The sequence below is a fragment of the Narcine bancroftii genome, chromosome 7 (genome assembly GCF_036971445.1).
Source record: "Narcine bancroftii isolate sNarBan1 chromosome 7, sNarBan1.hap1, whole genome shotgun sequence".
Lineage (NCBI taxonomy): Eukaryota > Metazoa > Chordata > Chondrichthyes > Torpediniformes > Narcinidae > Narcine > Narcine bancroftii.
In genome coordinates this window covers 170712140-170834035 of record NC_091475.1, presented here as the reverse complement: position 1 = coordinate 170834035, position 121896 = coordinate 170712140, and the positions used below count along the sequence as shown (strand labels likewise).

Here is a 121896-nt window from a genome sequence, read left to right as displayed (position 1 = left end):
GATGATTTAGACAGGAATGAAATGTCATTTTTCACACTACAGTTTCAAAATTGTATCCAAATTGGACAATTTGATTCGACATTATCTTGCATTAAACCTGCTGGATTAGTTCATCTCAAAATAATAATCATTGCATTTTAAAGACCTTTGGCAATCAGAACAAATTCCGTTCCGGAAAAAAACGCAGGCGAAGGATGTCCAGCCTCGCTAAAATTGCGCGCCATCTCTGAAGCCGTTCTCCCCGTGTCGTCACTTCCGGAGTCACCACAGCGACCGGACGCTTGACTGCGAGGAACTGGGTCATCGGCAGCGGTGGGGAATGAACGTGATCGGGGACGCGAATGTGCGGACGTTATTCGCCTAAATTGGGTGCAGGTACTGTTTTATTTCCCTATGCCTGACGACACAATTTACCGCGGATGTGTTTGTGCAACAAATGTACTTGCTGCCAACTTCAGCTCCGAAATGTTTGGGTTTTTTCGGATTTTCTTTCCGCATCTTTTTTTAAAAGATGAGTCTATTTTTCGATTATGGCTTGATCAGAATTAGTATGGCAATAACCACAGTTATAGACGTTTAAAAATGGATCTATCCTAGGGAGCAGGCAACATGAGGCGAAGTACTGCATTTTTTGTCATCAGCTTTTAATAGGAAGTGCATGAGAGGGGATTGTAGTTCGCACAACAAATGCTGGAGAAGCAAATGCTGGAGAAACTCAGCATGACATGTATTGTTCATTGTGTAACAAAGATAGAGATGCAGAACCAAAGTTTCGGGCCTGAGCCCTTCATTGAGGTATAGTATAAGCCAGAAGCAGACAGGTGCCTAGGTAAAATGGATGGGGAGGGGTGGGGATGGATGGATAGGGGTGGAAGAGTGCAGGAGAAAAGAAATGGTAAGGGGAGGGAACAGCTCTCTTAATGGAGAAGGCTGGGGAAGTCAGAAGGGAGAGGTGGAGGGTTGGGGAAGTCAGAAGTGGGAGGTGGAGGTTGCGGACAATATGACAGAGGGGAGTTGGAGGGAAAGTGGATGGTCTGAAGTCTGCAGGGTGGGAAGAAAGGGCCTCAAAGGAATAGATGGGGGTGAGTTGGGGGAGGTGTGAGGGAACAAAGTGTGTGGGGGGGGGGAGAGGGGTTTATTGAGGCAGTGGGATCTAGCATCAGAGGAATCAAGGTGTCAGCCTTGTGGAGGCAGAGCATGGTGTGTTCCAAGATGTCAACATTAGGACAAAAACACAATGCTGGAGAAACACAATAGATCAAAGAGTACTTTATATACCAAAGGTGAAGATAAATAACCAGCATTTCAGACTTGGTTATTTCAGGCTTCATCAAGGTACAGGTTGCATACCCCATGACTGTGTGGCTCAGTACAACAAAAACACTGACTACAAATTTACTATTGATATCACAGTAGTGGGCTGGATAAAAATGGGTTGATGAGTCAGTATACAGGAGAGAGATTGAAAATTTGGCTGAATGTTGTACTAATAACAATCAATGTCACCAAAACCAAGGAGCTGATTGTGGTTTTTGAGGGGGTAAACCAGAGGTGTATGATCCAGTGATCAATGGGGTATCAGAGGTGGAGAAGGTGAGCACATTTATATTCCTGGGAGTCACTATTTCGGAGGAACTTTCGTGGACCCAACGCACTAATGGCATCGTGAAGAAAGGACATCAGTGCCTCTACTTTCTCAGTAGTTGTGGAGGTTTGGTATGACATCAAAAACCTTGGCAAACCTAAGATATGTAATGGAAAGTGTGCTAACCAGGCTGCATTACAGCCTGGTATGGGTCACCAATACCTCGGAGCAGAAAGTCCTACGGAGGGTAGTGGACACAGCCCAGTACATCACAGGCAAAACTCTCCCCACCATGGAGAAAATCTACACACTGTTGGAGAGCAGCAGCAATCATCAAGGATCCACACCACCAGCACATGGTAGCTCACTGCTGCCGCCAGGAAAGAGGTGTAGGTGCCACAAGACTTGCACCACCAGGTTCAGAAACAGTTGCTATCCCATCAACATCAGAATCCTAAACAACAAACTCAAATAGAGACACATTTAAGGACTTTTACTTTGCACATTATTATTTATTTTCTGATTTGCACACTCAGTTTGTTTGCATTTCTTTCTTTATTTACAATTTTCCTCTTTTCATATCTTTCTTGAATACAATTTTTGCATTACCGATAAGTAGAAATTATGCCTGAGCCACAGGAAAAAGAATCTCAGGGTTGTATGTGATGTCATGTATGTACTCTGACAAGAAATCTGAACTCTAAACTTTGAAAAACCTCCGTATCTGCAAGGTTAACACCTTGAATTCCTCTGCTGCTAGATCTCGCTGCCTCATCCCACCCTACTCCATACCATACCTTATCCCCTCACATCTCTTTCTATTCATCCCCATCTACTCCTTTGAGCTTCCCCTTTCTTCCCACCCCCTAGTCCTCAAACCCCCTCATCTCCCCTCTAACCTCCTCAACCCTCTATTTCTCCCCTTTGACTTTCCCAACTCTCCATTCATGACTTTCCCCTCACCCTATCAATTCTCATATTAATTTGACTTGTGCCCTCCCACCAATATCCACCTCTGCCTTCTTACCTGCAGCCCTGTGCTGCTCACCCTACCCCTTCACCCCCTCCACTATTTTATTCAGGTGCCTGTCCGCTTTTAGGTCATATCTTAAGGAAGGTTTCAGGCCCAAAGCATTTGTTATATATCTTTATCTTTGCTCCGTAAAAAATTTTGCATGACTTGTTGAGATTCTCAAACAATTTTGTGTACACAGCTTTCAGGGTTATATATCTTTACCTCCAATGGACGTTGCTGAGATCTGCTAAGTTCCTCTTGGCTTTTTGTGTTTAACATCTGTAGACTTTAGTTTTTCACTCCATTCAGTTCCTCCACTGCAAAATCTCTTCAAAGGATGCCTACCCTGAAGAAGTTCTCTTCCTTTCTTCAAATTCTGTGAGAGCCTCTCTCACTGCTCCCCCTCTGCACTCCATGCTGATCTCAATCTCGACGACCATGTACTCGCTCTCACCTTTCCTCTTTTGACCTTCTTTCCTTGTCCAATTGTTGCCTTTTGCCTGTTGGGTTCTGCTATTCCTCTCCCAGCCTTTTTACTCAGACACCTGCCTGCTTTTTTCTCCTACCTTAATGAGAGGCTCAGGCCAAAAATATTACCTCCTATGGATCCTGCATGACCTGCTGAGTTCCTACAGCATTTTTTTTTTCAGCCTTCACCACTTCTTTATCAGTTAGGAAATCAAGGAAATTGATGTCTTAAATATTCAGAATAATGGTAACCTAATAAAGTAAGATAAAATAGAAATATGAATAGATGGTGTATCTGGCAAGTAATCTACTATGGAGAATTCCTGTTGTGAAAATTTGTTTTTTTTAAAATATAGGCTTTTAGAACAACTTGCAAGGTTTCAACTATAGCTATAGCTCCAGGGCAACACATTGGCTAGTAATTCACAAAGTTGTGAATGTTCAAATCTTACTGTACTAATAAGCTCAAGATCTAATGAAATTGTATTTTGTGTGCTCTATGCTGAAGTGCCATCTTTCAGAAAATATATTAAAACCATATTAAGAATGAGAGGAAAAACCATCCTTTGGATATTATTTTTGTCTCAACAAAGGCCATGTGTGCAGGAGAAGCTCAGCAAACCATGCAGCATCCATAGGAATTAGAGGGTAACCAATATTTAGGGTGTGGGCCTTTCATCAGGCATAAGCAAAACAGGCAGGTGCCTGATAAATATATAGGGAGGGGGGGTGTGTTGGGAGGAGGAGAAGAGGGAGAAAAGAAAGGGTAGGGGAGGAGCACAGGCAAACAGGTAAAAGGTGGATAAAAGTGGGAGAGTAGAAGAGAAATACACTGAGACATGATGGGGGAAGGAGGTAGCTCTCTGATAGGAGAGGAAAAGGAAAGGGTGGGGAGCTTGAAGAAAGGAGACAGTGATAGAGAAAGAGATGGAGAGCTGTTTAATAGAAATTGGTTGATGTTTTAACTGAAATTGAGGAGTCTCTCTCTTTGCAATTTTGAACGGACTACATGGTTTGGCCCACCCATCCATTTGGGCAACCATCCAACTGGTGGCGGATAGATATGTTTGGCACGGCTTACACAAGCAGGTTGGACACTGGGTCAGGACATGCATGCACTGCCAGACCTCAAGTCCAGAGACACATGAAGGCCCCCCCTTCAACCTTTAAAGCCAACGCACAAGAGGTTTGAGCATGTCCATGTGGACATCGTCAGTCCACTGCCGGTCTTCTGCGGGCCAAAGTACCTGTTCAACATAGTCAACAGGTTCACCAGGTGGCCAGAAGCTGTACCGCTTGCTCACATGACCAAGGAGTCCTGCGCCAAAACCCTTATTGCAAGCTGGGTTACATGTTTGTGCCTGCAGTTCACGTCCAGCCTATGGTCGGCACTAGCATAGCTACTGGGACTCAGCTGCACCACGCTATGACCTATCAATGCAGTCCAACCAGCTGGTAGAGCGCTTTCACCGGCACCTGAAGTTGGTCCTGATGGCACACCTCCGAGGCCCAGATTGGGTGGACAAGCTCCCGTGGGTGCATCTTGCCATCCACAAGGCACCCAAAGAAGACTTAGCCATGTCATTGGCAGAGTTGGTATACGACGCTCCACTGACAATCCCAGGCAAATTTGTGCCAGCAGCCCGTGGCGCAGAGGAGACACCCGCAGCAGTGCTCACAAGACTCCAATGGAAGGTAGAAACATTAACTCCTGTCCCAACCTCGTTCCATGGCCCGACACCTTCCTTTGCTCCCAAGGATCTCCAGAATTGCGACTACATTTTCGTTTGCAGGGGCATGCACTGGACTCCACTGCAGTGGCTGTAAGAGAGCCTGTACAAAGTGGTGCTTTGGAACAGAACCACGTGCGTCCTCGATATGAGGAGACCTTCACCATTGACTACCTCAAGCCGACCACCCAAACGGACTAAAGAGGTATTGGCTGCGGACTCCACACCTCCTAACATCAGTTCTTGGGGGGGGGGGGGGTCATATGGCGGCTTGCCCACGCAATAGGCAAACTGGCACATGGAGTCGCAGGCAAGTCCATGGCAGATGTGACTATAAGAGCACTGAGTGTGGGGCAAGCCCACAGCCTGGTGGCTGACGTTAGTTCCATCCTGCAGGTTGCAGAGGCTGGTGGGAGAGGGTTCTTAAGCGCGTGGCCTTTGAATCATTAAAGCAGTTGGTTCAATTCACTTTTAACTCTGCGTGGTTTTTAGCTTGCTGCGTGGCTAGTGCGACTACAGTGTAAAGGTTATAATGCATAAGCGATTACAGATTCAGGACTAGTGATGCTATTGCAAAAATAAATAGGGTGTAAAAATTGTATTGATGGAAAATTAAATATTTAAAAGAAATGTGTAATTAAATAGTACACATTATTTTCAAAAGGTTATGTCAGATCTAGACTATAACATCTAGTTATGGCCTGCCACCTGATGTGGAAATAAGAGCCCTTTTGAAGAGGTTTGATTTTAGATTTAGACATACAGCACAGTAGCAGGCCCTTTTGGGTTGCCCAATCATACTCAATTGACCTACAAACCCCAGTATGTTTTGGAGGGTGGGAGGAAACCCACGGAGACACGGTAAGAATGCACAAACTCCTTATAGAACACGCAAACTCCTTATAGAACACGCAAACTCCTTATAGAACACGCAAACTCCTTATAGAACACGCAAACTCCTTATAGAACACGCAAACTCCTTATAGAACACGCAAACTCCTTATAGAACACGCAAACTCCTTATAGAACACGCAAACTCATTATAGAACACGCAAACTCCTTATAGAACACGCAAACTCCTTATAGAACACGCAAACTCCTTATAGAACACGCAAACTCCTTATAGAACACGCAAACTCCATATAGAACACGCAAACTCCTTATAGAACACGCAAACTCCATATAGAACACGCAAACTCCATATAGAACACGCAAACTCCTTATAGAACACGCAAACTCCTTATAGAACACGCAAACTCCTTATAGAACACGCAAACTCCTTATAGAACACGCAAACTCCTTATAGAACACGCAAACTCCTTATAGAACACGCAAACTCCTTATAGAACACGCAAACTCCTTATAGAACACGCAAACTCCTTATAGAACACGCAAACTCCTTATAGAACACGCAAACTCCTTATAGAACACGCAAACTCCTTATAGAACACGCAAACTCCTTATAGAACACGCAAACTCCTTATAGAACACGCAAACTCCTTATAGAACACGCAAACTCCTTATAGAACACGCAAACTCCTTATAGAACACGCAAACTCCTTATAGAACACGCAAACTCCTTATAGAACACGCAAACTCCTTATAGAACACGCAAACTCCTTATAGAACACGCAAACTCCTTATAGAACACGCAAACTCCTTATAGAACACGCAAACTCCTTATAGAACACGCAAACTCCTTATAGAACACGCAAACTCCTTATAGAACACGCAAACTCCTTATAGAACACGCAAACTCCTTATAGAACACGCAAACTCCTTATAGAACACGCAAACTCCTTATAGAACACGCAAACTCCTTATAGAACACGCAAACTCCTTATAGAACACGCAAACTCCTTATAGAACACGCAAACTCCTTATAGAACACGCAAACTCCTTATAGAACACGCAAACTCCTTATAGAACACGCAAACTCCTTATAGAACACGCAAACTCCTTATAGAACACGCAAACTCCTTATAGAACACGCAAACTCCTTATAGAACACGCAAACTCCTTATAGAACACGCAAACTCCTTATAGAACACGCAAACTCCTTATAGAACACGCAAACTCCTTATAGAACACGCAAACTCCTTATAGAACACGCAAACTCCTTATAGAACACGCAAACTCCTTATAGAACACGCAAACTCCTTATAGAACACGCAAACTCCTTATAGAACACGCAAACTCCTTATAGAACACGCAAACTCCTTATAGAACACGCAAACTCCTTATAGAACACGCAAACTCCTTATAGAACACGCAAACTCCTTATAGAACACGCAAACTCCTTATAGAACACGCAAACTCCTTATAGAACACGCAAACTCCTTATAGAACACGCAAACTCCTTATAGAACACGCAAACTCCTTATAGAACACGCAAACTCCTTATAGAACACGCAAACTCCTTATAGAACACGCAAACTCCTTATAGAACACGCAAACTCCTTATAGAACACGCAAACTCCTTATAGAACACGCAAACTCCTTATAGAAAAAAGTATATCCCTAATTAATTCCCAGATAAAATTGACTCTGTTACCAAGGAAACTGAGACTTTAAGTTTAGGAAATTTATAGAAGTTTGAATGAGCACATTTCTGGCCTTCAGTCTAATAAAAGGTAATTACAGTATATTTGATGCAATGTGAGCTAGATTATTTATGGAAGCCCAGAGGCTGCATTGATAAATTACACATGTATGAGTACTGCTTTCTCCAGAGACATCTAAAATAAGTGGCTAATGTGAAGAAAATAGGAAGCCCTTAAAGATATATTTGATAGATTGTAGAGTGATTAGCCAGTGTGCCTCAAACTTGCTTAACCCAACACAGTTAGCATAATGCCGTTGCAGTGCCAGCAACCTGGGTTCAAAACTCTCACTTTCTGTAAGGAGTTTGTTCATCTCCCCATGTCTATGTGGGTTTCCTTCCTTGGGGGCTCCAGTTTCCTCCCACCCTTCAAAATGTAATGGGGGTGTAGGTCAATGGGAGTAATTGGGCAGCATGGGGTCATGGACTGAAAGGGTCTGTTACCATACTGTATGTCAAAATTTAAATGCATTTTTCTTTTTTTTGAATATTTTATTTATGATTTTCCAGTCTTGAACTCAAACAGTTCTCAACATTATCAGCATCAATGTTAACATGGTCAGCATTGTCAACAATTTACAATAATCCATATTATACAGTTTCTGTAGAGTTCAAGCTCCTTTTATCTCCCTTCCACCCCACCCCCATTTTTGACACTGGATGTATAAGCAACCACACATACGCAGGACACTAAAGGCATTCACAACAAAGGGAATAAATACACAGGAAGATTTTGAGGGTTTGTCACAACAAGGTGGCCAGAGTGCAGACTGTTTCATTTTCTTGGCTTTGCCTGGTTGGGACAAGTCAGACCCCCAATGCCCCTCCCCCCCAAGCAGTGGAGGGGTGGGCTGGCGAGGCAGGAGAGCATGATAGTCTATCTAAAGTTGTGCTCCCATGAAATTTAAATATGGCTGCCAAATTTTTTTGAAGGTGTCTTATTTTTTCCTTAAGTTATAAGTGATTTTCTCCAGGGGAACACAGCTTTGTATTTCTATGTTCCAGCGCGTGATGCTCAGGCAGGAGTTGAATTTGCAGGTAACCTCTATGCACTTCCTGGCTACTGCCAATGCGAGCATTACAAACTGAATTTGGACAGTTTCATTGTAAGTCTTATGTCCATTATGTTCCCCAACAGGAACAACTCCGGGTCCTGTGGGAATTCTTTACCTATGATTTTCCCTAGAGCTTGGCCTAGTTCCACCCAAAAGGGTCTCACCTTGGTTCATATCCAGGTTGCGTGCACAAAGGTTCCTGTCTTGACGCCACATCTAAAATTATAATTCTGATTTCGATCTGTTCAATTTTTGCAGTTCAAAACAGGTCACTCATCAATTGCTATTCCTAAGTCTGACTCCCACTTTGATTTATGAAGGCCTGGCTTGGGTTCTTCCGACTGGAGCAAGAAATACACTGCTGATATGAACTTCCGAGTGTTCCCCCTTCAAATCACGTTCTCTATGTCGCTGCATTTTGGTGGGGCCATGGTTGGATCTAATTTGTCCTGTCTGAAGGTAGCAGTGGAACATCTTGTTCGATTAAACCATACTTTTGTCTGAATTGTTCAAATGACATAAGTTGCCCCTGCTTGTAACAGTCCTCTATGCACCTGATGCCGTTCTGACACCAGGTGTCCAGGATTTTGTTACCTACCGTTAAAGATAGTAATCTATTTGGAGTCAGGGGAGTTTTTGAGGACAGCCCCACTTTGATCCCTAAATATTGGTTAGTTTTATTCCAAGTGGTAATGACTTGTTTTAAAATAGGTCTGCCTTCTTTTGCAGATAACAATTTAGCATCCCATTTAAAAATGAAGTCCTCTGCCACTTTCTCCCCCACTAAGTGCCAGCCAATTTATCCCCAGGATTGTCCATCCCCTCCCTCGAAGAGTGAGGCGATGTATCTCAACTGGGCTGTGCAATAATATTTCTTGAAGTCTGGCAATTGTTAGCTGCCCAGACTGTAATTCCAGACCAATTTTTCAAAAATGTATTCTTCTTCAATTAATGTAATGTTTTTTTTTCTTTTGTTTGTTTGCCATACCCCAAAAGTTAGTCAGCATTATCTTCAGCATAATGCAATTGGGTGGGGTGCCAAATCGAGCAGGAGGTGTGTAGAAATTGCTCCATGACTGGCTAGGAATAAATCTGCCCATTTTACAGTATGTTTTGTTTATATTTAAGGATTAAATGATAGTTCATCACATGAATTGGGGATATCTCAAGGCTGGATCATTAATATATGATTGCTGTAAATACCACAATGATGTAACAATATCTGAAACAGATGTAATTATTTACAATCCAATGACCTTTTAAAGCAAATTTTATTGGAAATTTATTCTCATCTAATGCCTTTGAATCATTATGAAAATATGTAATCTTGAAGAAGGCATATGTTTCTGCAAAACATACAGTAAACCTTTTCAAATTATGTTCACAATATTGATAGTTAATTCTATTAGTCTGAAATTCAACATTATTGCAATAAAGTTGTTGTAATTTTCAGTCAGAAAGAACATTTTGTTGACATGTTCTCAGCTATGTAGCAATCATACTCTACATAATTTAGAACAGCAATTCTCAACTTTTGTTGAGCTATGCCCCCCAGGACTCTGCTCAAAGTATACGGGGCCTCCTTCCCTGTGAAGCAGACAAGTTTTGGTTTCTTCTGCACTTCTCTCCTACTGACTACATTTAAAAAAAAATTGTTATGTGAGGTCAAAAAAAACCCAAGGTTTTTTACTTAAATGTGCTGTGGCTCCCAGGGGTGGATTTAGGGCCCCTGTTGAGAATGGCTGATTTAGAATTTCATCTTGCTAATAAGTTTTGGCTTGAAACATCAACTTTTTATTTCTTGCACTGTTGCTGTTTGACCTACTGAATTCCTCAAGCAGATTGTATTTGCATTAGCGGCCAACTTGTTCGGTAACTCTTGGCCCAGGGATTGCATGGTTGATTTCTAAATTTCAGAAGTTCAGAAATGAAAAATGATCACAGATGAAAAACAAAGTTGGTTATTTTCTGTAAAAGTCTGATCTAGAAAATATCCGACAGCATCGAATCCACGCTGCTGAAGATCAAACTGCGCTGGGTAGGTCACGTCTCCAGAATGGAGGACCATCGCCTTCCCAAGATCGTGTTATATGGCGAGCTCTCCACTGGCCACTGAGACAGAGATGCACCAAAGAAGAAGTACTAGGACTGCCTAAAGAAATCTCTTGGTGCCTGCCACATTGACCACCGCCAGTGGGCTGATCTCGCCTCAAACCATGCATCTTGGCGCCTCACAGTTTGGCGGGCAGCAACCTCCTTTGAAGAAGACCGCAGAGCCCGCCTCACTGTCAAAAGACAAAGGAGGAAAAACCCAACACCCAACCCCAACTAACCAATTTTCCCTTGCAACCGCTGCAACCGTGTCTGCCTGTCCCGCATCGGACTTGTCAGCCACAAACGAGCCTGCAGCTGACGTGGACTTTACCCCTCCATAAATCTTCGTCCGCGAAGTCAAGCCAAAGAAGAAGACAATTCATAGCCTAATATAACCCAATGATCAAATGGTAAAGTAAACCCTAATGACAATTTTCAGCATCTGAGGTTTTTCTTTTTGTCTATAGCATTTTACCTTTGGAATAGTTCGCTACTATTTGTAAACGGAACAAAATATTTTCAATCTGATACACCCAGTTGCAGTTGAAAATATTTTGCTCAGTTAAGTATTACATTGCAGTTCTCAATTCAAGTTTTTCTTGTTTCAACAAGCTTTGTGGCACATTAATCATCGAGCCATACAGCATGGAAACAAATCCTTCAATCCTTGGAACAATGGGGCAGTAGCTCCATTAACTATAGCTAACACCCTGATGTATTTCCTTATTAAAAGATTATTACATTCGAAAGAGAATATGTTGGAGTTTTTGAAAAACATGAGGTTAGATAAGTGGCCAGGACAAGATTTACCCAAGGCTACCGTGAGAGGAGATTACTGAGCCACTGGCAACGATCTTTGCATTGTCACTTGAGAAAGGAGAGGTTCCAGAGGATTGGAGGGTTGCAAATGTTGTTCCCTGTTTAAGGAAGGGAGAGGAGATAACCCAGGAAATTTGTGATGGGAAAGCTATTGGAGAAGATCCCAATAGACATGATTTGCAAGCATTTAGAGAAGCATAATCTGATTAGGGATAGTCAGCAGGCTTTGTCAGGGGAATGTAATGTCTCACAGGCATGATTGAATTATTTGAAGATTCAACAAAGCATATTGATGAAGGTATAATGTTCTAGGACCCCTCCAGTTTGTGATTTATTTTATAAATGACATGGATGAGAAAGTGGAAGAGTGGGTTAGTAAATTTGCAGATGACATGAAGGTTGGTGATGTTGAGGATAGTCTGGAGGGTTGTCAGAGATTTCAGAAGGACTTGACAGGATGCAAAGTTGAGCTGAGAAGTGGTGGATGGAGTTCAGTTCAGTGAGTCAAATTTGAAGGCAGAATACAATGTTAATGGGTGGACTCTAAGCAGTGTGGAGGAACTGAGAGATCTTGGAGTTCATGTCCATAGGACATGCAAAGCTGCTGCACAGGTTGATAGTGTTGTTAAGAAGGCGTTTATTAACCAAGTTAAGAAGTGTTGCAGCTATGTAAGACCTTAGTTAGACACTACTTGGAATTTTGTGTTCAGTTTTGGTAAACCATGACAGGAGGGATGTGGATACTCTAGAGCAGGGGTGTCAAACTCAAATTCACAGAGGGCCAAAATTAAAAACTTGGACTAAGTTGTGGGCCAAACTAAATATTTATGGAAAATTTTCAACAACATCTGCATGTTTTCTTTCAACATATGTAATGTTAAACTTTTTCTTATTAAAATAAATGTTTAATAATAGTTTTGGTTAAACTCTTTCCAGAAGAAGCATTAACAAATGAGAAATAAAATATTCAATAAATAATATTTCTCTATAGCCTTTAAGCTCCTTTTAAATGCATTTTTTTTCACAAGCCAACAAGTCAAAAAAAATAACAACTTGCTTCAATGACAAACAGGTTTGTCTTTTAAAATGATGAGCATATAGTCTGCCTCCCTCCTGTCTTGAAAGGTCCTGTTTTCTGTCTTTCGTTTGGCCATTTTACGTAAGGGGTTTATTACGTGTGAGTTCGGCGACAGGTCGCAGATGCTAATGAAAGTAAAGAGAGGAGGTGGGGGCAATTAGCGGGCTGACGGGCCGGCGCCAACGCATTTGCAACGCATTCTGGGATTTGTAGTATTAGCTGTGCATGCGCTACACTGGCGCGGCGGCCAGTATACATATTTGATATGATCTAATACATATTTGATATGATCTTGCGGGCCAAATATAATTATATCACGGGCCAAATTTGGCCCGTGGGCCTGAGTTTGACATGTGTGCTCTAGAGAGAGTTCAGAGGAAATTTACAAGGACGCTGCCTGGATTAGAGAGTATGCCTTATCAGGATAGATCGAGTGAACTTGGTGTTTTATCCTTGGAGTGACAGATAATGAGTGGTGACCTGATAGAGATGTATAAGATGATGGGAGGCATTGAACGGTGGATGGCCAGAGGGTTCTTCCCTGGGCTGAAATGGCTAACACAGTTGGGGAGGGGTGGGGTGTAAGTTTTTCACCCAGAGAGTGGTGGGTGCATGGAATGTGTTGCCAGCAGTGGTGGTTGAGGCAGGTACAATAGGATCTTTCAAGAGACTAATACATACTGTAGGTACATGGAACTGAGAAAAATGGAGGGTTATGCAGTAGAGAAACTCGGCAGTGGTTAGAGTAGGTTATTAAGTCAGCACATCATTGTGGGCTGAACAGCCTGTACTGTGCTGTAGATTTCTGTGTTCTATAACTAAGCTCAGTTCATTTACCCCACAATCCCAGTGACACTGAACATTGGTCATTCACAGAGCAGAAACAATTGTGTGAAGTTATGATTGTGACATTACAGGAAGGATGCAAAATCTTTAAGGGATTGGAGAGGTGATTTACCAGGCTGTTGCTTGGAATGGAGAACATCTTTTGAAGTAAGGTTGACAGACTAGTGCTTTTCTCTTTGAAGTAACATAGGATAAGAGAAGAATTTATATAGGGTATAGGTATTTAAGATTATGAGGGGCATAGATAGAGTGGACAGCCAGTACCCTTTTCCCAGGGCAACAATAGAGAACATCTACTTAAGGTGAGTTTTGGGGAGATGGCAGAGGTAAGTTGTTTTTTTTTTTGCCCACAGAATGGTAGATGCCTGGATTGTATTGTTGGGGGTGGTTGTGGAGGGTAGTCCAATAGGGATATTTTTTTAAATTTTTTTTTATTTTTCACACTATGAACCACACTGACAAAAATACACACAAACATTTCCCTCTTGAATATACACAGTGTCATTTTCTCCCCTTTTCCCCCCTCCCTTCCCTCCCTCCTTCATCCCCCCTCCCCACTCACTCAACGTATGATACATTAAACCCATTAAACAATGTCATCACACAATGAAAATAAACAAGAAATTTGTGTCTTCTACCTTTACATACTGGGTCAGTTCATTTCGTCTTCTTCTCCTTCTGTCATTTTAGGCGGTGGAGGTCCGCGGTAGGACTTCTCTGTTGTGTTCCATGTACGGTTCCCAAATTTGTTCGAATACTGTGATGTTATTTCTTATATGGTTTTTTTTCCAATGGAATACATTTATTCATTTCTATGTACCATTGCTGTATTCTCAGGCTATCTTCTAATTTCCAGGTTGACATAATACATTTTTTTGCTACAGCTAAGGCTATCATAATAAACCTTTTTTGTGCTCCATCCAAATCGAGTCCAAGTTCTTTACTTCTTCTATTACTTAGAAGAAAGATCTTTGGATTTTTTGGTATGTTACTTTTTGTGATTTTATTTAATATCTGGTTTAGATCTTCCCAAAACTTTTCCACTTTCTCACATGCCCAAATTGCATATACTGTTGTTCCCGTTTCCTTCTTACAGCAAAAACATCTGTCTGATACTGTTGGGTCCCATTTTTTTAACTTTTGGGGCGTGGTGTATAGCCTGTGTAACCAATTATATTGTATCATGCGTAACCTCGTGTTTATTGTATTTCTCATAGTTCCGGAGCATAGCTTTTCCCATGTTTCATTCTTTATGTTTAGATTTTGTTCCCATTTTTGTTTTGGTTTACAGCTTGTTTCCTCATTCTCTTTCTCTTGCAGTTTGATGTACATGTTTGTATAAATCTTTTAATTATCATTGTGTCTGTAATCACATATTCAAAATTGCTTCCTTCTGGTAAGCTCAGCCTGCTTCAAGTAGGTTTTCAGTTGGTGGTATGCAAATATTGTACCGTGAGTTATACCATATTTGTCCTTCATTTGTTCAAAAGATAATAATTTATTTCCCGAAAAACAATTTTCTATTCTTTTGATCCCTTTTCTCCCCTATTCCCTAAAGGAAAGGTTATCTATTGTGAAAGGGATTAGTTGATTTTGCGTCAATATTAGTTTTGGTAGTTGATAATTTGTTTTATTCCTTTCTACGTGAATCTTCTTCCAAATGTTGAGCAGATGGTGCGGTACTGGTGAATTCCTATGTTGCACCAGCTTTTCATCCCACTTATATAGTATATGTTCGGGTACCTTCTCCCCTATTTTATCTAGCTCTAATCTGGTCCAATCTGGTTTTTCCCTTGTTTGATAAAAATCTGATAGATATCTTAATTGTGCTGCTCTAACAAACTTCTTAAAGTTTGATAGCTGTAAGCCCCCTTGTTTATACCATTCTGTTAATTTATCTAGCACTATCCTCAGTTTCCCCCCTTTCCATAAGAATTTCCTTATTATTTTCTTTAGCTCCTTGAAGAATTTCTCTGTTAGGTGAATTGGTAATGATTGAAATAGGCATTGTATCCTTGGAAAGATATTCATTTTAATACAATTTACCTTCCTATCAATGTTAGTGGTAAGTCTTTCCAATGTTCTAAGTCGTCTTGTAATTTCTTCATTAATGACTGATGATTTAGTTTGTATAGATGGCCTAGATTATTATCTAGTTGTATTCTTTGGCTTGGCTTCGCGGTCGAAGATTTATGGAGGGGTATGTCCACGTCTGCTGCAGGCTTGTTGGTGACTGACAAGTTCGATGCAGGACAGGCAGGCATAGTTGCAGCGGTTGCAAGGGAAAATTGGTTGGTTGGGGTTTGTTGGGTTTTTCCTCCTTTGTCTTTTGTCAGTGAGGTGGGCTCTGCGGTCTTCTTCAAAGGAGGTTGCTGCCTGCCGAACTGTGAGGCACCAAGATGCACGGTTGTAGACGATATCAGCCCACTGGCGGTGGTCAATGTGGCAGGCACCAAGAGCTTTCTTTAGGCAGTCCTTGTACCTCTTCTTTGGTGCACCCCTGTCTCGGTGGCCAGTGGAGAGGTCGCCATATAACACGATCTTGGTATCGAATTGCTTGTGTTTGCCATCAAAATGGTGATTCTTTCTTAAACTTTGTGAAATCCGCATTATTCATTGGCATTGCTTCACTTTTATTTGCGTTAATCTTGTACCCGGATACTTCTCCATATTCCTTCAATTTCTTATGTAATTCTTTTATTGATATTTCTGGTTCTGTTAAGTATACTATGACGTCATCTACAAATAGACTGATTTTATATTCCTTCTCTTTTATTTTTATCCCTCTTATTTTATTTTCTGTTCTTATCAGTTCTGCCAGTGGGTCTATAGCTAACACGAACAGTGAGGGAGATAGTGGACATCCCTGCCTAGTTGATCTGCTTAATTTAAATTGATTTGCTGTACATCCATTTACTGTCACCTTTGCCAATTGTCCCTTATATAATGCTTTAATACAATTAATATATTTCTCTGGTAGGTTGAACCTCTGTAGTACTTTGAATAAATAATTCCATTCTACTCTGTCAAAGGCTTTCTCTGCGTCTAAGGCAACCACCACTGTTGGCATCTTGTTTCCCTGTACTGCATGGATTAAGTTAATGAACTTACAGATATTGTTCGTTGTTCGTCTTTTCTTAATAAATCCAGTTTGATCTAGTTTTACTATTTTTGGTACACAGTTGGCCAATCTGTTTGCTATTATCTTATAATCTGTGTTAAGTAGAGATATTGGTCTATACGATGCTGGTGTTAGTGGATCTTTCCCCGTCTTTGGTATTACTGTAATTATTGCTGTTTTTCATGAATCTGGCATGTTTTGTGTTTCTTCAATCTGGTTCATTACTTCCAGGAGAGGAGGAATCAATAAGTCTTTAAATGTTTTATAGAATTCTATTGGGAGTCCATCCTCTCCCGGCATTTTATTGTTCGGTAGTTTTTTTTTAATATATCCTGAATTTCCTCTATTTCAAATGGTTTTATTAATTTATTTTGCTCCTCTTCTTGCAATTTTGGTAGTTCAATTTTAGCTAGAAACTCATCTATTTTGTCTTCTTTCCCTTCGTTCTCAGTTCGATATAGTTGCTCATAGAATTCCTTGAAGTTTTCATTGATCTCCGTGGGATTATATGTAATTTGTTTGTCCTTTTTCCTTGATGCCAATACTGTTCTTTTAGTTTGTTCTGTCTTAAGCTGCCAAGCTAGTATTTTGTGCATTTTTTTTCTCCGAGCTCATAATACTTCTGTTTTGTCTTCATTATGTTCTTCTCCACCTTATATGTTTGTAGTGTTTCATATTTTTTTTTGTACGTCAATTTGCTTCTTTTTGTTGTATCTTCCCTTATTGCTAATTGTTTTTCCGTACTTGCTATTTCCCTTTCCAACTGTTCTATTTCCCGATTGTAGTTCTTCATCTTAGTTACATAACTTATTATCTGCCCTCTGATGAACGCTTTCATTGCATCCCATAGTATAAACTTATATTTCACTGATTCTGTATTTATTTCAAAGTACATTTTAATTTGTCGCTCAATTAATTCTCTAAAATCCTGTCTTTGAAGTAGCATGGAGTTTAATCTCCATCTATACGTTCTTGGTGGGATGTCCTCCAGCTCTATTGCTAATAACAGGGGTGAGTGATCTGATAACAATCTAGCTTTATATTCCGTTTTCCTAACTCTCCCTTGGATGTGGGCTGATAACAGGAACAGGTCTATCCTTGAGTATGTTTTATGTCTACCTGAATAATATGAGTATTCCTTCTCCTTTGGGTATTGTCTCCTCCATATATCCAAAAATTACATTTCCTGCATCGATTTAACCATAAATTTAGTTACTTTGTTCTTTCTGCTAGTCTTTTTTCCAGTTTTATCCATCTTTGAGTCCAAATTAAGGTTAAAGTCCCCTCTTATCAGTATATTCCCCTGCGTATCTGCAATCTTCAAAAAGATATCTTGCATAAATTTTTGATCCTCTTCATTAGGTGCATATACATTGAGCAAATTCCAAAATTCTGAATATATTTGACACTTTATCATTACATACCTCCCTGCTGAATCTATTATTTCCTCCTTTATTTTGATTGGTACATTTTTATTGATTAATATAGCTACTCCTCTGGCTCTTGAATTATATGATGTTGCCGTTACATGCCCTACCCAGTCTCTCCTTAATTTCTTGTGTTCCACTTCAGTCAGATATGTTTCTTGCACAAATGCTATATCAATTTTTTCTTTCTTCAGTAAATTTAACAGCCTCTTTCTTTTGATTTGGTTATGTATTCCGTTAATATTTATAGTCATATAGTTCAACATGGCCATTTCATACTTTGTTTAGCTTTCATTTCCGCTTCCTCATCACCATCTTTCTTCCTTATCCATTTCTGTTTTTTTTTTGAACACACTGTAAGACGACACTTCTAAAACATAAAATATTTCCGCTATTCCCACATCTAAAATTCCCTTAACCCCAAATGTCGCCCCCCCCCTCTGAGTTGCCCCTTATCCCTTGCCGGGCAATCACATCTCCCCTCTCCATTTGGATTGCGAACCCGCTTGCAAGCGTCAACTGATTTCGCAGTGACTGTTATTCTCCCCCACCCAGCCCCCTCCAGAAAAGACTTTTATCTTCACATATAAGAAAGCTCACCCTCTTAATTCCCCCCTTACTTCCTTTCTTCCCCTTCTTAGTTCTTACTTATACATTATTTTTCTTCTTTATATGAAGTTTGTTGTCATTCTTGTTCTTGTTACATCTCTTCATCTCTCTGTCTGTTTTGCAGGCGTTCTGCAAATTCTCGTGCTTTCTCCGGATCCGAAAACAGTCTGCTTTGCTGCCCCGCGATAACTATTTTAAGCACCGCTGGATATCTTAACATAAATTTATAGCCTTTCTTCCATAGGATCGATTTTGCTGCATTAAACTCCTTCCTCTTCTTCAGGAGTTCAAAACTTATGTCTGGGTAGAAAAAAATTTTTTGACCTTTGTATTCCAGTGGCTTTTTGTCTTCTCTCATTTTTTTCATTGCCTTCTCCAATATATTTTCTCTTGTCGTATATCTCAGGGATTTTACTAGAATGGATCTTGGTTTTTGTTGTGGCTATGGTTTAGGGGCTAATGTTCTGTGTGGCCTTTCTATTTCCATTCCTTCCTGTAATTCTGGCACTCCTAGGACCCTGGGGATCCATTTTTTTTATAAATTCTTTCATATCTTTGCCTTCTTCATCTTCCTTAAGGCCCACTATCTTTATATTGTTTCTCCTATTATAGTTTTCCATTATATCCATCTTCTGAGCTAACAACTCCTGTGTTTCTTTAACTTTTTTTATCAGATTCTTCCAGTTTCCTTTTTAAGTCGTCCACTTCCATTTCTACTGCTGTTTCTCGTTCTTCCACCTTGTCTACTCTTTTCCCTATTTCTGTTATGACCAGCTCTAATCTACTCACTTTTTCTTCTGTACCTTTTATTCTTTTTATTTCATTAAATTCTCGTGTCAGCCATTCTTTTAATCTTTCCATATATTCTTGAAATTTTTTTTTATCCATGTACTGTCCATTCCCTTCATCTTCCATTTCTCTGTGCAGAGCTTGATGTTCTCCCACCTCTTCCCCTGAGTCCACTCCAGGGCATGTGTCATCTACCTCTCTTCCTTGTATCTGTGTCTCTTCTGACTTTCTTGTTGGGCTGTTTATCTCAGTTTGCTGGGTATTTTTTTTTGTTAATGGTGTCTTGATGTTGGTCCTCTTCCTCTGGGCTGGTCATCTGCTGAGTATCTGATTTCCTTTTTTCATTCTCCTCCCTCCTGTTGCCATTATTTTCTATTTCTTCCCACTGGGAGCCCTGCCGTCGGGTCTTACTCAGCTGTTCAAGCTGTGGATTTCCACTCCACAGCTAGTCCCCCCTCCCGTCGGTGTTGTCTTTGTCGTGCGTGGTTGCGCACCTCTGTTTAGCTCCGTGAGCCATCCTTGTAGTCCTGCACTTGGTGGGTCGCGACCCTTCGGGGCTTCCACTGACCTCAGGGAGTGGACTCCTCTCTCCACAGCAGGTCCCTGCTTCTTCGTGCAGGTAAGACCTTCACCTTTCTCTTCCAACGTCTTTCCTTCTTTTCTTCCCGTTGTTTTTGGCTTTTCTTTCTTTGGTGCCATTTCCTCCACAACTTTATTTTTTATTTGTTGTGGTTTGTGTGTCGGTGGCTTTGCTTTTTCTTTACTTTTTTCCTTCTATTCTGGAGAGGGCTGGTATTCTCCTACCGGCCACTACTCCATCACGTGACTCCTCCAATAGGGATATTTAAAAGACTATTAGATAGGCACATGGATGTAAAAAAAAAAAATGGTTATTCAAATATTCTTGTGACGGATTCATTTTTTTAAAAATTTAGAGATACAGCCCATGGGCTCATGCTGCCTAAATACACTAATTAACTTACAAACCCCATACATTTTGGAGGGTAAGAGGAAACCAGACCACCCAGAGGAAACCCACCCAGTTACTGGGAGAATGTACAAACTCCTTACAGACTGCACTGGATTTGAACCTTGGTCGCTGGCACCGTAATATCGTTGCTGTGGATTAGGTTTACATAGGTCAGCACAATATTGTTGAAGACTTTATTTAAAATTTTATAACATGAATACAATAGAGAATTACATTTAAAGAAAAATAAAAAAAAAAGGTATGATGACAATATTACATCAGAAAACAACACAAAATACCCCCCCCATTAATTGTAACACAATATTAGTAATCTAACTTAAAATTAGTCCAACCCTCCTCCCCCAAAATAAAGAGTGGAGTTAATAAAATTAACAATCTTATATATGGAAAAAAAAATACCCACTTACAAAAAAAAAGAGATAAAACTTAACCTAAAAAAAATTTCTAACAACAAAAATTTTTTAATCAATACTAAAATATCACGCTTAAACATATATTTAAATCAAACTTAAATGCATATAATTAGCAAACGGAGTCCACTTTAACTTATAAAAGGACATCCTATCCTGAATTGAAAAAGATATCCTTTCCATAGTCAAACAAAATTTCATCTCCAAATACCACTTATCTAAAGTTAGTATATTTCTATCTTTCCAAGTAAGTGCTATACATTTCTTAGCCACGACTAAAGCTAAATAGATAAAGGAAATCTGATAATCCTCTAAACCTAAATCAATTAATGATTGCATGTTCCCTAATAAAAATATATCGGGATCTAATACAAGATGGATATTATATAAACTGTTAAAAACAGATTGAATACCTTTCCAAAACTGTTGCAATCGATCACAAAGCCAAACAGTAGCACCATATTGTTGGATGATGACCTATTCAGTGCTATGTTCTATGTAATTAGTTTTGATTATACAACAAGTGCCATTTGATCATGATCTTGGCTCACTCTGTGGCTGTGTATACTCTGCCCTTCAATGACATCTGAAAGTCCACAGATTGTAGAAGTCTGTACAATCTTATGCAATCCCCATGCTTCTTGCCCCTCCATTTAATTTGTCACATTTTTTCAATACGCAATAATGAATGAACATAAAAACAAATTTGCTGTCATTGGACCCCATGACAAACTTTGCTTACTGATCACAATTCCATTATTCTTACTGGAAAGAATCTATAGTTGAGCCTATGACTGATGCTGTACTTGACCACTCTTTATGGCTTTGTTGCATTGATTACTTTCTCCCTGTCTTTTCTGATTTCAGCAAGTCACACAGCATCCATAGAAAGCAAATGATAGTCAGCATTTCTGCCTTGAAATCTTCAGCCAAAAATCAGGCAGATGCTTTTTGCCTTCTCTGGATGCTGTGTGATCTGATAAGTTTCTCCAGCACTTTTGTATTTTTGTGTACTGTTCTAGACCCCAGCATCTGCAGATTTCATGTTTACTCCACTCTTCTTGCTACCTTTTCTCTGAGCTACATTAGTTTTTGGTTCAACAGCGTCTTAATTTTAAAATTCTCTTCTTAGTTTTCAAATCACTCCATGCTCTTGCTCATCCATAACTTCCTCAATGAGAACAAGCCTTTGAAATTTCTGTGCTGGTCCATTCCTGGTATCATGCACATTTCTAATTTAAATCAGTTCATTATTGGTGGCCATTCTTCCAGTTGCTTTGGCAGTAAGCTCTGAAAATTCCCCCCCTCCAAAACCACTGCATCTCTCCATCTCTTTTAAGGTGTGGTAAAAACCACATAAAATGTAATGTTATACATAAATATAGTTTGTTGCTATTATTGGCTGAAGCATAACTTGAGAGTTTTTGTTTAAATTATAGATGGATGAAATTCATTAATTTTGTTCATATCTTAATACCTCTTTGAGCTTCACAATGTTTAATATAAACATATACTCTTGTCAAAGCACTTTGTTCCCTTCAGGTCAACTTTCTTTCTCCAATTTGAAATGCAATTTTAAGATGTTCTTTTTATTTTTGTCTTAACATTGTGATTCAATTACCCCCTCCCGGGCACAAATTGGACTGCACATGGTAGGAGAAAAGATAGCAGGAGAATTAATATATAAATGGGATATTAAATTGAAATCAATGGAAACAGATAATCCCCCATATTAAAACATGTAATTCAGACATGGCAAAAAAATAAATCAATGTATCGGGCTAAAGGTGGGTATCTCCTAAAAGTCCCTTGTTCAAGAACAATTTAATACTTATGACTCTTGATAATAAGATCCTGGACACCTGGTGTCAGAAAGGGATCAGGTGTATCAAGGATTGTTATGAACGAGGGAAACTCGTGTCATTTGAATAGCTGAAGAATAAGTTTAATTTGTCAAAAAAAAACTTTCTTCTGCTATCTTCAGTTAATATCTTTCTTAAGGGATAATTTGGGACCTTCTATGGCCCTACCTGTGTGTAGTGGCATGGAGATTCTAATTCAAAGAGGGATTATGTGCAAGTTTATTTCTATGATGTATCTCCTATTTCAAAGTGAGGGCCTGAAGCTGGGCTTACATAAGGCAAGGGAAAGGTGAGAGACGGACTTGGGCATAACAATCCACGAGAGGTGCTGGTCAGACCTGTGTTGGGACAGCATGACAGCAGTCATTAATGCCAGGTACAGGTTGGTACAATATAATTTCTTGCATCAACTGAACCTCATATCACAAAGTAGTGATGAAGTAGTGAAATGGATTCAGCAATGGTTGGATGGGAGATGCTAGAGAGTAGTGGTGGAAAATTGTTTGTCGAATTGGAGGTTGGTGATGAGTGAAGTGCCTCAGGGATCGGTACTGGGTCCACTGCTGTTTGTCATATATATTAACAATCTTGATGAAAGGGTAGCAAATTGGATTAGTAAATTTGCAGATGATACAAAGGTTGGCAGTGTTGTGGACAGCGAGGAAGATTATCAAAGCTTGCAGGATGATCTGGGACATTTAGAAGAGTGGGCTGAAAGATGGCAGATGGAGTTTAATACTGATAAATGTGAGGTGCTACATTTTGGTAGGACTAATCAAAATAGGACATATTAAATGGTAGACAATTAAGGAGTGCAGTGGAACAAAGGGATTTAGGAGTCATGGTACATTATTCTCTGAAAGTTGAATCACATGTGGATAGGGTGGTGAAGAAGTCATTTAGTATGTTGGCTTTCATAAGTCAGAGTATTGAATACAAGAGTTGGGATGTTATGTTGAAATTGTATAAGGCATCGGTGAGGCCAAATTTGGAATACTGTGTGCAGTTTTGGTCACCGAATTACAGGAAGGATGTAAACAGATGAGAGATAGTGCAGAGGTGATTTATGAGAATGTTTCCGGGGTTTCAGGGTTTGAGTTACAGGGAAAGATTGAACAGGCTGGGTCTTTATTCCCTGGAGTGCAGAAGATTGAGGGGTGATTTGATAGAGGTATTCAAAATTATAAGGGGGAAAGAGAGTGTCAATGTAGATTGACTTTTCCCATTGAGAGTGGAGAGATTCAAACAAGAGGGCATGGATTGAGAGTAAAAGGGGAAAAGTCAAGGGAGAATCCCTTCATATAGAGGGTGGTGGGGGTGTGGAATGAACATCCGGCAGAGGTGGTAGAAGTGAGATCAATGCAAAAGTTGGATAGGTATATGGACGGGAGAGGTGTGGAGGGTTATGGGCCGAATGCAGGTCAGTGGGACTAGGTGGGAGAAGATGTTCAGTATGGACTAGTAAGGCTGAACTGGCCTGTTTCTGTGCTGTAAATGGTTATATGGTTAAAATATATATAAATTCAAACCAGAAATTTCAGAAATATGCTTTAGGTGTGGTGTGGAGATTGGAACCTTTATGCATTCAACCTGGCTGTGTACAAAGGTGAGATCCTTCTGGGAGGACCTGGGAGACATTCTGAAAAAAAATTACAAAGGTGGATTTTTCACAAGATCTGAAATTGTACCTTCTGGGAAAACTTTATGGGGGTGAGTTTTAAAGTGTCTAAGTACCAAATTTAGTTTGTGAAGGTTGCCTTGGCAGTAGCCAGGAAATGTATAGTGGTCATGTGGAAGTTGATTCCCAAATAAATATTACACAATGGAATACAGAAATGCAGAGTTGTATTTGCCTAGAGAAAATCACCTACAATTTAAGGAGGAAAAATGATTCATTCATTGGGGTATGGCAGCCTTATCTGCAGTAAATAGGTACGCAGATATAGTTACATCCCTTCTAAATAGAAGAAAGGCAAAAATCCATACTAATAGTGAAATGACAGATATAAATGAAGTGGGTCGTGGTACAGATGATGTGCTCTTGTGTCTTTTTCATTTTACTTTGTTACTTTGGGTTATATTTGGTTCCTTTAAGGGTCTGTGAATCTAGATTTTTGGTTCTTTGTTTGTTTAATTTAAATAATCTTTTCCTTGTGATATTAGGATATAGGAGGGAAGAGAGAGGGGTGTGCAAGGAGAAAAAGGGCCCTCAATGTAATATATCATTGTTGAGAAAGATAGTATTGTTGTTCTGGATTTGTGCGAGTCTTGTAAAATCAAAAATAAAATATTGCAATGCAGTTACCATGATGGTACTTGGTAAGTGATAAAAATGAAGTTGATGTATGCAAATCTGTGAACTAACTCATTGAGCAGAGAATAGTTCAGATATTATATTTTTTGTACACCATTTGGAATCTGTGTTTTCCAACAACGGCAACAGGAAAGGAAATCAAAAAGAATGTACATTATCCAGAGTTGAGGAAATAATCTTGTTTGCTGTCTTTGCTCACTCATGAATAAATGTTAAATTATGGTTTATTTCAGCATTGATGCACTCATGTTTGAAGGAAGCAATGAGGAAGAAGAGAGCCCGAGATACAGGACCTCTACCAGTGAAATCTTTGCAACCAAGATTTGTGTGTATGACAAGCCGCGAGCAACTTTGACAGATTTAGAGAATGCAGCAAGTATATTACAAAGAGCTTGGAGAAGACGGATTGTAAGTTTTACTTCGTACTAAATTAATAAATTACAGTTCATGGAATGAAAACACAAAACGCTGGAGAAACACAGCTGGTCAAACAGTGACCTTTATGTGGCAAAGGTAAAAATACAGAAATGACATTTTGGGCTTGAGCCCTTAATTAAGGCATAGAAAAATGTCAGCAGGTGACCGAACAAAAGAGGAGTAGAGGGAGGTGTGGTCGCAAAGGCAGGAGGTAATAAGTGGAGAGGGGAGGGAGTGGACACCAGCGATCGGGAGAAGAGGGATGTCTGGGTGAGTGGAGGGGGAAGGGAGGGAGGAAAATTGGAAAGGGGGAGGGGGGAAAAAGACGAGTAGATTAGCAGAAAGCAGGGAAGTCGATGTTAATGCCATCTGGCTGGAGAGTGCGAAGACAGAAAATAAGGTGCTGTTCCTCCAATCTGCAGGTGGTCAGGGTGGGACAGTACACAAGGCCATGGACAGACAAATGAGCATGGGAGTGTGATTCAGAATTGAAATGGTTGGATACTGGGAAGTCTCTGTTACGCATTCTATGAAGAAGGGGAGGAGAAAGGAAAATGTGTCTGGTGGTGGGATCCTGTAGTAAATGCCGGAAATTCCGGAGGATAATGTGTTGAATGCAGAGGCTGGTGGGGTGGTAGGTGAGGATAAGGAGGTTTCATGTTTGTTGCATCTGGGAGGAAGAGGGGGCCAGGGCAGATGAGTGGGAAATGGAGGTGAGGGCTGAGTTGATGTTGGTGGAGGTGAAGCCACATTTATTGTAGAAGTGGGTATTTCAGAAGATCTGGACTGGAAGACCTCATCTTGGGAACAGATGCAGCTGAGACCGTGAAATTGAGAGAAGGGGGATGGAATCTTTGTAGGAGACAGGGTGTGAGGAAGTGTAGTTGTGGGAGTTGGAGGGTTTGTAATATATGTCAGAGGGAAGCTTGTCTCCCAGAATGAAGTGAGGACAAGTTCTGCCAGATGGAGAAGGGTGGCGGTGGAGGGTGACTGGTTGGGACTTTGGTCCAAATAGAAGCGAAGTGCTTTCATATCTTTTGTGTGGGGGATGGAGGTATAAAAGGATTGGACATCCATCGTGAAGATGAGGCGGTCCAGTTTGGGGTATCTGAAGTTACGGAAAAGATGGACAGCATGCGAGATGTCACAGATGTAGGCAGGGGGGGGATTTGACCAGGGGAGAAAAAATAGAGATAAGGTAAGAAGAAACTAGTTGTGTGGGGCAAGAGCAGGCAATGCATGGATGTCATTACTGACAAGATGAATATTTTTAAATGTTTCCATGCACATCATCCAATCAATATTATGTAACATGTCACTCATTAAAACAGCAAATAAATTTCCAAAATACTTCAAAATGTGAAGAATTTAAAAATGTCCTGAAGATAAGAGAAATTATATAAAAATCAGATTCTTTCTTCTTTTCCATATTTTCCAAATACAGCAAAAATAAAATAGGCTTTATAGAAGATTCTAAGTATAAGAATACGTTTAAAAATAATTATTATTGTTTCATAAAATTCAATTACTAATATATCAGTAGATTCTGTAATTTTGTTTTTACAGGTGAATCAAAGTTTAAAAGAATTGTTAATAAGAACTACTTTGGAAATTAGATTGTACACCTCTGCATTTCTCAGCAAAATGTAAATTTACATATTTCAAAGGAAATAATACTTATAAAATTGACTTGGAAATGTTTCTATTAATAATCAAAGTGACTGGCCACTTCCTTATTTACACAGTTGGCTTAACAGTTAGTGCAACGCCTTTACATCACCAACGAATGAGACCAGGGTTCGAATTCCACGCTGTCTGTACCTTCTCCCCATGTCTGCCTGGGTTTTCCCCAGAGGCTCCAGTTTTCTCTCACCATCCAAAATGTACTGGTGGTGTAGGTTAATTGGGTGTAAATTGGGTGGTGTAGACTCGTGAGCCAAAATGGCCTTGACTGTGATGTATGTCTAAATTAAAATTAATTTCTTCTCCCCCAACCTTAAATATGCAGTATCCACTAACTAACTAACCCATGTCCTAAGATCCAGTTTTCTGGTCTCAACTTGCCAATCCTCACCATAGATGTCCAATACCTCTACACCATCCCACAATATCTGATCTCCATTCATTTTTTTTGAACAGAGAGGCCCAAACATTCCCCCTCCACAACTATTCTCCTTCACTTGGCTGACATCATTTGAACATTGAACAATTTCCCCTTCAGCTCCACTTACTTTCTCCAAATCAAAAGGATCACTATGTGACCTCCCATAGGCCCAAGCTTTGCCAGTCTCTTTGATGGATATTTTTCAGTTTTATATTGCCTCCTACATTATTATGGAACAGGAAAGTGTTATTAACTTTGCTGCCAATTTGCATCTTGTTCTCAATTTTATGTGACCCATATCTGCCTCTTTTTGACATCCCTATTGCTTTCTGAGGCAGAGTCTTATGTGGATCCTACAGCGCACCAGGTTTATGCTGACCATCTCTACAAAGTTCCCATCTATACAAATTCATTTTATCAGCCCTTGGTCTGTTGCTTCTGTGTCTTGCTAATTCAAGTGCTCTGTGCAGATATTTTTTTAAATGCTAGGAGTATACCTGACTTCATCACCTTCCTAGTCAGTGTGTTCCAAATTGCAATCACCCTTAAAAGAAAAAAAATGCAAAGGCTTTCTTAGAAAATCAACTTGGATAGATATCTTCAAATCTCTTGGTGACCGATATGGAAGACTGAGGAGGGCACCACAGAAGAAGACTGATGAAGATGATTGAAAGCAAACCAACATGTGAGAGATGAACTGGCCTCCAAAAGTGACTTATGTAGTCTAGGTTTGGAAATAACTGCACACAGAGACCTAATGCTTCATTCATTGTTTAATACAAATCTAATGTGATTTCCACAGCACACAGTATATAGGAGTAACAGCGTCATACCGTGCAGGCGTATATACATAACACTCTTCCCTCCCACAAAATAAATGTATTGTGAAGATAAAATCTGGCAACACTTATACTAGTCTACGATAACTATGTGGTGCTCCTATACTAATAAGGTTCTTCAGTTGTTCTGGAAGATTTTTTTCGTTTTTATTATCTCAGAGAGCTGGAATCTGTTGGAATACTTTGCAATTTCTCCAGTCTCTTTGCCTTTTGGGGTACTACCTCAGTTGGTGGCAAGGACAGTGAAGTTTGTCCTTGGCGAACCCCAATAAGACATTGCATAGGACTGTGTTGAACAGGATGTAGTGTAGGACTACTCTGTTGACTCGTAGGTTCTCGGTTGAGGACTGTTTGGTTGAGAAGGGGGTCTCACTTCTTGAAGATATTTCTGGAGCGTCAGTTGTGGAATGAGCCCAGGGAATCTCATCTAGGATTTATCGGGATTGTGAGCAGTGGGCGTAGCCATAGGATCATCCGCTCTCAAATGGTCGATGTGCCGATTCCATATTTTAGTTCCCACCAGTATAGAATAAGAACAGGGACTTGGGTCTTTTAAGAATAACCTCTCTCACCTACAGCTCCCTTTTGTCCTGGAAGTCCCGTACCAGTACTGGCTCTCCCACTTCTAGAGATCTGGTAGGTTTACTTGGAGATGTGGATTGTTCTATTCGAAGGCTGATATTTGGAAGTACCGTGGAAAGTCTTGTCCTTAAGTTAAGTCCAAATGTCAAATCAGCTGGTGTTCATTTGGTTGTAGAGTGTAGCATGTTTCTATATCCTAATAGGAAATCTTCAATTTTAGGACTCCATGATGTTTTGGAGATTCTTAGTTTTCATGGCCTTTTTGAAAGTCTGTACAAAATGTTCTGCTTCCCTATTAGTGCTTGGTGGTAGAAATACCTAAAAAGCCTCTGATACAAACTGTGGACAATTATTGGAAATCATTTCAATAGGTAATCCATACATTGTAAATATACTTCATAGTCTTTCAATTGTCTGGTCTGCTGTCGTTTTTCTCATGTGTGATGCCACCGGCCATTTAGAGTGTGCATCGACAACAATGAGGAAGTTTTCTCTCATAAAAGGACCAACAAAATTCAATGTGAATCCTGTGCCATGGTCGTGATGGCCATTTCCATGGGTTAGCTTCAGCTTGATGAGCTTTGGGTTGCCTGTCTGACAAATGCCACACCTTCTTACCGTCTGTTCAATATCAATGCCTATTGAGGGCCACCAGTTATTATGGAGCTCTGATAATATGACCTTCTGCTATTTTGTAGGAATGATTGTCCTGGTTCCTCACAATAAACAACCTTCTTCAATTCCTATCTCATGGCGTTGTGTATAATAAGGTTTTTGTTCTTCAGAGATGGCTTTGGCTTCAGGCCACCCATTTAATGTAAAATATCAGACTTTTGACAGTGTAGCTTCTTTCCATACTTCTTTGCTGTAATTGGTAAAGAATGAAGTTGTTCTGATTAATAGCTATAGCCTCCACCATCCATTTAATTATCTCGTCCTTTTGTTTGGTTTCAGAAAGAGTAAGTGAGAGAGGGCATCAGCATGGCCATTTTTTGTTGCTGGTTTATGTTTCAAATCATAATCATGTGCGGTGAGCTGCTTGGCTCACCTTTGAATTCTTATTGCAGCTACACCATTGCTGGAATCGTTTGAGACCAAATATTATGGCAAGCCCTTCTTTTTCCAGTTGTGTGTAATTAAGTTCAAAAGCCATCAAAGACCGGAAGGCATAAAAGCCTTTTCCCCTTTTTCAGTCACTTTGTGACAACATCGCTCCTAAGCCCACTGGTGATGCAGCCACTGCAAGGGTCAAGAATGTTGTTAAGTGACATCAGTAGTTCTTTCAAACGATTGACCATATTACTAGTTTCTTCATTCTAGCACCATTTCTGTTCTTAGCAATTGGTTCAGTGGGCTACATATCGTTGACATATTTGGAATGCGCTTTCGATAATAGTTAATCAAACCCAGGAACGACTGCTCAATTTGTTAGATAGGGTGCTCTGCAGACAGCTTCAATACCAGAGGTATCCATTTGGACTCCATCACTATTGTGAAGCCCAAATATGTTACAGAAGGAGCCATAAATGCACACTTGTCCTGCCGCAGACGGATGTTCGTTTGTTGTATTTAGGTTAGGACCCTTTCTAAGTTAGATAGGTGCTCTGAGTTGTCTCAACCTGTAATTATGCTGTCATTGAGGTAGCATCCTACATTTATGCCATGCAATAATTTGTCCTTGACCACTTGAAATATTGCTGAGGCCGCTGATATTCCATATGGGATTTGGGTATAGGTGAACAACCCCAAATGAATATTGATTGCCACATAATTCTTTGAAGCCTCATCCAATTCTACTTGTTGATATGCTTGGGATAAGTCCAGCTTTGTGAATTTCCTTCATCCACTCAGGACCTGGAATATTTCCACTGCTTTGGGCATAGGAGGTTCAGGTATTTGTAGAGCCTGATTAACGGTGACTTTGTAATCACCACAATTTTGGATTTCTCTGTTGGCTTTTTGCACTGGCACAATGGGAGCTGACCAGTCACTGTATTGGATTCTTTCCAGATTCCTTCGTTTTCCAATCTGTTTAGTTCCAATTCAATTTTCCCTTTATTGTAAACGGTACAATCCTGGGCATATAGAACTTGGGTTCAACCCATGATTTCAAGTGTAACTTTGCCTGGGTTCCTTGGATTTTCCCCAGGCTTTTTTTTTTTTTGAAAACTGCCTGATATTTCTTAAGCACTTGTTCCAGTTTTGGCTTTGCTTCATCCTCCAGGCATATGTTCATTACGGATCCAATTTCCATCCAATCTAGTCGAAAGTCTGATAACCAATTTCTTCTGAACAACGCTGGCTCCTTGGTGTCAACAATGTAGAGGGATAATCTTTTCGGTGTCTGTCTTTTATATTCCATGTTTACTTTGCATTTTCCAAACACCTTAACTTTCTTCCTGTGACTGTTTTTAACAGCATGTCAGCCTCTTTAATGCTGAGGTGAGGTAACAGTCGTGTTTTTAACTTTAGTGGCATTAACAACACTCCTGCCCCCATGTCCAACTCTATTCAGAAAGGTTTGTTGCTGACTTTCACATGGACATAGATTTCTGATTTCTTATCCTTTAATCCACAAATATATATCTGGTCCCTTGTCTTCCTCTGAGTCGTTAGTTTCACTGCTAGGGCTTTCATCCTTCTCCTCTATGGTTTTCACTTGGAGGGTTGTTTTTGCTTTTTCTTCTTTTTTCCCTCGGTGGCACTGTCTTTCTTTCTTGGGCACCTGGCTGTGATTTGTCCCTCTTTGTCACATAAGTGGCATCCAGATTTTCTGAAATGACAATTATCCAGACTGTGGTTGATTTTTATGCACCAGAAGGTATTTTTGGCATGAAAATTTACCTATCACCTGTGGTTCACTTTGACTAATGTCAAAGTTGTTACCTGCCTCCTTGAAATTCAAGGCTGTGTCATACACTGACTTGAGGATTATTTCTTTTGTACTTGACAATCACTGTCTCACACTGCAGTCCGCTAAACCCATTACTAAGTGCTCTCTTAATGCCTCGTTCAAGAATGCACCGAACTCACAGTTTTCTGACCGTCCACGCAATTCAGCCAAATATTCACTGACAGATTCACCTATTTTCTGATTTATCAGATAAATTATTTGTCTTTCTGCCATAACTGGTGATTTGGGGCATGGGTGTGCTCCAATTACAGCACACAAGTTTTTTGTCTTTGGTTTTTCAGGTACTAACAGATTTCATCAACTTAAATGTCTTGGTTCCCACTTGGCTCAGAAACTGCTTGTTTTTTTTTAGTTCAAAACAGATGTGTCTCGAGTATTAAGGGCAAGACAATGTTCATCAAATTTTTCTACATAGTCATGCCAGTCTTCTTCTGACTCCACAAATTTTCAAAACTGTTCCTCCACAATTTTGAATTGACTTCCTGCCTCTTTTCCTTTGTTCTTGTGTTTGAATCTGTGGGCCTCACTGTTGTGGTAGCCTTGTGTTTCCTTTTTAAATCTTTACTCCAACATTTGGGGCATAGAGGAGGACCAATTCAATCCTTGTCACCTATCTGTTATGTATTTTAGGTTTAGAAATACACTGTACACGGAGACATGATGATTCATTCATTGTTTAATACAAATCTAATATCGTTCCCTGCAGCACACAGTATATATGAGAGATGACATCGTACACACACAAGCATATATACATAACTACCTGATCTTCAGAGATGAAAAGCTAATTCATCATGGCCTGCCAAGGTATGGCGTGATGAAATGTATTCTTCCCACCACCCCCCCCACCACCACCACCCTCCTTACATGTGGATGTGATGGAAAATTTCTACTTCCCAGGGCTAGATGGGAAATCATGAACCAGGTGCAAGACACACCATGGGCAAAAAAAAAAGTGGTCAGATCAGATTCATCTACGTGGGAAATACATTTTATAATAAATGAATTAATGTTTATATTTTTGGACAGTTTCTTAGAAATGAGCATTCATCCACAATAATTCACAAGATTAAAGGATAGTTAGACCTTCTGCCAACCTTGAACTACTGATCACAGATAATGCACCACAATTCACAGAAGAACATTTTGTGAAGTTTTCAAAGGGTTGCCAGTGTGAACATTGGGCATTACTTCTTTCCTTTGAACAGAATAATGGAAAGGCAGAAATCTCTCGAACATTGGCCAAGAAACTGGTGACCCTATCTGAGTATCCCAGCCTTCTGAAAACTCCTCAACCCAAGGAACTTCTAAATAGCCAAAATAAAACTCCACTTCCATTACAGATAGAATCAGAAATATGACAGAATTGAGGAGAATAACTGGAAGCGGAGAAGAGAAGACAGACAAACTACTCCAACAGATGATAAAGATAGGCTACCACTAAAAGATGGAGATATAGCGAGGATGAAGCTGACATCAGACGGACATCAGACCTGTGAGAAGGCAATGGTGATTTAACACATACCATGCCAAAGTTCATAGGAACTCAGAATGAAGAAGAACATCCTATATTGTATGAGCTGCCAAGGTGGGTGGATTACTGAAGGGGTTGCTTAATGAAAGCAACCTGGGACCAATGAAGACTTGATCTAGGACATTCCATTGACCCAAGTATTTTGAAGACTTTGTGTTAATCTAAAGCACATGGAATCTAGATAGTTATTTTGTTTTCTTTCATTTATTGATGTTACAGAAAGTGCATTTTTGAAATGACTGCTGTAATTCACTATAACAATGTGCATTTGGGGAATTTAAGTAAACATTCCATTTTTAAATGTTCACAGTAACTTAGCTGATTTTTGATGACATTACTGTAACTATAAATTATGTTTTTGTTTGTAGGATATGCAGCTGTTTAAACATTATAAGAATATGATTAATTTCAGGAAAGGAAACCCTCGGTTCATGATGAAATGTATTAACCCCATTGAGGTAAGAGAAAAGATATATTCTTAGAACACTGAGTTTGTCAACAAGATGTTTTTAAATTCAGCATCATAGCATGTGGAATATCTGGAAAACCAGAATATTTGTTATTTTAGCAGAAGATCATTGGTAGTTTCTCACCTGACCCTCAAATGGGCTGTACCAATAAGAAGCAAAATAAAAAGTTTTTCTTTTGATTTTGTTTATCTGAACTTTGTGAATGAATGTTGGAATCGCTGCAAGAATCATCATGTTTAATGGTTTGTCGCCATTAACCAGAAGGTCATTATTTCATGAAAATTCCAAAATACCTGTGACTTCGAATTGAATTACGATTTCATGTAATGTGATATTATCAGGCGACCAAATGTAGATGAACTTCTGATAAGTATTTAGTAGAAAATGAGCCAAGAGTAATATTTCCTGGAACTCTATTTATAGATCCTGAAGTGCGTGCTGACTGTGAATGTATTGACCACATATGATAAATATTCAGTCTCCAAGAGAGAGCTGTGTTTTACGGAGTGCATACCTATTGGGATTTTTGGTGTTCTGCTTACCTTTACACTTTTCTGTTAGTAAAAATAAAATTGACTTACAATGGATTTGCAGTAATAGTACTTTGAGTCTGGATCCTGATTTCGAACATTATTTGATTGACCTGTTCTCATCAGATCAGGACTTAATCAAGAGTATTCTTGGGTACTTAGTCAATATCTATGAAAAATATCCATCAGGATTATTTCTAATCTGTAACTTTTTTCTGTTGCTGAAGTTATTATACAATAACCAGTGAGTATTTATTTTACTGGAATGAGGAGATACTAACACACTTACGTTTCACTGTAGCCATGCACAATATTACTTTCACATGTTTTAATCTCTCAGAAAATGTTAATTATTAAATTGAAAAAAAATTGAAAAATGTTAGAAGCACTGAAAAAAAACACACATAGAAACAAAGTATAAATGATAATGTTAATGTTTCCAACATAACCATTAATCAGAACAGAAAGTCATAGATCTTAAAAAAAAATGTATTATACTAGGCAAATGAAAAGCAGACCCCATTTGTTCATCAATGGAATAGAATCTCAAGAACAGTGCTCTTGTGAAAATGGTGGTGAGTCACCTTCTTCAACCAATGAAGTTTTTTCTCGGCTTTCTTGGGTTTGGATTTCTTGGACTTGGATCCAGTGATAATAGAGTGGAAAAATATATCCAGATGTGAATGATGTGATATCCTTAAAATAAAATATGTAGATGATGATCTTCCCATGCATTTATCTGTCCATGTCGTTATTGAAGGTAAATGTGTGGTGTGGTACTATTGGAATATCCAGGGAAGTAATTTTATTGCCTGTACTCTGACCTGTTCCTGTGGCCACAGTATTTAATGTGGTTAGTCCAGCTAGGTTCCTAGTTAATAGTGATCCCCAGAATGCTGACTTGCCATGGTAATGTCACTTAAAGTGAAGGATTATGGTTAGTCTTTATTGTTGGAGAGCAGGGAATGTTATTTGCCATTTTCCTGCCTATATCTGAATGTTGTCCTGGCCTTGCAGGCATGGACTATTTTATTGCAGAGGAGTTACAAATAGAACTGTAATTTGTGCAAATTATCAGTGAATATGTCTACATATGAATGATCTCGGAAGAAACAGATGCAGATGATTAGACCTCGGACACTGTGCTGAGGAACCCTTGCAATGATGTCCTGGGACTGGAATGATTATCTCCATTTCCCTCTGGGCAAGTTAGTGACTCCAACTTTTGAGGTCTATCAGTTTCAGTTTTCAGGGCACTTAATGCCACACTTGGCCAAAAGTTGCCTTGATCTTGAGAACATTCAATTTCATCTCAGTCCTGGCATTTTATTGTTTGGCCAATATTTGACCACAGGCTATGAAGAGGTTTGGAACAAAGGGCCCTAGTAAAATCCAAACTGATTATTAGTGATCTGGTATAAGTAAGTAAATGGCACTTGATAACTTTATTGATGATCATTTCTGTCTCTTTGATAATAATTGAGAGCAGACTAATGATGGTCAAATTGGACACTGCTTTTGAGAATATTTCATATTTAGTGTTTAAAGTAAAATAAAATTAATTGGTTCAAGAACTGACATCATTTTAAAATTTTCTTTTGTTTGCTATAGTACTTAATTGTGGCTTTTTAATAGTGAAAATTGGAAATCATACATACAGTAAAATACCCATTATCAGGAATTCAAGCAACCAGCAAATAAAATTGTGGAAAATAAATAGGTAAAAAGTACAAAAGTTTAAAATTGGTATTCCCAGTGGTTAGTGTTGCCCATGATTCGGAGCCGAACAGGAGTGTGGGTACGATAACGACTCTGTACACACTGATCTTTGTGTGTTTCTTCAGGTGGTTGTTTTCCAGACTCTTTTGTGTAATCTTCCAAAGGCGCTATTTGCCTTGGCGAGTCTGTTGTCTATCTCTTTGTCGATCCTTGAGTCAGATGAAATGGTGCAGCCGAGGTAGGTAAACTGGTTGACTGTTTTGAGTTCTGTGTGCCCGATGGAGATGTGGGGGGGCTGGTAGTCATGGTGGGGAGCTGGCTGATGGAGGACCTCAGTTTTCTTCAGGCTGACTTCCAGGCCAAACATTTTGGCAGTTTCCGCAAAACAGAACGTCATGCGCTGGAGAGCTGGCTCTGAATGGGCAACTAAAGCGGCATCGTCTGCAAAGAGTAGTTCACGGACAAGTTGCTCTTGTGTCTTGGTGTGAGTTTGCAGGCGCCTCAGATTGAAGAGACTGCCATCCGTGCGGTACCGGATGTGGGTCCTCTACCGCATCACCTACGGCTCCTAGTACGCTTCCATCAGCGCTGTCTCTGCTTCATCCTCAATATTCATTGGAATGACTTCATCACCAACATCGAAGTACTCGAGCTGGCAGAGTCCGCAAGCATCGAACCCATGCTGCTGAAGACCCAACTGCGCTGGGTGGGTCACGTCTCCAGAATGGAGGACCATCGCCTTCCCAAGATCGTGTTCTATGGCGAGCTCTCCACTGGCCACCGAGACAGAGGTGCACCAAAGAAGAGGTACAAGGACTGCTTAAAGAAATCTCTTGGTGCCTGCCACATTGACCACCGCCAGTGGGCTGATATCGCCTTCAACCATGCATCTTGGCGCCTCACAGTTCGGTGGGCAGCAACCTCCTTTGAAGAAGACAGCAGAGCCCACCTCACTGACAAAAGACAAAGGAGGAAAAACCCAACACCCAACCCCAACCAACCAATTTTCCCTTGCCACCGCGCCTGCCTGTCCCACGTCGGACTTGTCAGTCACCAACGAGCCTGCAGCAGACGTGGACGTACCCCTCCATAAACCTTCGTCCGTGAAGCCAAGCCAAAGGAAAGGAAGTTTGCCAATCCATGCAACACACAATCTCAAGCGATTGGCAAATTCTTTTCTTTTTAAAATATTTTTATTGAGTTTAACACAAGGTATACTAATGATAATGTAAATCAAATTATATCATATAAATATCACAAATCAATTGTAAATTAGAAGCATAACCATGATTATTACGTAAATTATTTTGTTCAGGAAATCAAATTCTATAATTATAATAATTAAACAAAAAAATCATAACTCATGCTATGCCCAAAAATAATATTGAATACAAAAAATATACAAATAATGCATATAAAATTTCCCTATATAAGATATTTTACACTTCTCTGATGTAATCATGTTGTTCTGTGACATGAGCAACAAGCAAATATAGATGACACTTTCCTTATTCTAATATATCCTAATTTCAAAGTATCATCTTCCAAAGCATGAGCTGCTATATCCCAAATTTCAATCTCTTTAATCCAGCAAATCAAACTCTATGGCTGCTGCTTTATGTAGTTTTAATTTGTTGATAAAATGGGTAAACATTTTGCGTAGCTTCGCATTAATTCTTTCTTAGCAATGAATAACAAAGTATTTACTGTATAATAGAGATACAAAAGATATAAGATATATAGAAAAAACATAACAGTATTTAAAGAGATACTCAGACTTTAAAGAGATACATAACAGTTTTTAAAGAGACAAAATTCAAAGAAAAATTTCTCGTGCTCACACTTCCTTTACATCTTGAAGAATAGTGAGCAAGTTGTTAGTCTGGGTGAACATTATGAGATATTACATCATAGCCACTATGGTAACACTACAAACACAGGCTCAAAATTAAAGAATCAAAAAACACAAGGTTTTAACCTTTACAGCAAATTCACTTATCTGGCATCTACCAATCCCCAATGGTACTGGATTCCAGGGTTTTACTGTAAGTGGTGAATTTTGAAAAGTTGCCATTGTGTAACCTCAATCTGTTGCTTCTATTCATTCACAGGCAGATTTCCTGGACAATGCTGCTGGAGTTCATGTCCGATTCAGACTGGGTGGAGTAAGTAATCGTTGTTGCCACTGATTGAAGTTAATACCATTTCTGTCCATACCTTTTTACTGCTGTTACATTTTAGATGTTATCTGGGTTTCTGGATGGAATTTGTTCAATTTGGTTAACTTTATAGTTTGCCAAAAATGTAAAGCAAGTAATTTCCACGTCTGTCAGTGTTCTGCAGTCCAAGTGCAGCTGGAAGAGATGAGGTCAGATGGACAAAATTTAACAAAAAAATATTGTAGATACTAGAATCTTAAGCAAAAATAAAACAGCTGAAGGAATTCAGCAGATCAGGTCAAAAATCATGGAGAGAAAGGAACAGCCGGTGTTTCAGGTCATAATCCTGCCTCAGAAAGGAGAAGGGAGCATGAAAGAGGGGGAGAAGTCTACATGTGGTTGATGGACCGAGGAGGGGGTGAATGATGACAGACAGGTTGAGTGGATGGAGCAGGAGGGTTTTGGGAGACCGAGGCAGGGGAGTGATAGGTGGAAGCAGACAAAGGGAAAAAGTGCAGATGGAGCCTGAAGGCAAATGAGAGCATTAAGGGGGAGACCACTGCTGAAGGAAGGAGATTGAGGGAACAGTATAATGCAGGGATGGTGGCTGGATGACAACAGTGAGGGAAAAGATGGTTGTATGTTTGTGCTGGGCAGGTGGGGAAGGGGAAAATAGGAAAACTGAGTAACTGGGGATTGGAGAGGAGTGGTTAGAAAATAGAATGTGTGTGAAAAGACCTCAAAGGATGAGGACAGGGAAAGGGACTGAAGAAGAATGTGCTATGTGAAATTGGAACATTCATGTTCATATTGTAGGTTATTCAGATGAAATATGAGATTCTGCTCTTCAGATTTGCATTTGACTTCACTGTGGCAATGAATCAGACAGGCTTGTGAGGAAATGAGAAGAGGAATATTGAATAATATTTTATCTGCATTAAAAGTATCTTTGAAGCTTCTATCAAACCAGACAATCTAGTATTCAAGTCATGTGAGGGCATGGAATACATGCTGAACCCCTCACCAAAATAAAATTGCTGAAATTTAGAGTTCTTCATCTTGACAAATATCTTTCTTTTCTACTTAAAAGTCTATAATCTTTGTCTATCTTGCGTAATGCACCAGTTTCCAACTCTAGATTGAGACTCTCTTCATGATTTCTTGGCCTAGGTAAGATTACAAGAAATCTCCAGGCCCATTCCAACACCAAATCTGTGGCACTTTTGCATATTACAATGAGTTATTGTGGAAGTTCACAGGAATAATCCTGAAACCTCAGATCACAGATTTACATGGTTAGATAATTTGACCAAAGCAAAAAAAAAACCTAATCCTAAACCAATTTTTATCAGTATTGGAAGATGTACCATTCTTGAATAAATTCACTCCATCATAAAAGGGTAATTTCTCCTTTGTGGTGGCTTCAATGGGTAGCTTTGGTTTTATTCGGTTTTCTTTGTTTAAATTCACAGTTGAATTTCCATTACTCAATTACAATTGAAATTCCCATCACTGGTTCAAATGCGGAAAATTATCCCATATAAATTTTTAAAACATATTTTATTTCTTTTTCACCTTTTATTTCCATCATTTACATTGCTCAATTTCTGAGCATATCTGTCTTAAAACTGAACACCACTGCCTTTTTAAAAATTGTTAAAAATTTTTCACACTGTGAACCATATCAATCAAAATACATACAAGCGTTCTAGGAGCCGTAGGTGATGCCGGTAGAGGACCCATGATTCGGAGCCAAACAGGAGCGTGGGTATGACAACGGCTCTGTACACGCTGATCTTTGTGTGTTTCTTCAGGTGGCTGTTTTTCCAGACTCTTTTGTGTAGTCTTCCAAAGGCGCTATTTGCCTTGGCGAGTCTGTTGTCTATCTTTTTGTCGATCCTTGCATCAGATGAAATGGTGCAGCCGAGGTAGGTAAACTGGTTGACTGTTTTGAGTTCTGTGTGCCCGATGGAGATGTGGGGGGGCTGGTAGTCATGGTGGGGAGCTGGCTGATGGAGGACCTCAGTTTTCTTCAGGCTGACTTCCAGGCCAAACATTTTGGCAGTTTCCGCAAAACAGGACGTCAAGCGCTGAAGAGCTGGCTCTGAATGGGCAACTAAAGCAGCATCGTCTGCAAAGAGTAGTTCACGGACAAGTTGCTCTTGTGTCTTGGTGTGAGCTTGCAGGCGCCTCAGATTGAAGAGACTGCCATCCGTGCGGTACCGGATGTAAACAGCGTCTTCATTGTTGAGGTCTTTCATGGCTTGTTTCAGCATCGTGCTGAAGAAGATAGTAAAGAGGGTTGGTGCGAGGATGCAGCCTTGCATCATGCCTTTGTCCATGGAGAAGGGTTCGGAGAGCTCATTGCTGTATCTGACCCGACCTTGTTGGTGTTCGTGCAGTTGGATCACCATGTTGAGGAACTTGGGGGGGCATCCAAGGCACGCTAGTATTTGCCAAAGCCCTTTCCTGCTCACGGTGTCAAAGGCTTTGGTGAGGTCAACAAAGGTGATGTAGAGTCCTTTGTTTTTGTTCTCTGCACTTTTCTTGGAGCTGTCTGAGGGCAAAGACCATATCAGTAGTTCCTCTGTTTGCGCAAAAGCCACACTATGATTCTGAATTCTTCCAAACATACAGGTTGGAATTCGCCCATCCTTATTGAATGAAGATCTACCGGGACCAGTGCCTGAAGATAGCGCACAAAATCAGTGAACCGGTGCGGACTCGAAAGGCCAACATGACCTGTTTTCGCTCCGTAAATGGTTATATGGTTATATGGGAGGACATTTTCGGCGACACTAGGTATTAGTCTATTAAGGAGAATCCTAGCGAAGATTTTGCCTGCAATGGAGAGCAGCGTGATTCCCCTGTAGTTTGAGCAGTCTGATTTCTCGCCTTTGTTTTTGTACAGGGTGATGATGATGGCATCATGAAGGTCCTGAGGCAGCTTTCCTTGATCCCAGCAGAGCATAAAAAACTCATGCAGTTTGGTATGCAGAGCTTTGCCGCCAGCCTTCCAGACCTCTGGGGGGATTCCAATCATACCTGCTGCTTTGCCACTTTTCAGTTGTTCAATTGCCTTATATGTCTCTTCCCGGGTAAGGACCTCATCCAGCTCTAGCCTCAAGGGTTGTTGAGGGAGCTGGAGCAGGGCGGATTCTTGGACTGAGCGGTTGGCACTGAAAAGAGATTGGAAGTGTTCTGACCATCGATTGAGGATGGAGATCTTGTCGCTGAGGAGGACTTCGCCATCTGACCTGCGCAGAGGGCTTTGGACTTGGGGTGAGGGGCTGTACGCCACCTTTAGTGTCTCATAAAAACCCCTGAAGTCGCCAATGTCGGCGCTAAGCTGGGTTCATTTGGCGAGGCTAGTCCACCACTCATTTTGGATCTCCCGGAGTTTGCGCTGAATATGGCTGCATGCGAGACGGAAGGCTTGTTTTTTCTCTGGCCAGGAAGGCTTTGCAAGGTGAGCCTGGTGGGCAGATCGCATCTTTGCCAGCAGCTCCTGGATTTCCTGGTTGTTTTCGTCAAACCAGTCCTTGTTTTTCCTGGAGGAGAAGCCCAGTACCTCTTCAGTGGATTGCAGTATGGCTATTTTCAGCTGATCCCAGAGGGTTTCAGGAGATGTGTCCGTGAGGCAGTTTGCATCCTCGAGCTTTGCTTGGAGGTTTGCCTGGAAGTTTCCTCTCGCTACGTCTGACTGCAAATTTCCAACATTGAACCTCTTTCTGGGGGCTCCACTGTTCTTGAACTTTGGCTTGAAGTGAAGGTTGAACTTGCAGCGAACAAGCCGGTGGTCAGTGTGGGATTCCGTGCTGGGCATGACCCTGGTGTGGAGCACATCTCGTTTGTCTCTTCCTCTCACCAGAACGTAGTCCAGGAGGTGCCAGTGTTTGGATCGGGGATGCATCCAGGTAGTCTTCAGGCTGTCTCTCTGCTGGAAAAGGGTGTTAGTAACAAATAAATGTTACAAAGTTTATAATGTGATTAAATAACCATAACAACAGATAACTTGGTATTTGTATTGGGAAAGGTTATGGCTGTCATGTGACATGTCATGAGGACACACCAGCTCTCAATCAAGGTTTGGTTCTGCCCCACCCATTAGTGCACACCTTGCTGTTGGACCCATGTAAATTAGCTGGACTGGACTCTCCAACCTGTCTGTTCTTGGCCTTGGGTCATTGGCTGAAGTAATTGGATTTACCCTCCCGGCACCGAGCCATTGTTCCCTTCTAACAACCTGAGCTGGAACCTTCAGCATTATAAAGGTGCCATGTGTTCTTTGTTCTCTCTCTCTGCCAGCTTGGGACCATCCTGCTTCACTCCAGGCTGTTCTGCACAGAGTTCCAACAGGAAGCGCCCATTGTCATTGCACTTGCCGACACCATGCTTGCCAAGGATTCCTGGCCAGGTTTCTGAGTCTTTGTCGACGCGAGCGTTGAAGTCGCCAAGGATGACAACCTTGTCGGGTGTAGGGGTGCGTTGGATGAGGTTGCGCAGATCAGTGTAGAACTTGTCCTTTTCTGCTGGTTCCACCTGAAGGGTTGGAGCTTAGACACTGATGAGGGTGATTATTTATCATTGTGTCTGTAATCACATATTCAAAGCTGCTTCCTTCTGGTAATCTCAGCCTGTTTCCCAATTTATCCTTTAAGTAGGCTTTCAGTTGATGGTATCCAAACATTGTACCATGAGTTATTCCATATTTGTACTTCATTTGTTCAAATGTTAATAAATTATTTCCCAAAAAACAATTTTCTATTCTTTTAATTCCTTTTCTCTCCCATTCTCTAAAGAAAAGGTTATCTATTGTAAAAGGGATTAGCTGATTTTGCGTCAATAATAATTTTGGTAGTTGGTAATTTGTTTTTTTCCTTTCTAAGTGAATCTTTTTCCATATATTGAGTAAATGATGCAATACTGGTGAGCTCTTATATCGTATCAGCTTTTCATCCCACTTATAAAGTGTATGTTCCAGTACCTTCTCCCTTATTTTATCTAGCTCTATCTTAGTCTAATTTTCCCTTGCCTGATAAAAATCTGAAAAATACCTTAATTGTGCTGCTCTATAATAATTTTTAAAATTTGGTAACTGCAAACCACCTTGGTTGTACCTCTCTGTTAATTTATCTAATGCTATCCTCGGTTTCCCCCCCTTTCCATAAAAAATTCCTTATTACACTCTATAAGTTTTGAAGTGTTGTCACAGCTGCATCAAAGCATGCACACACATCTATTCAACAGTTTACACAATGCTTTGTGAATGAGTAAACAGGTTTGGTAGGTCTCAAAGGCAAGGACTCTGGACACAATTTTGATGGGGAAGGATTTTATTTACAGAAGGCAAGTGGGAAATGGTAACTGATGCAACACACACACAGTTTATAGTAGCTGTGCGAAAGTAATAGCGGACAATTAGTAACAAACGTGGGGACAAAATATATATACATACACACAATGAACTGGTACACACAATGATAAAGGAAAAATCACTGTAATGCCCTACCATCCCTTGACTCAGTGCAGGCACGGCTCTATGCTGCAAGGGACACTAATTAAATGCTCCCAACCCTTTTAACAGTGCACATCTTACCAACAGTTTCTCCAGTACCCTTCCACATTTCTAGGCCTGGAGTGAAGCAGGATGGTCCCAAGCTGGCAAAGAGCGAGAGAACAAAGAACACATGGCACCTTTATAGTGCTGAAGGTTCCAGCTCAGGTTGTTAGAAGGGAACAATGGCTCAGTGCCAGGAGGGTAAATCCAATTACTTCAGCCAATGACCCAAGGCCAAGAACAGACAGGTTGGAGAGTCCAGTCCAGCTAATTTACATGGGTCCAACAGCAAGGTGTGCACTAATGGGTGGGGCAGAACCAAACCTTGATTGGGAGCTGGTGTGTCCTCATGACATGTCACATGACAGCCATAACCTTTCCCAATACAAATGCCAAGTTATCTGTTGTTATGGTTATTTAATCACATTATAAACTTTGTCGCATTTATTTGTTTATAAATGTTTATAAATAATGGCCTGAACATTTTACTGATTTAATTCAACCTAATTTGGTTCTCCCTGGTCTGGTTGATAGGAAACATTTCCTCCAAAAATCTACTACAAAATATTCACACACCGGCCAATTGTGGATTTGTGTGCATACAGTCCAAAAGATTACACTAATCTTGCAGCCAAACAGGAAGTACCTAGGCAAATTCATAACCATAATCCTGTGAAAATTCAGGAAGATGATCACAGTGGATGGTACAAACGAAAGGAGAATAATGACTGGAGAAGTCTTTCAGACAAGGTAATAACCCACTAAACACTTTTCAGAGATAATATGTTTATAGTTGTGTTCATAAAATTAAACCTGAGGTGGGTGGCTCTTGGCTGTTGCTAGAACAAAGCCAAGAACTGGAGAAGCACTGATATTTCAGGGTGTTGATGTCAGAAGTGGTTACAGAGAGACTAAGCCAAGAAGTAATTTGAAAATAGGAATGAGATTTTAAAAAAATACATAATTACTAGAAGCCACAATTGACCATTGAGTACGAAGATGATGCATGGATGCGAGTTAGGACATGAGCAACAGTTTGGAATAATCTCAAGCTTATGGAATTGGAGGTTGGTCAGAACTGTGTTAAAGTTGTTTTGTCTAATAGGAACAAGGATAACTGCAAAAGTATAAAATGGACGAAAATTAAGTTAAGCTAATAATATGGAGAAAATTACAACCCACATATAGTTAAAAAGATAACCTGCCTTTAAGATGGTATGCTAAACAAAAATTGTAGGTTTTCACCCTATGTATTCCTGTTGTAGGCAGAGTTCTCCAGAATTTAAGTCCAAATTTGTTCAAAATTAAATGTGATTGTGATAGCTACAATCTTTTTGAGGACCATTCAAGAAAGTCTCAGTCAAAAACTTGGTTTATTTTATCCACAGCTTGGATACATTAATTGTACCATTAATTTAAACATGGGATCATGAGAATTTTATTGTTATTCATGTGTTATTAACTTTCTTTTATATATTGTTCAGTACCTTGGAACCACAATAGATTACATGCAGTTTGAGCCGAACAGAAAGACAATGACATTTCATCATTCCGTATCCCAAAGGAAACAGGACATTGTGAGAAAACATAAAAAAAGAAAAGTTGAATGGATGAAAAAGATGTAAGTTTGAAGAAAAGGAGACAGAATTTCATTGAGATCGGGCATATCTATAGTTGTAGAAGAAAATGCAAGAACACTGGACTGTCCCTGATGAGAAAGAAAAAAATTCAAATGGGCCACCAAAGCAAATGTTTACTAATCTTCAGCAAAACAGTGGTTTCAAGGAAATCAGTTTGAGGCCACCTGTTCAATTTCACTATTTTTAAATCACATCCAATTTTCATATTTTTCTAGAATATGGTAGATTCCTCACAATCAAGTGAGGGCAGGTTTTGCCAACTCTGGTAGTCATGTGTAAGATTTGACAGCAATGCTATATTACTTTGAGGGTCATCTTATCCACATTCATTTCTGATCCCACCGATTAGTCCTTTTTCCACTGGCATACCAGTTAACGGGCTGTGCAGTGTTCCGGGATAGGAAGCTGCTTGTGCTGTTTCTACTGGGCCACCTTTAACCGGGACACTGGCTGCTTTTCCACTGAACACAACTCATCCCTGGGGATCGGAGAGGCTACCTTCAAATGGAATGGATGGAAGTTGTCCTTTTTCCACTGGTTTAATTCGCACGCTGGGATATGAGTAGGGGTAGAGACTGTCAATGCCCAGTATGATTTTACTTTATTTTTTCAAAAATAGATATAACATTTTAAATATCACAATATATTAAACTTTTTCTTACAAACAATAGCAAAACAGTCCCTCCCTCTCCCTTTCCATACATATGAATCCTCATACTGTCAGAGCTCACATATCTTTTAAATACATAGAATACAATTGGGGAAATCACGTTTAAATATATATAATAATTGCATTTATAGTCCTTTTTTTTTAATTACTGTATTTGGGCCCCTATGTGGCTGCTAGATCTTTGCAAAATTGTCATATTTCTTCTTTAAATTATGTGATTTTATTTTTCCCCACAGCTATACAGCTGTTCATTTCCGCGGTCCATTGTGCTATAAGTGGAGGGGAGTCGGACTTCCAAGTGATTACAATACATTTTTTTAATATGATATTTATTCAATTTGTTGCTTATTTCCATAAAATTGCCTCGTAGATCTAGCTCTGGTGTATTCCCCATCCAGACCGTTCGTTCAGTTTCACTAATTTCAGGTTGGGTGAGCGTTGGTCTCCACCTTTCTCTTAAGAACGATCAAACTGGAGAAAACAAAAGAAGGTCCCATTGGCCACTATGTACCTGTGTTTTAATTGTTCGAAGGACATAAGAGTTCCTTCCGTGTAGCAGTCTTCAATATATCTTATACCTTTGTCATTACCGTGAATTTAATATTCTATCACCTAATATTTTTTTTTTTACACATTTTTGTATTGATATCATTTTTTTTTCCCTATACATTCATTTATTTGTCACATTCTGATCATATGGGATTATCTGTCTTTTTTTCTAGTTATTTGACACTCCATTTATAGATAAAATCCTTTGCTTCTCCCTCCTCCATTGAGTACATTCCCATCTGAATCCAAGAGAGGGGGGCTGTCTTCAATGAAGAAGGGTGTGAGAAATGTAACTTGTGCAGCTAAGTAGTATTTTTAAAAATCTGGCAGTCTAAGTCCTCCCAGCCTGTAGTCCCATGTCAGTTTTTCCAGTGGTATTCTTGGTACTTTATTATTCCATAAGAACTGTCTAATATGATATTTTAGTAGTTTAAAGAAGTTTTTAGGTAACAGAATAGGCACCAATTGAAAAAGATACTGCAGTCTTGCATCACTTTCAAGTTGATGCAGTTAACCCTTCCCAATAATCGGTAAGTCTCTCTATTTCTGCAGGTCCTTTTCTATCTTCTCAGAAGAGGAACGTGATCTAGTTTATAGAGATTTTGTTAGTTGTTGTCAGTCGCTATTCCAAGATATTTTATTCCATCTGTCTTCCATTTAAATTTACTTCCTTTTTGGTATCCTTCGGATTCAAATTTTGTTAATGGCAATATCTCACCTTTGTCCATATTTATTTTATAACCTGATATTCTTCCATATTTTTCTACTGTTCCTTGTATTTTCCAAAAATATAGTTGGGTCTGATAGGTATAATAGCACATCCTCAGCAAAGAGACTAATTTAATGTTCTTCTTGTCCAACTTTGAAGCCCTTTGTATCTGGATCCACTTTTATTATATGTCAGCAGTTCAATCGCTAAAATGAAAAGCGCCGGGACAGGGGGCATCCCTGTCTACTCGATCTACTCAAGGGGAACACTGCCAACATCTGATTCTTGGTTATAATTTTAGCTTGTGGTGTATGGTATAAAGTTTTTATCCAGTTTATAAATGTTCCACCTATGCCAAATTTTTCCAATATTTTAAATAGAAAGGGCCATTCCAAATGGTCAAATGCTTTTTCCACGTCCAGCGAGACTGTAATACTTGGATCCCATTTGAATTTTGCCATGTGTATTATGTTAAATAATCTTTCTAGATTATTTGAGGAATGTCTTCTTTTACCAAATACTGCTTGATCTGTATGTATCAATTTTGGTAAATATTGTCCTAACCTATTAGCTAATCCTATCTATCTTGTAGGTATATTGGTCTATATAATGAAGTTTTTAATGGGTTCCTTTTTTTTTGGTAACACTAATAATTGCAGTTGAAAATGATTCTGCGAGGGTCTTTGTTTCTTCTGCTTGGTCCAGAACATCCATTAACAAGGGATTTAATAGTTGTTTAAATTATCTGTAAAATCAGGTAGGATTCCATCCTCCCCTGATGATTCATTAGCCTGCAGGGTACCCAGGGCTTTTCAATTTCTTCCTTTGTAAAGGGAGTGCCTAGTTCTATCCTTTCTCTCTTCTAGTTTTGGAAGTTCAATATTTGACAAAAATTCTTCCATTTCATTCTTATCTCCTAGTAATTCTGATTTGTATGATTTTGTGTAATATTGTCCATAAATGCCATTGATTTCCTTTTGTTTATAGCATTTATTATTCTTGATGACTCCTCTACTTTAATCTGCCAAGATAAAACTTTGTGTGCCCATTTACCTAACTCATAGTATCGTTGTTTAGTTTTTAATATTGACTTTTCTGTTCTATATATTTGTATTGTATTATATCTTAGCTTTTTATTCTCCAGTAATCTGTATTCTTCTTGTTGTCCTGTTCGTTGATTTTATTTCTAATTCTATAACATTTTTCTCCAGACTATTTACTTCTGCCATATATTTTCTCTTAATATTCTTTGTTTAGGATATAATTTATCCCCTCAAATATGCTTTGAGTATGTCCCATATATAAAAAAAACTATTGTTAGTAGATGGCTGATTTGTTTCACAAAATATTGCTATCTATCTCTTTATGGCGCATTGCGCATGTGGATCCGTTATTTAAAAAGGGTTCAAGGAGGAAGCCTGGCAACTATCGGCCTGTAAGTTTGACGTCTGTGGTAGGTAAATTAATGGAGAAAATTCTTAGAGATAGTACTTATAAACATCTGGATAGACAGGGTCTGATCAGGAGCACTCAACATGGATTTGTGGGAGGAAGGTCATGTTTGACCAATCTGATTGAATTTTTTGAAGAGGTGACTAGGAATGTGGATGAGGGTAGCGCAGTGGATGTTGTCTATATGGACTTCAGTAAGGCCTTCGATAAGGTACCACATGGAAGGTTAGTTAGGAAGGTGCAGTCTTTAGGTATAAATTTTAAGATAGTCAAATGGATTGAACATTGGCTGAAAGGGAGAGGCCAAAGAGTGGTAGTGGATAATTGTCTGTCAGGTTGGAGGCCGGTGACCAGTGGTGTGCCTCAAGGATCTGTATTGGGCCCATTGTTGTTTGTTATATACATTAATGATCTAGATGATGGGGTGGTGAATTGGATTAGTAAATATGCAGACGATACTAAGATAGGTGGAATAGTGGATAATGAAGAAGGTTTTCAAGGATTGCAGAGGGATTTGGGCTGCTTAGAAAAGTGGGCTGAAAAATGGCAGATGGAGTTTAATGCTGATAAGTGTGAGGTGCTTCATTTTGGTAAGAAGAATCAGAATAGGACATACGTGGTAAATGGGAGAGCATTGAGGAATACAGAAGAGCAGAAAGATTTAGGAGTGACGGTACATCGTTCCCTGAAGGTAGAAACTCACGTGAATAGGGTGGTGAAGAAGGCTTTTAGTATGCTGGCCTTTATCAATCATTGCATGGAATATAGGAGTTGGGACGTGATGTTGAGATTGTATAAGACGTTGGTGTGGCCTAATTTGGAGTTCTGTGTGCAGTTCTGGTTGCCTAATTATAGGAAGGATATAAACAGAGTGGAGAGAGTGCAGAGAAGGTTTACCAGAATGTTACCTGGGTTTAAGCATCTAGAGTATAGGGAGAGATTGGACAGATTAGGTCTTTATTCTTTGGAGCGTAGAAGGTTGAGAGGGGATTTGATAGAAGTATTTAAGATTATGAAAGGGATAGACAGAGTGGATGTGGATAGACTATTTCCGTTAAGAGGAGGAAAGATTAAAACAAGAGGACATGAGTTAAGAATTAAGGGGCAGAGGTTTAGAGGTAACATGAGGGGGAACTTCTTTACTCAGAGAGTGGTAGCCGTGTGGAATGATCTTCCGGGAGAAATAGTGGCGGCGGAGTCAATTGTATTATTTAAGAAAAGGTTGGACAGGTATATGGATGAGAAGAAGATGGAGGGTTATGGGCATTGTGCAGGGAGGTGGGACTAGAAAGGGGTGTTTGGTTCGGTGCGGACTATAAGGGCCTAATGGCCTGTTTCCGTGCTGTAATTGTTATGTTATGTTATATATGTTATAAATTTGCAGGTTTGTTCTTTTAAGTAGCATTGTATTAAGACACCATCTGTATACATTTTCTTGCTTTTCCATTATTGCAATAGTTAAGTTAGTGGTGAGTTGTCTGATAGAAGCTTAATATTCATAAATGTCCATTCTTCTCTGGTTTGATCAATCGAAGTGTATTTTTATCAATTAGAATTGCTATCCCTCTTGCCTTAGAGGATGGGTAGGTTCATTTTAAATGATCATGTTCCAATTTGGTAAGGTGAGTTTCCTGCAAAAACTTTATATCTGCTTTTAATTTCTATAGATCTGACAAGACCCCATTCCTCTTCACCTTCCTGTTTATCCCGTTAATATTAAGATTAATAACCTTTAGTGTTTTATCCATACCATTAAAAAAAAATATTGTACAGCAATAAAATCTTTCCAATTTAAAAAAAAAACTCTAACATTTCCCTTTTAAGAGACATACACATTTCTCCTTTAAGAAACACACACTCATCCCTAGCTATGATGATGACGTTAACAATAGAACCTGAAAGCCCATGATAAAAGTCCAACGAATCTTCCAAAGAAGAATCCCTCCTTTTAGCACTATCTTTTAAAACTGCTCCTCTCCTGGCGCCATCTTCCCCCTTAAAACAGAGTTTCCAACTTGTTACTTCCTCCACTTTCTTTCCAGAGCTCTCTATATAAATTACAATGAGTTTTCAAAGCCAGAAGAGTCCCATTTGCTATGAAAGGAAAAATTGAGTCTGAATTAAACAGAACCAATATTAGAACCAATACAATACAGTGATTGGGCAGGACCCATCATACCATACAAAAAGCAAACAGTGAAATTTGCATTTGCAGCGATTACAAAATCACCATCAATCCATCATTCAAAATACCTGAACACCCCATGCCCAAGGCAGAAGAGTTGTTCCAAGCACTAAACGGAGGGCAAAAAATTCACAAAACTAGATTTGTCAACAGAGAGAATTGGACAAAAAAAAAATCAAGGGAACATGTGACAATCAATCCCCATCTGGGACTCTTCACCGATACACACGTCTCACGGAATTTTAGCAGCAACTGCAATTTTTCAAGCAACACTGGACAAATAATTACATGTACTCTCAGTTGGGGGTTACCTAGATGATATCATCACAGGCTGAAATGTCTGTGAATGCTTACACTTGAATGATTCTCCCTGAAAATGTACTAAGAAAGGTGGCAGGAAAACTGAAGGATTGGCAATAATTTTTGGTGTAAAAATATTCCACCAATATCTTTACGAAAAAAAGTTCACCCTGATCACAGACAACAAGCCTCTTAGTTTAATCCTGGGGCCACACAAAGGTATACCAGTATTAGCTGCAGCCAGAATTCAAAGATGGGCCATGCTACTAGTAGCGTATAACTATGATATAAAACATAGACCAGGAACATTCAACAGCCATGCAGATGCCTTATCACACATGCCACTGCACGAGACAGAACAACGAGAAGAAATTATTAAATGGACGGTAGAGGCAGCAGCCGTCAACCAAGAACAACGTCAACAACTGCCCATTACAGTCTAGATGATCGCAAAGGAAACCCGAAAAGAGGCAACATTAAACAAGATCCTATACTTCATCCTTAATGGGTGGCTGGAATCTGAAGTCATTCCAGAAGATCTAAAACCTTTCCACACACGCCGCCATGAACTATCAGTCGAAGAAGGATGTTTACTGTGGGATACCCGTACAGTTATTCCAGCCAAATGGCAAACTACCATGTTATCAGAACTACACAACAACCATCCAGGAATGATACAAATGAAAGCACTGGCCTGGATACATGTGTGGTGGTCCTCCATAGACAGAGACATTGAATCAACAGTAAGAGAATGCAGCCAAAAATGCCGCAAGCCAAAGCTAACCCAATGGAAATGGCCATCCAGACCCTGGCATCGGATTTGTGTAGACCATTCACAGGTGAGACTTTCCTAGTAGCTGTGGACTCTCACTCCAAATGGCCAGTAGTTTCACAGGTGAAAAACACTAAACCAGATCCCACGATTGACTTTCTACAAGCTATCTTTGCCACTTATGGATTGCCTCATGAATTAGATACGGGCAATGGGCCTCAATTTACATCAGCACATTTTTTAAAATTTACGCACGACAACAATATCAGACATGTTTTGTCCGCACCCTATCACCCAAGTACTAACGGGGAGGCAGAATGTTTTATAAAAACATTCAAAAAAGCAATGAAAACCATGACACTTCTAAATGCCTCCTGGACACACAAAATCACAGATTTCCTATTGGGATACAGAAACATGCCGCATTCTACTACAAAACACACCCCAGCAGAACTAATGTTTGGCTACAACCTGCTGACCAAGTTGTGCACAGTTCATCCAGATCTGGATCTCCAATTGCAAAAAACAGCATTGCCACAGACCTCACCTAGAACATTGGAAGTGGACGAGAGAGTTCTGGTACAAGATTATAGATAATATAAAGACCCATGGGTGGTAGGAGTAGTCTTACAAAAATTGAGCCCCTGCTCATACTCTGTTCTAGTGGGGGACAGATTGTGGAAACAACACATTGACCAATTATTAAGATTGACTGACAGTAAGGTCCATGATCTGCCTCATGAACTGGAGGAGGTGGAACCAGACTTGCCTTGGTTTATCCTGACCATCCCACCCCTCAGGCCAAATTGGAGGGGGGGGTGGGGCGCAGAGACTGTCGCAGAGCCAAGGAGTCCAGTAACAGACACACGCAGCCAGGACGGCAGCAAAGATGGGCAGTCGCCGCTGAAGGTCAGCGAAGGTGGGCAGTCGCTGCCGACTCGACCGCCGACCCAACTATCTACAGGTCCTGAGCAAATACCAGCACAGCAAAGCATGCCAAGGCAGTCCAAAAGAGAAAGAAGACCACCTGAACACTTTAAAGACTGATTATTATTCAATACTTTCCCTTTTATAATTTATAATTACTCATGAGATGCATTCTAATTCTCACTTGTAGACCTGGGCCCAATGACTTTAAATCAAATTCTTAATCAATCTTCATGGAGAGCTCTTCCAACCTATGTCTGTCTAGTCCTCAGCATGGACATTTCCCCCCCAACAGCAGGAATGAATCTTGAATCTAGATATGCATGGTTCCAAATTCATTTACCTTCTTGTCCAAAATGGGGAAGAAAAGAATAAATGGCTGGAGTGAGATGTGTCGTTTCATGAGATTGGTTGCTTTTCCAGGGCAATGGGAGATGAAGATACAGTTGATAGAGAGGAGAATAATTTACATGATGGGCAGATTTTGTATTCACACCTGTCTGGAGTTTCTTACCAAGCTATGATGCAGACTGGTGTGCTTTCTAGGCTGTGGTGTCAATGTGTTTGGGTCAGGACTGTAGAGCTCGTAGAAAGAACCAAAGACTTGTTGATCCAAACCAAGGCTTTTATTAGCAAAAGACAGGAGCTCTTCACAAGTGGCTGACCAGTCCGGAATGAACCAACCTGGCTAGGGACACACCCCTCTAAGGCCCAGACAGTAGGCGTGGCTAAGCTCTCAGCCAATCCCTGTAAGCACAGTCATTACATACTCTAGATACTGTAACTATATACATTGGTGATAGGTCTGTACTATCACAAGGACAGGTTGTTTTTTTTAAAATTTTTTTATTTTTCACACCATAAATCACATTAGCCATGATATACACTATTTCTTTTTCACACATATACAGTGACTTTTTCTCCCCCCCCCCCCCCCCTCTCATCCATTTTAGGTATACAATCTAGGTTGCATTAAGCCAGTCAGACAATGTTGTCATTCAACAAAATTACACCAGAAATTCTACTGAGTCCATTCTTTTCTTTCCTTCTCCTTCCATCAACTTAGGTAATGTTTGTCCCCGGTAGGTTTTCGCTATTGTATTTAATGTAACGCTCCTATACTTGTTCGAATATTTCAATATTATTTCTTAACCTATATGTTATTTTTTCTAATGGAATACATTTATTCATTTAAATTTAGTAGTTTCTTCCTTTTTAATTTGGTTATGTATTCCATTTATATTTAAAGACATATAGTTCAGCGTAGCCCTTTTATATTTTGTTTATCTTCTCTTTCCGTTTTTCCATCATTACCTTTCCTCCTTTTCCATTTCTGTTTTCTTATTTTCAACTCTTTATAAGACAACATTTCTACAACATCCAACATTTTCCTTATTCTCCTATTTCTATCTTATTTATCCCCAATCTCCCCTTCACCTCCTGAGTTGTCCTTTATCCCTTGTCGGACAACCACATCTCCCCTCTCCATTTGGATTTGCGAATCCACTCGCAAGCGTCAACTGATTTTGCAGTGACCGCTATTTCCCCCCACCCCGCCTCCCCCAGAAAAGATTTCACTTTTCATATGTCACAAAGGTCACTCTTTTAATTCCCTCCTTATTCTCTCTATTCCATTACCTTCCCTTATTAATTCTTGTCTATACTATCTATATTTTCCTCTAAGTACAGATACATTCATGTATGCTCATTGTCTATTCACTCTTATACCTCTTTACCCGCATACATATCAATCGTGATCATTTTTACTCTCATTACCCGTCTTCATCCCTCAGTGTATTTTTGTCTTTACCCACATACATATCAATCGTGATCATTTTTACTCTCATTACCCGTCTTCCTCCCTCAGTCTATTTTTGTAATTGTTCTGCAAATTTTCGTGCTTCTTCTGGATCCGAGAATAGTCTGTTTTGTTGTCCTGGAATAAATATTTTCAATACCGCTGGATGCTTTAGTATAAATTTATACCCTTTCTTCCATAAAATTGCCTTTGCTGTATTGAACTCTTTTCTCTTCTTTAGGAATTCAAAACTTATATCTGGATAAATGAAGATTTTTTGCCCTTTATACTCCAGTGGTTTGTTGCCCTCTCTTACTTTTTCCATTGTCTTCTCCAGTACCTTTTCTCTTGTAGTATATCTTAGGAATTTTACTACAATAGATCTTGGTTTTTGTTGTGGTTGTGGTTTAGAGGCAAATACTCTATGTGCCCTTTCTATTTCCATTTCTTGCTGTAGTTCTGGACATCCTAGGGTCTTAGGGATCCACTCTTTTATAAACTCCCTCATATTCTTGCCTTCTTCATCTTCCTTAAGGCCCACTATCTTTATGTTATTTCTTCTGTTATGGTTTTCCATTGTATCTATTTTTTGAGCTAGTAGTTCTTGTGTCTCTTTAGTTTTTTTATTAGATTTCTCCAATTTCTTTTTTAAGTCTTCTACCTCCATTTCTGCTGCTACTGCCCGCTCTTCCATCTTGTCCATTTTCTTTCCCATTTCTGTTAAGGTCATCTCCATTTTATTTATTTTCTCTCTGTGTTGTTTATTCTTTTTCTTAAATCCTTAAATTCCTGTGTTTGCCATTCTTTAAATGACTCCATGTAATCTTTAATAAGAGCAAGTATATCCTTTACCTTGCCTTTCTTTTCTTCTTCTATTTCCCTGTACTCTTCCTCTTCCTCTTCTTCTTCCTCTGGGTTGACCATCTGTTGTTTCTTTGGTGCCCTTTCCTCCTCTTCTTTCTTGTTTCTATTGTCTTCTGTGGTCTCTTCTTGCTGCAGGTGTTCTGCAGCTGTCGTTGCCGGCTGTGGAGGTCGACTCCCCAGCTGGTCCACCCTCCCGTCGGTGTGTTTTTTTTCATGCGCGGTTGCGCACTTTTACTCGGCTCTGCGAGCCATTTTTGTAGTCCATTATTTACCGACCTGAGGGAGCGGGTTTCTCTCTCCGCAGCGGGCCTCTTCGGACAGGTAAGGCCTTCACCTTTTTCCTCCTTTGTCTTCTCTTCCTCTCTTCTTACCGTTGCTTTCGATTTTTCTTTTTTTGTCGCCATCTTCTTTCCACCTTTATACTCACTTTTCTGTAACTTTTATTTCTGTGCCTTTGTGTTTTCCTTTGTTTTTCCCGACTTTTCTGGAGAGGGCTGGAGTTCACCGTCCGGCCACTACTCCATCACGTGACTCCCTCCTCACAAGGACAGATTGTTGATGGTATTTGCTCTTTAAAAACTTAAAGCACTTCATTATCTCCACTTCACCACCATTGATACAAATAGCCACGTTCTCCAACCAAAGTTGAAGGCCAATTCCTATATTTGACTTACACTGAAGGAGATCTTGTTGTCCTGACACCATGCCAGTAGATTTTCTTTCTTCTTCCTGCACTCCATCTCATCATTTTGAGATCCAGCCACATTAGTGGTGTCACCAGGGTTCTGAGGCAAGCATCATCCATGCCTATCCACAATGTAGTGAGATCCAGTGTATTTTAATACAAGGCATCATTTGTATCTCCCAGCTGAATCCTTTGCCCTCAGCATGGGTCCTGGCTGTGAGGAAGAGACTTGGGAATGGAAAATCACTTGAATTGCCCATCAAAGAAACAAACAAATTTAAAATCTTACTTTGCCAGCCCCTACTGTCTTTTGCTGACTTACTTTCATGGTGTGCAAGTGCAGCTAGGCAAGCATGTTAAATTAGAAGTATGTGTGAATATGATGTGTTTGGGAAGAACCCATTGAATGTTTTTAATCCACCATTCTGTCCTCCACCTGCAGATAACTCCATTTTCAACAGCTATCTCCTACAAGTCCCAACATGCTGCTAAATAGTATCTGGGCAGCATTTAGATTGTCAGGATTAAAGGGATGAAAACCATGCAAACCCTTAGAAATTATGTCATCCATATGCCTTTCCTTATTTTAAACAATGCGGAGAGGCTAGATATATTTGGATCATTATGAGAATTGTTAATAATCCTATACAAATCAATATAAACTGGATAAAGATAATTTCTCATGACAATTTATCTCTTCCAGGTACCATGAGGGCAAGCTGCATGCCCAAACACTGGATCCAAATGCAGCTGTTTTAGTGCAAAGAGCCACAGAGGGAGTAATCAATAGTATAGAGCAACATGGTCTAAATGCAGTCCTAGATTGGGAAGTGGATGAGCTACTTGAATGGACCAACGCACTGAATTTTGAAAAGTAAATGAATATATTTAATTTCAGCTACACAAATTACAATTATATTTCTGGAAGCTAGAGTAAGGTGGACTAAGTACACATTAGATAGGTCTTTACACTTTAGACCACGAGTTGATTTTTGACTTTCCTCCACTTTCCTTCTTGCAGTAGAAATTCAACACAATTAAAAAAATCACACCTTTCTGTGAATAATGTGAACATTATTTTTAAACAGTGACACTGTAATCATTTTTGAGCAGAATGGTCTTTGCAATTTTTTTTCCTCATTTTTGGAATGTGAACATCACTATCAACTCTTGATTATCCAAAATGGTTGGGATCAGGCCTGTGCCAAATAATTTTTTTTTTGGAGAACTGGTCATTTTTTAAAAACTGCAGTAGCAACAACAAATAACTTGTATATATGTTTAAACAACAAGGGAAGGCCTTTTAAGCATTAAAATAATGTTTAATACTCATCAAAAAAAAAAAATGCTGGCTGCCATCAATCACAGAAACCTTCCAAATGCAGACAATCCCCAACATGTACCCACTGCTGCCGCTGATCCCTGGGGAGGCTTCCTGGGCTAATGAAACACTCACTGGTGAGTAGGCTGGCTCCTGTCTCCCAGTCACTGGAGCTCCCAACCCTGACACCCAAATCCCGACTCCGAATCCTCCCCTGCTAGGCCTGCCACTCACGTACACTGGGAAGTCTGATGTGCATATGAGGTAATAGGCCAAGGGGAGGGTTTGGAGCCGAGGAGGAAGGGGAGGGGAGGAAACACCACTGAGCCCAGTTCAACTCCTGCCCAGGAGCCTGAGGTCCCCACTCCTGCCCGGTAGGCCACTCTCCTTGACACCAGGACAAGGGATTTTTCCGACCGTTTGCAGCTGGGAGACAGCAGACGCAGTTTGAGAGGAAGAGTTGGAGAGAAAAGTAAATAGAAGAGGTAAAGAAGAAATAGAATGAGAGAGGGGAGGGAGTTACCTGAAACAAGGACAATCAATCGTCATTCTAATTTCATGTCGGGTGAATTTTTTTTCCAACTTGTGAGGTCAGTTCAGCTCCAAAAAAATTTTGGATAAATGAAGATTTCTGATTTGTTTCTGATATCCTCATTTATCCAATTTAAAAAAAAAAAAAAAAAACTGGATAAATGAGGATTCTGGAGAATCTAATTTTGGATATGACATTTGTTTGCATTATCTCAAATTTCTCAAAAATATACTGATGTACCTCCTTGTGTCGATACAGTCCACATGGTGAAGGCACTCCTACATTACTGTCAGGCATAGAGTTCCAGGTGTCTCATACGTTGGCTTCATGATAATAATTGTTCAAAGGCTGAAAAATCTTATTCATTTGGATCTTGCTGACCCTATCCCAGCTTTTAATGGCTTTCTTGGAGCTTCAGTTTCTTAATGTCTTTATCTAAAGAGATAAAAAAATGAATAGAAATAAGGAGAGGAGGACCAGAAGATCTCAAATTTGTTCTGCCAGCCAATAAGGTTGCAGCAGATCTGATCTTATTTCAATTAATTTCCCTGATCCATCCACATAACTCTCAACTCCTTTCTAAACCAAAAATCACTCACTAAAACTTGAATATATTTAATGACTCTCTTTTCACAGTTCTCTGGAATACAGAATTCTGAAAATTCAAGAATCATCAGAAAAGAATTTCTTCCTTTTCCATAAGAAAATAAACATTCTCTCAATCAAGACCCTCAGAACATTATATAATGCAATGAAATAATTTCTCATAGATTGAATATAATTGAAGGCAAATCTTTCAGTTCATGAAGCAACCTAACAAATTTTTTTTGAAATTTATTTTGCATCTTAAAAATGGGGACCAAAAGTGTGTTTCAGAATGCCAGATGTGGTCTCACTATTGCCCTTGAAAAAATGTGGCATAATTTTCCTAAGTTTGCACTTGATCTCTTACAATAAAATGCAAAATTTGATTTTGCATTGCTGAATTGGCATGCTAATTTTCTGTTTCATGAATGAGAATACCTAGGTCCCACTGACATAGGCTGCAGAAATTCCCATATTTTTCCCACATGCTTCCAAATCCACCTATCAGTTCCCAGACTTGCTTCAATATCCTGCTCTCTGACCCTGTGCATCAGAATACTACTGTTTAGCCCTATACAGAAGCTGAAAGTTACTGTGACTGTAAAGATTAATATGTGACTAATTTGTTCATTGAAGTGAGATAAATGTAAAAATAAGCTCCTTAAAATAAGCGTTCATTCTTAGTGACTTTATATCTACTGGAGTATAAATTGTACTTCATATAACACTATAATGGATTTGTGTTAACCTTTAATTTAATGTTAAACTATATTTATTTTATAAAAATGTCTTAGTAAAGTAAATTATAGAGTTAAAATACTGTATCTGTATTCTTAGTAAGTTAGCTGTGGGTTGGTACAGGATCATACACAGGTCAAAGCACATTTATAGAGAACCATTGTTTTCAGAGAAGAGAGGTCATTGTCAGAGTCGACATGTCTGGGAAAGACAGCTAATGGATTTGAAGTGCTCTGATTTTTCAACATCTGCTGAAGAAAGCCATCTGTTTTTAATCAAAGCCACTTAATCCTCTTGAACAGAGATGAGGGTAGAGGTGGTTATGGATATGGAGTGGTTTTGAAAAAGGAACAGAATTTTGGTAGAAATAAAACTGGTTTCCAAGAATTATGATGATGATTCATCCTCGGTGATGATGTAACAGTCACATGATTTGGAGAAATATATTACAAACTTTAGACATTTCAAGTTCAGTTTGGAGAGAACAGAAATCAAAATACTTGTTACCTTGTTGAAACCTCGTGAAAGACAGGATTGAGTTAAAGTATTCAGAATTGGTGCTGTTGTGTGTTACTTCTGGGAAAAGGGGAACGCAGAATCAGTGGAAAAGTGGACAGATTTCTACTGGGTCTATTTTTGTATGACCACTTTGTTTAACCCATGTCTGGTTTGTGGCTTCATCGTGGAAGAAAATAGCTACTTCGTTTAAACCATGTCTGGGTTTGTGAATTAATTGTGGAAGAAAATGTAAATAGGCCTGAAGCTATAATATTTAAAAGCGCTTTATAATTATTTCTGAACTGAGAATTTAAGACCTTCGAGCAAGACTAAAAGGATGCTGAACTTTTAAAGATTGACTTTTCAGAGGGGGCTTTGATCTCTCTCTCTCACACACACACTTACATTTGCGTATAGTGGGGTTAAATTTAGAGTTAATTAATTTAGAGATAAGTAACAAATTTTATGTTATTAGTTTAATTAAAAATAACTATTATTTTGAATTTACCATTGTGTTGTGAATTTTCCATTGCTATTCCTGCGTTAGTGCCGACAAAGTCCCTTTAGTCACAAAAATAATTAAAAAGTGTTGTTAATTCATAACAACACTAATTAATAAATAATCATCAATGAACCAAAATGCACTCTTTTTCAGATACTTAAGTGACTGGATGCAAATTGCAAGTAGCAACTCTTCTACATTTTACTAAGGTACCTCTTTTTACTTCAATTTGATATTTCCTGTATCTTGAAATAATAATATTTCAACTGTTAACTTCAAGTCAAAATAAATGTCTGTAGAAAAGAAAACAGAAAAGGGCGTGATTTACTCATTAAGTTGTGTACATGCATGACAGAAATTATGCTTAATCTTGGCCCTCTCAATACAATTTTAGATCATACCTTTCCAATATAAACAGAGCTACATCTGAAAGATATTACTTAGCTATTTACAAATGTTTTCAGAGGTGTTCACCTTGGCCTCCTACTAAAGTCATCACAATCACTGAAAACAATTTTCGGCGAACTCCGTTTGCTCCAGGTGATATTGAGAAATGCTAGAATGTACTAGACAAAATATTTCACCAAAAAAGCTGTAATCCTGATAACTTGTGAGAACAAGCAGTTCAGGACAACTAGCTGACAAAAGTAGAACATTGTTAGGGATTCATAAAAGGGAGAAAAATCCATTCTGGTCAATAATTATCTCAACATCTTAACTGCAGTCATCAATATGGTGATGGAGGTGTTGCTAGTAATTTTATTGAATAGCACCCAAACTCTAATAACCTAGGGATCTGCCGGGATCAAGACCATATTGCAGCTTTGGTTCAAACATCAGCAGCGAACTGAATTGACATAGAGGTAGCATTTTACTGTGCGTGATATTAAGGATCCCCAGTGAATTTCAGTGAGAATCAAGGAAAGAATCATAAATCATAATTCCTGGCCCTTGGGAAAATGATTGAGATTGTTAAAACTTTATCCTTTCAATCTGGGATTTTCTCAGATCAGAATCTCAGGCACAAGCTGTGTATTCAATGATCTACACTCCACAAATGTAAACAAAGCAGGATCCCAGTTGATTGCATACTTATTGGTTCCATTTGTAACTCCTTAGATCATAAAGCAGTAAGGTTTGTAATAAGACTTGAACAATATTCAGACTTTGACTTGTAAGTGGTAATTAACATATATACATGACAGATTGGCAATTGTCAACTTTTACAAGATATCTAATGACATTCCTTCAATATTTGTGGCACTGTTGAATCTCTGCATTCCCTATCATGAATACCATCATGGACTGGAGGGCTTGAGTTCTAAGGAGAGGCTAGGACAGTTTAAAATCTTGAGGGCATAGATAATCCCCATCTTTTTGTCAGATTTGGGTAGTCTAGCACTAGACTAGAAAGTGTAGATTTTGAGGAAGAAAGATTCAAAATGGAACTCAAAGGTAAGTTTTTTTTCCTGCAGAGAAAGTGGTGGATATGTAGAACAAGCTGCCAGATAAAGTAGTACAGGCAGATACAATCACAACATTTAAAAGATATTTGGCCAGGTGCATGGACAGAAAAAATATAGAAGGATATGGATGTAATGGAACTATCTTAGATAGCTCTCTTTGGCATAATTAAAGAGTTGGGCTGAAGCACGTGTTTCCTTGCTTCACGTCCAAGACCTAAATTTACCTTTACTATTCATTGAAGTAAAGAAACCTGAAAGAGGGCCTAACATGGAGTCTCTGTTGAATGACTCATTTTGACTTTCCATAGAGTTAAAGTAAAGAGTTTGACGAGGTTGAGTTCAATTGCATTTGAAAAGCTCAGTCATTCAGGATATAGTTGCCATTTTGATCACTAACCACTCACTTAAAACATCAATTACCTCTACTTCCATGGATCACATCTGCAACCGAGTAGCATTTGCAGCTTGCCAAGACTTCTTCAGCATCAAGTCCCTAAGTCACAACTTCCATATCCTTGAACAACAAAGGCAGCAGGTGTGGGGGAACACCAACACTTGACAGCTCTCAACAGTACCTTTGTTGCAATCTACACCAGATCACAAAAAGGCTCTCCAACTTTTTCAAGGTGCAGACAATAAATAATGGTCTTACCAATGATATTCAGATCCTATGAATGAACTTAAAAAGAACTGCTGCTCCTTCACTGTATCATTAAAGCTACAGCATGGAGCATTGACAAAAAAAAATCTGGCTCTTCCTTTTTTCAAATGTCTTAAGTATTATTTATTGTACATGGAACAATTGCTGGAACAATTCAATTATGACTAACCTGTTAGAATCAGTGAATAAATCATTAGGCAAACAAGAAGCACTTTATAGATATTTAAAAACAAACACTGCCCTGTAATCTCCAAATGTTTTCCTGTAGGCCTTCTGCATTGATTTGAACAGATGTAATTTATTTTAAATTCAAGTTTGCCACAATAAAAATACAGAAGAATGAAAATGATTTAAATTTATCACAATTGTACTGGATATTTCTTTTTGAAATACACTAGAAAGAAACAGATAACAGCTTATTAAAGAAATGTATTCTACAATAGGTCACCTACATATAAATGCCATCCAATTAGTATAGTTACCAATCTGCATTTTGCAAGTTTTTGATAAACAAATGAGAGCCATCATTGTAATTTTCAGATGATGTTTTCAAATAAACATATTTCAAGACAAATATTCATAAATCAAATATTCTGTGTTTGAATTTATCAACAGAGACAAGGTCCTATTCTTCAGACAGTGACCCCTGCAATCAAGTCCAGTTGTAATGCACTATCCAAAATATTGCTTAGTAAACCAGTTAGCCAAGATGTAACTGAATAATAATAAAAAGCTGTTATAAGCATAATTTATCTATGAATTTTTAAAAATCACCTAAAAGAGCAGATATTATCTTGGTTGAAAAATGAAATACAGCTGTGGTATGAAAGAATTACCAGTGATCCTTCGATGTGTACTCATGTATGATTTGTTCTTGCTTTAAAAAAAATTGAGAAATTAGCTTCCTTAATTTAGTATATACAAAATCTGTATCTGTTGCAATGCTTGTTCAGCTATTACTCTTTGATTCATCTTTTGAATTTTGTAAGGGAACATGTCTGTAAAATGATTTAAGATAATATTCATGTTATCATTGCTTTTAAACTGTACCAGCTTGTCAAGATTTTATTGGTCAACATTTTATAGGTGGTGAGTACTTAGACTAGAGAAGGGATGCTTGTGGTTTTAACTTTTTCCAAAGATCACATGTTAACCAAAAGATCAAGAAATAGAACAGTTTTGAGGGTTCCTAATGAAATGTCAGTTCAGTTCTACATTTATTGCCACAGCTAGCAAGGCTATCCAAACATAACTACAGCAGAGTGAAACAGTAGAGTTACAGTGATAGATCAGTTCAAACAGAGTTAAGAGCATGTTATTTTATTAGATGAGGTTTCCAACCTTTTCTAATGGGTGGCATAGTGGCTAGCCCAACACTTAAAGTGCCAGCAAATAGGGCAGGGGTTCAAATCTGTGCTGTCTATAAGGAGTTTGTATGTTCTCTTCATGTCTTCAAGGGCTCCGGTTTCCTCCCACCCTTCAAAATGTACCGGGGATTGGAGGTCATTTGGGTGTAATAGGTAGCACAGGCTCATGGACTGAAAGGGCCTGTTACCATGCTGTATGTCTAAATAAAAAATAAATAAAGGTTAATTTGATTTCATGTAATAATACATAAAAAATGAAATACACATGATATATTCAACTTTTGTCTGCTGTAAGGCAAACAAAGAGTCACCATGAACATTGACCAGTGCCTTAAGCAATAAAAGAGACCTTCAGAGACCGAGTGTCCGTGGATTCACCTCCAGTACTCCCAGAGGCTTGAATTCCACACAGACTCCAGTTCATACCATCAACATGATCAGGAAGCTGTCAGCAGCAGAGGCCTTTGGAAGCCCTTCTTGCCCTCACCACCCTCTTGAATCCCGGTTCTGATACCTGGTCCCCAAGAGCCGGTCTCCAGCAGCCCACAACCTACATGGGTCCTTAAACCACAGGACACCAGCAACCCACAGCCTGCACGAGTATTTCAACCACAAGTTGCCAATAGTCCGCAGCCCGTGTAGGTCCTTCACCCACTGAGCCCCTTGCTGGTCTGCCACCATGGTCATAGAACACTACAGACACAGTACAGGCCCTTCAGCCCTCGATGTTGTGTCAATCCATATATTCCTTTAAAAAAAATGTACTAAACCAGGGGTAGGCAACCTTTTTTTAAAATTCACATTCCACCTTAAGTAATCCCTATGCCATAAGTGCTCTGTGATTGGGAAGTGAAGGTTGGGAATCACTGCTCTAGACCCAATTGTTACTGAAGTATTTTGTTTGAAAACAATTGTCATTGGCCCATTTCCTTGTTGGAGTTGTGAAACCGTGCACAAGAATCATTTCGGTACAATTTTCTTTCAACTCTCATACCACCTTAAGCAATCACTTACCAATCACAGAGCACATATGCCATAGGGAATAATTAAGTTGGAATGTGAGTTTTAAAAAAAAAGGTTGCCCACCCCTGTACTGAACAATCCCTATCTTATAACCATCTATTCTGTTTCCATCCATGTGTCTGTCCAAGTGTCTCTTAAATGTTCCTAATGTTTTAGCCTCCACCACCATCCCTGGCATGGCATTCTAGGCACCCATAACTCTGTGTATAAAAAAAAAACTTGCATGATGTCTCCCCTAAACCTCCCTCTTTTCACTTTGTACATATGTCCTCTAGTGTTTGCTATTCCTGCCCTGGGAAGCAGGCATTGGCTGTCTACCCTATCTATACCTCTCATAATTTTGTAGATCTCAGTCTCCTCTTATCCTTCTTCACTCCAAAGAGAAAAGTCCCAGCTCTACTAACCTTACCTCAAAAGACATTTTCCAATCCAGGCAACATCGTAGTAAATCTCCTCTTCCTTACTCTCAATATTGCCAGCACACAAGCTTGTTCTATTTCAACCTCACACTGGTCAAGGTCTTTTTCTGTAGTGAATACTGAACCGAAGTATTCATCTACGACCACCCCATCCTCCTCCACTTCCAAGCACATGTTGCCTCCTTTATCCTTTAGCGGCCCCACCTTCATTCTCATCATCCTTCTGTTCCTCACATACATACAGAAGGACCTTGGGTTCTCCTTAATCTGACATGCCAAGGCCTTCTCATGCTCCCTTCAAGCTCTCTTTCTTGAGCTCCTGCCTGGTTACCATATACTTGTCATGAGCCCTTCCTGTTTCCTGCTTCATATATCTAATGTATGCTTCCTTCTTCCTTTTGACTAGCTGCGTCACCTGTTTCATCAACCATGGTTTCCTTTTCTCTGTCCCAGTGGGACAAACCTATCCTGAACCCAGCACAAGTGGTCCCTAAACTTCCCGAACATTAGATATTTCACCCTTGAATCTCTATTTCCAATCTACTCTTGCTAGTTTCTGCCTCATCCCATCGTAATTATCCCTTCCCCATGTGGTGATATGTAATTACACCACTAGGTCACCAGGGGTCATTCTAGTGACCTTGTAATATAAAGCAGTCCAGAGCTCGTCTAGCCTTCCAGGTTCGCCTTGCAGAGAGATAAGACGTCTTAATGTACATGTTAGTTTATTAAAGCTGTCTTATACTCGCACTGCTTGTGTGGTTATTGTCAGTACAATTTAATAAACTAATATGATAGCTACTAGGATGGAAGCTGCTTCTGCTCCAACGCACATTCCCAACCACCTGGTGACACTTCCTGAGGAATGGAATCTGGGGACGACCAGCACGCATGTGCATCCGGGGACAGAGACCGCGAGGGACCGCTGTACTAGAATTGTGGTGGAATGCGGGGAAGACCACAGAAGTACGATAGGGCAGGTAAGAAACGGCCAAGAGCCCTGCCTGCCCGTGGGTTCACCAGTACAGGCGCCGCCGACCCTAAACCCCAGTTAGATTTTCAGTGCCAGTTAAAGAGCATTACAATCGTGCACAACGGGCCTCACCCCCCCACTATGCCTTACGAAGAAACAACACTGCAGCCTGTCTGTCCTGAACATAGAACCCCCTCCACTGTTCACACACCTGACCCCAGAGTGCACACCGATAGCCACAAAGAGCAGGAGGTACAGCCCGAAGGACAGAGCCTTCATTAGGACAGAGGTCCGCAGGCTACTACAGGAAGACATCAGAGAGCAGAACACCAGCCCCTGGAGAGCCCAGGTGGTTGTAGTAAAATCAGGAGAAAAACTGTGCATGGTAGTGGATCAACAAATTTACACAACTAGATGCCTACCCCCTGCCACACATAGCAGACATGGTCAACAACATTGTGCAGTACAAGGTGTTCTCCACCATAGACCTGAAGGCAGCACACCACCAACAGCCCATGAGAAACAGCAATCGCATTTACACGGCACACGGCAGGCTGTATCAATTTCTGACTCTCCTTCGGTGTCACCAATGGAGTGTCCCTGTTTTAAGGAGAAATGGACCGAATAGTAGATGAGTTCCAACTAAAGCAGTGTTCTCTTACTTAGACAACGTGACAATCTGTGGTCACACTCAGGAGGATCATGACATGAATTTAAAATGCTTCTTCCAGGCAGCCGTGGAAAGGAACCTAACAAACAAATGCATCTTTAGCACCAGGAAGATGCCAATCCTGGGCTACATAGTGCAGAACGGGGACCCAGCCCGTATGCACCCTCTCCGAGAATTCCCAGTGCCACACACACTGAAAGCACTAAAAAGGTGTTTGGGACTCTTTGCTTACTACACCCAATGGGTCCCCAACTACACTGACAGGGCCCGCCCACTTATAAAAGCCTCAGTTTTCCCACTGTGCCCAGCAGCCACCAGAGCATTCAGGGACATTAGGGACCATATCGCTAAAGCTACCATGCAGTCCATAGATGAGTCGATCCCGTTTCATATAGAAACAGATGCATCCGATGTGGCTCTGGCAGCCACCCTAAGCCTTTTTCTCACGAACCCCACAGGGGTCAGAGGTAAGACACTCAGCAGTAGAGAAGGAGGCCCTAGCCATTGAGGAAGCAGTAAGGCACTGGCAACATTATCTGGTGTGCAAACACTTCACCCTCGTCACGGATCGTGGCTTTTATGTTCGATAACCAGAACAGGGGGAGAATTAAGAATGACAAAATCCTGCACTGGGGGATAGAATTATCTACATTTAACTACGACATTCTATACCGCCCTTGGAGACTCAACGAGCCCCCGGATGCGCTGTCCAGAGGCACTTGTGCCATCCTTAACCACACGTCCCAGTTGCAGAGCTTGCACAATGAGTTGGGCCACCCGGGGGTCACTAGACTGTTTCACTTCATTAAAACCCAAAACCTCCCATTTTCGGTAGAGGAAGTGAGGTCAGTGAATAAGAGCTGCCCCATCTGTGTGGAATGCAAACCTCAATTTTACCGGCCAGACAAAGCCACCCTGATAAAAGCTACCAAACCTTTTGAGCGCCTCAGCCTCAATTTTAAAGGCCCGCTCCCGTCCAATAATAGAAATGTCTTATTTCCTAAACGTAATAGATGAATATTCCCATTTCCCCTTCGCAATTCCGTGTTCTGATGTATCAGCAGCCACTGTTATAAAATGCGTCCAACCAATCTTCAGCATATTTGGGTACCCGAACTACATACACACAGACAGGGGCTGCTGCATTCATGAGCACAGAGGTACAGCAGTACCTGCACGAGAGAGGGATTGCTACCAGCTGCACTACAAGTTACAATCCCAGGGGGAATGGACAAATCGAAAGGGAAAATGCCACTATCTGGAAAACAGTCCACTTGACTTTAAAAGCAAAAGACCTGTCTGTTACTAGATGACAAGAAGTGTTGCCAGAAGCCCAACACTCTATACGTTCTTTGTTGTGTACTGCCACTAACATGACCCCACATGACTGTATCTTTTCTTTCACAAGGAAAGCCACGACGGGCTCAGTGCTGCCTAAATGTATGATGACACCGGGACCTGTTCTCCTCCGGAAGCACTGCAGATCCCACAAAGCGGACCCGCTGGTGGATCAAGTGGAGTTGAGGCACACGAACCCTCAGTACGCCTTCGTCACATTCCCAAATGGAAGAGTAGACTCGGTGGCCACCAGGGATCTTGGGCCAACCGGCTGTGTGAACAACGCAGAGGAAACACAGATGTCTACGGATCAACAAGGAGCCCAGCAGCAGTCACTAGAACAGTCGTCCATCGAGTCACCCCAGAGGACTATACCACCCACCCCGGAAATCAGGACCCTGGGTACATCCGCTCCACAAAATATCACCACCCTAGACTTGATGGCATACAAGAGGATCCCCAGCCCACACGGCCATCTAGTACTTCCCACTCCTCCACCAAGAAAGGCCGAAAGGCAGACCACACTCCCCACCACCGAGGAGCTCCAGAAGGCAACAGAAGCCATGAAAAATTTTGGACAAGGGAAGGACGGTGGGTGGGGTGGGGGGAGAGGGGGAATAACAATTTTTTTAAGGAGGGGTGAATGTGGTGATTTGTAATTACACCACTAGGTCACCAGGGGTCATCCCAGTTACCTTGTATATAAAGCAGTCCAGAGCTACAGTCTAGCCTGGGTTCGTCTTGCAGAGAGAAAGACCTCTTAGTCAACATATTAGTTTATTAAAGCTGTCTTATACTCGCACTGCTGGTGTGGTTATTGTCAGTACACCCCAATTAAATACTTTCCCATTTTGTCTGCTTTTATCCTGATCCATAGCTATGCAAAAGCTCGGGGTTGTGGTCCCTCTCACCAAAATGCTCCCCCACCGAGAGGTCCGCCACCTGACCAGGTTCATTACCCAGAACTAGATTCATTATGGCCTCATCTCTAGTTGGCTGGTCTACATACTGTGTCAGGAATCCTTCTTGAAGACACATGACTAATTCTGCCCCATCTATTCCTATTGCAGTCAGAAAGTGCCAATCAATATTAGGGAAGTTGAAGTTTTCCATAATAAAACCTTGAATTTCTTGCTTATCTGCTTGTCCTGTGTTGTCATCGCCTTTGCTTTCCTTCTTAACCAGTGGTGTTCCTCTTGTTTCTGGTGCCCTACACCAGAGTGGTGCCCCCCACCCCGGAGTCTGGCAACACCTCGTAGTTTTCTGTCCAGCACAGGCACTGCCATCTTGGGCACAGACCCTGCAGCTGCAGGATTTAAAAAGAAACATCATTGAAGCCTGTATGGAGATGTCTGCTTTAGTCCTGGGTGGTAGGATCCTGTGTAGAAGTGCTGTGACTTCACTCCCCACTCTCCTGGGTCTGCACCAGCACAGCACTGCCATCACAGGTAGACCCCAACCTACAATGGGGCTTGGTTCCGGGACTCGCATCACAAGTTGAAATTATTGCAAATTAAAATCAGGTGAAAAAAAACAAGAAATTTCCTGAAATACGCAAGCTTTGCCAAAAAAAACACAACATTTGCCAAAAATAAGAGGACAGAACTATTTTAACTTTAAAATATTTTATGTCGGGACATTGTAAGCAGGGGTCTATCTGTACAGCAGTGCCACCATTTTTTCTGTGTAATAGCCTGACAGCAGCAGGAAAGGAACTGTCCTTTAAACTGGCAGTGAATCATTTTACATTCTTGAATTTTCTTCCCAATCGAAGAGGAGAGTATGATCAGGGTGGGATGAGTGCTTTAGTGTATTTCCAAGGCATTGAGAGGTGCAGATGAAGTCAATGTAAGGAAGAGAGGGTTCTTAGATGGTCTGAGCTGTGTCCACAATTCTGCAGTTTATTGGATCTTGGTGGAGCATTCCCTTACCACGCAGTGTTATATCCTTACAGGATACTCTTGATGGTTCATGGACAGAAGTTTTTAAAGGATGTTGGGGACATACCAAATTTCTTCAAGCTTATGAGGAAGTCAAGGTTTTGGTACACCTTGGCCATAATATCAACATGGTTAGTCTAGGAGAGTTCAATAGAGATATTACTTTATCTGTTAGATGTACTACCAACTATAACAGATCGGACAATTACCTCAGTAAATTGTGAGATATCTTAAGCAGCAATAGTTACCTTTCAGTTAGTGCAAGGCTATTACTGACTCTGGAGTTTACACATTCTCCCCGTGTCTGCATGGGTCTCCTCTGGGTACTTCAGTTTGTTCACACCCTTCAAAACATATAGGCTTTATAGGTTAATTGGGTATTTGGGCAGGATGGACTTGGAAGGGCCTGTTACTGTGCTGTATGTATAAGGAAAATTTAAAAATATTTATTTATAAAATGATCAATGTGTTAAGCCAAACTGAAGGATCTCAGTTCAATTTTTATTCATGAAGTACAAACTTAAGCATCCCATTTTAGAGAGCTGGTGGATGCGGCCATCTATCGTTTTCCAATTTACTTTGGCCCTTTATTAAATATCACAAACAAACAGGTAACCTAATTAGCTTCCCTTTGATTAAGGAAAGTCATGACCCTCCGTCATCTCTGTATGATAAATCAAGTAGAGGAATGAAAGATTGGTAATATTAGATGGGCTCCATTTTTGAAAATAAATTCCAGATCCTTACGAATGAATACAGCACAGTAACAGGCCCTTCAGCCCACTGTTTCATGCCAATCTCACAAATTCCATCGGGTTGTAGAACTGTCATATCAGTAGAGGCATTTTCTTTCCTGTCTAGAAGCGTTAACCTTTCATATGAGGACCTAAATATTTCTATTGCAAGGATAAAATAATCACAGCTAGAAGGACAAATCCATATATTAAAGATATCTGTGCAAAATAAGTTGGAGGTTTTTACCTGCAATATTTATTTTGTACATATTGTTTTTATTTTGCACAAATAAAACCATGTTCATATAGAGTCCCTTCAGCCTAACTCATCCATGTGACCAAATGGGTGTACTGGGCTAGTCCTGTTTATCTGCTTTTGGTCCATAGCCTTTGAGGCCTTTTTGTTTTAAAATCAGACCAAATATCTTCTGGCAGATTTAATAGAAGTGAATCTTGTTTTATATGCAATAGCTTAAAAGGCCATTAGTGAAACATGGTTGCAGGAGGGGTTAAATAGTAATAGTTTGTCATGAGCAAAAGTGGAAAAAAAAAGAGGGGGCACCCGGATTTGAACCGGGGACCTCTTGATCTGCAGTCAAATGCTCTACCACTGAGCTATACCCCCATTCGCGAAGAAAGCTCTCTGAATATATGTACTTCACAATAAAGTCTTATTTATTTGATTTGAAAATTGAAGGGATCATTATCATTTCAAATCTTTCCAGTATCCATGGTAACCATTGCAAAGACACTTCATCAATGTTAATGATCGACGTCTCTATCATAATGACGCATTTTGGGCCAATGTTGATCCAGTGAAAGAGTAATGCTGCCCCCTGCAGCTTCTCCACAGCATTGCTTCAGTCCTGAGTTGTGGAGACCAGTTTAAAGCCAAATGTTCTTGATCCTACATTCCCATTTTCATACTTTTAATTTGTGCTTATTTGTTATTAAAATATCATAGCAACAAACGGAAACATTAAGCAACAAAGAATCCACTGAAGGGACTCAGCAAGTGGAGCATTAGTTAGCTTTCTCCAATCCTCGGTGCACAACATGCAGACACATAACACACATAGAGACAAACAATACATTTGTAGGACAAGTATTCATGTATTCAAATAAATAAACATTGATTTGTGAATATGAGAGCCTCGGATGGTTAGTGTGAACATTTCCTTTGTTTGTTCAGCATTCTCACTGCCCATGGAAAGAAGCTGGCTCGGATACTCCTGTAACTCTTCCCCGACAGGAGCAGCTGAAAGATGCTGTATGAAGGGTGGAAGGGCCCTCAATATCAATGGGGCGGGGTGGGAAGGAAATTTCAAAGACCCTCTCTGCCACTCTTATGGTCCTGTGGATTGACCTCCGCTTCATTTCTCTGCAGCAACTGTACCACACTGTAATGCAGCCAGCCAGGACTCTCTTGATAGAGCTCCTATAGAAGGTTGACATCATGGTGGCCGGTAGCCTTGCCCAGTTTAGTCTTCTCAGGAAATGCAGTCGCTGTTGCACCTTCCTGACAAGTGAGATGTTGAGTGTCCACGATAGGTCACTAATTAAGTGAACTCCAGGAACTTATTGCTTCACTCTCCACTACAGTGTATTGGTCACTCCTGGTCCTCCTGAAGTTCATGATAATCTCCTTTGTCATGTCCAAGTTGAGACTCAGGTTGTTTCTCTCACACCATTTCACGAGATTTTCCATCTCTTCTCTATAGTGCGACTCATCCTTGTTGCTGATGAGGCCAACTACTGTTGTCATCTGCAAACTGGATGACACGGTTGGAGCTGGATCTGGTGATGCAGTCGTGGGTCAGTAGCGTGAACAGGAACAGGTTGAGCACACAGCCCTGAGGTGCGCCAGTGTTCAGCGTGATGGTGTTTGATGTTCTGCTACTGACCTGGACAGACCGTGGTCTTTATTTTCAGATGTTCAGAATCCAGTTGCAGAGAGAGGTGTTGAGTCCCAGTAAGGGCACCTTCTCCACCAGGCTCTGGGGAATGATCATATTGAACACTGAGCTGAAGTCAATGAACAGCAACCTGGCATATGAAGTATTGTTCTCCAGGTAGGTCAGGATGAAGTGAAGGGACAAGGCTAAATATTCATCTGTGAAACAGTTTATTTGGTGGTGAATTGAAATGGGTCCAGCATCTAAAGCAATAGAAGCCCAGAACATTGAGCCCCTCCTGCAACCATGTTTCACTAATAGCCACAATGTCATAATTTCACGTGCCAATCCACACTCTAACCATTTAAATTCTAAGTCACACTCCCAGACTCGCATGTATGTCCATGGCCTTGTGTACTATCTATAGATGGGAGGAACAACACCTTATTTTCCATCTGGGCACTCTCCAGCCAGGTGGACTTGACATTGACTTCTCTGTTTTCTGCTAAACTTGCTCAACTTTTCTTTCCCTTCCTCCTTACCTGTCTTTCCAGTTCTCCCTCCCTTCCCCCTTACCCACCCAGCTATCCCTCCTCACCAAGGCCTTGAACAGTCTCAACATCACCTCCCAGCTCCTATATTCTATGCTAAGATTTATAAAGGCCAGCATACCAAAAGCCTTCTTTACCACTCTATCCACATGAGATTCCACTTTCAAAGAACGATGAACCGTTATTCCTAGATCTCTCTGTTCCTCTGCATTCCTCAATGCGCTCCCCTTCACTGCATATGTCCTGTTTTGATTATTCTTCCCAGAATGAAACACTTACACTTATCTGAATTAAATTCCATCTGCCATCTTTCAGTCCACTCTTCTAAGCAGGCAAAATCCTTCTGTAGTCCCCAAAAACCATCCTCACTATCCACAACTCGTCCTATTTTTGTATCGTCCGCATATTTTCTCACCCAATTTACCACTCCATCATCCAAATCATTAAATGAAGAACAACAAGGGACCCAACACCGATCTCTGAGGCACACCGCTTGTCACCGGCCTCCATCCTGACAGACATTTATCCACCATGACTCTCTGGTGCTTATCTTCTGGCCACCTTTGAACCCATCTGAATATCTCAACATTAATCCCTAGTGCCTGAACTTTCCTCATCAACCTTCCATGTGGAACCTTATCAAAAGCTTTACTGAAATCCAAATAGACTACATTTACTGCTCGACCTTCATTAACCTTTCTAGTCACTTCCTCAAAAAATTCAACAAGATTTGTCAAACATGACCTTCCCCTCACAAACCCCTGTTGGGTTTGATCAGTTCCTGCCCCTCTAGATACCTATACATATTATCCCTAAAAATACTTTCCATTAGTTTACCAACCATTGACATCAAACTTACTGGCCTATAATTTCTGGGCCTACACCTGGGGCCCTTTTTAAACAGAGGAACCACATTTGCAACACGCCAATCCCGCGGCACCACATCTTCCTCCAGTGACTGTTGAAAAATCACTGTCAGAGCCTCTGATATTTCCTCCCTGATTTTCTTCAAGGTCCTGGGGAAAATCCCATCGGGACCTAGGGAGATCCATCTTTATATACCTCAGAAATTCCAACACCCCCTCTTTCCTAATCCTCATTTTTTCCATAATTAACCCTTTGCCTCACTTATCCTACACAATTCCATATCCTTCTCTCTAGTGAATACCGACAAGAAGAATTCATTCAATATCTCCCCCATCTCATTTGGCTCCTCACACATTCGTCTGCTCCGATTCAAGATAATTGGAGAACGTTCAAAGGTGAAATTTTGAAAGTACAGAGTTTGTGTGTTCCTGGCAGGATTAAAGGCAAGGTTAGCAGGTACAGGGAACATGGTTTTAGAGATATTAGGGATCTTTTTTGGAAGGTGTATAGCAGGTATAGGCAACATGAAAGAAATCAGGAAGGCTAAAAATGAAGATACTAGGTTACTTTGGCAGAAAATGTGAAGGCAAGTCCTAAGGATTTCTACAGATATATTAAAAGGATAGTAAAAGATAAAATTGGTCCCCTTGAAGATCAGAGAGGTTGGCTTTGTATGGAGCTAACAGATATGGGGGAGATATTAAACGTTTTTTTTAAAATCAGTTTTCACTCAGGGAACAGGCACAGGATTGAGGGAAGCAAGGAATCCAAGCAGTGAGATCATGGAATTTATACAGATTAAAAAAGAGGAGATACTTGCTGTCTTAAAGCAAATAAGGGTGTATAAATCCCCAGAGCCTGACAAGATATTCCCTCGGACATTGGGGGAGGCTAGCATAAAAATAGCAGGGGCTCCAGCAGAAAAATTAAAAATGTCCTTAGCCATTGTTGTGGTGTTGAGGGATTGAGAGAAGCCAAAGAGTAGTGGTGTGCTTCAGGGATCGGTGCTGGGACCATGATGGTTTGTTATCTATATTAATGATCTAGATGATAAAGTAAATAGGATCAGCAAGTTTGCAGATGACACTAAAATTGGAGGTGTTGCAGACAATGAAGGTTTTCAAAGCTTGCAGGGGGATCTGGAACAGCTGAAAAAATGGGCTGAAAAATGTTAGATGGAATTTAATGTAGACAAGTGTGAGGTGTGGCATTTTAGAAGGACAAACCAAGAATGGACATACACGGTAAATGGTAGGGCACTGAGGAGTGCGGTAGAACAGAGGGATCTGGGAATACAGATACATAATTCCCTGAAAGTGGTATCACAGGTGGATAGAGCTGTAAAGTGAGATTTTGGCATATTGACCTTCATAGAGTATAGGAGTTGGGATATTATATCAAAGTTGTATAAGTCATTGGTGAGGCCAAATTCAGAGTATTATGTGCAATTTTGGTCACCTAACTAAAAGAACGATATCAATTAGAAAGAGTGCAGGGAAGATTTAATGGACTTGAGGAATTGAGTTATAGAGTTAAGGACTTTATTGTAGTAGGATGAGGGGAGATTTGATAGAGGTAGTTAAAATTGTGAGGGGGATAGACAGAGTAAATGTAGATAGGCTTTTTCCACTGAGGTTAGGTGAGATACAAACCAGAGGACATTGGTTAAGAGTGAAAGGGGAAAGGTTTAGGGGAAACTTCTTCACACACAGAGTGGTGGGAGTAAGAAACAAGTTGCCAAATGAGGTGGTAAATGCGGGCTCAATTTTAACATTTAAGAAAAATTTGAACTGGTACATGGATGGGAGAGGTGTAGAGGGCTATGGAGTGGATGCAGGTCATTGGGTTTAGGCAAAAATAAATGTTCAGCACAGACTAGGAGGGCCGTAGGGGCCTGTTTCTGTGCTGTAGTTTTCTATAGTTCTGAGCTATACTCGCTGTATAAGACTACCTCAAGTCTGGCACTTACCACTGACCAGTGAAGTGAAGCTGTCACAATATTTTAAAAGCAAATTACCCAGTAAAGGTTAAAATTTTATTTGCATATTTTATAATAAACCAACATCAGCCCCTTTAACAGGCATTTAAAAGCTTGTACTGAGCTGACGGCAGTTGGACTGGACGGTAGACCCTGTGGGAGAGTGCTGAGACTTCACTGTTAAGGTTCGGATTTTACACTTGGTACAGGGGTGCGCTAAGACTTCGCTGTTAAGGTTGGAATTTTATACTTAGTAATTAATTCTGGGCCCGGCCTGCACGGAGGGTGAAATTTTATACATTTTAGAACCATACACTACATCACAAAAACAGACACTTCGAACCTCCTAGTCTGTGCCAAATTATTTTTGTCTCATCCCACTGACCTGCTCCCAGTCCATATCTCACCCATCCACGTACCTGTCCAATTTTTTCTTAAATGTTAAAAATGAGCCTGTATTCACCACTTCAGCTGGCAACTTGTTCCACACTCCCACCACTCTGTGTGAGAAGCTTCCCCAAATGTTCCCAAAACCTTTCTCCTTTCACCTGTAACCCCTGTCCTCTGGTGTTTATCTCACTTAAACTCCGTGGAAAAATCTTATTTGCATTTACTGCATCTATACCCATCATAATTTTGTCCCTTTGATCAGGGTATTTTCAATTTTCTCATTTAAAAAATAGTCCACCCGTTTATTTTTTCGAGCAAAGTGCATGACCATACACATTTCAACATTGTATTTCATTTGTCCCTTCTAATCTGTCTCAGTCTTTCTGCAGCCTCCGTTTTCTCAACATTACCTGCTCTTCTATCTACCTTTGTATCATCTGCAAACTTGGCCACAAAGCCATTCATTCCAAAATCCAAATCATTTTTACACAACAGAAAAAGGAGTGGCCCCAACACTGACCCCTGTGGAACACCACTAGCAACTGGCAACTAACCAGAATATGATCTCTGTATTCTGATCTCTGCTTCTTGCCAATTAGTCAATGCTCTACCAACGCAAATAAGCTTCCTATTAAACCATGGGTTCTTATCTTGTTAAGTAGCCTCATGTATGGCACCTTGTCAAAAGTTTTCTGAAAATCTAAATACACAATATCCATTGATTGCTTCTCTTTTATCCAGCCTGCTTGTCACTTCTTCAAAGGATTCAAATAGGTTTGTCAAGCAAGATTTTCTATTAAGGAAAACATGCAATTTGCCTATCTTGACATATGCCTTCAAGTACTTCGTAACCTCATCCATGAAAATTGACTCCAACATCTTCCCACCCACTGATGTCAGACTAACCAGTCTATAATTTATCTTCTGCTGCCTTCCTCCCTTTTTTGAATAGTGGGCTGACATTTGCTATTTTCCAGTCCTTCAAAACCAAATGAGAATCTATTAACTCCTGAAAGATAATTACCAACATCTCCACAATCTCTACCATTACTTCTTTCCGAACCAGAGTTTGAAATCCATCTGGTCTGGGACATTTATCCACCCTTAGACCATTCAGCTTTCTGTGCACCTTCTTCCTTGAAATAGTAATTGCGCTCACTTCCCTTCCCTGATACCCTCGACATCTAATACATTGCTGGTGTCTTCCGCAGAGAAGACTGATGCAAAATTCTCATTTATTTCCTCTGCCATTTCCTTGCCTCCCATTATTATTTCTAATGGACCAATTGATGCGCTACCATTAACTTGAAAGACTAGAGTTACAGAACTATAGGCTTTTATTTACAATAAATGAAGGTCACCCTGTGCTGTGACCCAGGCTTTCTGGGGAGGGGTTCTGGTGTTAGAGCTTTTATACAGGGTCAAGAGGGAGGAGCACAGGATAGGGTGGAGCCACATTAATGATTGTACAGCAGTTCTCCACACTTCTATCTACCCTCACTTCTTTTATTCTTTATATATTTGAAGCTTTTTGAATCCTCTTTGATATTATTTGCTTCCCAACTTTCAGACTTCATCTTTTCCCTCCTTATGAGCTTTATGTTACCTTCTGCAAGTTTAAAAAAATCTCCTAGCCCTATACCTTCCCACTAATTTTTTCTTCCTTGTACTCTTTTGCTTCTATTCTGGCTTTGACTTCCCTTGTCAGCCATTCAAATATTTCTCCTTTTTTGGCATGTATTTATCCTGAACCTTCATATTTTTGCAGAAACTCCAACCATTGCCGCTCTGCTGACTTTCCTACTAGTGATTCCTTCCTATCTGGCCAGTTCCTCTCTCATGACAGCGTAATTCCCTTTACTCCACGGAAATACCGACACATCTGACTTTAGTTTCTCCTTGTTAAATCTCAAATTGAACTCAATCATATTGTGATCACTTTCCCCCCATAATCCCTTCATTTTGATGCATTAAATAACATACATTCCAGTACAGCCTTTCCCCAAGTGGGCTCATCAACAAGCTACTCTAAAAAACTTTGTCGGGTTTCTACAAATTCTTTCTCTTAAAGATCCTGTCTCAACCTGGGTTTTGCAATCTATTTGCATATTAAGATTCCCCAAGACTACCATAACATTGCCCTTCTGACATGTCTGTAAATTTAAATTCCCTCCGCCTCCCTGGACCAGGACTAGCATACTGTAGCTCCCTGCAAAGGTATTAGTCTCCCTCCAGTTCAGATGCAAACTGTCCTACCAGTGCAGGTCTCACCTTCCCTGTAAGAGAGCCCAATTGTCCAGAAATCTGAAACCTTCCACCCTATGGTGTGCTGTTAGCCAGAATCAGACACACACAAGGTAAAGACTGTACAACAGGCTTTAATCCACAAAAACTTCCACAGAGCCAGGCTGGCTGTAGCTGCAGTAACTCTGAGTGAGCTTCAGGAGGCCGGCGCAGGCTTATATCCTGGAGGGTGATTGACACCCGACCATGAGGGGCTTGATCCCTTCAGGCTGACTGATTGACAGCCGGCCAGATGTTGTCCTGTCCCCTTGCTCTCCTGCAGGTACAGAGGTTGCCCCCTGCAGTAGGCTGGTGGTACACTCCTACAGGTACAGGTGTTGCCCCCTGCAATAGGCCGATGCTGTACCACCACAAACCCTGCATCATGTCTTTAGGTGCATCTGCATTATTCTCTTATTTTTAACCTACTAGCACATGGTACAGGTAACAATACTGAGATCGCAACCCTGGAGGTCCTGTCCTTCAAGTACATACTGTACTTAACTCCCTAAAATCTCTTTGCAGGACCTCATCATCCTTCCTACATGGACTACGACATCAGGCTGCTCACCCCGCCCCCCCCCCCCCCACCCCTTGAGAATGCCGTGAACTTAACCAAACTTTTGGGTTAGAGGTCTTCATCTAGGTATGGGCTCGAGAATGCCGTGAACTTGATCTCAGATATCCCAGACCCTGGCACCTGGGAGGCAACATACCATCCAGATACTCAGTCTTTTCCATAAAACCTCTTATTTGTTCACCTCAATATTGAATCCCCTATCACTACACTCTCCTCTTCTCATCCCTCCCTTTTTTTAGCCACAGGGCCAGGCTCTGTGCCAGAGGGCAGACTGCCGTGGCTTATCCCTGGTAGGCCGTTCCCCTCAATAGTATCCAAATTGTTACTGAGGGGAATGGCCACAAAGTACCCTGATTTGACCGCCTGTTCCCTTTCCCTCTCTTGTCACCCAGCTACTTTCCTCCTGACTTCTAGATGTAATTCTGTCCCTGTAACTCCTGTCTATCATTCCCCTCAGCCTCCCAAATGATCTGGAGTTTATCAAACTCCAGCTCCTGAACATGGTTTATAAGGAGCTGCAGTTGGATGCACCTCTCACAGATGAAGTCACCAGGGACACTGTTGATTTCCCTGACTATCCACATTCTGCAAAAGGAGCATGTCCCTGCCTGGCTGCCATTTTGTACTTGCTTTTGAATTTTGGATTTTCCCCATACTGGTTTTGACAATATTTAATTTTGTCTGGCTGAACTTGATCAGATCTAGATTAAATTATTCATGATTTGATATTAAATATCAACTCATGAGCCACAGAGTGGTCAGTGCAGTAATTGGAATTGTCACTTAGAAGTAGAGTGCATGCTGACTTGAAGTGAAGAAAAATTCAGTCCACATTTTTCCCCATTAGACCCAATTCTGATACCTGATAGTTGAAAAGAATCAACCTTCCCCCTCGGTGAACACAAAAATTCATTAGAGAATTTGGAAAGGAAATAAATCAAATAAATTGCTGAAACCTTCGTGGTACAATTTCTAACTGTGTGCTTAGACTTGTATTATAAAAAAAAGTCCAAAAAGAAAATTATATTGTGTAGTTCTGATCTGCATTTTGAATTATGTGATTGATAGGAAAATTATACAAAATAATAATTTTTTTTAGCAAGTCCAGTAGAAAAACAAACTGCAGAAAATGGAATGCTCATAGTACTTCATTGTAGGACATCAAACAGAACAGCACTGGGAACAGGGCTTTCAGTCCACTTGTCTGCATCAAACTTGATGTCCGAATCTGCTTGCACTTCATAGATATCCCTCCATACATGTTTCTATCTCAAAGCCTCTGAAATATTACTGTTGCATCTGCTTCAACCAGCACTCCAGGCTCCTACCACTCTCAATGTCAAATGTTTGCCTTTAAATTTCCACCCTCTCTACATAAACACATCCTCTAGTATGTGATTCTTTTGTGCTGGGAAAGATATTCTGACAGTCCACTCTATCAATGCCCCTTATATTGTTATTAAATTTCGATCAGGTCTCCCCTCAACCTCCGATGCTCCAGAAAAAAACCCCCAAGTTTGTCCAACCTCTCCCTTTAATTTATACCCTCTAATCCAGACAAAGTACTGGTAAATCTCTTCTGTATCCTTTCCAAGCTATCTCCTTCCTTCCTGTAATGGGGTGAGCAGAATTCCACACAGTATTTCAAGCTCCAACATGTACTCATTGCCCTGCCCAATGAAAGCAAGTATTCTATATGTTCAAATTCATCTGACAAAACATTTCTCTGGACATGGTGCACACACATAAACACATAAATATTTTGGGATAATTTATTCAGTTACAGGATACTGTTTCTTCCTACCTTGAAGAGGAGCTCAGGCCCAAAATGTCAGTAATGTCTTGAAGTGTTCAGACCCGAAACATCAGCAATATATCTTTACCTGTTATGGAAGCTGTGAGACCTGCTGAATTCTTCCAGCATTTCTTTTTTTTTTTTATATACAGGATACTGTTCATCAATCTCACAGCCTACAGAAAGGAGTTATTTCCCAGCATGGCAGTCCTGACTTTGATGCTCCTATACCTCCTTCTTGATCGTAGCGAATCAAAGATGCTGTGCGTTGGTTGGAAAGGGTCCTCAACAAGTCTTTGAGCACTATTTAAACAACTTTCCTGGTAAAAATTAACATCAGAGGAAAGGGACAAGTAAAACCTCAGCATAGCACACTTTGTGCCCTCATACTTTGCAGCCACAGACCCTAGTTATATTCTCAGCTGCTTTGTTGATCTGTTCTGATGCTTTGTAGCTATACCACAAAGATGCAGCCAGACAAGCCCCTCACAATTGTGCTCTTACTTGTGCAGCCAGTTTCAAGGAGCTATGAACCTGAATTCCCAGACTTTTATTATTGTGAATAAAGTCTAATTATTTACAAAAGGAAAACCATTCAAAGTCTCTTCCCACCCTTAGTTTCATCTCCATACATTGCTACTGTAAAATTATTTCTATTTACACAATTACCACCACTGTGGTATCATGTCATTACTCTGTTGTTTGAGGGGCTTCTCTTTGGTCTCAGCCCCTCAATACCGACAACAGAAGGATTCTCGACTATGGTCCTTCCCCACACTGCACTTGCGTTGGCTGTGCCAAACCTCAATTCTTCCCTCAGCATGTACTCCTGCAGCCTGGAAAGTGCTTTATTGTCACACCTTCATCTCTGTGTGCTGAAAGACCAACAGGTTTTAGGAAGAAATCCCAAGGAAAAGAAAGAAGGAAGAAAGAAGGAAAGAATTGTCAAGGATCCATCGTCTACTCTACAGGCTTCAAATTTCCAGAATTACCTAGATCTCGAGGGGACGTTGACACAGGTCTTGAGGGTGAGGGGGAGGAGGGGTACAGCTAAAGATTTGCACCCACATTTTGTAAATATAGCTGCCATATTTTTAAAAACATTCCATACTTATTTCTTAGGTTATATATAATCTTCTCAAGGGGAACACAACTATACATTTTTGCATTCCAACGAGCTGTACCTAGATGGAAATCAGACTTCCAAGCAACCACTATACATTTCCTGGCCACTGCCAATCCAATCTTGACAAATTCGGTTTGATATTTGGACAGCCTCATTTTAGGTCATACACCCACAATATTTCCCAGTAAAAAACAGTTCTGGGTTCTGTGAAAATTGAATTCTTATAATTTGCTCTAGAAAATTCCCTAGATCCACCCAGAAAGACCTCACCTTGGGACATAACCAGGCTGAATGTAAAAAGGTTTCTATCTCCTTGCCACATCTAAATCATTGATCCGAACTATCTGATTTAAATTTATTTAATTTTTGGGGGGGTGAGATCTAAATGGTGCAACAAAAAATTATATTGCACCAGTCTGCATCTTACATTTATTGTGTTTGTCATAGTGTCCCAACATAAATCAGACCAGTTTTGTTCATCAGTTCTTATATCTAAGTCAGATTCCCATCTCTGTCTAAACTTACATATCCCCTGTTTATGAGTTCCCGTTTGAAGTAAGAGGTACGTTGCTGAAGTAAATTTCTTTGTGCTTCCCTTTCGGATCAGAGTCTCCACATCTCTGCACTTTGGTAGACTCATTGTTGGACCCAATTTGTCCCTAAATAAGCTCTTAACTGAAAATAGCAGAACATTGTATTATTAACAATACTATACTTAGTTCTTAATTGATCAAATTACATAAGTTTTCCCTACTCATAACAGTCCTCGATGTACCTGATCCCTTTTTGGGACCAGGTATTCAAAATCTTATTAACGATTGTTAAAGGTATGAACCTATTCTGAGTCAGGGGTGTTTTTTGAGATAACCTCAATGTTGTGCCAACCTACTTATCCCTACCAAAAAAAACCTGAAACCCTTCCTACCTTGTAACCCTCTATTTTTATTTCCTCCATGTACCTGTCAAGGAATCTCTTAAATACCCTAATGTTTCAGGCTCAACCACCACCCCTGTCAAGACATTCCAGGCATCCACAACTCTGTAAAAAAAAAAGTACCCCTGATGTCTCCCCTAAACTTTCCTCCATTTAAATAAAAATTGATACATATTCCATCTACTACCAATTATGTTACAAAAAAATACAGCATCCTGCACCTGCAATTTTCTCAGTAATTTTCTTTAAAACCATGGGATTTGTCCTTCTTTAGTATCTGTATGTTCTTCATTAATCCCATATAATGTTTGGCACAATATCTTCCCTCTTGTTTGCATTTTTTAAAAAACCTCTTTAACCATCCTTTGCTCTACTTCTGGCAAGTAGAATGTTTAACTCTTGAGCCAGTATCAACTGAGGTGATCAATTGGCTTTGTTGGTGCAATTCCTGCTTCTGAGCCTTGGATACTTTGGGTTTAAGTCCGACAACTTGGACATGACTTTTCAGTTCAGAGTGGGTTTCAATCACGTTAAAATCACTGTTGGATTAATGTCTACGCAGATAGACTATCACCTAATTTAGCTTTCAGTCTTGTTGAAAAAAGCCTTCTGAATCAGGAAGTTCATCAATTTTCTGACAGATTCTGAACAAATCATCGTCTTCCTGGGAACTATGAATATGAAGCCTATAAAGTCTACCATCCCTTCATTTTTCCTTTGGGAGACACAGTATGCTCAGTTGGTCTGGAGTCTTCCAAAAGTGAAGCCAAATGGTAATTGATCTTTTCACATTTTTAAAAAAATCACAGTGATCTTGGAGGGAATGCAGCGGTCTCACAGCTCAAGTGTCTGGGCTTGATCCTGGCCTCTATTGCTGAGTGGGGTTTGCATGTTCTCTCTGAGACCAGGTAGTTTTCTACCAGGTGCTCTGGATTCCTCTCATATCCCAAAGACCTGCTAGTTGTTCAGTTATGTAGCTAATTGGGCTCATAGAAGAGTCAAGGGGACTCTTATGTGCATGTGGCAGTGAATAGGTTATGGGGAAATAAATGGGAGAGTGGGATTGATAGCATCATTTCAGAATGGCACAATAGCTTCCTAATGTTGTTGGGAAATCATATTATGGAATTATTATGGAATTAAAATGAGAACATACAAGAGAATTCAGCATATCAGGTGACCAAATATTTCAGCATTTTCCACAAACCTTCTCTGACCTGGATGAATCTAGTCATATTGAGTAGGATTTCTAATAATGTAAGTACTTCAGTTTAAAAAATCTTTTTCTGATTGCAACACCGCTTTCAACATCAAAATGCATCTATTTCCCTTGTGAACATGTTAACTAGTGTTCGCTGTTTTTGGATATTATGGAGAAAAATGTGAGGCCTAATATTTTATTTTACTCTATTTATATTCAAATAAAGTAAGTACAAACTCTTCGTGGCCTTGAATGTGATAAGCACACTGTGAATCACTGTAGATAGAGAAGGAATTACAAAATCACCATAAGAAATGATCTTCAATGTAAAACAGCATATGAGCCAGCAAAAATAGATCATATTTCTTCAATTTCCAATAAAACATTTTGCACAATTTGAAGATGCAATTGTATAGGAACATATCATTAATCATAACTGGCAGACTCAAATAAGTTTACATTATGAAAAATGACCTCCTGCAGGTAGAACAATTATATAAATGTTGTTCTCACAGAAGATAAATGACCCTGCAGGAAAGATGAATGGTTGCATAGTGAAAAAGGAACCAAGGAGCTTATTATTTTTCCAAGGTTGGCTGAAAATGTACCAATTGCATTGAACCATTATTAAAGAGGACAGGCATAAAATATAATACTTGGGATACTGTGCTAGAACTGTAGACAATGGTAGTTGCACCACTGCTTGAATACTGTATATAATTCTGGTCACAACAGAGGAATGATGTGAATGCACGGAGATGTAATAAAGATTTAAGTTTTTCTCGGACCAAAAAATGATAGGTATAAAGGAAGGATAGCTAAGATAGGGTTGTTTTCTTTGACATTGAGGAGAATGAGGGGAAACTCACTTGAGGATTATAAAATACTGAGGACATATTTTCCTTCAGCAGAGGGATAGAAAATAAAGAGGCAAAGATTTAAAGTAATTGATTGGAAGGATTAGAAGGGAGGTGAGTGGATTCTGGAACTCAGTGCCTTAAAGAATGATGGAGGCGGTGTCTTGTACATATCTACCTTGCCAAAGCCAGATGACAGCTCCTCTTACTTATCCCTTCAACAGGACCCCACCAAAGAACATCAAGCCACTGTCTCACGTACCATCTGTAACATCACCTCTGGTCATCTCTCTTCTAGGACCTCCAACCTTATTGTTTTCCAACCCTGTACTGTCGGTTCTGCATCCGACTCAAGATCCACAAACCTAGTTGTCCTAGTAGACCCATTGTTTCTGCATGCTCCTGCCCCACCAAACGGGTATAGTCTTACCGTGACCATTGACAACTACTTCAGAGCTGCTTTGTGCACCCATGATTAGCTCAACTTTATCCACTTTGCTGCTAATGTACACCCTGACCTCAAATTCATTTGGTCCACTCTCCTCTTTCTCAATCTCTCCATCTCCATTTCAGGAGACAAACTCTCGAAAGACATATTTTCTAAAATTCCACCATCTCCCACAGCTTCCTTGACTACATCTCTTAAATTTTAAAAATTTAAACATACAGCACGGTAACAGGCCCTTTCAGCCCACGAGCCCATACCACTGAATTAGCCAACAACCCCCGGTATGTTTTGAACTGTGGGAGGAAACTGGAGCACCCGCAGACACAGGGAGAAGGTACACACTGTAAGTAAGCACTGGATTCGAATCCCAATCCCAGTTGCTGGCACTGTAACAGCATTGTACTAACTGCTATGGTAACCATGCCACACCCTATCCCCTGTAAGGATTCCATTCCTTTGTCTCAGTTCCTCGCTCTGTTGCATCTGCTCCCAGGATGAGGTCTTCCATTCCAGATAACCCGAGATGTCCTCCTTCTTCAAAAAACATGGCCTCCCCTCCACCATAACGAACTTCGCCCTTATCTGCATTTGCTCTATTTTCTGCACATTTAGCCTGTCCCCCTCTGCTCCAAGTTGCAACAAGGATAGGATTCCCCTTGTCCTCACCTACCACCCCACTAGCCTCAATATCCAACACATGATCCTCCGCAATTACTGTGACCTACAACTTGACCCTACCACCAGACACATTTTCCCCTATCTGCCTTTCCGGGACTGCTCCCTCCATGACTCCCTTGCCTTCACCTGTGACCACAGGAAGTGATGAACTTGCACCCACACCTCCTCCCTCAACACCATTCGGGTATCAGGAGCTTGGATGGGCGAGTGATCAGAGCCAAAAATACAAGGGTAAATTTTTACACAGGTCATACAAAAACACCAGATTTTTGGGTCAAAAAAGGGGGGTGGGGGAGGTTGACTATTACATGGTATCGATTACACGAGTATATACGGTAATTGGAAAGGCACACCAGCAGTGAGGATGGCAGAGCAGCAATGGCTGGAGTTCCTGCAAAAAAATAAATGCAGGACAGGTATATTCCAAAATATACCCACAGCTGTGGGTGACAAGTCAAAACCAATGAAAGGGCATACAAGGAAGCAAAAATTAGTAGGAAGATAGAGGACGTGGCAGCTTTTAAAAGCATACAGAAGCAACTAAGAAGGTTATTAGAAAGGAAAATATGAACTTTGAAGGGATGCTAACCAATAATATTAAAATGGTGCATGACAAGCTATTTTAAAGTATATTAAGAGTGGAAAGAGGCAAGATATGACTGATAGAAAATTGCGCTGGAGAAATTGTAATACGAGACAAGGCAGAGGAACTGAATGAGTATTTTTTTTTTAATCAGTCTTCATTGTGGAAGATATTAGGAGGTTACTGGACTTTCAAGGGTGTCAGGAAAGAGTCACAATTACCAGAGAGAAGGTGCTTGTGAAGCTGAATGGTCTAAGGGTAGATTAGGCCCCAGGACAAGTTGGAATGCACCCTCTGAAAGAAGTTGCTATGCAGATTGTGGTGGTATTGGTAATTATTTTCCAAAAAAAAAAATCAATAGATTCTGCTCCTGGAGATCTGGAAAATTGCAAAAGTAACAGTGCCATTTAAAAAGGGAGGGAGGCTACAGAAAATAAATTATTGACCTGTTAGCTTAACATCGGTGGTTGGGAAGTGGCTGGAGTCAATTGTCAAGGATGAGTTACGGAGTACCTGGAGGTGCACGGCAAGATATGCCAAAGTCAACACGGTTTCCTGAAAGGAAAATCTTGCCTGACAAACTGACTGCGATTTGTTTTTGAGGAGACCACAAGCGGGTTAGACAAAAGAGATGCAGTGGATGTTATATACTTGGACTTGCAAAGTCCTTGGACAAAGTGCCGCACATGAGGCAGCTTAACATGATGAAAGCCCATGGAATTTCTGGAAAGATGCATGCACGGATAGAGCATTTGTTGATAGGCAGGAAACAGAGAGTGAGAATAAAGGAATCCTGGTTGGCTACAGGCTACCAGTGGGGCACTCCAGGGGTCCATGTTGGGATTACTTTTTAATTTGTATGTTAATGAGTTGGATTGCAGAATAAATAGCTTTGAGGCTAAATACAAAGATAGGTGCAGGGACAGGTATTGAGGATGAAATAGAGGGGGGCTGCTGAGAGATAGATTAGGAGAATGGGCAAAGAAGTGGTAAATTAAACACAATGTTGGAAAGTGTACAATCATGCACTTTGGTAGAAGGAATTACAGGGCAAACTACTGTTTGGATGGTGAGAAAATTCAAAATTTGGAGGTGAAAAGGAACTTGGAAGTCCTAAAGGTTAACCTCCAGGTTGAGTTGATGGTGAAGAAGTTGAATGTGATGTTTACATTCACATCTAGAGGAATAGTATTTAAGAGCAGGATGTTATGTTGAGGTGTTACAAGACACTAGTGAGGCCTCACTTGGAGTACGGGATGCAGTTTTGGGCACCTTATTTAAGAAAGGACATGCTGGCATTGGAAAGGGTTCAGAGAAGATTTACGAATGATTCAAGGAATGTCCCATGAGGAACTATTGACGGCTCTTTGACTGTACTCCTTGGAGTTCAGAAGAATGAGGGGGGACTCGTAGAAGGATTTCAAATGTTGAAAGGCCTGGACAGAGCTGATGTGGCAAAGGTGTTTTCCATGGTAGGGAAATTAAGGATCATAGGGCACAACTTCACAGGATTTGAAGAGCGTCCATTTAAAACAGAGATGTGGGAGAATTTCTTTAGATTGAGTGGTGAACCTCTGGAATTTGCTGCCACGGGCACTGTGGAGGCATGGTTGTTGAGTGTAGTTAAAGCAGAGGTTGATAGCTATGTCAGGGTATCAAAGGTTACGGGGAGAAGGCAGGGGAATTGGGCTGAGTGGGTGAATGGATCAGCTCATAATAGAATGTTGAAACAGACTTGACAGGCCAAATTGCCTACTTCTGCTCCTATATCTAATGGTCTTATGGAATGAGGACAGGTATTCTGTTTGACAGCACAGACACAACGGACTGAATTAACCCCCTTTGCATCAGAAAATTTCCAAGGTTCTACAGCCACGTTCAAAACATAAAACATATGTTTTTGACCATCAATGAAAAATGTTAGGATGTAACAATTTCAATAAAAACAAGGCTTATTAAAGTCCCTTAAAACTTGAGCATTTTGAAGTATCTGAATCTTTTTATCCTAACCAACTGTAGTGAAGATATGGAAGAAGGTAAAATATACAATGGAAAATAGTCCTGTAAATAGATATATCAAGGCATTTTAGTTTTTAAAAAATCTTTAAAGGTGTTTAATTGGACTTACTTCCTTCTCAGGCAAAATAACTTGATCTCAATGGTTAAAATGCACTGCATAGTACAGATAAACATATAACATTTCTTTCCCAAGTATAGATAAGGTGCTTTATAATTCTTAATGAAAATTTCAGATCAAAGGATTCCAATACAATTTACAGTTGATTATCAAGACAATCTACAACTTTCAGGATGATCAAATAATTAAATCTAATGCACTCCAGATTCAATTTCATTGAATTTTAAACTGCATTGCTGTGAAAACTAATTCTTGAACATTTTATTTTGCCAAAAATTTTTTGTCTAGAAAATTAAAATGTTTATCTTTTAATTGAAAAATATAAGACTAATTACATATAATTGCAGTAGACATTAATTTTGCTTGAACATCTTTGCTTGTTTCAAATGAGTGAATAATTCCCAAAACAAATTTAGAGATGAGGTGTCTCTGGAAATGCAAATGTTTCCTTTCTGCATAATACCTGTGTAATACCTGAGAGTTTAAGTTGGAGATGACAGAGCAAATTCACTGAACCCAAAATACCAATGAGAAACAGATCAAATCAGAAGTTCAAGAAGGAACTCTATCCTGTAATCCACATTCTCCTGAGCTCACTTTGCTGACAGCAAGAAATTCAGGGCACTACATGTGCATACAAAACACAATAATATTACTAAGGTATTCAATTTTGGTTTGAAAGTAATTATAGCAACAAAGCATGAAACAGAGTTTGAAACTAATTATTTAACTAAGATACCCCTAGCATCTATTTGCATTTGATGTTATTTAATTAATTACTATGTTGGATATCAAAAATGACACTCTGCTGTCCTAGTGCCACTTCTTGTCATTATCGGGAGAAAGTTAGCACCCATTACCAGCTAATTAAAATGGAAAGATTAATATGTGCATATGACAAATATTTTAGCCAGAGGTACACATTTACATGAATAAACACATAAATATTGTATAGCTTGTACATTTGGAACAGGACAAAAAAGACAAAATTCAACAGAACAAATGGTTTCTTAATTCACATTTCTTTTCTTGATCATACCCAAGGTTGCCAGCCAGGGAAGAGCCGACTGAGGTTCTTTGGATCCCTGGCTTGTTGTATGAGTAGATTCACCTGCCCACCCACACTGAGGACTGCACCTTCTTCGACTCCCTTCAACTTCTCCTGTAGTCTCAGAAGAACGCGTTCTGCCACTTTATTGATGCTCTTGAGGTCACTGTTGTAAAAAAAAATACAGCAGATTACTATGGATCTATGTCAGTTACCACAAATGCAAAAAGCATCCTTTGTCAGAGTAAAAAGCCTAAGGTAATTCAAAGAGGGTTAACGAACAAAGATCAATGCTTATCCCAAGGGAATATTTTAATAGAGTCTCCCCATTTCTCTTCCACCTCTTGAGGTCATTACTGAGAAGTGATTCCATTGAAAGATTACAACATTCCTATAGAGTTTGACGGGATAGATGCAGGAATGAATGTCCCGATCTGAGGCATCAAGAACAAGGAGCCACAGACTTAAAATATGGTCAGACCTCAGGACAATCGACGAGAAAAGTAGATAATTTCACTCCGAGGAAAGTTAAGCCTTTGAATGTTCTACTGAGGGCAACTTTGGTCAGCTGTTCAAGAAAATTGAAAGATTTTTAGGAGAAACAAGGGATATGGGGTTAGTGCAGGAAAGTGGTGCTGAAGTAAAACATCAAGCCTTGATCTTATTGAAATGTTGCATGGATACTCCTATTCCTATTGCCTGTCCCACATATTTTAACATGGATGTACAGGGCATAATTCCAAGTAAGCAGCAAGGAAAATAACAAAAAACAACTTCAAGGAGAATGTAGATGAAACTGGGAGACACATGGCCAATGAGAAATGATTCAATGTGGTAGGAAGGAAGGGAAGAAATAAAAAAAGGTTCTAAGCAATATATGACTGTTGGCTTTTGAAGATAAATATAAGATTACTATGCCAAATCTTTATTAGGTTAGGTTCAGGTGGAGGACTATGGCTCTTCAGAGGAGGCTTTAGTAGTAGCTAGAATGAGATCTCAGTTGGAGAGAAATGTTAGAGTGGTTGGGGTTTTTCTTAGATCTAAAAGGTTAATGAAAAGAAATGTTCAATGTCTTGAAGGGTCATGAGACCAGTTACCTTACTGATCTTTGCTTACCTTAAAGCAGACCAATCTTCTCATCAGGCAGAGACAATGATGTCCTCTTAAATCTTGGCTCATGACAGCAGCGTGGAACCCCCACCCCCCCAAACAAAAGACATAGGAGTGGTACACCCCAACCCACTTCTTCACAGGTAATCTCGTTATGCAAACTATTTGTAAATTGAAGATGTGCTTCAGCATAACAGATCTGGATGTGTCTTTTAATGGGCACCATTTGGGGCCTCCACATTGATGGTGGTCTGCTGTGTTTGCATTACAACCTGCAGTAGTGAGGTTTGGAGGCATAACAAAGACAATTCAGGTAATGCAAGAGGAGCAGTGCAGATAGCAGTCTGGGATGCCCTCATTGTGTTATAGTCATCCACCATTAAGACAGCAAGATGTCAAATTCTTTTTTTCTCCCACCAGTCCAAACCAATTCCTCAAATATCAATGCTTGCCTTGCCCAGCACCAATCTATATCTCACCATACTGCTTAAAAGACCTGTAATCACCCAAAAAAGTTGGTTTTTAACAGCAAACATTAACAGCAAGTAACTGTCAGTTTTTTGGAAGCATGACAAGAGCTGTTATGTAAAATCACACATCCTCATACAGTATCTTCCGACAACATGTAAAGCATCTGTGTATTCAACAAAAGATGGAGCTAAATGGCAAAATATTAACTTTAATTGTACATTTCTGCATTCTCAAATCCATCAATTTTCACACTTTCAATCTGAAATGGGAAGTGCACTTTGTCATCAGACTAGTTCAACCCAAATGGCAGAGAATGGTGGAAATAACGTAAGATACTCTGACAACACGCTACAGAAAATTCATGGTCTAACACTTTCTATCATCTCCACCCCGCAATCCCAGTTAATTGAGGATTTACCACAATTTTTAAATAATTTGCTCAACAAATTATCCCATGATGCACATCATCGGAAAAATTGTTTAGAAACCAATTGCCTCTTAATGCAGTAGGTAATTATGAGAAATGAGGGTATTGATTATTATATATTGTAAACTATTTTGATCCTTACGTAGTCTTTCCATCACATTCTGTATCATCACCAGCCACAGTGGAGTTCAGTGTGGAATGAAGGTCTGCATCTTCAGGTCTTTGCTGTAGGTAAAGTGCTTTTAAAGGATTCATGGTCCAATCAAAAAGAGGGTCATATAGCAGCACCTATAATGTATGAATGTGGAGAAAAGATTCGCACAATTAACATTTCTTTGTAAATATTCCCTCTCATTTTGAATTGACATTCATGTTTCCTTTTACATGCACATACATCCCTAAAACAAGATACACCGAGACTATGACCAAATCAATTAATATTGTAAAAAAAATTAAAAGATAAGAAGAATTTAGAAAAGTGACCAAGGTTTTTTCTAAATATGGATTTTGGAAACAATTTTTATTAGTGCAAGAACAAATTATTTAGAGTTCCAGAAGTAAAGAAAAAGGCTGCTGAAAGAAAATGTCCCTCATACTGTGAAGGAATAGGATTGTATTGGGAATCCACAGAACAAGGAAAAGATGAAATTGCCAGGATATGGTGGGATGATGAATTGGAGGCTTTTCAACATGAGGAAGAGGATTTTGACTTGACTATATCAGGTCGGGGGGTAAGTCACTTGGCAACATGATTCACTGTCAGGGAGAGTTTGTGCATCAGTTTTAAGCAACTTAAAATTTATACATGAAATCGGTTTGGACCATTTGAGGCAATAGGGCTGGAATAGTGAAAAGTAGGTTGATCATGGTGTCTGCAGACTTGTGTGTTTTAGTCTAGTAGGTTGGAGGGGCAGGTTGCTCCTGGACTGTGGCACCAAGATGCAGAAATTCGCTTGTGCCACTCAGGAGGGTTTACACTAGTCTAGCAGAAGGGCTGGGACCCAAAGCAAACAGAAATTAAAGCGAGCTCAGCAGGAAGGACAGCTAGGAGCAAATTAGGCAGCAGGAAGGTCTAATGGACTAATTCTCATTTATTTAAATGCAAGAAGCCCAACAGGTAAAGCAGATGAACTCAGAGCAATGGATATGTTCTGGAATGATACTGGTCTGGAGCTGGAGATTTATCCACCTTGATACTCCTTCATTATTGATGCAGACAGACATGCCCTAGGCTATCTTTAGTTATCTCCCTCATCTCCCACTCTTGTTTACCCCGCTCAACAATAAAGACATTCACAAATATTCTTTTAAGATCTTCCCCATTTCCTTTGTCCCCCCCTAACCCTTAAAAAAACTTATACAGTGAAACCTCGTTAGAGCGTGGTATTTGGGGCCCAAGATTTCATACTGCGTTACAGCTGAGTCTCAGAACAGATGCATATATGTCATATATGTCTTGATTCAGGAAGCAGGAAAACAGAATACTGTGACTCAAACCCTATAATAAGACCTTTAAACTCCACATATTAACATACACGTCTTGTAAATGATTCATAAGAGTATATTTGTGAGTTTGTGGCTGTTAGCCTGGCATTCTAAAATCTATGTTTGGGGTCCACAGACACCTGCGCTATAAGCGATTCTGAGGATTAACGAATCGCGTTCTAACGAGGTTTCACTGTACTTCCCCTCGTGTCCCTTTAATTTTTTTTTAATGATATCATATGGTTGTAGGACCTATTGGCCCAATGAAACTCATGCCGCCAAATTAACCTACCAACCCTGTATTTGTTCTTAATATATTTATCCCTTTGGATTCTCCCTTAAGCTGTCTGCCAAAGCTATCTCATAACCTCTTTTAGCTTTCCTTATTTCCCTCTTCACTATAATTCTACATCCTTTATACTTCTCAAGGGATTTCCTTGAACCTGTCTGCCTATATCTAATATACGCCTCCTTTTTCTTTCTGATCTATGCCTCTATATTTCTGTTAACCGGTACCTAAAGAGGATATTCCTGTGGAATCACCAAGTGAGATCTAAATGGATGGAACATAGAAATAAGAAGGAAGTAATCACCTGAATGGGATTGTACTAATAGGTCCCTCAATAGTCAGTGGGAATTAGAGAAGCAGATGCACAGGGAGATCATAGATACTAGAGTTGTAATTGTAGGTGATTTCAATTTCCCCAATATTGGCTGGGCTGCCATAGTGCTAAAAAGCTTGGATGGGACAGAATTTGTTAAGTGTCCAGGAAAGTTTTCTCAAGCAATAATTAGGTGGCCCTACTGGATAGGGGGCATCACTGGATTTCTTACTGGGAAATGAGGCAGGGCAAATGAATGGTCACTTGGGGAGCACTTTGCAACAAGATACCCAGAATTATATTAGTTTTAAAACAGTTATGGAAAAAGATAGACTGGTTTACAAGTTAAAGCTCTAAATTGGGGAAAGGGAAATTATAATTGCAAGACAGGAATTTGCAAATGTTAATTGGCAGAGGTAGTGGATGAGCCAAAGGATTAGCAGATTGTTGGGGGCAGTTTATGGTGTTTAGGACCAGCAATTCAAATCTCAATGGGAAGACCAGGTACAACATGCAGAAAGCAAAGAAGCAATTCTGAGTGAAGTTAGAAAAAGAATCAGATACATATAGCAGGGTTTCCAGGCCATGACATTCAACAAGGCGAAGTCCAATATCATAAATGGCTGTGATGATTCACTCCCCAATGAGCTGAATACCTTTTATGCTTGCTTTGAAAAGGGGAATTAAATTATACCAGTGAGAATCCGACAGAAACTGATGACCCTGTGATAACTGTTTCAGAGGCCAACATCAGGACATCTTCCATGAGTGTGAACCCTCCTAAGGTGTCAGGCTCTGACGCTGTACCTGGCAGGGTACTGAAAATCTGTACCAACCACTAGCTGGAGGATTCACACATTTTCAATCTCTCACTGTTGCAGTTGGAGGTTTCCACCTGCTTCAAAAAGGCACCAATCATAGCTATGCCCAAGAAGAACAGGCTGAGCTGCCTCAATAACTATCGTCCAGTAGAACACACATCTACTGAAATGAAATGCTTTGAGAGGTTGGTCATGGCCAAAATTAACTAGTACCTAAGCAAAGACCTGGACCCACTGCAATTTGCCTATCACCACAATCTCTCTGTAGCACATGCAATCTCACTGGCTCTCCACTCAGCGCTGGATCACCTGGACAACAGCAATACCGACATCAGGCTGTTTGTCATCAATTACAGCTCAGTTTTCAACACCATCATTCCCTCAGTAATGGTCAACAAGCTTGAAAACCTGGGCCTCTGATCCCCCCTCTGCGTCTAGATCCTTGACTTCCTCATTGGAAGATCACAATTAGTGCAGATGGGTAACAACTCTCACTGATAATCAACACAGGTGCACCTCGACTGTGTGGCTAGGTACAATTCAAATGCCGTCTTCAAATTTGCCAATGGTTGTTGGGAGAATCACAGAATGCAATGAGGAAGCATACAGGAGTGAGATAGATCAGCTATTTGAGTGGTGACACAACAAGCTTGCATTCAACATCAGCAAAACTAAGGAATTGATTGAGGACTTCAGGAAAGGAAGACCAGGAGAACACAAACAATTCTCACTGAGAGGTCTGCAGCGGAGAGAGCAAGAAATTTCACATTCCTGGGTGTCAACATCTCTGAAGACCTATCCTGGGACTATCATGTCAATGCAATCATGAAGGCGGCACACCAGGAGATTTTGTATGTCATCAAAGACGGGCAAATTTTTACATGTGTACCGGGGAGAGAATTCTGCCTGGTTGCATTACTGTCTGGTATGGAGGTGCCAATACACAGGACAGGAACAGGCTACAGAGGGTTGTAAATGGCCAGTGCCATTATGGACATCAGTCTTCACTCCATTAAGATGTGTGCCTCAAGAAAACAGCTTCTATCACCATGGACCCTCTCCTCCCAGGCCATGTCCTTTTCTCAGTGCTACCATCAGGAAGGAGGCACAGGAGCCTGAAGAACATGCTCAATGTTACAAAAACAACTTCTTTCCATCTGCCATCAGATTTCTGAACGGATGTGAACCTATGGACACTCCCCCTTTTTTTCTCTTCGTCGCACTAATTATTTATTAATGGAATTATAATCTACAGTAATTTTGCACCTTGTTCTGCACAATATACTGCTGCTGCAAATCAACAAATTTTGTGATACATGTTCATGACAATAACCCTAATTCTGATTCTAAAGAATATCTGACAAGTAAATGGGTTTTAAAAGTGAGGCTGGGAGAGTTCAGGACTGGCAAGTTCCTGTTAAAGTGAACGGCAAGGCTAAGACCAATAGCAAACATGGTTAATGAAGTAATATTGAGGCTCTGGTCAGGAAAAAGGAGGGTTATGCCAGGTGTAGGCAGCTGGGATCAAGCAGCTCCCTTGAAGAACACAGGAATACATGGGCAAAATGAGGACACAAAATAGCTTTGGCAGATAAAGGACAAGCCCAGGAGTTCCTGGAATTAGAGTGGGCAAAATGGTTACTTGAAAGAGTTAACCCACATCTGGTTGAGTTAAATATGTGAATAATGTTGCTAAGGCAAAAAAAAAAATTAGGAAGAGGAAGTTGGCTGATGCCAAATTTCTGAAGGGCTCTAAAAACGAAGATATAGGGCAAGGAGAGAAGAAAGAAAAACAATTGGGCTATTCAATAAAAATCTTATGTATCTGAAGAAGAGAAACAATGTTGAAGGATGACTAGAGTGAACAACAGAAAGAGGATTTGGAGTACTTCATCAGGATTGTAGACTTTGATTAAAGTTATTTCAGTATGGGAGATAGGTAGAAGTCAGAATGATAGAATTCAAACAGCAAGTTTTGGGGCAGATGAACGGAGGTGGTAGTCAAACAGTTGTAACTATCTTAAGATAGTCAAACTATCTTAACAGGATAGGAAAATGAAAGCTAGATATTTTACAAAGCAGCTCAGTACTGAAAAACAGAGCTGTTGATTTATTAAATGGAATAGGGCAGAACATAAAGTTGGGGGACAGCAGGATGAGTAGTTGAATTGACAAGTTCAATTTCTAGACAGCCAAATTCATGATCTCATTTTTTATGTATGAAGCAACTGAAGTGTGGATGGAAATGAAAGTGTATAATATATTGGAGTAATAAAGTAAAAAGTTAGATAGTTACCTCAACAATTGTTAGCAAGGCCTCTTGGGAACTTCGCATAACCTCCATCGTCTTTTCACAACACCTGAAGTATGGAGAATCACAAAATATTACTGGAGGCAAGTTGTCATTTGCATGAAATCAAAGTCTGTTTCTCAGGCTACTGGTTATGATTCATATTATAAGGATCAGGTATAACATGATAGAAATCAAAAATAAATGATTGAGAACAAACTGTTGCAAATTTCAAAGAGAGAAATAAAATAGTTGAAACAAAAAAATGATATCCAGCATTAAGGAAGAAGAAAAGCTGCAAAATTATTATTTTAATTATTTGAACAAAGAGCTGACATGAATAGAATTGGCTAAATGGCCTCCTGCCCTGTAAAACCATATTGTTCCAGAAGCTGGAGATCTCTAAGGAACCAACATTGATTGGGAAATGGATGAAAACTGTGTTTTGCCTTAACAAACCTTTGTTTACAAGATACTATCTATGCAGGTTATATAATTATATAAATGGTACAGAAATCATTTTTACTCTCCCAATTAAAAAACAGCAATATTCAAACAATGCATTTATACTCTTAGCAGCTTATAGGAAATGGGTATAAAACATACAATGGTTCTCACAGGGTATGTAGATATGATTCCCAAGGTAGAGAATATTCAATATATTCCCGGCAATCAACTTCAGCAGGCAATAACCAATGATCTTGTGCCAGTTCCTTTTGGCTTCAAAGATTGCAAGATTCTGGCATCAGATTTTCTTGCTTCCCAAAGGAAAATACATCCCAACTTGTGGGTGACCCTGACCAGTGAAGAACTGATCATTAGTTATTGATGGATTTTTCAGATCAGTCACCTGAGTCTTAATCACTGAAGAGCAAAGCCATGGAATATGAATGATGCTTTCATAGTGACTTAAAATAAATCTAGTAAATTTAATTTGAACTTGAGAATATCTTTCTTTCCTGATCTCCTGCCATCTTTGACTAAGGTGGGAGACAAGCAGCTAAAATGAAGAACAGTTTAACACAAGAATAAACCATTCATTCCACATATCTGTTCCAAACATGGTCCAAATCGAGCTACAACTCTTACTAGGATTATGAACCAGCATAGATGAACCACTTATCTGCAGAGAACTACTCTGCCTTATCGGTATCAACTCATGATGACATGTGGAATGTTAATCATTAAATGTGATACAATCTTAGTCAGTGTTGCACACTCTGCTTGATTGGTATAATTTATAATTCCTTCTGACCTTCAAAGGTGAAATTTTGAGAGTACAGAGTTTGGCTGTTCCTGTTAGGACAAAAGAAAGGTCAGAGGGCATAGGGAACCTTGGTTTTCAAGGGATATTGGGAATCTGGTTTGGAAGAAGAGAGAGGGGCATAATAAGTATATGGAGCAAATGAAGTAATCGATGAGTATGAAAAACCTCAAGAAAGAACTCAGGAGGGTAAAAGAAGACAAGAGGTTGATTTGGCAGACAATCTAAAGGATCAACATAAGGTTTTCTACAAATATATTAAGAGCAAAAGGACAGTAAAGGACAATATTGGTCCCCTTGAGTGGTTGGTTTTGTATGGAGCCAAATGAGACAGGAGAGGTCTTAAATGGTTTTTTCCCCCCCCATCAGTATTCACCCAGGAAAAGGGCACAGAGTTGAGGGAAGTAAGGGAAACAAACAGTGAGATCATGGAACCTATACAGATTAAAGAGGAGGAAGTGCTTAATATCTTAACGCAAATAAGGGTGGATAAATCCCCATGGGTTTACAAGATATTCCCTTGGACCTTGAGAGAGGCTAATGTAGAAATTGCAGGGGCTCTGGCAGAAATATTTAAAATATCCTTAGCCACAGGTGCAGTGCCAGAGGATTGGAAGCCAGCTCACATTGCTGCATTGTTTAAAAAAGACTCCAACAGTAACCCTGGAAATTATAGGCTGGTCAGCCTGATGTCAGTAGTTGGTAGATTATTGGAAGGTGTTCTAAGAGATTGGAAATACAATTGTTTAGATAGTCATGGACTGATTAGGGATAATCAGCATGGCTTTGTGCGTGGTAGGTCATGTTTAACCAATCTTATAGAGTTTTTCGAGGAGGTTACCAGGAAAGTTGATGAAGGAAAGGCTATGCATGTTGTCCACATGGACCTTAGTAAGATCTTTGGCAAGGTCCTGCATGGGAGGTTTGTCAGGAAGGTTGAGATACTTGGTATTCATGGCAAAGTACTGAACTGGATTTGACAATGGCTGGATGGGAGAAGCCAGAGAGTAGTGATGGATGATTTCTTCTCAGACTGGAGGCCTGAGATTAGTGGTGTGCCTTAGGGATCAGTGTTGTTTGTCAACTATATCAGTAATCTGGATGATAGTGTGATAAATTGGATCAGCAAGTCTGCAGATGACACTGAGACTGGAGGTGTTGTGGACAGCCAAAAAGGTTGTCAAAGCTTGCAGATGAATTTGGACTAGCTGGGAAAGTGGGATGAAAAATGGCAGATGAAATTTAATGCAGACAAGTGTGAGGTGTCGTATTTTGGATGGACAAACCAAGAAAGGACCCATTCAGTAAATGGTAGGTCACTGAGGAGTGCAGTAGAACAGAAGGATCTGGGAATAAAGATACAACATTCCCTGAAAGTGGTGTCACAGATGGATAGGGTTGTAAAGAAAGCTTCTGGCATATTGGCCATCATAAATTAAAGCACAGAGTAAAAGAGTTGGGATGTTATGTTAAAGTTATTTAAGACAATGTTGAGGCCAGCTTTGGAGTATTGTGAGCAGTTCTGGTCACCTAACAACAGGAAAGATATCAATAAGATAGAAAGAGTGCAGGGAAGCTTTATGAGGATGTTGCCTGGACTTCAGGAACTGAGTTACAGGGAAAGGTTAATCAGGTTAGGATTTTATTCGCTGGAGCGAAAAAGAATGAGAGATTTGATTGAGGTATTTAAAATTATGAGTGGATAGACAGAGTAAATGTAGATAGGCTTTTTCCACTGAGAGTAGGTAAAATTCAAACTAGAGTACATGGGTTAAGAGTGAAAGGGGAAAGGTTTAGGGGGAACCTGAGGGGAGAATGTCTTCACACAGAGAGTGGTGGGGATATGGAATGAGCTTCCAGCCGAAGTGGTGAATGTAGTCTCAATTTTAACATTTAAGAGAAATTTGGACAGGAACATGGATGGGAGAGGTATGGATGGCTATGGACTGGGATTAGGGAAAAAAATTGTTTGATACAGACTTGAAGGGCTGAGGAGGCCTGTTTCTGTGCTACAATGTTCTATAGTTCTATGGAATTTTTATTAGACATGGTCAAGGACTTGGCAATCTTATGAACCAAGTCACAAAATTTTCATTAAGCAGGTAATCGTTCTTGGATAATTTGCCTTTGATCTATTTTACTGGAAGAGTAATGCAGTTACTGTTTGTTGGTGATGAACTTGTACGGATTAATGGTAAGTAGTTATAGTTTTTTAAAAAATTATTTGCTAGCACTAACATATTACGAAAGATGCAAAAGTATTCTATTCCTTACCTCCTAAAAACACCCTCCACACCAGTGATGCCCATTCCATCAACTATGTCCCTTGTTAGGCGGAATGGAACAGTTTCTGGAGTAGGAAGAATTTTACCTTGCTCAAATGCAACCCCTGTCAAGAGAAAAATGTACACGTTAGATCGGACCATCAGTCAAAACAAGTTCCCATATCATTACTCATGCCAATAACTTTCCAGAGTTGATGCTTCTAGCAATATTATGTCTATGCATGGAGTCATAGGGCCTGAGAGGTTAAAATAAAACCTTTGTCTTAAAAAGGTGGTAGCACACAACTGCAAGTAATCACAATTATTTTGAGGGCAGAGTTATCTCTAGTCTATGTGAACTGAGAACAACTAATGCCACTCATGCAAAAATGGGCAATTTGCAAGGCAACATTGTCTTTCTTTCAGAGCACATAGAACATAGGAATCTACAGCACAGTATAGGCCCTTCAGCCCACAGGGTTTTGCTGACCTAATAACCTACTCTGTCTAGAATTTCCCTAATGCATAACCCTCCATATTTCTCAGTTCCATGTACCGACCTAATAGTTCCTACAAGATCCTATTGTACTTGCCACCACCAGCATTGCATTCTATGCACCCACCACTCTGGGTAAAAACATATCTATGACAACCTCTGTACTTTCTCCCAAGTACCTTAAAACTAGGCCCCCTTGTTTAGCCATTTCAGCCCTAGGAAAAACATCTGGCCATCCACATCTCATCCTATGCATTTCTACCGGGTCACCTCTCATCCTTGGCCACTCCAAGAAGAAAAGACCAAGTTCACAAAACCTATCATCATAAGGAATGCTGTCCAACCCAGCCAACATCCTTGTAAATCTTCTCTGCACCCTCTCAATTGCATCCACATCCTTCCTGAAGTGAGGTGACCAGAACTTTACATAATACTTCATAATCTTATATAGCTGCAACATTACATCACCACTCTATTCAATTCCAGTTAATGAAGGCCAACACAACATATGGCTTCTTAACAACCTGTTTAGCAGTTTTGCATGCCCTATGGACATGGACCCCACGATCTCTCAGTTCTTCCACTCTGCTCAGTGTCTTCCCATTAACATTATATTCTGCCTTCAAACTTGACCTACTGAAATGAACCACCTCATACTTTTCTGGGTTAAACCCCACCTGCCACTTCTCAGCCCAGCTTTGTATCCTATCAATGTCCCTCTTTAATTTATAGCAACCCTCCAGACAATCCTCAACCCCACCAACCATTGTGCCTTTCACAAACTTACAAACCCACTCTTCCACTTCTTCATGCAGGTCATTTAGAAAAATCAAAAATAGGAGGGGTCCCAGAAGAAACAGTATTTGATGTTAAATTGTGATGCATTGAATGGTTTAGTCCAAGAGGAACTGAAGCGATGATATTTTGTACGACTGGGAGAGCATGATGGGCCTTTTCAGCCACACTTCCTGCCTCTTTGCACTGGATAATATCAAAATATCACAGGTGATGCAATCGATACATAGCCACAATTTCACATCATACTACCAATGGCCCCATACATTCAGGGGACTTTTCCTTCATATTTAACCCAAACAATAATTTTGGTTAATAATTAATTGCTTCCGGCATCAATCAACTCTTATATCTTGTTCTCCCATCTTCTTATTTACAGCTGTAGCCTAACTTGTAATTGTGCTCTGAATCAACATTCCTAGTTTAATTCTTTACTAATAACTCAGTTTTGCATTTCCAGGCTGAACAATGTTTATTTTTCTAACCCTCCTCCATCTATCTTCTAGCATTGAATATCAGTATTATGATTCTTCTGTGGATCATTTTGGGATCTTGAATTTTTCCTTTATGCTCCACTGTCAATAATATACAAATCTGAGTTGACACCTAATATAATATTTAATGTAATCAGGCTCATTTTCAGGCTCCAAGTGGAAATCTTCATCTGCTGAAAACTGAATGGTTTACTGTGCTTAAATACAGATTACAATTCCTTTGGGGCTCACCTAGGTCACCCTGTACAAAAACAAAGGCGAGAAATCAGACTGCTCAAACTACAGGGGAATCACGTTGCTCTCCATTGCAGGCAAAATCTTCGCTAGGATTCTACTAAATAGAATAATACCTAGTGTCGCTGAGAATATTCTCCCAGAATCACAGTGCGGCTTTCGCGCAAACAGAGGAACCACTGACATGGTCTTTGCCCTCAGACAGCTCCAAGAAAAGTGCAGAGAACAAAACAAAGGACTCTACATCACCTTTGTTGACCTCACCAAAGCCTTCGACACCGTGAGCAGGAAAGGGCTTTGGCAAATACTAGAGCGCATCGGATGTCCCCCAAAGTTCCTCAACATGATTATCCAACTGCACGAAAACCAACAAGGTCGGGTCAGATACAGCAATGAGCTCTCTGAACCCTTCTCCATTAACAATGGCGTGAAGCAAGGCTGTGTTCTCGCACCAACCCTCTTTTCAATCTTCTTCAGCATGATGCTGAACCAAGCCATGAAAGACCCCAACAATGAAGACGCTGTTTACATCCGGTACCGCACGGATGGCAGTCTCTTCAATCTGAGGCGCCTGCAAGCTCACACCAAGACACAAGAGAAACTTGTCCGTGAACTACTCTTTGCAGATGATGCCGCTTTAGTTGCCCATTCAGAGCCAGCTCTTCAGCGCTTGACGTCCTGCTTTGCGGAAACTGCCAAAATGTTTGGCCTGGAAGTCAGCCTGAAGAAAACTGAGGTCCTCCATCAGCCAGCTCCCCACCATGACTACCAGCCCCCCCACATCTCCATCGGGCACACAAAACTCAAAACGGTCAACCAGTTTACCTATCTCGGCTGCACCATTTCATCAGATGCAAGGATCGACAATGAGATAGACAACAGACTCGCCAAGGCAAATAGCGCCTTTGGAAGACTACACGGAAGAGTCTGGAAAAACAACCAACTGAAAAACCTCACAAAGATAAGCGTATACAGAGCCGTTGTCATACCCACACTCCTGTTCCGCTCCGAATCATGGGTCCTCTACCGGCACCACCTACGGCTCCTAGAACGCTTCCACCAGCGTTGTCTCCGCTCCATCCTCAACATCCATTGGAGCGCTCACACCCCTAACGTCGAGGTACTCGAGATGGCAGAGGTCGACAGCATCGAGTCCACGCTGCTGAAGATCCAGCTGCGCTGGATGGGTCACGTCTCCAGAATGGAGGACCATCGCCTTCCCAAGATCGTATTATATGGCGAGCTCTCCACTGGCCACCGTGACAGAGGTGCACCAAAGAAAAGGTACAAGGACTGCCTAAAGAAAAAGGTACAAGGACTGCCACATTGACCACCGCCAGTGGGCTGATAACGCCTCAAACCGTGCATCTTGGCGCCTCACAGTTTGGCGGGCAGCAGCCTCCTTTGAAGAAGACCGCAGAGCCCACCTCACTGACAAAAGGCAAAGGAGGAAAAACCCAACACCCAACCCCAACCAACCAATTTTCCCTTGCAACCGCTGCAATCGTGTCTGCCTGTCCCGCATCGGACTGGTCAGCCACAAACGAGCCTGCAGCTGACGTGGACTTTTTACCCCCTCCATAAATCTTCGTCCGCGAAGCCAAGCCAAAGAAGAAGACAATTCCTTTGGGGCTCACCTAGGTCTATGTGTACAAGTTCAGCTGACTCTTCATCAATGAGGATATTTTGTACGTGTCTGTCACCAAGACCAACAATGTAGCAAACTGTAAGACAGAAAACTCCAATAAGGTATCTGAATATTCAATAAATTGTAATACAATATAAATTTCATGTTATAACATTTTTGCAAGAATGACCAAGTTAATATGATTCAATATTATATTTGATTTTACTCCCATTCATAACGTAATAATAAACAACAGCGAGTAGTAACTTACAAGAACACAAGAAATAGGAACCAGCCACCCGGCCCATTGATCCTGTTCTGTGATTCAATAAGACCATGGATGGTTTGGCCATGGACTCAGTTCCACCAACCTTCATTTTCCCATAACCCTCAATTCTCTTTCAACACCATATCCATCTAACTTAGTCTTAAATATATGTAGTGAGGTCGTCTCTACTGCTTCCCCATGAGCAGAGAATTACACAGATTCACTACTCTTTGGGAAAAACTTCCTTTTCATTTCTGCCCTAAATGACCTCCCCCCAAATCTTGAGGTTACATCCCTTAGTTCGAGTCACAGTCATCAGTGGAAACAACTTTCCTGCCTCTATCTTATCTACCCCTTTCATAATTTTATAGGTTGCTAATACAGGGTATTATCCCCTTTCATTCTTTTGAGTTGCAGAGAGTATAGCCCCAGGCAACTCATTCTCTCCTCATAGGCGAATCCCCTCATTTCTGGAATCAACTTGGTCAATGTCCTCTGCACTGCCCCCCAAATCTTCTCTCAAGTAAATAGACCAAAACTGCAAGCAGTACTTCATGTGCAAGTTCTCCAGTGGCCTGTACAGTTGCAGTAGTACTTCCCTGCACTTAAATTATATCCCTCTAGAAATAAAGACTAACATTCTATTTGTCTTCTTGATTACCTGTTGCACCTGCAAGCTCACATACTGATTCCTCAAAGCCTGTCCACCACTGACAAGCTCATGTCAGGAGTGTGATGGAATACTCTCTGCTTTCCTGTCTGAGTGCAGCTTCAAGAACACTCAAGATGATTGACACCATGCAGGACATGGCAGCCTGCATGAAAGGCAACCAACCACACCCACTCACTCAATACCAATACACAGTAACAGCTGTTTGTCCCACCACAGAATACACTTCAGTAACTCACCAAGACTCCTCAGACAGCACTCTCTAAACACACAACCTCTTCCAGCAAGGGCAGCAAAAACATGGGAACATCACGAACTGGAAGATAATGACGGTTCCTTCACCATCACAGGGTCAAGTTCCTGTTGTGGGTATACTCACACCTCAAGGACTGCCACAGTTCAAGGCAGCAGCTCACTAGCACATTCTCAAGGGCAATTAGGGATGAGAAAGTATACGCTGGCTCAGCCTGCAAAGCATGCATCCCTTGAATGAACGAATGAGAAAAAAATTCCGTAGAACGTAGTTGTGAAGGTGACTGTTGAACTTGTGCCTGGGTTGTCCTGATGGGCTCCCAGCAACCTCCATGTCATCTTGGGGAGGCCATGTGATTGGCACTCGAATGTATAATTCTTGGTTCTCTCAGGCAATTGGCAGGGAAAGCAAAATTGTTCTGTTTTGAGGAGGAAAGTGAACTTTAAACCACCTCCTTCACTCCCAGGTGAGAAATTTCATAGTTTCCATGCCAATTACTTGGGAAGGACACATTTTTAAAAAATCACCCCACTTCTTCAGAGAGATCAAAGCTCAACACAGAATTCCTTCCCTGACCACTCCACTTAAACATCTCCCCTCACCTCCATGCTGTCCCTAGTCTAAGCCAGAGACCCCACTCCTTTCCAGATCCTCCCTCAGACAGAGATTGCTCCCTACTCAGCAATCCAAATATACAGAAAAATCTCAACATAACTAAGTGGCTGGACTCAGGTGCTGTGATATTATGTTCCCTGTAATATACAAGGGACCCTCTCTACCAACAGTTGGGTACACAGAAAGCCTACAGCTTGGTGACCATAGGGCACTCTGGTGAATTAATCACCATCTAGCGAGGATCAAAACTAAGCTCCGATAGTTATTCTCCATTCACAGGTCAGACATCATAGCCCAAAGGTTTCTAAACTTCAGGCATTGGGGAATAGAACTTATAGGATGCAGTTGGCAAGATGGGTTAATACGGTTTCAATCTCACAATTAAGGCAATCTCACGTGTCTGCGCATAAACTGTATGCAGAACTCCCTTGATTTTTCTTTCATCTTAAATAGAAGCATTCAGATCAATCCTTATTAGATGACTGGAGAACAATGATCTACAAAGATGTGCCTGGCTAAGGTTTCCATTCAAAGTATACTGATGACAGCAATTAATTAGTCTCATGGTGCACTATCTGTCCTTACCTCATCTCTCCAGGAAGCTAAATTTTGAAGTTTAACTTTGAAGAATCTGAGCATTGTTGCCTGCAATAACTATAAAACCATGTGGTTCCTTCTCTGGTATCCTACGTTTACTGTTCCACAATGTAACAGTGAAAGTTTGATGGAGAACACTGCACACTGACCATATTCATCGGTGTGCTCTGTGAGCAACACCTGTTCGCCAAAAATGTTACTATTGGGCTATGAATTCATGGTTAAGCGATGTAAAAATAATAAATCAAAATGGATTTTTGAAATAGTTCTAAAATTCATAGAATTACATTTGTTTAACAATGAAGAAATCTGAAAAGCACTTTGATACCTTCTAAGGCAAAAATAGTGACATACCAATTGAAGACGTAGCTACACTTCGAGTATATCCAAGCCGTTTTTCAAACCACACAGCTGGATCCAAAAATTTTTCCATACAGAAATATCGGAAGACAGGCTGGAAATTCTTGCAGACATCCATGAAAGCTTGATATTTAGCTTCAAAGCTTAGTTTCTGTGCATCCTATAACCATAATTTAAATGTTATGATATAGATTATGGTTCTATGGTGTTGATAATTACTGTTATTAAAAAGCATTTTTATTTTACCACCTTCGAACGAGAAGGTAAACATCTACAGGTTCCAATCTGCAACACACTCCATTTTGTCCTCTCAGTGGAAAATAGTTTAATCACTAAAAAAAAAATCATTCACAGGGTGTGGATGACGCTGTCGCAGTCCACGGCTCGGGCTGACACAGGAAATAGCTGTCGAACGCGGCGACCAGCAAAGCATCGTGCGGGCTGAAACGCCCGTTTCTATAAGCCTCCGGCAGAGCTGTGAAACTAGCCAGTCCATGCTGGTGGATTGCAGGGGGCCCAATCGGGTCCTGGGCATCCGAGGTAACCATTTATCAGCCGGCCCGCTCAAGCCATGCCCTGGTAGTGTAAGGTAAAACATCATGAGATGGGAATGTGTAAGGAGTTACAGGGAGTGTTTGGGAGATGGACAGGGCTGTAACAAGATGTGAATGCATCCTTGTACTTACAAGATAAGAGAGACATTGATGGATTGAGAGGCAGGAAGCTAGCAGGGAAAGGATAGCAACAGTTTTAGTCATTGGACAAGTAATGATATGATGATGTTCTAAGCACGTATCCAAGGGTATAAAAAATCACCATTTTGCTGATAACGGCAGAATGCATTCTCCGACTAACATGTTTAGTCGCAAGTGTTACAATCCGGTAATAAAGAACAAAGAACCCTGATTTCGACTCAGCCTGGTGTTTGTCTCACTCATTCATGAACAAAGCAGACCTAACAGTAGTGACATGGCTGAGCTGACTACAAAAGGCAGAGCTGCCACTGAATAAACTCAGTGTCAAATAGACTCTACTGGTGTGTGTCTTTCTTCTCTTGCGGGTTTGAGCTATAGCCTTCAGGCTATAACCTAGCTGTAGCCATAGTGACCTCACTGCAACACCAGCAAATCATGCATTTAATATTTGCCCTGAATTGATTGGGCATTTAAGAAGAGCCCACATTTTTTGTGTTGCTTGGAGGCATACAGTCTATACTAAGTTGGACTTTCCTCAATATGGCATTAGTGAACCGGGTGATTTATTATAACAAGTTATAAGATGTTTCAGGACAGGTGAACCTCCGCAAGCTGTAATTCTCATTGGGACCAGCTGCTGAAAGAGGAGACGGAAGTAATCAGATGGCAAAAAGCACCTACTTAATTGAATATAACGATGGCAGAGATGGTTCTGACTGAGCACTGCAATCCTCAACATAGGCCTCATCTGCAAAATGCTTTACTGGAGAAGAATCTGTCCTTTTTGCTTCCTGGGTTTCTATCCAAAAGTAAACTGCTATGTCTTCTCCTATAAAGCACTCAAATGGGATTCTTCCTTCCTCAAGGCCTCTTTCCTAATTAAGGCCCAAATTGCTCATTGTCACGTACTTGTAACTCCTACATGCAGGAATGACATTAATCACGTTGACTCATTTCGTGGCCTCTTCTCTATAGATCTTCACATATATGGAGATGGAATTGCATGATTCCAAATTGCATACTAGAATCCAATGAAGTTGTTTAGTGATTGACATTGTACTAATTCAGTAATGTGGTGCATACAAGTATGTTATGTGGTCAAATTTCCAGCCATTTTTTTTATTATTTAAAACAAAAAAAATATTTTATAGTTACTTTGATATTGATAATTTTGGTCAATTCTTTTTAAAGAAATTGAAATTGATGAAAACCACTAAAAATAATATTATATGAAAGAAAAAAAGACCCATTTTACTAATACCCAAGACAGAGATGCATGACTAGTTCCATAAAAGATTTAGACAGTCATGTTTGACTGGTCATTAATTCTCGTAGAACTTCAAAAGTTCAAAGTTCAGATTTATTGTCAGAGTCCATACATGGTATAACATAGAACCCTGAGATTCTTTTTCCTGCAGGCCAGGCAAAATTTCTACTTACTGGTAGTGCAAACAAAAAACCGTACTCAAGGAAAGTAAGTATACAAAAGAGAAAAATGTAAAGAAAGAAAAAATATATAAATTCTTCTGCTTCTAAAAATTATCCAGTTACGGTGACTCACAGTCATTTTTTTCCTGCATTCCTGACTGCTCCAGTCTCTTGGTCGATATCTCTTATGGGCTCCTTCATTTAGGTTAACCAGGTATTCCCCAATGGGCATAGTTCCTGTACACCATTCAAGAACACCACTTCTCTGAGAAAGAGGAATGACCTGTCCAAGAAGAACAGCACATTCAGGTGTAAAACTTATCAAAGAAAACTGCACCAGGATTACTGGATAGATCACAATCATTATAAAAATAAAATGCAAATCACTTTAAATTTAACTGAATAAATATTTTGGTTTCAAATCTCTATATCTAAATGCATTAGATCTACTGTTTTGAGAGCATTACTGAATGCAGCCATGATTTAATGGCCTTGAATTTGGTGCTAAATGCTGGGGGTTTCAAATTGAATCATTTGTTTACTGTTTAAATGATAGAAAAACCTCAATTTCAGCATCTGAAGACCTTAAATAATTTAGTGATAGGAGAGTCAAGATAGTGAATCACTGAACTCTCTGTGGAATCTAGGGGCAAAGCTCATTTTGCTGAAATTCTCCGGCATTTATAATGAAAAATCAGATCTTGGATTCCCTCCCAGATTTAAGTTCAAGTTTATTGATCATCCGATTGTACAAGTACAATCTGACAAAACATGATTCTCCGGTCTTTGATGCAATACACTGCAAACACACATACAGACAAATGATATACATGCACAATACTTGTATACAAATATTAATAGTATTGTTAAATAAATAGTTGAGTCACGGAAGGTTTGGAGGAGCAGTTCATCAGTCCGTCAGCAGTCTCATTGCCCATGGGATGAAGCTGTTTCTCAGCCTGGTGGCTTTGGCTCTGATACTCCTTTATCTTTTTCCCAGTGGGAGTGGCTGAAAGATGCTTTGGACTGGGTGGTAGGGGTCCTCACTGATTTTATAAGCTCTCTTTTGACACTGATCCTGGTAAATCCCATCAGTGGGGTTAGAGGGAGACTCATGATTTCAATAAAGATTCAAGACATGCAGGGAAGGAAAATTCCTTCTCTTGATAAAAGTTAAAAGTATTAACAAAACCAAATTAATTACTTAAAGCTGTTCGTAACTAACTTTGGGTATTCCCCAGGTTACAAACATGCTGACTTACAACCTTCCAACGTTACAAAAATGTTCTGATAATTTATTAAACAATTTTGGTTGAACTTCTCTCACATTATAGCAGAGCTTCAAAGGTTAGTTTCTGAGGAGCATCAGGGGTCTTGGAGTTATCCTGTGTGGTTGGAACCTGACTGCGCTGGTGTATGCTGCCAAAATAGAGGCTATGTTTTTGGCAGAATTGAGTGGTTTTAGCTGCTGCGTCAGCATTTAGCAGTCTGTGTAGGGATGAATTTGCCATTCACACTAGGGTTGCAGGCAATCTATACTGGGGGTAGATAAATATATATGGGAGACTGGCAGAATGAATGGAGGTGGATTTGTTGGTTGCTGCAGGACTCCAGACATCCTTTCCAGAAAGGAATGGGAAATTTCAACGTGCTTTCTCTCCCCACCTCCCCAAGCTGCAATCATCATGGGTTGGGACGAGCTGAGAGCAATGAACAGGCTCATTTACTGAGCGGGGACACACTTCCCATGTCTTCTCACTCTCCTATCACAGCTATTTCTGTAATCTTCCTTTCTTTTTAAAATATTTTTATTGAGTTTAACATATAGATCCTATACACAAAGCCTTCTAATAAAACAAATAACAGGTCATGTCATATACATACCACCAATTAAATATAAATCAAAAACCTATCCCTGATTGTTTATTTAACAATATTTCTTTAAAAATAATTTTGGATAGAAAATAAATAAAACCAGTCCCTTGATAATAAACAAAGTGCAAGTTCTGTCTAATTTAATGATATAACCATATAACAATTACAGTACGGAAACAGGCCATCTTGGCCCCTCCAGTCCGTACTGATTTAAGTGATCTCCTCTAGTCCCACTGACCTGCACTCTGCCCAAAACCCTCCAATCCCCTCACATCCATGCACCTACCCACCTTTCTTTAAATGACAAAATTGACCTTGCTGCAACCACCTCTTCTGGAAGGTCATCCACTCAGCCACCACTCTCTAAGTGAAGAAGTTCCCTCTCATGTTACTTCTAATCTTTTGCTCCCTAACCCTTAACTCATGACCTCTCGTTTCAATCTCACCTACTCTCAAGGGGAAGAGCCTATTCACACCTACTCTATCTATCCTCCTTATAATTTTAAATACCTCTATGATCTATGACAACCATAATTAAAGCCATTTTTAACAAGTAAATCTAAAAGAATAAAAAGAAGGAAAACTAAATCTAATGTCAATAAAGCCCTTTGGGATGTTCTAAGTCTATGCAAGGTGTTATGTGAATGTAAGTTTTTTTCTTTAAATCCATTTAAAATAGTTTTACCTTGTATGTGCGGATAGTCAGCTTTCGCTTTCTAGTGTCTGAATTCTTTTTCAAAAGAGTGTTACACATCTGAAAAACCTGCTGCATTACTGCATCTTGTCTCAGATCATCCCGACCCTGCAAAAATACAGGACAGTGCATTCATACTATGCTACAACAAATTAGTCCATCTTTTATACATCTTTAACTGATTTATAATAATTTGCATTTATACAAAGCTTTTCTCGTCCAAAACATCTACAATTCTTTTTTCCGTCACGGATGCTGCTCACCCAAATGAATTCCTTCAGCAGATTGTTTTTTGTTCCAATATCCTGGTGAGTCTCCTCTGCATTCTCTCCAGTGCAAGCACATCCTTTCTAATAGAGTGGTGATTCAAGCTGCACACAGTGGTCCAAGTGTGGCCTAAACAGTATTTTATAATCCATCCTCGCCAGCTGCTACTAGACCCCACCATCTATCCCTCTCCACCTCTACCTTTTGGAGGGATCATTCCATCCTTGACTCCCAGTCCACTCATCCTTTCACACCCACTTTTCCTTGATCCCTGATACATTTCCCTGCAATTACCAGAGATGCAACACTTGTTGAGATTAATCATTATTCTTAAGATGAATGAATAGCTTTGCTTAGGAAATCTATTTACATTTTTTATCATAATATTACCAAACTCCATCGACTTGTGGGGTTTCTCATTATGGGAAAGGATAATGCATAGCTACAGCCAGGAACCACGTTAGAATTTATTTGTTTTCTTCTTGCAACTGGCCACATTGAGAGGCTAGATGGATTTCCCAGGAAAGGGATGCTGGCTGGCTTCCAGGCCTGCAATAGAAGGATGCATTGATGGATACCTAGAGACCAGGTTCAGCCAGTTTGTGGATTTCCTCTGGGGCTTCGGTTTCCTCCCACCCTCCAAAACCGTAAGGGGTTGATAGTGAACTGAGCCACTTAAATAATGTAACTTCTGACCTGCCTCTCCAGTTCAGGCTACTCAAGTGACTCAAAATCTGCTGAAATAAACTTAAAATTAATGAGCTGCTGGTAGATTTCAATTTTAACAAACTACCCCAACCCACATTCAACAAACAACCCTTGATGCACTCCTAACCATTGGTGGAGTTGCTGGTTCAACAGAAATTAAACATAAATTACCTTGACTAGCTGCCTTCTCTCTTTCCCATCAGACCCCACACAATCAATGATTTTTGGAAGATTTACTCCTCCTGCTAATCGAAACTGAGACTTGAATGATTTCACAGTTATCAGATTTTCATACTTTCCAGATGGGTCTACCTGAAAGCAAAACAATAAGTTATAAATTAGTACTAGAAAATCACTTATAGTATAAATGCATTACTTCCCTAAATACTTTAAATTTGATGTCGGCAACTCTAAAGCACATAGGGATCCTCTCAAGATGCTTACAACATCACACTGTTATTTCTTTCCCACTAAGATTCATTCAATTTCCTTCATTTTTACTTATGGGATGTAGGTAGGCATCACTGGCAAGATCAGAATTTTCTGTCAATTCCCAATTATCCTTGAGAAAATTATAGTGACTGCCTTTATGAAACTCAATCATTCTAGTGAATGCGGTTATGTAGGGCATTTTACATTCACTAATTGTGATAGCAAGTCAGTGTATGAATGATATGAGCTTGCCGATGGTGGCTTTTCATGAACTTTCTTCCTTTTCCCTCAGTAGAACAGATCATGAAAGGAGCAATCAAAGTAGCCTAGATAAATAATTACACAACAATTTGTGGAACTTCTGTGGCACAAATTTAAATTGTTACTCATCAGCCCACACTTGAATGCTTTCTAAATTTTGCTACTTGCAGGTGTGGATTACTTCATTTGCCGAGGAGTTGCAAATTACTTCTGTCATGTTTTCCCATGATGTCCATTGACCTCAGTGATATCATGCTGTCTTGATCTTATATTCATTCAAAGGTTGTCTTGAGATGTCACCTCATGCCTGGAATTCAACTCTGCCTTATTCATAGACCAAGCAGGTAATGAGTTATAGAGACACCTGGTCCAACCAAGACCTAAAGTGCATGTCCATGAACACATTATTGATGAATAGGTGCCCCTAAAGAGTAATGTCAATAATCCTTCCATGACTTCATTAATACTTTACAGTAACTAATTGTGTAGTAGTTAGCTGAATTAGATTTGTCCTGCTTTTATGAATAGAACAAAAGCTGGGTTCCTGCCAGTGCTCTGGAGCACGTCTTCAGCTATGTTTATCTCAAAGCCTTTTATGTCTGTAGAGATTATTACTTTCTTTATATTAAGTGAGTGAAATAAATTGGCTAAATAGGTTCCATGATGGTGGGAATCTCAGAAGGAAGTAAAGATGGAAGATCCCCTTGGAAAAATAACTTGAAGGTGGTGGCAAATGTTTCAACTATAGTGTTTCAAATCCAAGGTTCAATGTTAGTTTCTCAAGGATAAATAGAGATAGACAATGTACCAACATCGACTGCAAATGCTATAAGTGAATAAAACTGAACATAACACATGGGTAATATCCTAATGTGGTAGCAAAGGAGTTGAAAACATTTAAACATTTAAATGCTGTCTTTTGATGGGAATTTCCCTACTCTCTCAGGTGAAAAGAAAGAAACTCAACACTATTATCAGATCATTATCACAGCAGCTTAGTTTTCCATATTTGTAGATCTGGAACACCCACTTAAACAAGAATGAAAAGCAGTTATCCCCAACTTTGTGAATGATCCTAGTGACTGTCATTTTAACTGTGCCCTCATACTAGACTCCTCATAGAATCCTACAGTGGAATGTCCAGCTCCCCACAGATCGCTAGTTATTATCTTTGTATCTGTGCGACAGAATTTGTGCCTGTCTTACATGTGATACATTTCAATGGTCTTTGAGTGATTTTGGGGCTTTATGAATGTCAGGAATAGTTTTGAGAACTATGGGGATATGGTTTGTCAGGGCTTGTAATTACATTTTTAAAGGAGATGTGCTTCTCAATGCCTCAGGTCAGTTTCATGGAGGAAATTGCCTGTGGAAAATTTACTCCATGCATGTGAGTAGCTAACTGGTGGCAGTCCAAATATAAGTGAATGCACTTCAACATATTTTGTTCATTAGGATATCCTGAAATAGAATTATTTTAATTTTTTTTTAGACATACAGCACGGTAACAGGCCTTTCGGCCCACAATCCCGTGCAGCCCAATTATACCCAATGAACCTACAACCCCCAGTACATTTTGAATGGTGGGAAGAAACTGGTGCCCTGGGGAAAACCCAAGCAGACACAGGGAGAACAAACAAACTCCTTACAAACAGCGCAGGATTCGAAACCCCAGTCCCCATCCTGTTGCTGTAACAGCAATACACTAACCGCTGCACCAACCGTAAACAAAGCAATCCTTCCACTAACTACAAAATGCTGTAAAGGAGTCAAGATAGGGAAAAATCTGAAGTGCACCTCTATTTCGTCGATTGCAAAATGAAACCGTGGCTTTGTGGGCTTATATGGCAATCTGAAATCCTTAAAAAAATCCTGTTCTACTTCACCTATTGTGCAGACCAGGAGGGAGAAATACTGAATTGGATTCTCTGTACCTCCACCAATTGTGGGGAAAAATCATAATTAATCGCTTACTTTGATTTCCATGGTTGGAATAACAACTTCGTCAAGATCCTTTATTTTTGTGATAAGCTGTGTAGCAGGAATTTCAATGGCTTCTATAATTAAAGAAAATAAAAACATTGTTATATGGAAGGAATTAATCATTTTAAAGGAAATAACTGAGAAAGATTAAGAATGCAGGAAAAAAAAACGTGAAGTTTGTCAGGACAGCTCTTTTCACAGATCAGCAAATTGACCACTTTCTACTCCTAACCCATAGTATTTAAGAGAGGTGTAAAGAAAAAAGCAAAACCAGCCTGATGGAGAATGTAAGACAAATCACTTCCGAAACTCATTGAGTCTTCAGAAAATCAATTTTCATTTTCCTATTGTTGGCTCCTATATATATTTTTAAATTATGCATGAAACTTGGGTAGGTAAATAACGAAATGAAGAATTCAATTACTATAAACAAGAAAATTGTGTCATCTACTTTTACACACTAGATCAAGTCATTTTGTCTTCTTATCATTTTAGGGGGTGGTCATTGTGTGATAAGGGGAAGTATTGTATATATTGAACGCTGGGTTATATTGGGTTTGGAGGGGGGTGAGAAAGGGGGAGGGAAGGTAGGGGGGAAAAAAGGGGAGAAAATGCCACTGTGTATATTTAAGAGAGAAATGTTTGTATGTATTTTGAATGATATGGTTTACGGTGTGAAAAATAAAAAAAATTAAAAAAAAGAATTCAATTAATACTTACTTCTTTCTGTTTTCCATTTACTCACATCCATATTTGCAAGCGTGATTAAGGCATCACATAATCTCTCAATGTTCTTTATCATTTTAGCTTTAGTTTTTCGGATCGTATTTATTATATTACTGGCAGCATCCATTCTCTCCTAAAATAGTAACATAACATTATTAAGGTGATCTGAAATGATAATGAATTTTCTTGTAAATGTCAAAAGGACCCTCGAATCTCAATTAAAAATATTCAATTCAGAGTTTAAATGAATCTGGATTGACTTTCTCAAAAGACAACTTTTACACATTTTACTGTTGGAAGGAAGGGAATGTGAAAAGCATCCAGATGTCAAATCCCTATGAAAACTCAACTTTTAGAGTTATCAATGAAGTCAATTATGACAGAATTAAACTCAGTCGTGTGGAGCTTTTCTGTGTGAAAAGTTGTGGTCATTTCCAGACAACTGGAGTCAATTTGATGTATCTCTGAAGCCAAAGACTTTATGTAAGGCATATTTAAAGAGGTAGTCACACAGTAGCTTAAGTATGTGCAGATACAGAATGAATGGGTGACAACCAGGGAGAATAGAAGCAGGCAGGTAGTACAGGAGTTGCCCTCCCTCTCCCACATATTAATACTTACCCTTTTGAAAAGTGATAAGAGTCACTAGGCCCTTTCTAACTGCCGTGTTAAACGGGGTTAACTGGGCAATCTGCCCGATTAGAACCCAACTCACACAGCAGCTTGAAAGGGTGCGTCCCGGTCAACGTGGTCCAAATCCAACCGGGTTCCTTATCTATCTCAGAGATAGGCAGGGAGCCCAGTTAAACTTAACCACGACGCGTCCTCTGGTGGCTTGAATAGCAAAATGGCCAACCTGTTTCCTCCTGTGTTGTTAGCGGTTACACACTAGCTTCACAGGGGAACTCCTGGATGAAGTGCCTACCACGATTGGGGGGGGAGGGGGAGGGGGGGGGGGGAAGAGGGGTCGCTGCTGTGGGGCCTGCGGTGGGAGAGGTCGCTGCTGCGAGGGGGAGAGCCACAATTGGGGGGAGTGAGGTCGCTGCCATATGGGTCGAGGTTAATGCTGCAGGGGTGGGGGTGCCATGATCAGTGGAGGAGAAATTGCTGCCACGGGTGGGGAGAGAGGTCACTGCAGCGGGTGGTTCAGAGGGGTTGCTGCCTTGGGGGGAGAAGGGTCGCTGCCATGGGGGGAGGGGTTGCTGCCACGAGTGGGGGCGAGCTGCGAAATGCCGCTGCTGCAATCGCCACTTCAGTTGTGACAGCTCAATGCTCATGGCAGCGGGACTTTGCTGAGGGTGGGAGGAGATTGATGGGGTGGAGTGTTGATTGACGGTGGGGGTCGCAACTGATAGGGAAAGGGTGACTGACTGGGGAGGTGGTGATGGTGGTGGGTGGGGACTGACAGGATGTGGGCGACTGACAGCCGGTGGGGGGGGGGGGGGGGGGGGGCAGGGGAGACTTACCGATAGTTCCCGAGTGCGTGATGCGTCACTTATGACATCATCGCGGGGGCAGGATCCCCTTAAATAATTGGGTTGGCGATTTAACGGGTTGGTCTCCCTGGAGCTTAAAAGGTGCTGGAAGCACCTTTGCCCCAGTAATCCCAGGAGGGCTACCCAGGTGCTGGAGCTTAAAAGTGCCTAATGGTTCCTTGGGGGAATGCTGTACAGGGAGTAAACAGAGTGAGAATGAGGGATTCAACAGGAAGGTGATAGACCAACATCCATGCCTTTGTGACCACTGACAATTCCAGGATGTCATGTTAAGGATACACGTGAATAGATGCTGAGGATCCTGAGCGGGGAGGGCAAAGGAGCAGAAGTTATCCTGTACATCATTATCAATATTATGAATAGATGGATGAGATCCTGGAAACAAACACTGCAGAACTAGGAAAGGATTAAAAAGGAGAAACTTAAAGCATGAAATCTTAGCTATACTCCCAGTGTCAGTGACTAATAAGAACAGAGAGAGGATGGACAATAGGGCTTTTAGAGACTGCACCTAGCTGAGTTACATCTCAAAAGACTCAGCATCTTAGAAACCTGAGAGTAAATTCAGAGGGAGAAAAACAAAGTTGTAAGTGAAAGTTAGTAATGTAGTTAACAAAATAAACAAGCACATGAAACAAAGATGAAGAACAAGTGGATAAATGGTAAAAGGACAAATTTAGAGGTACTTTATCTAAATGCATACTAGTTCTGTCATAAGACTGATAAATTAATAGCACAAGTAGTAGATAAGAGCTATTATCCAATGGCAACACAAAATGGGAACGAAATATTCCAGGATATTTTACAGGCAAAAAGAAAAAGGTGAGGGTAGCCCTGCTAATAAGGGGCGACATCAGAATAATATTTCAAACAGGCCTATCTGGCCAGATCACAATATAGAAATAGAAACACTCTGACTGAGGTGAAGAAGCAGCAGGAGACAGAAAATATTGATGCTGTTTTTTTATTGGCCAACAAATAATAGATAATATTAAGCACAGTGTGAATAAGGAGAAGCATATATTAGTGATAATAAAGAAATCAGAGGGGACTTTCACCTGCACATAGACTGAGTATTTTGCTCACAAATTGGAGGATGAATTCTTTGAACATGAACACAATGAATGTCCAGATCAGTATGTTGTAAAACAAACCTGTAGTCAGGCACTGTGTTGCAAAGCAGACCCTAAGAAAGAGTGAATAATATGACAGAATTTGACATCAAGTTGGCAAGTGATATGGTTCAATCTGAAAGCAGGGTTTTCAATTAAACAAAAGAAGCCATGAAAGTATGAGTATGTGGGCTCTGACAGATTGGGGAACTTCATTAGTAAGTATAATATTGGACAAGTAATGACTATAAATTAAATAAATAATATATAATTTATGTATAGCTATAAGGCACAAAGACATAACAGGAAAAGTGATCCACCAATACATTACAGGGGAAATTAAAGATAATATTAAATTTAAAAAATAAACTGCAGCTTGTAGAGTAAATAGAAAATAAAATTAAACACATAACAAACATTAAAACACACTTAAAACTTCTATAGGTATGCAAAGAAATTTATTGATTCAAAGGGTGGAGAACCTTTGGGATTCTCTATCCTGGAAGACTGTGAAACTTTAATGATTTGTAATTTCGAATCAGACATAAATATATTTCTCCATATTATTTCTCCAAGGGATAAGAGGAAAGGACAGGAAAATGTAGTTGGGGAAAATCTGACAGCTTGAATCTGCTTCGATTTCATACATTCTAAAATATGAAGGACTAGCAATGTCCCAGGAAGGATCCTTTACAGATTGAGAATTTATGACTTAAACAAATACTTTGCCCGTGTTCATGGAAGAACATACAAAATAGCGGCCACTTGTCATGTGAAAATAAAAGAAAAAGTTTGAAAAACCACTGTTTTAATTGTTATGTGCACAATTTCATAACCCCAAAGGAAATGGGCCAAAGACAATTTTTCTCAACCAAAATATTTCAGTAACAATTGGGTCTAGAGCAGTGGTTCTCAACTTTTTTTCCCCCTTTAAGTAATCCCTTACTAATCACAGAGCACCTATGACATGGGGATTACTTAAAGTGGTATGTGAGTGGAAAGAAAAAGTTTGAAGACCACTGGTATAGAGCCTAGCTAAGTGGGAGATGAAGTAAAAAGGGAAAAACATGAGGTAGAAGAAACAGAATGTGGATTAGTTTATAAATATCGAGAGACTGGGAAATAGTAACATTCATTTACTTGGGTGCCATTGTACCCAAGTAACTGGAAATTAATGCGGCAAGCAGCAGATAATTAGAAAAACAAATGATCTGCTAGCTTTAATTGCAAAAAACACTGTTTCGTAATCTGCAATACCCAAACAGCCAATATTTTTTTCCTAATTGTGGTAATAGGCTTTGTAAAACCTTGACTGTTCACCAAGAAAGAAGAACAACCACATTAAAAGCTGTTTCACTGGCTACAAACAATGGGAGGTAAAATGAAGGTACAAAATTATTCCTATTAATGCATTAACATTTTCTACTCCTATCGAGATTAATGTAGTAATACTTGGAGTGTGAAGAAGCATAGCTTTCAATGAGAGGTCTAGCCTACCCAGATTCTCTGGATGGGCAATCAATACTGTCCTGGAGCATGAAGGATTTGCATAATGTAACCAAAGATTGTACAAATAAAGGATAATTTTATTCTGATTACAGGTATATCCTGCTTTACGAAACTAGAGCGTTCCTACGAAATCTTTAGTAAGCCAAAATAGCGTAAAGCGAAGAAGCGATAACCATTGATTTCTATGCAAAAAAATCACATCAAATAACAAATAAAACCTATAGTAGAAGCAAGAATTATATGATAAATACACAGCCTATATAAAGTAAAAATAATGTATGTACAGTGTAGTTTCACTTACTAAATTTAGGAAGACAGAGAGTTTTGACAGTCCCACCAGCCGCCCTATGATCGCCCCACCGGCCGCGCGCTTATAGCCCCGCAGGCCGCCCTGTGACTGCCTCGCTGGCTGTGCGCTGACAGCCCTGCCAGCTGCCCTGTAACATCCCTGCTGGCTTCTCTGTGACAGCTCCATTGGCCATTTTTTCATAATAGCAAAAATCCTTTCATAAAAGCAAACAGAGGTTTCTTTATAAAAGCAAATTTGATTAAAGTGACTATTTGTAAAGTGGGGTATACCTGTATTATCACAGTCTCTCAACAAACCTGATCCAAGTAAGGCATCTCCTTTCTTGTATGCTTCCCCCTCCTCATTACTTCGGGTTTCTCAACAATATCATCCTTGTTTGCATTGGCTAAAGCCAAGATGATAAAGAGTGTGTGATGAGGATGATCCAATGAGGTTTTTTCAATTAGCTGTAAGATATTAACAAAACAAAATTATGAGCATACACTGTTATTCATAAAGGTCTTTTAAAAAAAAACTCAATATGCTCAGTTTTTTTCAAACAAGTGAGCTGTTTTATTCGTTATTTTTTGTAAAATCAATTCGATTGTCCTTGCATCTTTTCAGGGTGTCACCTATTATTCTTTTCCACACAAATCACCCAGTGTGATTATGGATCGCAAGATCAAATTGCAAGATTTGCTGTAAAACAAAAACCTCATTTTGTTTTTATTGAAATTCTGATTTCTTCGGAACAATAAAAGCAAAATGAGACTTTTTCTTTACAGTATGACCACGGGTGTATCAGCGCATAATGGCTCCTACTGCAATCCTTTTTCAAACTTTTAAATGAAATCATTTTACCAAAGCACACTTTTGATTATTTTTACCAATCCCACTTAGAAGAGGTAAAATACAGATCAAAATATTTTGAATGGTTCTTATTGCCCGGTTTCCGCATGAATGACA

At 40.1% G+C, this 121896-nt stretch overlaps 2 protein-coding genes and 1 non-coding gene across 8 annotated transcripts in view; 1 reads left to right on the top strand and 2 right to left on the bottom strand.

The window, feature by feature from the left end:
* The first annotated feature begins 243 nt into the window (after nucleotides 1-243).
* Nucleotides 244-64095, top strand: c7h11orf65 (chromosome 7 C11orf65 homolog). 4 transcript variants are annotated; one of them, XM_069891297.1, is made up of 9 exons: nucleotides 245-375; nucleotides 25049-25223; nucleotides 33574-33663; nucleotides 38036-38089; nucleotides 44178-44393; nucleotides 45128-45264; nucleotides 56898-57068; nucleotides 60524-60579; nucleotides 63113-64095. In XM_069891297.1, the coding sequence occupies exons 2-8, from the start codon at nucleotides 25062-25064 to the stop codon at nucleotides 60576-60578; spliced, it is 885 nt and encodes a 294-aa protein (XP_069747398.1). In that variant the 5' UTR covers nucleotides 245-375; nucleotides 25049-25061; the 3' UTR covers nucleotide 60579; nucleotides 63113-64095. The 4 variants fall into 4 exon arrangements, with proteins under 4 accessions (XP_069747399.1, XP_069747398.1, XP_069747401.1 ...); XM_069891298.1 differs by lacking the exon at nucleotides 33574-33663 and having other exon boundaries at nucleotides 244-375; XM_069891300.1 differs by lacking the exon at nucleotides 44178-44393 and having other exon boundaries at nucleotides 246-375.
* A 7419-nt stretch (nucleotides 64096-71514) lies between these two features.
* On the bottom strand, nucleotides 71515-71586 carry trnac-gca (transfer RNA cysteine (anticodon GCA)). The gene has a single exon. It is a non-coding gene; the product is annotated as a tRNA-Cys (tRNA).
* Nucleotides 71587-84747: 13161 nt separating this feature from the next.
* atm (ATM serine/threonine kinase) overlaps nucleotides 84748-121896 on the bottom strand; it is a 225143-nt gene continuing 187994 nt past the window's right edge. The window contains exons 52-64 of one of the 3 annotated variants that reach the window (XM_069891269.1): nucleotides 121248-121397; nucleotides 116519-116657; nucleotides 115790-115872; nucleotides 113294-113434; nucleotides 112139-112255; nucleotides 109712-109861; nucleotides 107450-107615; nucleotides 104703-104789; nucleotides 101057-101171; nucleotides 97525-97588; nucleotides 92463-92608; nucleotides 90304-90478; nucleotides 84748-84837 (exon numbers count right to left, since the gene is read on the bottom strand). In XM_069891269.1, coding sequence (XP_069747370.1) covers nucleotides 84835-84837; nucleotides 90304-90478; nucleotides 92463-92608; nucleotides 97525-97588; nucleotides 101057-101171; nucleotides 104703-104789; nucleotides 107450-107615; nucleotides 109712-109861; nucleotides 112139-112255; nucleotides 113294-113434; nucleotides 115790-115872; nucleotides 116519-116657; nucleotides 121248-121397 — 1536 coding nt within the window. In that variant the 3' untranslated portion in view covers nucleotides 84748-84834. The other 2 variants (XM_069891268.1, XM_069891270.1) reach the window with 2 other exon arrangements.

Excerpts from the sequence above, each read along its gene's own strand:
- c7h11orf65 (XM_069891297.1), top strand. The coding sequence starts at position 25,062 with ATGTTTGAAGGAAGCAATGAGGAAGAAGAGAGCCCGAGATACAGGACC. Across the intron at positions 33,664-38,035 it reads AATGTATTAACCCCATTGAG|GCAGATTTCCTGGACAATGC; the intron begins GTAAGAGAAAAG and ends ATTCATTCACAG. Across the intron at positions 38,090-44,177 it reads TCCGATTCAGACTGGGTGGA|GAAACATTTCCTCCAAAAAT; the intron begins GTAAGTAATCGT and ends TCTGGTTGATAG.